Below are 107,403 nucleotides of genomic sequence, written 5' to 3' on the forward strand. Positions count from 1 at the left end.
CTTCTGCGTGGAACTTTTCGTTTAAATCTAGGGGATAGGGTCAATGCAGTAGTTTCCGTCCATGCACTAGTTTTCGACGACTTGACGGATTATCAAATATATATTTCATTTTTAATTTACTACTTTTTGCGAAATCTTCATCTTCCTCGCGTTGTCCCGGCATTTTGCCACGGCTCATGGGAGCCTGGGGTCCGCTTGGAAACTAATCCCAGTAATTGGCGTTGGCACTAGTTTTTGCGATAGCGACTGCCATCTGACCTTCCAACCCAGAGGGTAAACTAGGGCCGTAATTGGAATTAGTCCGGTTTCCTCACGATGTTTTCCTTCACCGAAAAGCGACTGGTATTTCGTACATAGTTCCGAAAAACTCATTGGTTCGAGCCGGGGTTCGAACTCGCGACCTCCGGATTGCAAGTCGCACGCTCTTACCGCTAGGCCACCAGCGCTTCCTTTTTGCGAAATATCATTGTTATATGTAGACAGATATATTGCTTAGACGCCTTAGACATAAGGATTGAAATCAGTCCAAATTTGTGCAGGAATGTAGGTATATATTCAAATTTCGTCAAGTGGACGTAAACTAGAGCTGGACGAAAACTAGCGCAATGACCCTATAAGTTTATATGAAAGGATATTCGTTAACGTTAAAACTAAATGCTAAACAAAAAATAAATAAAGGTATATTTTGTAATTGAAATACATTATTTTAAACACTGTAATTTGTATTTTGTATTTCAAATACCCGTCACCAAAGTAGTTTGTATTTTGTATTTCAAATACTTTTAAAAATGTATTTTGTAATTTGTATTTCAAATACGTGGAAGCCAGTATTTTGCCCAACCCTGGTAAGGTTGTTGTGAGGAGGTAGTGAAAAGTGTGTGAATCAAATCTAAGAATGTGTGAGTGTAAAAGTTTGTTAGATTTAAGTGTGTTCGAGCGTTAATGATTAAAAACTGAAACTGAACTCGAAGAGGAATGAAGAAGTAATCCTATGAGAACGTGGAGTTAGGAGTTACTTGGGAAGGATTCAGAATTTCTTCTGATTCGTCGAAGTTCCAAGACTTTAGCAGGTTTAGTATACGAATTTTTGCCTCATTTACGTTACAGTGCCTAATGTCACAAATTTTAACTACTTTATTGTAGATGTGCGGGAAGAGAAATGCTGAGAAGCGCTGCGCAAAAGAAGTGAGAACACGAGGTTTAGGGATACTGTAAACTCTACTTGAAGTGAGCGATTGATGTTCCGGCAGACGACTGGCCATAATATGAGTATATAAAGTAACACGTAGCAAATACAATTTGCGAACACTCAGGACTTGGGCTTCTTTATAGAGGTCAACTGTTGGATATCGACGGGGTCGCCCCAAACAGACCTTCAGAACCGCTCTTTGTGCGCGCTCCAAAATTATCATAAACGATTTACCAGAGCCTCCCCAGATTTATGACGTATTAAAAAAAACTACTTACTAGATCTCGTTCAAACCAATTTTCGGTGGAAGTTTACACGGTAATGTACACAGGGTTGGGCAAAATACTGGCTTCCACGTATTTGAAATACAAATTACAAAATACATTTTTAAAAGTATTTGAAATACAAAATACAAACTACTTTGGTGACGGGTATTTGAAATACAAAATACAAATTACAGTGTTTAAAATAATGTATTTCAATTACAAAATATACCTTTATTTATTTTTTGTTTAGCATTTAGTTTTAACGTTAACGAATATCCTTTCATATAAACTTATAGGGTCATTGCGCTAGTTTTCGTCCAGCTCTAGTTTACGTCCACTTGACGAAATTTGAATATATACCTACATTCCTGCACAAATTTGGACTGATTTCAATCCTTATGTCTAAGGCGTCTAAGCAATATATCTGTCTACATATAACAATGATATTTCGCAAAAAGGAAGCGCTGGTGGCCTAGCGGTAAGAGCGTGCGACTTGCAATCCGGAGGTCGCGAGTTCGAACCCCGGCTCGAACCAATGAGTTTTTCGGAACTATGTACGAAATACCAGTCGCTTTTCGGTGAAGGAAAACATCGTGAGGAAACCGGACTAATTCCAATTACGGCCCTAGTTTACCCTCTGGGTTGGAAGGTCAGATGGCAGTCGCTATCGCAAAAACTAGTGCCAACGCCAATTACTGGGATTAGTTTCCAAGCGGACCCCAGGCTCCCATGAGCCGTGGCAAAATGCCGGGACAACGCGAGGAAGATGAAGATTTCGCAAAAAGTAGTAAATTAAAAATGAAATATATATTTGATAATCCGTCAAGTCGTCGAAAACTAGTGCATGGACGGAAACTACTGCAATGACCCTATCCCCTAGATTTAAACGAAAAGTTCCACGCAGAAGTTGACCTAATATTGATCCAGTATCCAGCCAATGAAAATTGTATCTCGGCTGGATCGGAGGTTCGCGGTCGGCTCACAGCTTGTGCGAGAGATTAGACATTTTAGGATTATAGAATTTAATAAAAAATAAAATGTATTTATAGAAATGTATTTTGAAGCTTGAAGTATTTGAAATACAAAATACTAAATACATGTGAGTGCAGTATTTGAAATACCAAATACAAAATACTTTTGAGGTAGTATTTGAAATACAAATACAAAATACTAATTTGTATTTCAAATACGTATTTCAAATACATGTAATTGAAATACTGCCCAACCCTGAATGTACATCATATATTTTTTTTAGTTTTATCATTCTGTTATTTTAGAAGTTACAGGGGGGGGGGGGACACACATTTTACCACTTTGGAAGTGTCTCTCGCGCAAACTATTCAGTTTAGAAAAAAATGATGTTAGAAACCTCAATATCATTTTTGAAGACCTATCCATAGATACCCCACACGTATAGGTTTGATGAAAAAAAAAATTTTGAGTTTCAGTTCTAAGTATAGGGAACCCCAAAAATGTATTGTTTTTTTTTCTATTTTTGTGTGAAAATCTTAATGCGGTTCACAGAATACATCTACTTACCAAGTTTCAACAGTATAGTTCTTATAGTTTCGGAGAAAAGTGACTGTGACATACACGGACAGACGGACAGACAGACATGACGAATCTATAAGGGTTCCGTTTTTTGCCATTTGGCTACGGAACCCTAAAAATGAGACTGACAACCTGACAAGGACAAACAATAATAGCGCTTTCTCAGCTACTCCTACTGAAAGATACATAAGACTATCCCGTTCTGTCAGTTACCCCTACCATTCATGGCAGATCCACTTAAAATACTAGATCTATCCATGGTCTCGTTGTTGATTCACAGTCAGTTCCAGTGTTGCCAACTTGGCATAATAGGCTACATGACTAATTTTTTTTTATGTTATCAATCGATCGGGTTTGTTTTTACTTGGAGGATATAATCAAACGGAGACGCCATGTCTGTAATTTTCTGTACAAAACAGTCTGCCGATTTTTGCGGGGGAGGGGAACGTCAAATGTATGCGTAACGTAAAAATAGCCATGTCAGATAAACGTCAGTCCATACATTGTGTATGACCGTTGGCCGCCTATTTTCGACAGAGGGGAAAGCCTGTTAATGGCTACTCCGTGTAGTTGTATCCTCCAAGTGTTTTTAGGATCAAATGTCTATACGGGACCCATTGCATTAAAGTCAAAGAGTAGTATAATATATATATGATTAAAGTAACACAAAAGTCAGAAATTGTAGTCAAAGTCCGACAGTCGCACTTCACTCGCGAAACGCCCTATACAAAACGGACAGAGGCCGTGACGTCATCGCCCATCTGGACCGCATCACCCGTATGGACAAAACAAGAAAATTGCGTTTTTGTCGGTGAAATATTGCGTTTATGTATATAGTTGCTATACAATATTTTTTTGGATGAAATGTAATGAATCGAATGGTACCCTTACTTTTATCGTTTTTGGAAGTTAAAAAAAACTTAAATTTTGAAACTTTCAGGTCCTGTAATTTTGTAATTTTTCAATATTTTATTTTAATATCCACATTATTGTGATAAATTGCTCGTTTGCTATCTATTTTACTAGATTTTGTTATAAAATTCAACATGTGTCATCATCCCTATTGATGCCAGGGTAGGCGTGTCTCACTCCGCGATTTCGTCGCTTTGCTACAGGTAGCTAAAAGTACATCTGTTCGGCCCCAATTTTGGGGAAAGCCATAAGCCGCGCGTGGCGCTGTCGCCACCTAGCGGCCATATCTGTGCTGATCGTAACAGACGCGTTTTGTTAGAGAGTGAGTCTTCTGTACTTAGTACAATTATTTATTCTGTGGCCAGGGCTATAACCGCGAAAATCGAAGTTCGTCAATTGCGGGCATTTTTCTCTGTCACCCTAATTACATCTTTCTCTATCAATCAATTTCTGGATTTTCTGGGGTGCCCCCAACTCGCTGAAAATTCCCAAGTCAAGTTGTGCACATGTTTGGTATATAGATTTGTCACAAATATCTGGGGGCACGGTAGTGCCCCCGCCAAGACGAGCAAAGCGAAGCGCAAGGGCACTACCTACCTTTTCTCGAAGCGCTTCGTCGTTTTTTTGAACCCTCTTAACTTGGATTTGGATTATACCAGATAAACAAAACTCTCGGGATATGATGTCAATAGTGGATTTATTAAGCATAAAAATTTTCAATTGCATAGTTCCTATACTTTGGATTTTATTAATGTCTAAAAAAACCCCGATTTCGTCACTGACTCATTCACTCACTGTTGATCATCAAAACCTCTAGAGTACTTCCTGAAGTCCTAGGAAGCTGAAATTTGGTATGTGAGATAGTATTAGTCCACAAACAACAAAAAATTCAAAAACTTGAAATTATTAGCCCCTAATGGGGTGAAAAGGAGGGTGGAATTTTGTATGGGAAATCGATAACCGCGGAACCGATTTAGTTGAAATTTGGTATGTAGATAGTTATTGTTATGGGGAAGGATATAAAATAGTTTCAACCCCAAAATCACCCCGTAAGGGTGAAAAGGGGTGGAAAAGGCGTTAGGGGAAAAAGGCGGTTGAAGTTTGTTTGGGGAATCAGTAATAAAGCAGATTGTATGTAAAAGATGCCCCAAAGTACGTATTTCAGGATTTTTAATAGTAAATCACCCGCAACCCTTTAAATCAGAAGATTGTCATAAGCAACTTACAAAAAGATGTGAAATCCCACAGCCGTTTCAGCATTATTACAAGAACTATTTTATAATAAAAAATAATGAATAGTGATGACGAAGCGGTCAAGCCACATATTTTGACTAAGGTGTAGAGTCTGTGAAGATAGGGCCTGTAGAGTTAGAAGCTTGGCTCTACAAGATATCTGACAACTTTTTGTCAGTGCGAGCCTTATGGTTTCGTCTTGGCAACATTTTACATGAAAATGTTTTTGGTGGAATCAATTTTTCTCTGTCAATCTTAATGAGAGTAAAAGAGAAAGATCCCCGCAATTTGCGAATTTCGGTTTTCGCGGTAGGCCCACAGATCTGGCATATTTTCACACTCTTTGGCATCAAAATTTTTTCATTTAGCACCTGGCATATTTTTTAGCATAATTGGGGAATTGTGTCCCTAAGCCAAGTTTGAAACCTACTTGGTAGTGTAATCCATGGCACAACCGTCAAAGGAAATTTTATACATACCTACGAGGAATTATAAGCGGTAACAGACTACCGCGGTACTTAATAGACGATAGAGTACTAAAAGGTTGAATTCCCATAAGAAAATGTAATCTCGCGCCTTTTCTACTTACAAAGTGGGTCTGGGTGGCCAGCCAAAGTGTAACTATATTTTTTGTTGTGCCTATTTTATTTTACATTAGCCACATCACATTAAATTTGACAGCACAAAGGCTTGTTTTAAATTGTTTCCAAATGTTCCAATATATGCCATTCTTGTCACAATTAAATCGAGAGAATCGGGCTATGCCTTCTCTGTATCAACAGCTACAAAGTGTGGAGTACCTACCACTATAAACGTCACGTTTTAAAGAAATTTTGCATTAGCTAATACCAAGTCGGTGCAAAGTTAGCTTGGTCTGACTCTATAAAATTTTCAGAAACAGCGTTGTTTGATTTATGTGGAAGACCCTCATTTTTAGTTACCTATATAAAGTTTTAGCATATTTTTAGCACATTTCAGAATTATGTATCATATTTCGGGCATAATGTAGACATGTCTGGCATTTTTTCAAATTCCGAGTTGGCAACACTTCAGTTCAGTTCATTCAGTCAGTTGTGGTTAAGTCAGTTTAGTTGTGTTTTCTAAGTGTTTTCTGTGTGGCCCGAGCCGCCCGAGGAGGTCTCCACTAGTGGAACCTCACTTTATCTGCATTTTTATTTAGCTACTTGTTATCAGTTGGCGTTTGTTCCTTAAATTGTAATTCTCAGTAATCAGCGATTTTTCGACAGTGAATTATTGTATCTACCAGGTAAGCCGCAAGTTTATCATTATTATTTTCTTAACACCGAAACTGCAGTGCATAACATTTATATTTTTATAACATCTTTGTTTTGCAATGTGCAGATACAAATGAACGCAGTTGTTGATTTTAATAGGAATAGATGTTAATCCGATTTTGATATAGGTAACTCTTATGCATTCTCTTATGGTGATTCCGAAGCGGTTATCTGTCTTGATGTGATTGTTTTGCGTATGTATTTTCCTTGTTTGTTTCGCAACCACCTCTAGGTGTGTTGCTAGCTACGGTTCAAGTTCCGATGATTGGGTTTTACCTTTATTACTTACTGCTTATGCTTACCCATCATCATTGTGTTCAAATCAACTTGGCTTGAGTGAGACTCTAGGCGCGCCTTATTTATTTAACTGATTGCCTTAGGGGATTTTGTATTTTACAAAGTTTATATTTGCCATAAAATGTTCTCAGTCCCAATTTGGTACTTAAGATCGGTTTTCCTATGATAGCGGTGCCGTCATATAGCGGCCGTCTCCATACTAAATAATGAGCCTAAATATGGATGTCGTAGTATTTGTATGGAGACGGCCGCTATATGATGGCACCGCTATCGGAGGAAACCAAAGCTTTATATTCCAAGATCTTACAATATGAATACAAAAATGTACTCTAATATCCTTCTTATCTCAGCTAACTGCCTTAATTATTTCAATGTTTGCTAGTATAGAAACTATATCTTCTGTACCTATTGTTTATTTTTTAGTCACAAACTAAAATAATCAATGTGTTTTTTGGACATTAGTTGTTCCTCTATCTGTCTGCAATAAAGAATTTGAGTCTGTTTTAATTTTTCAGTTCAGTTCAAATAGGTAGGTATATTTATTTCTCTAAGATGATAAATCACTTAAACGAGAAACAAATAAAGTTTTTGTAATAACATAAATTATAGGTAATCCATAAACTTTAAAATAAATTAATTGATAGGGCTTACATTACAATGTTTTTCATTTTAGCCAATTTACAGGTCAAATAGTTGTGTTGAGAGTAAGTGTCGGGTGGCGAGATGGCTAAAGCAACAAGCAAGGATCACCCGGAGGAGGACCTGTTCTTCCCGCCGGGGGCGCCGCCGCCCTACATCACCTGCCAGCACCAGCGGGGCTCCAGCGTCAATAACTCTGTGAGTATCTACAGCAGCACCTGCAGTAAGGCTACACTACTCAGCTGTATTTATTCACACAGTGCACAGTGAAATGCCAATCTAATTGCAAAATAATGTGTTATTAGTTATACCGTTAAGGCCAGTTTTATTTATTTATTTATTTAAACCTTTGGGAAACAAACAGGCAAAATCAACACACATAGTAAATCAGATAACACATTTACAAGCCACACAGTTTCCACTAATGAATAATAACAATTGTGTTGCTCAGAAACTAACATTCCAATTATTAATAGCAATTTAACATTGATACAACTTATTAATTTGTTATTAATAAGTATAATATTTATGCATTTTATATTACACAAAAATGAGTGAGTCAGATGTGTTACATACATATCAGGTTTACTAGAAGTATATTCGACCTTGCTATGCTGTTATGAAATATTGATTAAAACATGGTGTTTATTGCATGAGGACAAGATATATATTTGAATAAGTTTCCAAAAGCACATACGGTGGAAGTGCCTGCATGGCGCACATGCTCGATACGCGGACGCGGCGGCGGGGGCGGGGGCCAGGGCGGCTCCGTTCTGGGAACTACATGATAAGACGCAGGCAGGCTAATACAAGTCGAGTGTCGACAGAGTACTTGGGTAGGTAATTCCCCTATATGTAATAGGTATAATATAAAGGTAAGTTGTTCTAGGTCTAATGTAGGTATAATATTGTACTTCCACACACAGTCAACTTTAGTTATTTTATTGCAAACATATCATGTTCCCATATTCTCATGCATTGAAACTATCATCGACACGTTTATAAAGGTATTAGTCATCACGATCATAAGGAGTATATTAACTGATTGTGTTAGATCTTTATTCCACTTATATATATATATATATATATACAATGTCAATACCAATACAAGTCATACACAGATTTAGTTCCAGTCTGTGTTTTCTGTTCCCAAAAGTTTAGTTTATTTAAAAGTACTTAGTCTGAGAACTATCTTTGCTGCAAGGGTCGGTCTATAAGTAGTTTGGGTTGGTTTGGTTGGGGCTAAGTCAATTGCTGTAAAAATGAACAAAGACATTTCGCAGGTATTTACTGAAGTCATCTCATCGCTTCTCATTGGGGTTGAGATTAGACCCATGACCAATAAACCTATGAGTTTATTATTCATCATCATCTTCCTCGCGTTGTCCCGGCATTTTGCCACGGCTCATGGGAGCCTGGGGTCCGCTTGGCAACTAATCCCAGTAATTGGCGTGGGCACTAGTTTTACGAAAGCGACTGCCATCTGACCTTCCAACCCAGAGGGTAAACTAGGCCCGTATTGGGATTAGTCCGGTTTCCTCACGGTGTTTTCCTTCACCGAAAAGCGACTGGTAAATATCAAATGATATTTCGTACATAAGTTCCGAAAAACTCATTGGTACGAGCCGGGGTTCGAACCCGCGACCTCCGGATTGCAAGTCGCACGCTCACCGCTAGGCCACCAGCGCTTCTCATTCTATGAGTTTATTATTATAGTAAATATTTGAGTAAACTTTGCATCTGGATTGCAGATGGCGTTGGGTAACGTAGGCTTGCAAGCAGAAGTAAATGCAACGTGTTGAATGTGCAGGACACGGCGATCTCGTTCCCGGAGGTGGTGGTGAACAACCCCCCGGGCCGCGACGGGCTGGTGCGCAACTTCGACTTCACCGACAAGCAGATCCGCCAGGGCTTCATCCGGAAGGTACGTCGACGTCACAGTCGCCATACGGCCCGCGATCCCGGACTGATGGCAACTCTGTCTGGTGTCAAGTTTTTTTTTTGTATAGATAAATTATTAAACTATACACAAAATTTACAATCCTCTGAATTTATTCCGTGACTATAAACAAATGGAGAGCTATGGAGGAGGCCTACGTCAAAGGTGTAGCCTATGTACTAACTTCATTAATAAAGGCTTATTACAGTTATTACAATTAATATTTAGATGCAACTTGAGATTGATTACCGGCGACGACACTCAACACTACCTTTCTTGCGGGCGGTTAGGGCGGTAATGTACGGCCATGGGTATATACGGCCCGATAATTTCCTATAATACCTACGTGTTTATTTAAGTAGGAGACTGTTAACAAGATTGTGTGTCGCAGGTGTACTGCATCATCATGGCGCAGCTGGCGGTGACCGCCGGGGTGGTGGCGTGGTTCATGTACGACCAACGTCTGATGAGTGCGGTGGGACAGAACCCCGGGGTGTTCTTGTGAGTAGCAACATTTTTACATTTTGTATTCTGGGGGCCTAGCGGTAAGAGCGTGCGACTTTCAATCCGGAGGTTGAGGGTTCAAACCCCGGCTCGTACCAATTAGTTTTTCGGAACTTATGCACGAAATATCATTTGATATTTACCAGTCGCTTTTCAGTGAAGGAAAACATCGTGAGGAAACTGGACTAATCCCAATAAGGCCTAGTTTACCCACTGGGTTGGAAGGTCATCAAACAAAATTTGTGTAAAAAGCATAGAGAAAAAAATACATAGAGTGCTCACTCCATACATCAGTTTTAGTATCAAAAAGACTATTAGCATCAAGCATCGAGTAGCGGAACTATCAGTACTGCTACTTGACAATAGATGTAGCACCGACCGGAAAGTCTTATCTCAACAGCATAAGACTTTCCGGTCGGTGCTACATCTATTGTCAAGTAGCAGTACTGATAGTTCCGCTACTCGATGCTAGATGTAGATGCTGAAATTAATAGTCTGAACTGATGTATGGAGTGAGCACTCTTGTCTTACTATATTTCTCTATGGTAAAAAGGGATATTATAAAATATCAGACTATTTAGAAGAAGTTAACCCTTAGAGTTAATAAATATGTGTATAGTGTACCATAGATAATCTTATTTATTTCAACTTGATTGCGTAATATTGTGTTAGGTTTCCGCGGTAGTTATATAGGAAGTAATCCACATTGATACAGTTGAGCAGAGACGTCGGTAGTAATGTACCTGTTTGTGTAATAGCGGCGTGTCGCTGGGCACGTACCTGACGACGGCGCTGTGCATCATGTGCTGCGAGGGGCCGCGGAGACGCGTGCCCTACAACTACCTGTTCCTGTTGCTGCTGACGCTGTCGCTGTCCGCCATCGTGGGCGTCATGTGCTCGCTGTACGACGTGCGGGAGGTGAGCCGACTGCTGATGTCTGCCGCTCGGGTCCGTGCCCTACAACTACCTGTTCCTGTTGCTGCTGACGCTGTCGCTGTCCGCCATCGTGGGCGTCATGTGCTCGCTGTACGACGTGCGGGAGGTGAGCCGACTCCTGCCTGCTGTCGCTGACGCTGTCCGCCCTCCAGACCAGGATCGACTTCACCCTGATGAGCGGCTCCATGTTGGTGCTGTGTCTAGTGCTTCTGCTTTTCGGTGAGCCTTTCACACTTACCTTTTGACTCGCATTTTTACTCGGATCACCTCAGCCGTTCTCCAGTTTCAATCTGGGGCACATTTCTCGAACGGTATTAGTCTAATATTATTAGTGTGTTGCCATGGTAACCTATACGATTTGACAGTTCAGTCACGTTCGGTTCCCGTTGGCCCTCTAGTGATAGTGCTTACGGCGATATTTGGGTCGAAAGCTGCACTTCGTGCAGAAAGCAAGCCGCTTTGCTCAGTGATACTAGGGACCGATCTGAATGATTTCATCCGAGGAAACACAAATTTCATCCACCAGAATTCAAGATGGCGGACCTTTTCCAAAATGGCGGCTGCAAAATTTAAAAAAATTGTAGACACAAAACGGCTGCACCGATTTTAGTGACTGATACATCAATCAATTCGTATTAACACCTGTAATTGTAAAAGAAATATACCATTTAAGAAATTAAAGATGGCGGCCAAATATTAAGAAAATTGTGATTTTTTATTTTCATTTTTTTCCTTTTAATAAAAATAACAACTAAATATTCTATGATATGGTCACATATTCTTTTATTTAAATGAAACCTGATAATATTATCTACAAAATAAAATAAAATGCTTGACAATCGGTCGAGTAGTTTTTGAACTATACGCATTACAAAAAGCGCGTAACAGCCGCCCGAAACGGCCCGCTCGCGCCAAAACTGACAAATTTGATGATATTTCTTTATTTTCAAAGTTAAAAAAACAACAGAAAATATATTTACTTTATTTAATGGGATATAAATATTTTTTTTTTATATTTTCGCTTGATAAATTAAAGATGGCGGCCGGTTATTAAGAAAATTATGACATTTTCTAGTTATTTTTTCCTTCTATTAAAAATATGGTCACATTCTATAATATGGTCACATTATTCTACTTTAAAAGAAACCTGATTCATATTATCTACAAAATAAAAAATATGCTTGACCATCCGTCGAGTAGTTTTTGAACTATACGCATTACAAAAAACGTCCGAAAAGACCACCCGCTCGCACCAAAACTGACTACTTTAATCATTTTCTTCATTTTCAAACGTAAAAAAGGACAGAAAATATATTTACTTACTTTAATAAACGAGATGACAGAGATAAATAAAAATGTATTTCCGATAATTATTAACTCCACTTTATCATTTTCATCCTATGTTGTTGAACTTACAGAAAAGAAAATTCGTATGAAATCAGAACAAAATAATCCATATATACTTCATTAAATTAAATATATAGAGATGAAATACGCCAAACTGTCCCGCCTTCCATTACTATTTCAATGTGTGTAGTATTAAAATAGTAATGGAGGGGCGAGACAGTTTGGCGTAGTTCATCTACTTGATACTTGATTTATATATTTTTTTACTGAGGTGTGCCAATAAAGAGTATTCTGTCTATCTATCTATCTATTATACCTTTCGTTTTTGCAGCTGCCTTTGCATAATTATGCTGCATTGCACTGTGCAGGGTAGACCCATCCTCCGACACGCGCGGCGCATTGTTTCGCAGCCTTTTTTATTTACAGCCGCAATGGTCCAGGTATGATTATTTACGCCATATATCCCTGGCTTCAGACCATTGCGGTGTCCAATTGTCATTGGCTGACTTCCAACCCCAAGAAACTGGCAATGGCACAGAAGCATAATCAAAATTAAGGGCATTGCCCCATAAGTGGCCCACTTGATGTGACACAAAGCGCGTGTTTGTGTAATGCTGCCGATGTTAGTGGGATGCTGGTTACCAATTTATTTTGAGTAGCAAATAGTTGCGTACCAGGTTGACCTACAAATGTGCTGTTTGTGTGTCAGATAGATAGCAGGTGTCATTTTCCAGTATAGCCATGAATTATTCAGGAAGACTTTCTAATGAGTGACTGTTATATTTCTTTCAAAGCTGCCGTAACTTCAGGGTGTGATAACCATGTTTTGAAGCAAGACTTCTTTCCTTTTGTACAGAAATAAGGAGTAGTTTCACAACGCCAGTGTGAACGCCACGAAGAGCAGGACCCAAAGTATTAGCTATTTTATGAACTTCAACATAACGGCGTTTATTTGCAATCCCGATCAACAGCCATATTTTTTCAAGAGTACCAGCAGATCTCAGGCCTCATATCTACAACTGGTACAAAAAGTAAATGCGAAGAGAATAGACCTTGTATGGGATCTTTATCTGCCAAATAGCCGAGTTAGACAAGAACGAGAAGGAAGAGCATTCGACGAGCCGCTGACCGGGCTGGCCTGCTAGAGTGGCCTGCTCTTGACCGGGACTGCAAATAAACGCCGTTATGCCGAAGTTCCTAAAATAGCTAATACTTTGAGTCCTGCCAGATCGACCTCTTCGTGGCTTTCAAGCCTTTACATGGTGTGACACTACCTACTTCTTATTTCCATACAAAAGGAAAGAAGTCTTGCTTCAAAACGTGGCTGTCAAGGTTGTCACACCCTGAAGTTACACCAGCTTTGAAAGAAATATCGCAGTAAATAAAAATGGCTGCGAAACAATGAGCTGCACTTGTCAGAGGATGTGTTATTAACTAGCTTAAATCTAAAATAGGCTCTTGAGGCATTGTACCAAGGATGCTGGCGGCATTTCCTCGTTGTATCGCAATTCTGATACGTTGTGCGAGGAAGCCGCCAGCTCTTCGGTCACCTATTTTCTGTAAGTTCAACCGAAGTAAAAGAACTAGTAAAAGACGAAAATGATAAAGAGGAGTAAATAATTAGCGGAAATATTTTTTTTATTTATTTCTAGTTCATTAATTAAAGTAAGTAAATATATTTTGTCCTTTTTTACCTCGGAGGAATAATCCAATATGGAGTGGTGACACGCACTAATTTCTATGTGAAAAATTCTGCCAATTTCGGCGCGGGGGGCGAGGAACGCACACAAATAATGTAAACACTAATGCATTTTTTGCATGCGTCGCTACACACGCACACGACAAAATTATCAAACACTAGCATAAACTATATTCACACAAATACAAGAACAAACACAGACAACCCTGTCCGTGAACGAGATGATGTCAGTTCTAAGTAAACGTAGAAGTGCGAGGGACTTGTCGATAATATTGTCGATATTTTATTGACTGAATTTTAACTGTCTGCTTTAGTCAATTATAACCATCAAAAACATTACATGTAAAAAGTTGCAAGTCTCGCAACGCTTCTACTACAAAAAAGTTTTGAGATGTAATGCTAATGTGAAACCAAGTCGGTTATTTTAATCAGTACCAGGGGGTGTTAAAACCGTATCAATAAGATATCTTTAATTTGTAATACGTATAATTACTTGGTTTCACATTACTTCTCAAAACTTTTTTGTAGTAAAAGCGTTGCGAGACTTGCACCTTTTTACATGTAATGTTTTTGATGGGATCTCATCTCTTTTTGTAGACAGTCCTTCTTTTCGGGTACTCATACCCATACTATGTATACACATATCATAACTAAACATATCTTCATTCATACTCACATCGTACATCGTAGTGTACAGTCACCAGCATAAATAAATGACTATGGGCAGCCGTGCAAAAATATCTGATGCTCCATTGGAGGCATAAGTATATGACGACACTATCTCGGTAAAAATATGTGATCCTTTGTGACCAGCAAAAATATCGTTAGTCCGTATCCGCATAAATATCGGATCGGGTCGCTTAAAATATTTGATTACTCATAAAATTCAAAATTATGTGATTACTCTCAACTGGAATAAATATATCTCCACTGTAAAAGCAAATACATCGGATGAACGACAGACCGCCTATTTATCTGACACGTTGGAAAATCACAAATATGTTATCGACCTTTAAAAACGAACCATACATGTTTGGTATAGAGCCGTAAATTGTATAAAGTGATTTGACAATTCACGAAAAGAGTGCCGACTTGTCATTGTATATGTCTGTCTCACATTATATTCTATCATCATCGATTTGACGGAATAAACTGGATATAATTTTGAATTGTAACGTATTGCGATCATGAATCTAGTATATAACTGGATCTGGCATGAAGGGTGGGGGAAATGACAAAACGGGATAGTCTTATGTATCTTTCAGTAGGAGTAGCAGCGAAAGCGCTATTATTGTTTGTCCTTGTCAGTCTCACAGGTTGACCTCTTCATCATTCTTTTTTATGTAAGAAGGAGGTTTATTACACATTGTCTATTAAAAGTCTACCTGAATTATGTCACAATTTAAAATTGCAAATGAAATATGTGAGACAGACATATGCAATGACAAGTCTGCACTCTTTTCGTGAATTGTCAAATCACTTCAAACAATGTAAGGCTCTATCTATGCTATCCAGGTATGGTTCGTTTTTGCCGATTGATGACATATTTCATAATAACGTGTCAGATATATAGGCGGTCCGTCTGCCATCCAATGTATTTACATTCACATTGGAGAGATATTTATGCCAGATGAGAGTAATCACATAATTTTGATTTTTATGAGTAATCAAATATTTTTAAGCGATCCGATCCGATATTTATGCGGATACAGAGTAACGATGTTTTTGCCGGCCACAAAGCATCACATATTTTTACCGAGGTAGTGTCGTCATATACTTATGCCTCCAATGGAGCATCAGATATTTTTGCACGGCTGCCCACAGTCATATATTTTTGCTGGTGACTGTACCTTTACTTTACCTACTATTTGTAGGAACTGCAACAGTAACTTTGTAATAGCATATATTTATATGGAATTACAAACTTACTTATGCAGTTCTTAGATCTTTAAAACGTGACTGATATTGCAATATTTTTAGGTTTTCGATGGCTTGATAAGCTGAAAACTACTTATGTTTAAAATTTGTTGCATCTTTTGGAAATCTAAAAAAATAAATCAAAATAACAATATATTTATAATGTTCATATAGATTTTATCGATATTGGTTTTTATGGTGTCCCATCGCTAACTATGGTAGAGTGATACCAGAGTAATAAATTAAAAGTGCCTATTTATGGAAAATGACGGCAGTAAATACCTTAAAATAAATAAACGACAACACAAATATTGGACATGTCAAATAAAAAATATACGACAGAAACTAAGAGAAAAATGAATCTTCAAACAGTAGTAGGGTAGGTGCGTTACTTTTCGTCCAGCTCAGGTTTTCGTCCACTTGACGAAATTGAATATAAATCTACATTGCTGCACAAATTTGGACTTAATGCAATCCTTAATGTGGAGACAATATACGAGTATCTATCTACATCAAAAATGTATTTGGCAAGTAGCAAATTAAATATCAAATATGTTATTTGCTAATCTGTCATGTGGACGAAAACTAGAGACTAGAGCATGGACGGAAACTAGCACAATGACCCTATATCGGTAATATCACGTTATTTATGATTTATTATGTTGATATAAAAATAAGGTGTTATAGAAAAATAATGTGTTGTATAAATTATATAATAATAAGCAACGCAAATTAGAAGTTAGGTATACCTAATGAATATTTAGAAAGTCTTCTTTAAATATTACCCTAAATTAGATCTAGTACCATGAAGTGGTATCACTTTCAGATTGACAATGTGTATTAGTTTTTTGCTAAATTAGTGCACTATTTGATAATATTTACATGTAATAGTACTTACATATGAAAAGAAACGTGTTCTTTAAGTACGCTAGATGTGTCCGATCGGTTTTTACAGGAGAAAACGCTACAATTCGGCATTTTCTGCTCCTAACATTCCGCTTAGACTGACGTTTGCAGAATGGCGTATGACGTATGGCAACTAGTTTTATATAACCTCCTTGACCGGCGGCCGCCGACTTTTGGCAGAGGGGAACGCCTGTTAATGGCGGTTCCTGTTGGTTTATTATTCCGAGTTTTTTACCTTTGAAAATAAAGAAAATTTTCAAAGTTGTCAGTTTTGGTGCGAGCGGGCCGTTTCGGACGTTTTTTGTAATGCATATAGTTCAAAAACTACTCAACGGATTGCCAAGCATTTTTTTTTTATTTTGTAGATAATATTATTAACTAAAATATACTAATCGAGCTGTTTTCACATCAGTTAACTGACGGATTTTGCTCACTGCAAAAGCTGCAGAACTCAGTCTATTCGAAAGAGTAGCAATATGGGGACCCCACTGGAGTTTAGAATCTAAAGTTATACCAAGAAAAACTGTACTATCAACTAATTCCAATTCCTCATCCTTCACAATGACACTTGTTTGCACATGCCTAACGTTACTACTAGTGACAAACTTAATACATTTAGTCTTTTTCTCATTTAACAATAAATTATTAACATTGAACCAATTTACTACTTTTGAAATAGCATCGTTTACATCATTGTAAGCTTGTTGCTGTCGTTTGACTTTGAAAATAAGTGAGGTGTCGTCTGCAAACAACACTATATCATGGTGGGTCTTTACAAGGAATGGCAAGTCATTTATGTAGATAAGGAACAGGAAAGGCCCCAACATTGACCCCTGCGGTACACCCATAGAGACCAATGACCCCGGTGATCGCTGTCCACTCACATCGACCTTTTGTATTCTACCATTTAAGTAGGACTTAAGTAAATTCAGTGCCGATCCTCTAACTCCATAATACGAATTGATCGATATATCAATCATTAAAATCGGTGCAGCCGTTCCGTGTCTACAATTTTTTTAAATTTTGCAGCCGCCTTTTTGGAAAAGGTCCGCCATCTTGAATTCTGGTGGATGAAATCTGTGTTTCCTCGGATGAAATCATTCAGACGTATCACTGAGCGAAGCGGCTCGCTTTCTGCATAAAATGCAGTTTCATTTTGCTAAGCCCTCTCACTACTCGGCAGGCGTGCTGGCGGCGGTGAGCCCGCAGCCCGCGCTGCAGCGGCTGTACTGCGCGCTGGGCGTGCTGGTGACGGGCGTGTTCCTGGTGTACGACACGCAGCTGATGGTGGGCGGCGGCCACCGCTACGCCTTCTCGCCCGAGGAGTACGCGTTCGCGGCGCTCACGCTGTACCTCGACATCGTGTACATCTTCGTCCGCGTGCTGCGGCTGCTGCGCTAATATGCGTAATACCTATCAGTCAGGGATGTTGCGGATGCCGATTTTTTGACATCCGCGGATGCGGATTTTTAAAGGCTCACATCCGCGGATGCGGATGCGGATGTCAAGATAGTACTATAAAAAACGTCAAATATTACATTTTAGTAATTTTTATTTAACAAAACCGACCAAGTGCGAGTCGGACTCGCGTTCCAAGGGTTCCGTACATTAAGTCCCACTCACGCTTGACTGCTCATTTCTAATAGGTTTTTTGGTTAATGACTAAATTACCTAGCAGTCTAGCACTTACGCCGATGCTAAGACATTCCTGTACCGACCTGTTCCACATCCGCATCCGCATTAAATCCGCATCGATTTTATGCGGATGCGGATGCGGATGTTGAATATAATGCGGAAGTTCCGCGGTTGCGGATGCGGATATTCGCAACATCCCTGCTATCGGTACAGTCGAGTGAGGCCAGTGCGGGGAAGACCCCCGTATAGAATGAGAAGCTAACGACACCGTCGTAGGCAACATTTCGCGGTATTGTCTCGGGTCGTCCCGTTCGTTTTTTGCTGTTCTTAAATTAGTCCCGTTCTGCTTTCGTCGCCCATTCTACATTCGTCACGGTCGTCAGTGGTCTTTCTCATCTTTGGTCATATTTGTTGTCTGCCTTTTTCTTATTCCAGCTCATTCCGGTATTCGTCATCATCTTCTTTGGGCATGTTCGATGTTAGTCTATCTCGTTTTGACTCTCTTTCATTATTCGTCATTTTTTTTTCGACACGTTCGTTGTTGGTCCCATTCGGTTATTGACAAGTTCTTAATTTATCTAATTTAGCGCCACTTGCACCATTCCTCTAACCAGGGGATAACCTGTTAAACCTGGAGTTACCATGGTTACTAGTACAATTTGACACTTGGTTATCGGTGTAACCGCTTAACCCCGTGTTAGTGGGATGGTGCAAGTGGGCCTTAGAGTACTTACAATTATTATTTTAAGTAAAAGGATCATTGTTTATGGAATCAAAACAAAAAACAAGATAAATAGTGAATGGGACGAATATCGAACGGGACAAATAGAGAATGTGTCCAATTTTCAAAAGAGCCTAAATAAGAAAAATACGAAATTAGAATAAGACCAAAGACGATAGGACGAATAACGAATGAGACTAAAAAAAGGAATTGACTAACATCAAACATGCCAAAAGAAAATGATGACGAATATGGGAATGAATCGGAATAAGAAAAAGGCAAACAACAAAATATAACCAAAGATGAAACAGACCACCGATGAACTTGACAAATGTAGAATGTGTGACGAAAGCAGAATGGGACTAATTTAAGAATTTGACAAAAAACTAATGGGACGACCCAAGACGATACCGATTTCGCGTATTTGTAATTGTAGTGTTGCCATATTAAAAAATCCGTTTCCTACTCGTATTTAGACGGTTTTGACGGTCTTCCCCGCATTGACCTTATATACGTCTTACTCCAAATATGTCCCAGAGCTATGTCAGCAAATTAAGAGCTACGGGATGACGGGACATATTTTTGAGTAAGATGAGTGCATCCATATTTTGCTGCCAGTTTTTTTAATAATATGATGCTTATATTTGAGGCTAAAATATATTTTTTTGGCGCCAAAATATTAATGCACAGCCAAATTATATTATTATATGCCCAATGAAAGTTCCTGTTTAATATTTTGGTTGCCCGGTTAATAATAAGCCGATTAATTATACCAATTAGTAATTAATTAGAATAGTCTTAGCGTCACACTCCTCGTCAGTGAATCGATTCACGGACTTAACTGAACACTGATTAATAGTGATTGTAATTATAAACCATGGCATTGGGCCGAACAGTACCTACTGTTGCCGTGCATTAGTTTAGTTAGTAAGGCTTTAAATTAAAATAAAAAACATTAATGGGCGTTTTCTAAAATAAATATTGAAAACCCGATTCTCACAAATCCTGGTGTTTTCGGGTTCTTTCAACTCAGAATCACTAGCATATTCAATCCTGATGATAAAAAAATATGTCCCAAAAATTTGTATGAAAATTGTACATTCCACTACGTCACGTCCATACAAGTGAAAATTTTTCTCATAATAAAACGTGACGTAATGGAATGGACATTTTGGGACATCTTTTTTTAATGGCGGGATGGAGAATGCTGTCGATTCTGAGTAGAATGAGCCCAAGAATATCCAGATTTGAAAGAATCAGGTTTTTAATATTTATTTTAGAAAAAGCCCTAATACCTAATGTAAAAAAAAATTGAACAAATTTAACATGTTTAGATTTAAGAGGAATAAAAAAATCATTTTTTATATTGATTCCAAAAACGACTGTCAGTAATCTCAAAATTTGTGTACCTTATTAGATTTTTTTTTAATGAAAAAATAAGTTTTAAAATTATAATGTGTACCTACCTAGGCTCCAACACTTACAATCTCAGATCTCAGGATAATAACATCAGTAAGTACTATTAACTAATACTTTTTGAGAGTTAGATATAGAACAAACTTTAAGTTGTCATATTATTTTCTAGTGTGACTATTAGTGCCAAAAAGTGGGAGACTTAAGAATGACATAGAGCGCGAAGTAGACGCGGGCCGCGCGCCGTGAGACTGCGCCATCGCTACATTTTAACTTTGGTAAGGTTTGATCAGGCAAAATTATAAAAATAATTGCACAAATACAGGATGGCCAACTTAGAGGTATACAACTTTTTTTTGCCGCCATTTTATTTTGGCGGTAAATATGACAGTTATTGCATGAAAATTAGTTTGTGTAGATACGGCAAGTTTATTATGGAGCGTTTTACGACGGAACAACGTGTTTTAATCATTAAAAACAATAGAAACATTAAAAATAACGTTTCCCGGTCGATTAATTTCGAGAAACGGTGACATTGACTGTACCCCAAGATCGCCTGATTTAACAGCTCCTGACATTTTTTCTGTGGGGCTATCTAAAGGGACGTGTCTATGCTAATATGCCAACGAACCTTCAGCAATTAAAACAAAATATTCGAAACACTGTAGCTGTAGCTGAGATAATACTGTAGCCATCATGGACTGCAACTTGCAAGGGTTGCTGACATTCCTGAGCCAAATAGACTAGTTCTAGATAAACTAACACTCATGCAGGCGAATAATAGTAGGCAGATGTCCGCGGTGCACGCGGTGCACGGCGCGCCGGTGGGTGGTGCTGTGTTTAAATATAATCTATTATATATCGATATAACTACATATTATGTTATGATTTTTTATGAAAACGCATTTAAGATATGTAAATCATTGCTTTTGATTTGCTTAAGTTTCTTTTTTTGTGTAAGTATTTTCTTAGACAAGATAGATAAAAATGAAATATGTTGGTAATATCACTGTTATTTTGTCCGTGCCTTTAAGGTACCTATTTGGAACCTTATTAGGTATAAGTACACGTCTATTTTTTGCAAAAATAAATAATTTGATTGGGACTAGGTAGCTGTGTGAATGAAAATTAATTAGTTACTCATAAATGTATTATCGTCGTCCTTCCAGATTTATTACATCGAAGTGTACATCAGATCCTTTTTTTTTGTTAAGGTATAATTCGCACGAACGCTTTTTTAACGTCCATATGTTAGGTATTAACACATTCAGTGCCAGCGACTCGCTAGACGAGTTCACTGTTCATAGGCGCTTTTCGCTACATACGGTTTTTCCCGTGTTATCGGCTACGCTCGTAGCGCGTAGCTCGCGCTGGCACTGAATGTGTTATCTGTGAGGAAGAAGTTTAGGTGTATTAGGTACCTATTCTAACAGAAGGCGTGCGAATTATTCCTTGAACGGGCGGTGCAGGAGGCCGGGCGGCATCCGTCTGGAGTAGACTTGTGCCGGTCTCGAGAACGTTATGGGAAACAATCTCGCTCGAGAATATTCCCCACACTAAACGGAGAACGTTCTCGAGACGGTACAACTCTAGTCTGGAGATGACGCGGCGTAGCCGTACATTAAATAAGTCATTGTATTGTAATGGACAGTGTGGTATATGTATCTAATGTTGAAAATATACAACCGCCATATTTTGTATACAAATTGTGCCGTTTTATTTTTTGCCATAGCCTTAGCCTAGGAAAAACATAGATACCAGACACGTTTTTCTTAATCTCATAAAATACCTATTGGGTAAATAATACTCAATAAATGTCGTCTAACAATGGAATATATAACATTTAATACTTTCGCATTTTGAACACATTAAATCACATTTACAATCGGGTCTATCGGGAATTGATTTTGTTTCCTTTGTTTACCTACCGACGTTTCAATTCAACAGGTTTGACTGGTTATGAAACCTGTTAATAATTTATCCTATAACTTAATCTCTGCAATCAATTATTTGTACGCGTTTCCTGAATCTGACGATAACAAATTTCGCCGCCCAAATGGATATAAGTAAGATATAACTCATATCTTAATCTGACGCGCTCGAGTAACTGATACCAATAGAATAGGAACAAACATAAAAAGTGCACCTCCTTTTTTATTGACACTCAAACCTCTCTATTTGCTCAGCTCAATTAACCACTCAAAATGTCGCAATAGGGTATAAAGACCCGTAATTATAGTTTCGTATTACAAAATAAAATCCAAAAGACAAAAGTAGCTAGTTATTTATGAACGCCAAACTTGCTAGTATCTCGTATGACCATCTCTGTCCCCTGGCGGCGCTCGCGCACGGGCGGGCGGCAGCAGAAGTCGGTGTCGAGCCCCATGCGCTCGCCGTCGGCCAGCGTCTGCGGCAGGCGCTGCTGCAGCGTCTCCGGCAGCAGCAGGCTGGCCGCGCCGCCCGCCACCAGCAGCGCGCCCATCGTCACCAGCGGCAGCACCAGCATGTCCGAACCCTGCGACCGACCCGCCGCGCCGCGCGAGCAACAAGGTATACCTTAGTGGACGCTCGAGTTGGGCGTGCAGCGGGGCGGGGCGTGCGGCGTGCATGTTAAACAAATGCAAACGTATAGGAGCGGCCTTAGTGCACGCCGCTCAAATCACTTGTGAGCCCGACGCCACGCTGCACGCCCCGCCAAACGCTCGGCTCCGAGTGTCCACTCAGGCCTTAGTGTAAGTGTAAGGCCTGAGTGGACGCGCGGACGAGCGGCCTTACATTAAAGCCTGAGTGAACGCTCGAAGCGGAGCGTTCGGCGGGGCGTGCAGCGTGGCGTCGGGGTCAGGTGTAATTTGAGCAACGCGCACTAAATAAATAAATAAATAAAGCTTTTTTATTTGTCCATGCGAAAAATAAATACATTGCAATATGATATAGATAAATAGTTACGTAACATTCAATAAGTAGTTAATTTAGCATAATTAGATTAATTAATTTACCAAAATAGTTATAATTGATTAAAATTTAATCTAGATTAATTTTTGATTGGACCCCCTTTGGGTAAAAGCCTCCTCCAAGGTATGCCACTTGCTTCTGTCTTTGGCTTTGTGAAGCCAACCTCGGCCTGCTATTGCCGTTATTTCGTCTGAGTCAACGCGCACTAAGGCCGCTCCTATACGTTTGCATTTGTTTAACATGCACGCCGCACGCCCCGCCCCGCTGCACGCCCAACTCGAGCGTCCACTCAGGCCTTGCGGGTCAATGTACGAGAATCTATCAGGGAAGCGTCTCTGTTTTACCTGACATGTAAAACATAATTTTATCAATAAAGCATTGAAATTTAAATTATAGGTCTCCCAATTTTTAGTCCGAGGGCTGTGAAGAGCGAGGCCATCAGGACAGCACTCACCAGGTAGTTGACCAGCGGGATGAAGATGGGCCCCAGCATGCCCAGCACGGAGCTGAGGCTCATGCCGAGCCCGCGCACCACGGTGGGGTACAGCTCCGACGCCATCAGGGGCAGCACCACAAACGCTGATGAGATGCCCATCTTCCCCACGCAGTACAGTGCCAACGTCACGTACTCTTCTGCAAACATACAAACAACTTTGCAATCTTGGTACAATATAACGGCAACACAAAATGTACACCTAAGTATGCTTGAAAAAGATTCATATGGCACCTGAAATTTGGCTGATCACACTTTACATACCTACATACATAAATTGGCAGGTTTAATCACGACTCCGTTGTGTAAGTTTGAAACTGAATGTTAAATGGAGTCGGTGTAACATTGAAAATATACTTTCATTTCTTATTTACAGATTACAGGACTGGTCGCTTTCAGATGAATGTTGCGCCTGGGGTCCATTAGGTCGTTGGGTCACTTCTGAATAAGATTACTTAGCTCGAGACAGGGACAAATGGCGTACTCGATGAGAGGCCTGTTGTTCGGCAGTAGGCGATAAAAGCTGAAATGTGGTTAGGCAGGACTTGCTCTTGCATAGCGTCCCGTGGCGGCCGAGGCACTCTGTGCTGGGCCGCAGGGACATCACCAGCCAGGAGTGACCCACCGTGCTGCACCAGGAACGTGGTGAGGCAGGCCACGCCGCCGACCACCATGCTCATGCAGAGCGTCCAGCGGCGGCCCAGGCGCTCCATGCTGGGCCGCAGGGACATCAGCAGCCAGGAGTGACAGTCAGACAGTGACCCACCGTGCTGCACCAGGAACGTGGTGAGGCAGGCCACGCCGCCGACCACCATGCTCACGCAGAGCGTCCAGCGGCGGCCCAGGCGCTCCATGCTGGGCCGCAGGGACATCAGCAGCCAGGAGTGACAGTCAGACAGTGACCCACCGTGCTGCACCAGGAACGTGGTGAGGCAGGCCACGCCGCCGACCACCATGCTCACGCAGAGCGTCCAGCGGCGGCCCAGGCGCTCCATGCTGGGCCGCAGGGACATCAGCAGCCAGGAGTGACAGTCAGACAGTGACCCACCGTGCTGCACCAGGAACGTGGTGAGGCAGGCCACGCCGCCGACCACCATGCTCACGCAGAGCGTCCAGCGGCGGCCCAGGCGCTCCATGCTGGGCCGCAGGGACATCAGCAGCCAGGAGTGACAGTCAGACAGTGACCCACCGTGCTGCACCAGGAACGTGGTGAGGCAGGCCACGCCGCCGACCACCATGCTCACGCAGAGCGTCCAGCGGCGGCCCAGGCGCTCCATGCTGGGCCGCAGGGACATCAGCAGCCAGGAGTGACAGTCAGACAGTGACCCACCGTGCTGCACCAGGAACGTGGTGAGGCAGGCCACGCCGCCGACCACCATGCTCACGCAGAGCGTCCAGCGGCGGCCCAGGCGCTCCATGCTGGGCCGCAGGGACATCAGCAGCCAGGAGTGACAGTCAGACAGTGACCCACCGTGCTGCACCAGGAACGTGGTGAGGCAGGCCACGCCGCCGACCACCATGCTCACGCAGAGCGTCCAGCGGCGGCCCAGGCGCTCCATGCTGGGCCGCAGGGACATCAGCAGCCAGGAGTGACAGTCAGACAGTGACCCACCGTGCTGCACCAGGAACGTGGTGAGGCAGGCCACGCCGCCGACCACCATGCTCACGCAGAGCGTCCAGCGGCGGCCCAGGCGCTCCATGCTGGGCCGCAGGGACATCAGCAGCCAGGAGTGACAGTCAGACAGTGACCCACCGTGCTGCACCAGGAACGTGGTGAGGCAGGCCACGCCGCCGACCACCATGCTCACGCAGAGCGTCCAGCGGCGGCCCAGGCGCTCCATGCTGGGCCGCAGGGACATCAGCAGCCAGGAGTGACAGTCAGACAGTGACCCACCGTGCTGCACCAGGAACGTGGTGAGGCAGGCCACGCCGCCGACCACCATGCTCACGCAGAGCGTCCAGCGGCGGCCCAGGCGCTCCATGCTGGGCCGCAGGGACATCAGCAGCCAGGAGTGACAGTCAGACAGTGACCCACCGTGCTGCACCAGGAACGTGGTGAGGCAGGCCACGCCGCCGACCACCATGCTCACGCAGAGCGTCCAGCGGCGGCCCAGGCGCTCCATGCTGGGCCACAGGAACAGGTACGTGGGCAGCTCCACCACGCCCGCCAGGAAGAAGTTCAGGAACTCGTCGCCGCCCAGCACCGGCGCGTAGTACGACAGCCCGACATACACGCTGGGAAAAATAAGTTCATTGTATCTTTGGGTACCGCAAAAGAAAAAATAATAGAGTTAGGCAAGAAGCAACAACAATATTATATATGACTTAATTAGTTCTTACTGATATAAAATAACACACTTATTTTTAACGGGAAGAATAAGTAATAAGTCTTAAGTAATAAGTTTTTATGAAGAAGATGGTGGAGTAAGAAGATGCTTCCACACCGATTGACATAAATGAACAGCTCTTTAGGATAAAAAACGGTAGTTGAATTGAAAAGTTCACCAAAGAACCTGGTATTGGTGAACCAGATGAAGGTTATGATGATGGTCTTCTTGCGCAGGTTGGGCGTGCGGAGCAGGTCCCGCACGCCGTACTGCCGCGACTTCTCCCGCTGCAGCTCCTGCTGCAGCTTCTCCGACTCGTACCGCCGCCGCAGGTGCACCATGTAGTTGGCCGGCAATGACTTCCTGTTGATCCTGAAACAATGTTGTCCACCCTCAGATACTACGTACGAACTTACACATCGGTCCCATCACAAGTAGATCACCTAATTCAGTCTGGAGCAAAAGTAGCTAAGCAGGCGTGATCAAAATAACCTGAACATAACTTCGTTTTTAAGAGCATGAGAACGTGTGCAGATAATTTCAAAACCACAACAGGTTAAATAGCCACATGTGCCTACTTTGTTTTTTTTATACATTTTTACTGGCCAAAGGAATTAGCACGGAAGAAAGAATGAGCGCGCCGTGGGAATTAGGTACCATAATGCACATCGTAGATACTATTTATTTAATTGAGGACGCTAGTCAATAGTAGTTTATGCAACAGTGATATAATAAGGGTTCTTAAAATTCAAGGGTCGAAGTTACAAAACGAGACGTAGTCGAGTTTTGTAAAAAAAGACCCTTGAATTTTAAGAACCAATTATGAGCTGTTGCATACATTACTTTTTCTATGACAGCTGCAGCCAAAAAAAAAAAAAAAAAAAAGAAAAAAAAAAAAAAAAAAAGTTATTATTAAAAGAAAAGAGTTATTATTAAAAAAAAAGAGTTATTATTTAAAAAAATTGAGTTATTATTTAAAAAAAAAAAGAGTTATTATTGTAAATTAAAACATACCTCTTTCAATCAAGATGATCGGAACTTGTATCTTTAAAAAAAATAAAGCAGTTGTATCATACTCATAAGATGACTGCTAGCAGTCATCTTATGAGCCTATAGACAAAGCATTCAAATGACATTGCTTTAGATATCACTGTCAGTCATTTAATTGACACATTTAAGTGCTGGAGTAGAAAAAGGTCTCTAATAGTTCCCTCTACTCGGGATGACCCTTCCGCTTAATGCATAATTGTATAATGCATTTGAGACTAATGAATCACATTGTGTTTCTGTCGTCGTTTTATTTTGCCTATCGTGATCGTTTGCTTTTCGCTTCACTCAAGCTTTTTCTCATGAAACACTCGCAAAAGTTAAGATGTATATACCTATCACAATTGACATATTCTACAGCAAAATTGCCGACACACTTATATTACATACTTGTATTGCAATTTTCGCGGCCTGGTGTGGCAGCTAGGCTAATGGACCGATCTGGCCATGGCAAAAATGATAGTGGTGATGGGCGGCGTGGCCTGCCTGATGCCTCACCACGTTCTTGGTGCGGCACGGTGGGTGCGTATTAACTGTCACTCCTGACTGGTGAGCCCCTATGGCCTGGCATGGAGCCCTCGGCCGCCGCTGGCTGGACACTCTACAGCAGCATGGCAATGGGCGGAATGGCCTGCCTCGCCACGTTCCTGGTGCAGCACGGTGGGTGCCTGACTCCTCATATTACTGGTACATGTGGTGAAGTTGTAGCCATCATCATGCGGCACGGTTCCTCTTAGACTATAAATATGTATAGGGAATATGTATTCAATAGCTATATTTGTACTCGTAATTGAGGATACAGATTATCGTAGTTATATAAACCGTCACAACTTCACAAGCGAAGCGTATTCGCATCAGCAACTGCTTCTTTAAATACACGAACTGACCTAGCCATGTTCCGCAGTATGACCTCGGCCTTGTCGAAGTGTCCCCTGGCCAGCAGCCAGCGCGGCGACTCGGGCATCGGCCACAGGTACAGGAAGAAGGCGAAGAAGGGCAGGCTGGTGGCCAGCGCCAGCTGCCGCCAGTCGCGCACCAGCCACACCGCGCCGGCCAGCAGGATGAGCCCCGTCGAGTACGCGATGTTGGACAGGATGGTGCACAGCGTGCGGTGCCGCGGGCCCACCAGCTCGATCGCTACACATGTCACAATACAACAAAACTGTGGGGCCAATAAGTTCTGCATATACCTATCTAATATAATGAAATAATTAAGCTTCTTACTGAGACCTCAGTGTAAGTAGTTCAAGGGACGGACGAGCCACCTACCTCCACGTGAACGTGACTATTAGGTCTACGTGGAGTCTGGGGTGTTGACCCCATTGACGTTAATGTACATAGTGAAGTGAGCTGGCTTAAGGCAGGGATTTGGTGGGGTCTGTGTTACCCTACACGTAGGGCGTGGCCATGATGCCGGGCACGGTGAACCCCACGCCGCGCGCCGACGCGGAAGTTGGGCTGTATACAGTGCTGAGGTCTACTACGTTACCCAGCACGTAAGGCGTGGCCATGATGGCGGGCACGGTGAACCCCACGCCGACGCGGAAGGCTGCCCACAGCGCGAAGTTATGCGCGAAGGCGGTGGCCACGCCGAACACGCACTCGATCAGCAGGTAGATGAAAAACGACGGCTTGCGCCCCAGCGTGTCCTGCAATACAACAAAAGTAAAATCTTTGACCAACTAATAATACATTTTTGATTACCTAACTTCTTCATTTTATTGTGATCATCATGACTGGAGCATTGTGTTGTAGGTGTCACTAACAAAGGCTACTCTTATGAGGATATAAGTATATTCGATGACTTAACACTCTTAACTTTTAAGCTTGTGGAATGGTCTTTCTTGATGATGTTTTACCAAAGTCGCATCCGCTGTTAAGAACATTTTGGAGAATATAGTTCATTTGCTTGCACCTTAAATGCAATAATGGGGGTCCTAGCTTGCTTCTGTTAACTACATTATTACCTGCAGATATCCGAAAATGTAGTTGCCAACGATGCCGCCGACCGCCAGCAGCACGAGCCCCAGCGTCGGGTAAAAGTCCTTACTGCACACCAGATTCCACTGCAAACCAAACATATATTCATTATTTGCATACACAAATAGAAAAACTCTCTTATTGCCAGAAATGAAACTCCCTATCTACACATACCATTTTTATATAAACCTACTTGGTCCTGTTAGCAATCCACCCACCAAGAGTTTCACCAAAATTGAGGATATATAAGTAATCGCTTTACCAATTCATTATATCAGGAACGAAAATGACAAAGTTCAAACCCAAATCTAAGTTACAATTTTACTGGACAAGATGAAATGAAGGGTTCAGTGGTGAAATACCTCGCTGACGACAGTATTTTTGTAGACACTCCGGTCGTAGTGCCAGCCGTGAGTACAGGGCACAACGCGCCGATCAGCCGGTTCTGGAAGCTGGCTGAGTGAAGAGTTCAGCTCGTACATGCTGCACTGCGAGTACTGCAGCACGCCGTTCCGTAGCTCCATGGGGATGCTGTGATGAAAACAATATTTTAAGACATTTCAAGAAAATAATAAATAAAACATGTTAGGACAAGGACCGAGCTAAGATAGTAGAGGTAAACTGGTGGTATCTCAAGATGTTTACAATTCCTCCAGTGCGAATACCCATTTGTGCTGCTACAGAGGGCGAAACGTATGTAAACAATTGTGACGGCGCGTGACGTGCATCATTGAAAGTTAAAGCTCTGCTGCCTGAAGAAACACCAATCTGCTGCATCGAATTCCGATCTTTACCTAAGGTTTCTAGCGTCCTGTGGGTCGAGGTGCGGTGGCGGCGCGCACCAGTGCGGCAGCTCCGCCGCCATGAAGAGCTGAGCATAAGCATGGAACCCGCAGGGCAACACAGCAGGGAGGAGCACTCCGTACACCACCAGCTTCTGGTAGCGGCCCCAGCCGCCCACATCCTCGAGGATCGCGTCGAAGTCCATTCCTGGGATGATGACCTGGTAACGTGATGGGTTGATACTGACAGAACTACACTTTACAAAAAGGAAGTGATTTTCGTCACTAAATTAATAAACATATTTTCTTAATTTTTTGGCGATGATTTAATTTTAAACCAGGCAGCTGCTTTCTATTCTCTTGTCTATGCTTTTAATTTAAGAGATCTAACGTAAAAATGCACCAAATGTGACATTAACACACATCTCTTGCCAGTTGTTATGATCGAGCAATAATTAGAACAAGTTGGTTACCTGCGGCTGGGTGGACCGCTCGGCTCGGAGTGGCGCGCGCCGGCGGCGGTAGGCGGCGCGCGCGCTGGCCGAACACTTCAGCCGCCCTAAACGCCGCTACCGGCCATGCACAGCGGGATGTTAATCCTGTTAAACTGCTATCGATTTGGTTTCAATTTGTATGCGTTAAAACTGGTTAAAACTAAATATGAAGAAATAATGCCACTTTGTGTATAGGGACTCTCAGCGCAATTTTAAGTGCCTACGGATATTCAAAAAGTACCTACACTACCTACCTACCTTATTGGGATACTTAATAATTACCCTACTTGATACTTAATTGGCGCAACGTTTTCTTTGTCGCCATCGACCTAACGAAATTGACTTTGGAAAATTTCCGATCTCAACTAAAAGCGAGCTACATATTAGGTTTTTCCATCCGTCGTCTTATGATAAGAGTTTGAAGAAGGGACATTAATGTGGTAGTGGTAGCAAATGGTACTTACTGCGATCTCGCCCTGGACACCCTCTAGACGAGTCTCGCGCATGCCCGCTTGCCGGCGAGCAGCGCGTGCGCAATTATCCCATCAGTCGCAGACAATTCGATTAGCGCATAATTGCAGAAACAAGGTCGCGAGGGAGGGGTACGGTACACGGAACAACTATTTACATTGCTGCTTTTTACTTTAAACGACTGATAAGTCGTTCACTTCACTTCTAATAATTGAACTTTTTTTTTCTCATAGTCAACATAGTGCTTTTAGTGTCTGAGCCGCGCGTTGCCTTTCACCCTTTAAAATTACGCCCTTCTGTGGTCAGGAAGAATTTGCGCCTGTGTGCTTTATTCTTTTCAGTATCGTGAAATGTTCCATTCCGACTTGCAACATGCTGCACTTACAGCAGAGGCAGGAAGCCGACAGAAAGTGAGGCAGCCGACAGCCGCGGGCTCTGTCAGGGTCAGATTTGGTATTCATTTCCCATTTATCAATTGTTCCCGATTGACGGCCACGGGAAGGGACTTACTCACTCTATATATAAGTTAAATGGCACGCAACACTAATACTTTTTTTTTCGTGACTCGGGTCGTGAATATAATACCAATGGTCAATCAATGAAGTGTCGGACTCGTATTATGTGTCTCATCTCAGCTACACCCAAGCGAGTGATTATTATATAGAGAATTTTATCATGGCTTGTACAAAATAAAACTAAATACCTACTTAGGTATGTTATTAAATAAGAAATTCGTAAAATAGAATAATTATAATTTACATTTATTACAACTTATTAATATTAAACACCTCGCCAAAAACAGAAAAGTTATTTTACATGTATATTATACAGGTGGTCCAAACATAGACGTACAATTTTTTTTTTACATTCCTCACATCGTGGCTTATCAGAATATACCCCATGTATGTTAGCCGACTTTTCGTAGTTTTCGAGTTATGAATTTTTGCACTTTTAACCAATTAATTTATTAAAAAAAACTACATATTGAACTTTTTTGAATGTTTCTTTTTGTAACATAATCCTTTACAAACGGCGCAGTTGCTAAAAAAAACAGCATCCTCACTTTGGCATACAACATCACAGATTGGGTCGAGCTCTGGAAGTGATATGATAATGGTTATCTATGGCGACTGGAAACACTGGCTCAGCTCAGAGACCATAACACCAATTAGAGAGCTGTGTGTCTCTTTAGACATCTGTGTATCTACACAGGATCGTGTCGTGTATCAGGTGTGTGTCACAGGGTCTAGATTGCGTGGCTCATCCTGCGGTACCACTCGGGGTCTGCGGCGGTGGCGGGGCGGCCGCCGGCGCGGTGGTAGTGGAACTCGCACGTGCCGCGCCCCGGCACGCCGTTCACCACGTACCGGCAGAAGCGCTCCTGCATGCGCGCCTCCCACTCCGAGGACACGTAGTGGGTCGCCTCGTGTTCGACCTGCACCTGAAACACGACAAAATCGTCGTTAATGTCAATAAGTACCAAATATCCTTACTGGATTGTTGACAACTGCTTCCACTACATTTTTCACTTTTTTTTAGGGTTCCGTACCCAAAGGGTAAAAACGGGACCCTATTACTAAGACTCCGCTGTGCGTCCGTCCGTCCGTCTGTCACCAGGCTGTATCTCAAGAACCGTGATAGCTAGACAGTTGAAATTTTACACAGATGATGTATTTCTGTTGCCGCTATAACAACAAATAAGTACTAAAAACAGAATAAAATAAAGATTTAAGTGGGGCTCCCATACAACAAACGTGATCTTTGACCGAAGTTAAGCAACGTCGGGCGGGGTCAGTACTTGGATGGGTGACCGTTTTTTTGCTTGTTTTGCTCTATTTTTTGTTGATGGTGCGGAACCCTCCGTGCGTGAGTCCGACTCGCACTTGTTTTTCCCTCATCAGCTTGCCCAAGAAGATTAGAGTGTTCTAATGTTCATATGTATGAGAAGGTTTAGCTGGTAGTAGGTGGAGATGACAATTGAGCATAGAAGACCAGAGCAAAAACTTTTCTTAGGTTTCTTTATTTATCGTATGGCATTAAAGTTACTGGATTTAATTTAAATATTATTCTAGAGATTGATGTTTGCACTCTTCAGATACCTACCTACTCGATGGCCCTTTCACTGAGGTTCGCGAGGTCTTCGATCCGTCCGTTGAATTTGGTGAAAGGGCATTCTAGAACAATGTGTTCGACTGTCTGCTCAGGGTTACCACAGGCGCACTGGGGGGAGTCACACCAGCCCCATTTATGCCAATGGTAGGCACAGTTTCCTACGCCTGTTCTAATGCGGTTCAATTGGCTCCATACCCGGCGCTGTTTGTCGAAGCCAGGTGGACGTGCTTTTGGGTTGAGTGTGAAAAGTTGTTCACCCTTAAGTTGTTGGGCACTCCACTCGGTCATCCATGAGTCGTGTATGTCCCACTCGTTGACAATATGCACCATCCCAAGAGCTGGCGGGTTACGAGACTTGAGTCGTTTCTCTCCAAAGTCAGTGAGGTCTTTATTGGATAGGCAGTGTGGGTTGGCATTTGGTTTTTATAGCCTCTCGGAGCTGGCACTTTTTTCGCCGCAGGTGTGGAGCCTCTATTGCGCTAAGAGCTGGGAGCCAGAATGTTTGAGTGGGTTTGAGGCAACCAGTGATCAGCCGCATGCCGCATGGTTTCGTTCAGCTGTACATCCACGGAACCAGCATGTGCACTGATCATCCATACGGGGGCACAGCACTCGGCCGTAGAATAAACATACCAGGGCTAGCGCCGTAGTACGCAAGCAGGATGCAGAAGCTCCCCAAGAGGTTCCAGTAAGTTTTTGGACAATGTTGTTCCTGGTCCTTATTTTACTCTTCAGCTTCTCGGTGTGCAGTCGGAATGTCAAGCTTCTGTCGAGTGTAACACCGAGGTACTTTGGGGCATTGTTGTGCTGTAAGGTTGTATCACGGAATTTTACTCTCAGGGTCTTATGTGCGAGCCTATTGGACAGGTGAAAACAGCAGACTTCGGTCTTAGAGGGATTTGGGCACAGGCGCCAACGGGTGAAGTAGTCGTCCAACTTCGCCAGATCCTTCTCCAGTATGGGCTCCGTTGATTCCATGCTCCGCTGCTGGGTTACGAGGGCGAGATCATCGGCATTAGGTGACATACTGTTATGGAGCTAACCATGATAATGAGCGCTTGAGAGTTAGCGGCGGCATGTGGCTTCCAAACAAGATGACGTTACCGTTTCGGCCGAGTCCCCGATCTCGTAGCAACGAAACGTGATTTGATATTTATTAAGTGGTTATAATAGGTATATATTCTCCAGTGAAGAAGAATATTATGTGGAAATCGGATTTCTCGTCCGCCCCCCCCCCCCTAGGATAGAAGAAAAGGAGTATCTGCAGTAGGGATTGTGATCCAAAAACAAACCCAGACTAAATATAAGATAGATCCAAGAAAGATGATCGAGTAGCACCAAGCTTTACCTGAACGTGGTAATCTTGATCCCCGGCTCGGAAGCTGAAGCCGTAGTCCTTGGGCGGAGTGCCACCCTCGCCGTGTTGCCAGAGCTGCAGGTCGACCGACTTGGCCGGCAGCACGCGCCCTTCCGGGAGCGCCACCACGCCCACCTCGAAACTGAACCAAACAAACATTGTTTAAAGTCATCTCAAGAATGCTTATAAATATAAAAACGTGCTGCTGAGCTGAATTAGTATTTTTTCTACTCGTCGACTGCAATGCTTGAATTAAGACTTCGTATACCAAAACTAGCTGTTGCCCGCGACTTCGTACGCGTGGATTTGTATATTGGTGGTTATAAATTCTACATTAGCTTAGAACATTATGCAGCAAAAGATAGCAGTAGGGACGGTTAATCATTTGTTAATGATTATACAACGCATGAGATTTGTCTTTCACAACCTGGCTACGAAGTTTCAAGCCCCTAACTGAATAAAATTGTTCTCGATAATCTCGATATAATCTCTCTCAACCCCCAGAAGATTTTCAAGTCCACTATTTAATAAAACCTACTACCTATTTACGAAGTTTGAAGTTCCTTGCTTTAAATAAAATTTGAACCCTCTACCAACTCTCAACCCCTGTTTAAACTTTTAGGGGATGAATTTTTAAAAAAGCTGAAATTACTTTTCTTGCATTGTAATAATATGCCTTTATACAACGATTCAAGTCCCGCACTCCGATAAATATTTGGGTTCCATACAAATTTTCGACCCCCTTCACCACCTTGGGGGATGAATTATCAAAAACTCTGAAATTAGTTTTCTTTTCTCTTAATAAAATATCTTTTTACGAAGCTTCAAGTTCCTAGCTTTAAATAAAATTATAACCTATACAATCTTTCAACCCCTTTTTAACCCTGTTATGGGATGAATTATTAAAAACGCTGAAATAAGTTTTCTTGTGTTCTAATACTATGGCTTTATACAAAGATTTAAGTCTCGCACTCTCAAAAATATTTGATCTCCATACAAACTTTCAAACCCTTTTTCACCTCCTCGGGGGATGAATTTTTAAAAACGCTGAATAAGTTTTTTTGTTTTTTAATAAAATACCTTTTTACGAAGTTTCAAGTTCCTAGCTTTAAATAAAATTTGAACCCTATACAAATTTTCAACCCCTTTTGAACCCTTATAGGGTATGAATTTTTAAAAACGCTGAAATTACTTTTCTCGTATTCTAATAATATGTCATTATACAAAGATTCAAGTCCCGTACTTACAAAAAATATACCTCCATACAAATTTTCAACCCCTTTTTCTCCTTTTTTTAAATATTGAATTTTGAAAAACGCTAACAATAGTTTTCTTCTCTTTTAATGAAATAACTTTTTACGAAGTTACAAATTCGTAGGTTAAAATAAAATGTAAACCCTATACAATCTTTCAACCCCTTTTTAACCCTTTTAAGGGATGAATTATTGAAAACGCTGAAATTACTTTTCTTGAGAATTAATAATATGGCTTTATACAAAGACTCAAGTCCCGCAATCTAAAAAATATTTGATCTCCGTACAAACTTTCAACCCCTTTTTCACCAACTCGGGGGATGAATTTTTAAAAACATTGAAATTTGTTTTGTTGTTTTTTAATTTAATGCCTTTTTGCGAAGTTTCAAGGTCTTAGCTTAAAATAAAATTTGCACCCCAAGACAAAGTTTCATCCCCTTTTTTACCCCCTTAGGGGTTGAATTTCCTAAAACTTCGCAATTACTTTTTTTTGTAATCGGCTATTATGCCTTTCTAAGAAGTTTCAAAGCATTTGTAATGGATTCAAACTTTCAACCCCTCTTTCACCCTGTTAGGGGATGAATTTTCAAAAACGCTGAAATTACTTTTCCTGTCTTATAATAATATACCCATATACAAAGTTTAAAGTCACACACTCACAAAAATATTTGATCTCCATACAAACTTTCAACCCCTTTTTTACCACCTTGGGGGATGAATTTTCGAAAACGCTGAAATTCGTTTTCTTATTTTTTAATACAATACATTTTTACAAAGTTTCAAATTCCTAGCTTAAAATAAATCTTGAACCCCATACAACCTTTCATCCCCTTTTTAACCCTTTTAAGGGGTGAATTTTTAAAAACGCTGAAATTACTTTTCTTGAGTTTTAATAATATGGCTTTATACAAAGACTCAAGTCCCGCACTCTCAATAATATTTGATCTCCGTACAAACTTTCAACCCCTTTTTCACCACCTCGGGGGATGAATTTTTAAAAACGCTGAAATTAGTTTTCTTGTTTTTTAATTTAATACCTTTTTGCAAAGTTTCAAGGTCCTAGCTTAAAATAAAATTTGCACCCCAAGACAAAGTTTCATCCCCTTTTTACCCCCTTAGGGGTTGAATCTTCTAAAACTTCGCAATTACTTTTTTTGTAATCGGCTATTATGCCTTTCTAAGAAGTTTCAAAGCATTTGTAATGGATTCAAACTTTCAACCCCTTTTTAACCCTGTTAGGGGATGAATTTTCAAAAACGCTGAAATTACTTTTCCTGTCTTATAATAATATACCCATGTACAAAGTTTAAAGTCACACACTCACAAAAATATTTGATCTCCATACAAACTTTCAACCCCTTTTTCACCACTTTGGGGGATGAATTTTCGAAAACGCTGAAATTAGTTTTCTTGTTTTTTAATATAATACATTTTCACAAAGTTTCAAATTTCTAGCTTAAACTAAAACTTGAACCCCATACAACCTTTCATCCCTTTTTTAACCCCCTTAGGGGTTGAATTTTTCATAATCGCTTCTTATCTCTTGTACACTTTACAACTGCAACCTAGTGTGCAAATTTCAACTTTCTAGCTTTTGTAGTTTCGGCTCTGCGTTGATGAATCAGTCAGTCAGTCAGTCAGTCAGTCAGTCAGGACACTTGCATTTATATATATAGATAGATAGATGATATAAAGCTTATTTTCAAGAACAAAGCTAATCAGTTTTCAATGATTCCCGGTTAGTTTTATTACACTTTTATCGACCGGGATATTGACCGTGATTACCTTTTGTATTATTTTGAGAGGTCAAAAATTATACAGGGTGGATTTTCTTTTTGGGTCAGTGAGGGCAGCTACCAGATCCCGTGCTGCTGCAAGAAAACGGTCTTAGAAGACCTTCCCTCGATTTCAAATTAATAAAGATTGGCTTTTACATAATTTGGAAAAAATATACAGGGTGCGAGAAAAAGGTCATTTTTGACAAACTTTTTTTTTGATGCCAATCGATCCCATTCCTATTGAGGATCAATAGCAAAAGAGTTTTGTCTTTTGGCTGCAGGTTTACAGAGGAAAATGTCATTTTGTAATAGTTTGGTAAAAAAGATGGTGGGCTTTTTTACCAAACTATTAGAATATATACCAATAACAGCATTTTTCTGTGATGATCGTGGAAGCTACTTAATGGCAAATTTGTGTAAGATTGTCCCACAATATATTTATTTACTTACTTCAAGTAATCTGTACGTACTTGGTGGCCGTAGAGGGCTGGCAAATGACTCCAACCGCCGCTTTAGTCCCGTCAGCCAGGAAGATGTGGTGGAAGGCGTAGCGCCACATTAGCGACCAGTCGCGGCGCGCGCCGAAGCTGTGGTCGCGGAACGACGGCAGCGTGAACTGAAGCTTCTCTTCCCCGATCGTCACGGAGCAGCGGAGGCTGCCAAATTGCTCATAGTGGGACTGGTGTGCCCTGTGAACAGATATTGCGTGTGAAACAGTTTAAGCAACTTTAGAAGAAAAGGGTCAGTTACGGAGGAAATGAATGACATCGGTTTCATTATAAAGAGCGGAAGTTTTATGGTTCGATCCGTAGTACGTACTAAGTAACGAGCGTCTCTGAACTCTGCATGTTCGAGACATTATAATTGTTATTTACCAGATAGTCTTCACCTCGCCCTCGGCGTAGGAAAATATTCGGAAAGAACAGGATAGTCGCCCCAGCCAATGAGCCCAATGTCTGGATTGGACGATCAGATGGCATTGCTTTACTTACTTTTCTTGTGGCATTCAGTTGCCAAAAGCGGACTTCGAGCTTGCAGCACGAGAAAGACCTAGGGGTTTAATGTTGAGCACAAATAATAAAAAGTTCTTACGTCTTTAGGCCGTCGAAGTACTGCCTGTTCCAACGCTCCCGCGCGATGGAGCGTATGACGGCAGGCGCGTGCAGGTCGCAGTCGAAGTCGAAGTGCTTCGTGTTCGCTGTCCATTCGCCGATGAACGTCACCTCCACTTCATGTGTAGGGTCCCTTTGGTACCTTTACATACAAGCGTAAGGTTTATTAGTAACTGATATAACAAACCGGAAGTGCGGCGTTTGCTATCGAATTGCCAAGCCATCTTTGCTACACACATAGGGTTATTGTGTGCAGTTCTTACCTCATTTTCCCCTGATAATTAAGAGTCCACCGTTTCATGGGCTCTGCGGGCGCCATGCGAATGCCCTCTGCGCCGAACTCGCCGCTTCGGGCCCCAAAAAGTACCGTGTCCGGCAGCTTGCTGCTGCACAGCAGACCCTTGCCCGGCAGCTGGAATAACAGAGGGGCCGTAGGTAACATGTCGCTCTAAAGGAGAAGGTGGCTCTAGATCGCAGTAGACCAATCCCACTTAACCCCGACAGTCTGACACCAACCTGCATGAGAATAAATGGGGGACACCATCCAGCAGAAGATTACGTTACGTCAGGGAAATCCTCATAAAATCAGCCTTAAGTCAAAAATACATTGTAAAATATTATTGAGATCACGAAGCAAGGACCAGCAATGTCTTGCCTAGATATAGTCTTAACTTGAATCCATATAATACAATATATATAAATAAATATTTTCATACATACGCCGATGTAGAAGAGTCCGTTGCACATGCCAAGCGCGCGGCGCTCGCTGCCCATCATGACGTAGGTGCCCTCCTCCTCGGGCGCGCCGTCCGCGGCGATGAAGAACACCGCGTCAAAGGCCTGCAAGACAGGTGCTTTAATAAATTACAAAGTGTGCCTTACTCGTGGATATTGATTTAAAAACTGCTCGGGATGTTGCGTGCTGCAAGATCATGGCCAGGGCGACTACCCTCTAAGTCAGTGGTTCCTAACCTTTTCAGTCCGGTCACCCCTATGACTAACTAGGGAACCTGATTTTACCCCTCCTCCCAATGGTAATAAAAAATAAAACGTGTACGTTTGTTGTATTGTTATATTAGGTTAGCTTGTTACCCCCGTAAAATACAAGTTTTACCCCCACGGGGGTAGGTTAGGAACCACTGCTCTAAGTAATAGCATGTTGGGTTAGTCGCTGCGTTACCTTAGGGTGGTCGCTGAGAGGCTGTGCGCGGTCCATGAGCGCAGGGTCGGAGATGGCTCGCACGCCCTGCCCGGCGCGGCCGCTGGCGCCTCTAATTCGGACCGCATACTGCAACAGACACTGCAATTCATCCTTCTGCATTGATTTCTCTCGGAATACTTAATATTAGACCCTCCCCCCACCCTGGAATCGTAATCTAATATCATGACAATATCATGATAATAAAATACACTTGGTTAGTAACAGACCGATACTAATTGAAGAACGTGCTTTATCAATTTCACGCTAAGAGTTAAAAAGATATAGTGCGAGATAACGTCATTGAAGCGCTGTGCTGTACGTCTACCATGGGTTTGGCAGTTTGGCACTGACATAAACACCATCGAGAACGTAATTTACTTTCTATACATCTCGCTCGTACTCGCATATTAGTGCGAACGAGATGTATAGAAAGTAAATTACGTTCTCGATAGCGTATATGTCAGTGTTGACACTGTTAGTGACTCATGGTACGGGCTCTGGTGGCTTAGCGGTAAGAGCGTGCGACTTGCAATCCGGAGGTCGCGGGTTCAAACCCCGGCTCGTACCAATGAGTTTTTCGGAACTTATGTACGGTACGAAATATCATTTGATATTTACCAGTCGCTTTTCGGTGAAGGAAAACCGGACATCGTGAGAAAACCGGACAAAAACCAATAAGGCCCTAGTTTACCCTCACAGGGTTGAAAGGTCAGATGGCAGTCGCTTTCGTAAAAACTATTGCCCACGCCTGGTATTACCAGCCAAGCAGATCCCAGGCGCCCATGAGCCGTGGCAAAATGCCGGGCCAACGCGCAACGCGAGGGAGATGAGTGCGAGATAACGTCATTGCAGATTTACTACAAACTAAATAATGTATAATGACATTTGAAATATATATTATATCTATCTAAGAAAAATGCAGATCCAAGGACATTCGCTTTAATAACATGTTTTAGTTATTGCGGGGGTTTCGCTAGTCTACGCCCCACAGCGATACCGCGGTCCGCGACCACAGCTCAACAGTCAACAACAGACCGAACTAAGGCCTGCCGCAAAATACGAAATCTAAATTTTGTTATCTGCCTCTCTGAGTGATAACGAAATTTCGATTTTCGCATTTCATGGCTCTGTACTTAATATTCTAGTAATTACACTAATTACTAACCTTCCTGAAGTAGTAAATGGCTGCGAACACAATATACTTCAGGTAGTACCACTTGCCGGGCCGTGTATAGACTCCGAATATAGGCGCTGGGTCCTTCTTTCTCGCAACGTACGTCAGCAGCGCTAGGGCTACGCCCCACATCACCAAGCAGCACGCCATGGCTTTGACGGACTACTGAATGGTCGTAGCTATAACGGGCTGCCCGCCGGTGATAAGATAAATCACAGGTGGCTGATAAGCTATTTGTATTTTAATTACTTAATCATTTATTTAGATAAAGTTTGGTTCTTATACTTCGTCCACATGATTAAACAGTACATTTTTTTTCTATATCTCCCTTTACATGTACAACATAAGTATTTTGTCTGAAACATACTAATATGGATGATAAATCATGTTGGATTACAGAGGTCCTTATTCCTTGCTTATTGCATGACGCATCGAAAACGACTCTTAAGCGCGTCGCCTTATTATTTTTGCGAATAACGCAATGATGTGGGATTGAATACCTCGACCTCGTGTGGATATTAATCGTCGAAATTCGGAATATCTCTAGGGTACAGAATAGCATTTACCTACATGTGACATTGCCGCGCGTTTCATTAAAGGCGCTTTGCATTTCATTAAGTGGAGACGCCATTAGTATAATCATTTATTTACAAACAAGATATATACAGTGTATTACTAAAAGAAATTAAAAACTAGCTTAAATCTAAAATAGGCCCTTGAGGCATTGTACCAAGGATGCTGGCGACATTTCCTCGCTGTATCGCAATGCTGATACGTTGTGCGAGGTAGCCGCCAGCTCTTCAGACGCCATTTAGTTTTATACTGACATTTGTGTCGCTTAACTTCAAACTCGGGTAAATCCATCTGACCCTCTCAGCAAATCAAATATCTACTTTTTATCTTTTCTTAATACCAAAATCTCATAATCTGACAGATGAATTTTACCCTTTACCCGAGTTTGAAGTTAAGCGACTCATTTAGTTTTATATACCTACTGTAGCATTAAGGTTTCGTCACACAGGCGCGTTTTCCGGGCGGGGCGTGAGTGGGGTGTGCCGCTTTTACATATGAAACGCTCACGCCGCGCCTGTGTGACGAAGCCTTTATCTTACCTGAGGGCTTACCGCGAAACACGTTCGACGTGTTGCCTCTCTGTCGCACTTGTAAGTTCGTACGTAAGTGTGACAGGGAGGCAGCACGTCGAACGTGGTTCGCGGTAGGCCCTCTGACCTATATTACGTTACGTACGACTCGTACGAGTATGTAATGGGAAAACGTCGTGATTGCTACCTATGAAACTGCTGACAGTTTCTATTATCTACTAGCTCATGTGGACGAAAACTGGCTTATAGGTGGACGGAAATTAAAATAACAACAACACTTTTCCAAATTATATTTTTTATAAAGTAAACCGGTTTATTTTTTCGCATTTCAAAGTTGACATCTCCTATAGTGGACGAAATCTGACACACCTAGCTACCTACCCTATATAATTTATTTTACGATTCAGATTTTGAAATTTTTTCAAAACGACGTAACCATGGGGGTCGCGAGGTCTACAGCTCACAGAGTCACTAGTAATAATAATAATTATTATTATTATCATTCTATAAGCAGGCAGGCAGTTGTGACAACTGATATTGCCTGTATCCAGTAATCATTGACAAGTAGATGTATAGGTGTGCTTGTATAGTTTATTTTTAAATTGGTTCACATTTTGTGCTGAAACCACATCTTCAGGGAGTTTGTTCCAAGCCCTCACTACTCGGTTGCTCAAAAAATGCTTATATGGGTTACTGTGGGACTTATGCCTTTCTAACTTTAAGTGATGACCTCTCAGACGGGTGTTGTTGTTGCGCTTAAACATTTCATGAAAATCCTTGAGGTCATAGTGCCCAGACAGTATTTTATACGTCTCTATTAGGTCTCCACGTTCTCTGCGGTGCTTAAGAGTAGTGAGCTTCAGTTCCTTCAGTCTCTCCTCATATGGCTTGTTCTTAAGTTGCCTTGGTAATTTCGTGAAACTCCGTTGGACCTTCTCCAGCATATCTATGTCCTTGGCAAAGTAAGGGCTCCAGGCTTGAAAAGCATACTCCAGTATGGGTCTGACGTACGTTTTGTAAATTTTTAACATCATTTCTGGTCGACAATTCTTTTAAATCTTGTGACAATTGTCAGAAACTTGGTAAGAGAAATATCTGTTTTTTTTTTCGATATAATAAAGTTTTTTTAAATAATACAATGATGGTGGCAAACAGGAATACGGCCCACCCGATGGTAAGCGGTAACCGTAGCCCATGGATGCCTGTGACGTCAGCAACAGTGATGTTTTACAATTGTCGCGCCTGTCACCGATGTGAAATTGGGGCCGGCTTTCTTTACCATTGTAGAGATGAATTGGGGAAAAAATTGCAAAACTGTCCCAAATACCGCCATGTTCTTAAATATAGGCCCAGGCAAAATGAGTTTGTAGGAAAGATGGTGGTTTCCTTTTATGTTTCTATTGGTGTAAGCTGTAAGTAAGTTAACGGAAGCGTTCGATTACTAACTGTGGAGTGAATTTAGTTTTCAGACCAAGAAATTAAACGTCTACTCAACAATAAACATGTAATAATAGTTACCAAACCGCTCCACTTTACTCGTCTCGTAGAGTACCTATTAGGGGCATTGCGCTAGTTTTCGCCCACTTGACGAAATTTGAATATAAACCTACATTGCTGCACAAATTTCGACTTAATGCAATCCTTAATGTCTAAACAATATATCTATCTACATAAAATGATATTTTGCAAGTAGCAAATCAAAAATGAAATATTATACATTTGGTAATCCGTCAAGTGGGCGAAAACTAGCGTAATGACCCTATATGCGTATTCATTAGGTACTCATGAAGTCTTATCGCTAGTTCTATTTTAAAGGCGAAGGTCAGTGATGTAAACAAATGGAAATTCTAGAAATAGCGAATATTGTAAATATTTGTAGCGCCGTAGTGTCGCGTCATCGTCACAAACATATACTCTAAATACAGAACAGTTTGCGAATTTTCCAGAATCTATTCAAATATACCGCCGTCTGACCTTCTCCGTGCAACTGTTGCAGTCTCTTTTCCACACAGGCATACACGCCAATGGTTCTTTCCTTCTTCACAATATGACGACATATTATGATAAATGGAGTAGGGTTACCAGTAGCTTAATCCTAAAAGACGGAAGATATCAAAATTGGACTAAGTATCTAATTATTATTGATAGCATATTAAAGTAAGTTGTTAGTTTCGTCTTTGTGAGTTTTGTCTTTACGTACCTCACTCAAGTGCCAATACCCTACTATCTTCGTTTGTTTTAATTGTTTTCGTTCTCTTATTTGTGAAGTCAGACCTTACCAATAAAATAATATAGAAAAGAAACGTTCAGGTTCTGTTTCATGACATTATTTTTTTAATTCCGGGGTGAAAAAAACTCTGTGACAACCGCTATATATTATACTACTCTTTGGTCAACCGGCTCAGTTTAACTAGGCTCAGCATACCCGTCGAAAGTCTTTGAAAATTGGGGGCACCTCACTTAAACCACGCATCACTCCACCACACGAATATGAATTACATAGCTACTTACTGTCAATAAGTTCGACACGCAACACCCGCGGAGATAAACATAATAAATTCGGGACAAATCAGCTTTATATTAAATATTTGTTAGACTCGAAAGTTAGATTAAGTTTTCACTTTTTTCACTTTCTCCTCTCATCTACTCAAAGGTTAACTGGAAGAGATCCCTCATAGGGATAAATTCGCCTTTGTACTTCTCACTACTTGTATGTTATTTTTAATATGTCTTTTTGTACAATAAACTACTACTACTACTACTAAGTTTTATGTAGGTACTTATAATATTTTTTTTTTGTGGCACACAATAAAGAATTTAATTATACTTAAATACTAAACTTAAAACTTACCCAATTTAACAGCTTTATTGCTACTTATGCCATCTTCTTAAATTCAATAATAATTAATAAATGAGCAGGTAAAAACTACGTACTTACTCAAACTAGGTTATATTATATAGCTGGTCAACCAGATCTTGACAGTAGAAAAAGGCGCGAAATTCGAATTTTCTATGTGACGATATTCCTTTCGCGCCTACATTTTCCAAATTTGCCGCCTTTTTCTACTGTCAAGATCTGGTTGACCGTGGGTTGACCAAGTATAGTTGATCTAATAAGTTCTTGCTTCTTGCATGACGTTATTTAGTCAAAAACCGCAGAACTTGAGATATTTTTCTGCATATGGTATCACCAAACAATGCCCTATCTCGTTCTATCTAGTGCAAGTAAAGCGCCTCTCTCATTCTAAAACTTCTAATCGATCGCGAATGTTCTCCAACGGAGGCGGCTCCTATTGGCGCGTCGAACAGTTGCCGCGAAGTTTCTGGAAAATGTTGGTACGTGATTGGTCGCTATCGGCAGGGTATAAATACGACGGCGCGATGGCGGGGATTCAGTCTAATTTGAAAACACAAAGCGAACAAGTGACGAGAAGAGAAGTTGAGCGGTTACATACCTCTCGAGAAACTTTACTACGAAACTTTTCTATTATTACAAGGAAGCTAAAGAAGAATTGTAAGAAAATGCCAGCTATCGGAATCGACCTCGGTACGACGTACTCGTGCGTGGGCGTGTGGCAGCACGGGGGCGTGGAGATCATCGCCAACGACCAGGGCAACAGGACCACGCCGTCGTACGTGGCGTTCACGGACACCGAGCGACTCATCGGCGACGCCGCCAAGAACCAGGTGGCGCTCAACCCCGGCAACACGGTGTTCGATGCCAAGCGACTCATCGGCCGCAAGTTCGACGACCCCAAGATCCAGCAGGACATGAAGCACTGGCCGTTCAAGGTCATCAGCGACTGCGGCAAGCCCAAGATACAGGTCGAGTTCAAGGGAGAGACAAAGAAATTCGCACCGGAGGAGATCAGCAGCATGGTGCTGACGAAGATGAAGGAGACGGCGGAGGCGTACCTGGGCGCGGCGGTGCGGGACGCCGTGATCACGGTGCCGGCGTACTTCAACGACTCGCAGCGCCAAGCCACCAAGGACGCGGGCGCCATCGCCGGCCTCAACGTGCTGCGCATCATCAACGAGCCCACCGCCGCCGCGCTCGCGTACGGCCTGGACAAGAACCTGAAGGGCGAGCGCAACGTGCTCATCTTCGACCTCGGCGGCGGCACCTTCGACGTGTCCATCCTCACCATCGACGAGGGCTCGCTGTTCGAGGTGAAGGCCACCGCCGGTGACACCCACCTCGGCGGCGAGGACTTCGACAACCGCCTGGTCACCCACCTCGCCGACGAGTTCCTGCGCAAGTACAAGAAGGATCTGCGCGGGAACGCGCGCGCGCTACGCCGCCTGCGCACGGCGGCCGAGCGCGCCAAGCGCACGCTCTCGTCCAGCACCGAGGCCACCATCGAGGTGGACGCGCTGTACGAGGGCGTCGACTTCTACACGCGCGTGTCGCGCGCACGCTTCGAGGAGCTCTGCTCCGACTTGTTCCGCGGCACGCTCGAGCCCGTAGAGAAGGCGCTGCGAGACGCCAAGCTGGACAAGAGCCAGATCCACGACGTGGTGCTCGTCGGCGGCTCCACGCGCATCCCCAAGATCCAGAGCCTGCTGCAGAACTTCTTCGGCGGCAAACAGCTAAACTTGTCCATCAACCCCGACGAGGCGGTGGCGTACGGCGCGGCCGTGCAGGCGGCCATCCTCAGCGGCGACGGCGACTCCAAGATCCAGGACGTGCTGCTGGTGGACGTGGCGCCGCTGTCGCTCGGCATCGAGACCGCGGGCGGCGTCATGACTAATATCATCGAGCGCAACTGCAAGATTCCCTGCAAGCAGTCGCAGACGTTCACCACGTACGCCGACAACCAGCCGGCGGTCACTATCCAGGTGTTCGAGGGCGAGCGCGCGCTCACCAAGGACAACAACCGCCTCGGCACGTTCGACCTCACCGGCATCCCGCCCGCGCCGCGCGGCGTGCCCAAGATCGACGTCACCTTCGACATCGACGCCAACGGCATCCTGAACGTGACGGCCAAGGAGAACAGCACGGGCCGCTCCAAGAACATCGTGATCAAGAACGAGCGCGGGCGGCTCTCGCAGGCGGACATCGACCGCATGCTGGCCGAGGCCGAGCGCTACAAGGAGGAGGACGAGCGGCAGAGGAGGCGCGTGGCGGCGCGCAACCGGCTCGAGGGCTACGTGTTCGGCGTGAAGCAGGCGCTGGAGGAGGCGGGTGACAAGCTGAGCGAGACTGACAGGGGCGCCGCGCGGCAGGAGTGCGACGCGGCCCTCGGCTGGCTCGACAACAACTCGCTGGCCGAGGAGGACGAGTACGAGCACCGCCTCAAGGAGCTGCAGCGCGTGTGTGCGCCGCTCATGACCAAGATTCACGGTGCCGGCGGCGATGCCCCTGCCGGTGCCGGCGCGGGCAAACCAACCGTCGAGGAAGTCGATTGAATATGGAAGGAAGACAATTTGTAAAATATCCCAGTTATTAATAGCTTTAAAAGCGAACTTTTCTAGGCAAAATAAGTATTTATTGTAATTGTAACCTACGTAAGACTGATCTCAAGATTTAAATAATTCAAACCGCTTAAAATATGCTTAAATATAAGTTAATAAATTTGTTTTTATTGTCTAGGTCATTTCGTTTTATTTACTGGTATGTAGGTACCTACTGTTAAACTTAGCAATTTGGTCAGAAGCATCTTAGTCTAGCCTGTTCACTTTAAGATACTGCAAATCGATGTACAGGTTAGCCGTTTGGCACACGCATACTAGAGGTCAAAACAAAATTTTTGACCCGCAGTTCCTAAAAAAAATTCCCTGAGGAGGCGCGTGCCGAACTGCCGAAACATTTTTGTTTTTGTATGGAAAAAAATGTGTTTTTCAGAAACCCATCGTGTGTGGTATCATATGAAAGGACTTTTTGAGGCGATTCTAAAAATATACCACATCATTACATTTCAGCTATTTTTTTTTTATTAAAACAAAAATAATTTTCAAAACATACCAAGTTTGGGCTCCTCCAGAGACGATATGGCTGATTTTTTTTTGTACAATATACCACAAATAATACGTGACATCCTCATGTAGTATGTGTACTATGCCTCACCCACACACGTACGTAGTGGTAGTATATAATAGCATGTACGCGTTAGTTTAACAGAATATATTCGTATTTAGACACCAACAGTTGTATCATTGACGCCACACCTTACATGGCGATCCTGCCAGGATCGCCATGTGGTGTGGGACGTAAAGACAAACACTATCTCTGGAGTATAGGTTTATTCTGATCTATGATACTTATGCTAGGGTATATATATAGGGTACATGTGAGAGAGTGTGCGTGCACACTACCCCAAAAAAGCAATTTTGAAAATATAGTCCGTCAACCAAATCTTGTCAGTAGCAATGTAAAGCAAACTAAAGTAGGGCAACACTCAAAGAGCACTATTGCGCTAAGAAAAGCAGCAATGTACATCGAACCAAAATATTTTTTTTTCCGCTGAGCGCGCCCTGCGTACGTCAATTCAAATTGTCACTCGCGGTTTATTGAAAAAATTTGAAACATGGACGGACAATTTAAAAGCGATGTTAAAACAATGTTAATCAAAATGATGAACAAATTTGAAGATATCAAAAAACAACTCCCTATCGTAGTGCTTATATTCTCTTTGTTCCCTATATCTATGTCTTCTAAAGTTTACTAAAATAAAATCATATCAAAATGCAGATAATTAGATAGTGCATATATTTGTTATTTACAATATAATATGCCACTTGTTAATGAAAATTAGTGTACTCTTCTGGATGAATATGACATACCTGTGTAATTTTTTTGATTGGTATATATTGTACAATAGGATTACATATTAAAAATAAAACAACTGATATTTGGGTGTTTATTTAATTTAAAGGTAAATAAGATAAGGGTCACTTTAGCTTACACTATAATTCAGGTCATTAATTGAAAAAATATAATGAAGTTACCAATGTTACCGGGTCACTTCAACCAAGCATAATACTCTGTAGTATTCTATTGCATCTTTGTAAATAGTCACAACTGATTGCTGAAAATATTAGACATGTGGGCCTATGGACGGTTTCCAGGACACAATTTATGATCTTGTTTGGATAGATTTAGGCATACGTTTTAATTTTATTTATGCCTTTTAACCCTAAAACAAAAAAACTGAACATAATCTTAAAAGTTCGAAAGAGTTCTTCCAGTATGTACTTGTCATAACCTCAATTTTTAGTAATGTTTACCATCAACGAGCATGATTGTACATTGTAGGCCCCTTAGCTTTGCTTATTCTTATTTAATGTATTGGTATTTAATGGTGACAGCAGAAATATCTCTTGAAACAGAAACGATTCAGAATGAAAACCAAATGAAAACAAATAAGGTGACGGCTATCATTCACGATTCACGATCCACATTCCACAGATAAAACACAGATGACACGCATTTTGGAATTATTCGAACACAGTGTTGCTAACCCGCGATTTTTCAAATTTGCCGCCTTTTACTACTGACAAGATTTGGTTGACGGACTTTAATTTCATTTAGATTTTTTTTTTTCATTTTTTCAATATTACAAAGTGATACAGTTCTACTTCAGTACCTACCTATTTTACGAGACTTATGGAACTGTACTGCACATACGGTGCATATTAATCATAAAATGATACGTAATATCCATATATCCAACGGGGAATACCCTTTAACCCTTTTACTGCGCCTTTTCATCACCTGGTATAGGTTGTTTAGTTTTTCTGGAAGATACTGACTTAAAAAAGTGACTGAAAGTTGAAAGAAAGATGTTTATTCCTTTAGTTTTTATTTAATATTTACTATGGACAAACACCCATAATAATAAACAAAACAGCACAGTTCAATACAGTTCCATTAGAATTGTATCAATTTGTAATATTGAAAAATTATACACATAACAAAGTATATTCGCTAGGTGCACGACTGGTGCTGCCCTCATTTTGGCAGACTTTCTACGTTAAATCTTATGGAGTAAAATTAGTTCAAGCGGCTGCCGCTAGTACTAATGGCGGCCATTCCATAAGATTACCTGTGTTTGTGACGATCAGCGCCATTTCCCCCTCCACCGACTTCGCACCTTGCCAATTACTAAAAGAAATTCAAAACTAGCTTAAATCTAAAATAGGCCCTTGAGGCATTGTACCAAGGATGCTGGCGACATTTCCTCGCTGTATCGCAATCGTTCGGAAAGAGATGAATCGTGGAATGTATGGGGCCCAATACATTCCACGACTCTTTCCGCACAAACACTAATGGTAGAAGAGCCGGCCGCAAAATTTCTAACCGACTTGATACCACGATAAAATGCAAAATGGTTTCCCATAAAAGTGATGCTAAGTCCGAATTCGATAGTCTGCCACAGCGGAACTTGCCGAAAGTACGAAAAAGAAGGCCACTTCCGGTGCGAAAAAGAGCCCCCCTTTTTCGCATTTAACCCCAGTGAACGCATATAACCTGTTTAACCCTTATACCGAAATAATAGTTATGGCAGCAGTTAGAAATTTACATGTAGTTGTAGACACAGAAAAGCGAAGTCTGCCAGTTTTTTTTGCCGGAAGTGCTTGGCAGTGCTCTCAAAGGTGACCATCGGGGCCCCTTAAATCAACCCATCTGATACCACCATGAAACCAATTTTAGTCGGTAGGTATTATGAACCCTCATGTCAGGAATATATTAAGTCTGCCAAGGCTTTTCCTGCCGAAACACCTTGGCAGACGAGATTATGTAAGCAAGGTCACTATCGGTTACCCTACACTAAAGGCTTCGGCACACAGGCGCGTTTTCCGGGCGGGGTGTGAGCGTTTTGTATGTAAAAGCGGCGCGCCCCGCTCACGCCGCGCCCGGAAAACGCACCTGTGTGACGAAGCCTTAACCCATCTGATACCACCATGAAACCAATTCCAGTCGGAAGGTATGAACCCGCATTTTAGGAATATATAAGTCTGCCAAGGTTTTTCCTGCCGAAACACCTTGACAAACGAGATTATAAGCAAGATGATCATCGGTTATCGTACACTGTCGTGTCGGTTAGAAATTTCTAAACAGTAAACAGACAAAAAAAAACATAATTATAATATTAAAACCGGTATTCTACACACGCCATGATCGCAGCACAACACTACTTGACATGTGTCAAATTATTTTTGACATTTGAGTAATGTCAAATATTCGGTGCGGCTCGCTCGATATAATATAAGATTATGAAATATTTTTGAGGTTTCTTATTTAGGTTTCTAATAATATGGCATTATCCTTTCTGCGAACGAAACTAATCGCTCGGCACGCCAAGAAGCAGTTCTACCAGAACAAACGCAATGCGGGTTACGTCGTTCTGTAAGTTTCATTAATTTGTTTTGTAAAAACATTCATTTGTACATTTTATATTGGCTTGCTTGTTTTGAGTTCTCTAAAATCTGGAAACAAATACTAACTACCTTTTGGTTTGAACACATACTTACTAATTTTTGGTTTTAACTTTGAAATAGTGGTGCAATTTTTATAACCAACCTTTCCTGACTCTTAACATGTCTGGATTCTTGTCTACCAAATGTCGTGTTTTCTAAACACGGCAATTCATGAGTTTTGTTACACTTACGCAATATTAATTACGCTTACACATGTCTCTTCTGTATGTTTTCTTATTGATTTTTGATTATATTGTTTGTATGTATTCTTTTTTTATCTGCATGCATTTTTTTGTACTTAAATTAATTTTATATTTGAGATTTCTCATTAAAAAACGGCCATCATATTCAGATTAGTTAAATCTATATTCCCGGTTCCCGAGATACGGGCTGCGCCTAGTTTGGGGCTGATGGATATTAGCTTAGTTGTAAAATATAATTTATGATATAGCCTGACCAGTAATATATGATAATTGTCAAGAGGGCGCTGTTATTCTCATGTATAGGGTGACAATTCAGTGTAGTATGAAAAAATTAGTTCCAGTGAAATTCCGCAACATGGCGCACCCTCAATAGATCCTGGTTCACCTATAAGTTCAATCTGCTATGTCGATTTGTAAAAATGTTTGGTAAATAAACGATTAGTATTTGTGATAATGCTGTGTAAAACTGTTAACACATTGGTAACAGTTATACTGAGGGTTTGTGGATTTAAAGAAAAATATACTTACATCATAAATTGATTGACGGCAACATTGGCAACCTTCCATCCATCAGGTCTGAAATCCTTCCAGGCATCCATGCAGGATTTTCAAAAAGTCTGTAAAAATCTGGTCCTTTTAGAGGCAGGGATTGATATTAAATTGAAATTAAACTTTTGTCATTTAACATTTCAAATGCTAAATGAAATGTGAATCAATTTAAATGTAATATGTAATGAATTTTATTTTTTGGTCAATAAAGGCTATTCTTATCTTCTTATCTTAAAATTTTGTACGGTGGGCCTTATGAGGTACAAGTTTTTACACCCTTTACAAGTGAGTGAAAAATCAAAGACAGGGAAATGACTTTGTAAGGTGCTGGTCTGCAACAAACGCCTTAGGTCGCGTGAGTCGCGTCCGGCCAACGCACACTGGCGATGGTCACTCAGGACACCGCTTCCAGCGAAACTGCCATCAGTTTCTCGCACACGCTTAATGTGAGTGGATGTGAAGTGATTAAAATGTGGATGAACAGACAATTTTAAGAGTTCTTCTTGAAGAGGAGGAGGAGGATGATGATGATGATGATGTTGTTATACAAATGTTATTGAAACAGAAGAGAAGAAAAAGGCGTCACGACATTTTCGTAAACAGAGAGGTAGAGGGTTGTTTTATTATCGCTGGCATTAAATAAAATTCTGTTTAATTGAACTGATTCAATTAGTAATTAGTCTTGCTCCTCTGTAAATTTCACCATCTTCGATGGCAAAAACGCATCCGTAACGGCCGCCACAATGCTCTGACATGACTGCGTAGGCGGCGTACGACCTATGGACGCGGCGCGTCGCCGCGTCTGGCGTGCGAGAGAGACCACTATAGTGCATTTCCATAGTAAGCATTCGTTCGTCGCGTACAGCGTCACGCCGGACGCGACCTACAACGTTTGTTGCAAACCAGTGCCTTACACTTTGGGGCTGTTCATAAATTACGTCATCAATTTTTGACGATTTTTGACCCCCCCATTTGAAATTACGTAATTTATGAATAGCCCCTTTCTAAACTCTCTAAATATATTTATTTGTTTTCGCCACACTTGATAACAAATTGTGCTTTCTAAATTAGTTTGAATATTCAGTATTCCAGAAATAGGCGAGGATGGCGAGAGAACGTCCCTCCTGGGGGACAACGGGCTGCCCGAGTTCAGCGACGTCACCATCGAGAAGTGCATCGCGTCCATCAGCAAGCAGAGCCTCGAGTACGAGAGGGGCGTCGCCCAGATCGAGCACTCCACGCCCACCTGCAAGAACGCCTTCGACGACGTCTTCAAACCCCTAGAGAAGCTCGACGCGCAGCTCGAACTCACCTGGGGCGTGGCCAAGACTCTGTATCTCGGCAACAGCTCTCTCATGCCCACAGCGTCCTATAGAAACATACACGAGCGTGCGCACAAAGCCAGGTCAGCTAAATTTAACAGTGTTCCTATATTCCAAGCTGCAGTCAACGAGAAGAACAAGCTGAAGAAACTCACGGATGAGGAACAGAGGCTGCTAGATAAGTATATTTTAGAAGGAAAACTAAATGGTCTAGATGCAACGGGGCTGAATTTAGAAAAGCTACACAGCGTCGTCGCCGAGTTGCAGAAGCAGAAGTATATGTTCCGCGAGAAGGTTAATACGGCCACAGGTCTATTCTCCAGCACTATCACGGACAGTTTGACAGTCCAGGACTTCCCGGAGACGCTGCTGGCGGCCATGGCCCCCGACCCGAGCAGGGGCCCGTGGAAGGTGACGCTGCAGCCGCACGTGTACGAGCCCTTCATGCAGCACTGCCACGCCCGCGAGCTGCGCTGGAACGCCTGGAACGCGCACGTGCAGCGCTGCTCCGGCTACGGCAACAAGGACTTGGAAACCAGCACACACCTGGAGAAAATCCGGAGCTTACGTACTGAACAGGCGAAGCTGCTCGGCTTCGAGACTTTCGTGGACATGAGCATGGAAACTAAGATGGCCGGCTCGGCGGAGAACGTGTACAACACTCTAGACAGCTTGCTGGAGCACGCGCGCCCCGCACAGGACGCCGAACTCGACGAGCTGCAGAAGTTCGCACAAGAAAGAGGCTTCGACTTCAAGCTGGAGCACTGGGATATACCATACTGGCAGAGGAAACAGAAAAGAACACTATACAAGTTTGAAGAAGATAAAATTAGAGAGTACTTTCCTTTGCCGCGCGTCGTCCGCGGTCTGTTTAACCTGTGCCGTTCGCTGTTCGACATTCAGATCGAGGAGCGGAGCGTGCAGGCGTGGCACCGCGACGTCAAGCACTACGACGTGTTCCACGGGTCCGGGCGGCTCGTCGCCGGGTTCTACTTGGATCCTTACGCCCGTCAGCACGAGAAGATCCGCGTATTCGACGACGCGGGCTGGCACGTCGCTCTCCGCAATCGTTGCGCCTCGACTAAAGCCTCGCCTCTATCCGCCCTCATATTTAACTTCCAACCTCCGGCGGGCGAGCGTCCGTCCCTCCTCACATTCAACGAAGTGGGCGTCCTGTTCCAGAAGTTCGGGCACGCGCTCCGGCACCTCCTCACCGAAGCGAACTACTCCGAAGTGGCCGGGTTATCCAACGTCGAATGGGACGCCGCCGAAGTATGCGGCCACGTGCTGACGCACTGGCTGTACGATCCGCACACGATCCGAGCGCTGAGCGGACATCATCGCACCGAAGAGCCGCTGCCGGACGAGCTAGTCGACAACCTCCACCGCGTCCGACGGCACATGGCGGGGCTGAATTTATGTCGCGAGCTTTACTTCGCGCGGCTGGATTTAGAATTGCACTCGAGTAAAGTATTCTGGCGGGACGCGGTGAAGGAACTGTGGCCGAAGCATTTCGCGTTGCCGTTCGACAAATACGACTCCCACCCGTTGTCCTTCACGAAGGTGGTCTCCGAGGAGTGGGCGGCGGCGTACTACTGCCGCACCTGGTCGCGGATGCTGGCGGCGGACGTGTTCGGCGCGTGGCGGGAGGAGGCCGACGCGCGGGCGGTGGGCGCGCGCTACCGGGCCACGTTCCTGGCGCCGGGCGGCGGCTGCGCGCCGGGGGAGGTGTTCCGGCGCTTCCGCGGCCGCGACCCCGCGCCGCACGCGCTGTTGGCCGACCTGGGGCTCGCCAGGAAGAACACGCAGGAGTAGACCGTATTGTAGTGTAATATAATTGCTATTTATCGTTTTTCGTGCGTATTTATTTCCCCTCAAAAAAACAAACACCCATCAAAAACATTACATGTAAAAAGGTGCAAGTCTCGCAACGCTTTTACTACAAAAAAGTTTTGAGATGTAATGTGAAACCAAGTCGGTTATTTTAATCAGTGCCAGGGGGTGTTAAAACCGTATCAATAAGATATCTTTAATTTGTAATACGTATAATGACTTGGCCATCGCACGGCTGCATAATGACAAAAGGATCATCGTCACCTATTAAAAATAATTCTAATTGAACATAACGCTAGCGCTAATTGCAATTTGAGCATTACACATATTTACGAGTACGGTACGAGTAAAGCATTATGTGCGATTGCCAAGTCATTATATGTATTACAAATTAAAGATATCTTATTGATACGGTTTTAACACCTGGCACTGATTAAAATAACCGACTTGGTTTCACATTACATCTCAAAACTTTTTTGTAGTAAAAGCGTTGCGAGACTTGCACCTTTTTACATGTAATGTTTTTGATGGGATCTCATCTCTTTTTGTAGGCAGTCCTTCTTTTCGGGTACTCATACCCATACTATGTATACACATATCATACCTAAACATATCTTCATTCATACTCACATCGTACATCGTAGTGTACCTTTACCTACTATTTGTAGGAACTGCAACAGTAACTTTGTAGTATCATATATTTATATGGGATTACAAACTTACTTATGCAGTTCTTAGATCTTTAAAACGTGACTGATATTGCAATATTTTTAGGTTTTGCCTTTATGTGGCCATTAAACCCTAACTCTGTACCAAATTTCAGCTCTCTGAGTTTATGGGAAGTACCTAGTTCTATTCTGATGATCATGAGTGAGTGAGTGAGTGTCATAAATGCGAAACTTTGCTTTCGCTTAACTTCGGACTTGAAATTTTGGATTTTAAGTATGTGATTATAGCTTACTGGATGACGAAAATTTCTGCGTTCTGGTCTTATCCAGAGGTTCTCAAATAGGGGCCTGAAAATGCGGCGAAATGGTTCCAGTAAAGGATGGTACGGCAGTGTTTGCTTCGCGCTCGACTTGGCGGCGTGCCCCCAGATACGTACTAGGCTGACAGGTACAGGCAAAGAGTTAGTGTTGATAAATAAAATTCTTAACATACCACGGTCATTTAATCGTAATCTACTGAAAAATTATCAGGATTCTGTTCCCCGGCGCACTCCATAGACTTTTAAAGGCGCCTTCGTTTCGTCGATTGCCTCGTTGAGGTAGCCCAATAGCTTTAATTAAACCTACGTACCCACTTAAGGAACCGGTGAAGAGTTGTTATTAACCGCCTTCAAAAAAAAAGGAGGTTCTCAGTTTGACCCGTATGTATGTATGTATGTATATTTGTTTGCGATTATCTCGCGTTTGGCTGAACCGATTTTGATGCGGTTTTCAGAAAAGTGTTTCTTACATTCTGGAGAAGGTTTTAGTATACATAGATCTGAGCTGATGCTGAACCCTGGCTGTAGCTAGTGGAACTCAGGTTTGGTGCAACATAGGCTCACGCTGTTTTGGTCATCCGATACGCCTTGATGAGCACTTGGGAGAGCAGTACCCAAGATAGAGCTGATGCTGAACCCTGGATGTACCTAGTGGAACTCGGGATGTACCTAGTGGAACTCAGGTTTGGTGCAACATAGGCCCACGCTGTTTTGGTCATCCGTCTCATCTTGATGAGCACTTGGGAGAGCAGTGCCCAAGATAGAGCTGATGCTGAACCCTGGCTGTACCTAGTGGAACTCAGGTTTGGTGCAACATAGGCCAACGCTATTTTGGCCATCCGTCACATCTTGATGAGCACTTGGGAGAGCAGTACCCAAGATAGAGCTGATGCACCAAACCACCCTGGCCGGCAGGGTTCACCCTGGCTGTACCTAGTGGAACACAAGTTTGGTGCAACATAGGCCCACGCTATTTTGGTCATCCGTCACATCTTGATGAGCACTTGGGAGAGCAGTACCCAAGATAGAGCTGATGCTGAACCCTGGCTGTACCTAGTGGAACTCAGGTTTGGTGCAACATAGGCCCACGCTATTTTAGTCATCCATCACATCATGATCAGCACTTGGGAGAGCAGTACCCAAGATAGAGCTGATGCTGAACCCTGGCTGTACCTAGTGGAACTCAGGTTTGGTGCAACATAGGCCCACGCTATTTTTGTCATCCGTCACATCTTGATGAGCACTTGGGAGAGCAGTACCCAAGATAGAGCTGATGCTGAACCCTTGCTGTACCTAGTGGAACTTAGGTTTCGTGCAACATAGGCACACTTTGTTTTGGTTAACCGACTTGTCGTCGTGTGCCTATGTTGCGGAGTTCCACTAGGTGGGTCGATGAACTTTTTTCTAACTGCCTTTAAAAAAAGGACGTTCTCAGTTTGACCCGTATGTATGTACGTATATATGTGTGTATGTTTCTTCGTGATTATCTCGCGTTTGGCTGAACCGATTTTGATGCGGTTTTCAGAAAAGTGTTTGTTACATTCTGGAGAAGGTTTTAGTGTACAGTTCATGGATGGTTTGAAAAACCAATTGGACCCGGTAGGTGGCCATGCTATCGGTATACCTACCAACAAATTTATGTCGCTAAAACCGATTTAGATAAAATAGTGGGAGTGGGAGTCGGACTCGGACTGGGAATGGGAATGGGAGTGGAAGTGGGAGCAATATACATACAAATCGTTTAGCACCAAAACGTCATATTATGTTGTGTCGCGATTATCATCGAGTTAGGCCATCACCAACATTAGTAGACTAAATGGAGAGCCTAACAAACTAGTATTTTAGCCCAAAACCTAAAATAAATAAAGTATCTACCTATCACTAAAAAGTAAAAAAAAAAAAATTAATAAAAAAAAAAATTAAAAAATTAAAAATAAACAAAAATAAAACCAAAATAAGATAACTTAATATAATATCTTTTTAAAAAAAAGGGAACCGCCTTCAAAAAACCAACCCACTGAAAAGTACAAAATAATTTTTATATGGCACCCCTTTACGTGTCCAGTCCCTATCCCACGGCGTAAAGCAATTTTTTGCCAAAAAGTAATTAATACGTAATAATAAGAAAATTAATAATCATCCGGGTAATTACTTAGTTTTTGAAGGCGGTGCCAAACCAACAAAAACAGTCTTTATTACCAATCAGAAAAACAATACGAGTACGTAGTACCTACAAGAACTAAATTAATGAGTAAACTAAGTATGTCTTTATAATGCAAGTACAGCGTTCTTCGATGTCTAAAATATCGGTTCTCAAAAATTTTGGTTTGGCACCGACTTCAAAAACTAAGTAATTACCCGGATGATTATTAATTTTCTTATCTTATTATTACGTATTAATTACTTTTTGGCAAAAAATTGCTTTACGCCGTGGGATAGGGACTGGACACGTAAAGGGGTGCCATATAAAAATTATTTTGTACTTTTCAGTGGGTTGGTTTTTTGAAGGCGGTTCCCTTTTTTTTAAAAAGATATTATATTAAGTTATCTTATTTTGGTTTTATTTTTGTTTATTTTTAATTTTTTAATTTTTTTTTTATTAATAATATAAATTTGTTAAGATAGCACGGTCATTGAATAGCAAAACACTTCAATAGTCATCAGGATTCTGCTCCCACGCGCGCTCCATATCATAAATATCCTTCTTGATGGTCTCGTCGTCGGGCAGGAGCGTGGCGGCCGCCTTCATCTCGGCGATGGCCTTGCCGAGGTAGCCGAGGCGCGCGAGGCCGGCGGCGCGACGAGCCACGCAGGCGGCGCGCGCGCGACGGTTCGACTCGCACGGCGGCACCAGCAGCTCTAGGGCGGTGGAACAGTCGTTCACCTGGAACAAGTTATCGGCTTCACGAGGCACTCTTCTACTAAGTTATGTTGCTCAGAGAACGTCGAGTCTAAAGATCGGTCAATCTAGGGAATTGACCGCTATCGCACATAGGTTTGCACATCTTAGGTAGGTATAGGTAATTAAACTAGTAGGTACCATAAAAATGTACAGCTCTAGGGCTGTTGAGCAGTTGTTCAACTGGATATAGGTACTTACTCTAAATATAGTTCTAAACGTTCGTCCAAATCTGGCATTAATGCTGCGCTGCTAATGCGAACGCTACGTATCGTAGCTAAAGCTCCATTAGAAATGCACGTAAGTATGTATGTAGTCAATAAGTCAGCGGCAGTACCTAATTCCGCGACCGGCGTAATTACCAGTCTGGAGGTCGGGTAGGTCTAGACTCTTAGACACAACTTTTGGGTTTACTTTGGAAAAATAACTTACAAATCTTACAATGCGGAGGTTTTTGTAGGATCCCGTAAAAACCAAAGCCGCATTCACATTTCTATGATCATATTAAATGTATGAAACCGATTGCCGTTTTTTTTATCACAAAGTACACAACAATTTTTAACAATTTATATTCCTCGCCAAACTGCGATTGCAGTTTGTTGGCGAGATCGCGCTCATTTTTATGGTTCCGTAGCCAAATGGCTAAAAACGGAACCCTTATAGATTCGTCATGTCTGTCTGTCTGTCCGTCTGTCTGTCCGTCTGTCTGTCCGTCCGTATGTCACAGCCACTTTTCTCCGAAACTATAAGAACTATACTGTTGAAACTTGGTAAGTAGATGTATTCTGTGAACCGCATTAATATTTTCACACAAAAATAGAAAAAAAACAATAAATTTTTGGGGTTCCCCATACTTCGAACTGAAACTCAAAAATTTTTTTTTCATCAAACCCATACGTGTGGGGTATCTATGGATAGGTCTTCAAAAATGATATTGAGGTTTCTAATATCATTTTTTTCTAAACTGAATAGTTTGCGCGAGAGACACTTCCAAAGTGGTAAAATGTGTGTCCCCCCCCCCCTAACTTCTAAAATAAGAGAATGATAAAACTAAAAAAAATATATGATGTACATTACCATGTAAACTTCCACCGAAAATTGGTTTGAACGAGATCTAGCAAGTAGTTTTTTTTGAATACGTCATAAATCGCCTAAATACGGAACCCTTCATGGGCGAGTCCGACTCGCACTTGGCCGCTTTTTAAGTTTAAAAACATGCATATTATGCTATGCACTAATGCACTAAATACTAAACTTAACTTAAATACATACTATCCAAAAAGCGAACATGCATGGCGATTATGATGACAAATCAAAAAAGACAAGTAGGTCATAACATTTGAAATTATTTTAACAACAAAATTTAAACAAGAGACAATTGATGGCTCACGCATTTGTTGAAGCTTCCGAACGCAGAGTCGCAGCTTAGTTGGAGAACAGCCTGTAGTGTATACTAGATATAGTTATGTACGTAGTTCATAGGATATATATAAGGACCATTTACTCATGTATTTAGTGCAGTAATAAATCATCATTCTAGCTGAACACTTGTTTGTACTCAGCTCCGAATCCTCACCTTACATGGCGATCCTGCCATATACGGTGTCGCGCGTGCGGTCAGTCACCGAGTGATATTGAGAGCTCAATTAATTACAATGTAAACATAGCTCAAGTGGACGATTAATAGAACAATTAAATAATGTAATGCTGTTTCTCACGGTTAAGTGGTTACGCTGTTGCTGATTCAAAGTTTCATAATGGGGGCTACAAAATCAAAAGAAGAGGTTATCATCGCACAAACTGCGGCGGTCGGGCGGTCTGACACTGTGATAGTACCTAGGAAGCCGTGGGTGGAGCTGATGGCGTCCAGGGAGACATACTACCTACTGAAGACTCACGCATTTGTTAAAGTTGCCGAGCGCGAAGTGGGTCGCTGCGCGGTTTGAGAACAAACTAGGCAGCCGGTCCGACAACAAGATGCCGTGCGTGTAGGCGCTAATGGCGCCCAGGTAGTTGCCGGCGCGGAAGAACTCGTCGCCTTTGTTCTTGCACCATTCTGGGTCCTGCTCTTCCGGCCGCAGGTCCTCCGACACGAACCCTGCACAAGTTGGAGTGAGTAAGTAAAACATTTTACATCTAGCACATAACGGTAGGTATAGCGAGATACAAAATTGCTTAGACACATGAACAGATTCGTATATTCGCAGGTAGGCAACTTGTCATCTTGCCCTGGTAGTGGGGATACCTGTGGCGCGGCGTGCCAGGGTCACATTCTTGAGCCAGGCGTCCTCCTCGGCCCTGGCGGACTCGCGGCTCGGCGTGGGGAACACCCTGGGGGTGTGGTGGATCTCCAGACTGCCCTGGCTGCGTAGCGCGGGCAGCACGCGCTTCGCCGCTTCGGCGCGTTTCTTGTCCACGTATTCTGACTTTACTGGGGTCTGTGGATAAATTAAATGGTTAATAAGTAGGTAGTTACCTAAAGTAGAGGGATTATGGAATTGCAACTCGCATTTTACTAAACCTCTTTTCGTCTTTGCTTGTTAAGTCCAAGGGAATTATTATGAATTGGCAAGTTTCCTTTTTGAAGACAAAAGGGACATCAAAATAACGGTTACGCAAAACTAAAAAATCATGTGTTTGTGTAGGTATAGCAAACCGCCCATATGGTGTGCTCCATAAACGATAAGTAATATAAGTATCATGTTACAAAACGGATATGAGAAATTCTTTATGCTTAGAACAGTTAGATTAGAACCTTTGGCATGTTCTCACCTTCACTAGTTTCTTAGGATGCGGTGTCGCGGGTTGCGGTACTTTCTTCGCCTTCACTTCCACTGGCTTTACTTTCTTCTCTGCCTTCGGCGTCGGCTTTTCATCCGTCACCTCTTCTATTACAACCCCGTCCTCCTTATCGTCCGGCAACTCTACTATCTTGACCCCCTTACCCCCTTCCCCGTCAGTGTTTACCCTCCACTCCTCTAGAGCATCCATGGCTATCTTCCTTTGCTCGTCTCTCCTCTTATCCATTATCTCGTGATGCCTAGAATCAATCTCCATAGCCTTCTGCACCGTGAACCGGTCCATCCCACTCTTCTTAATCCTCTTCTGCTCAAATTCCTCTTTAGCTTTCTCCTGACATTTCTCTAAAATCTCCTGCCTTAATTTCATCTTCTCTGCCTTCGTTAATTCCTTCTCTAACTGTTCCCATTCTTGCTCCTCTCTCTTCACCAGGTCGAGAATTATCAAGTCTTCTTTAACGAGACATTTGCTTTTATCTATGTTCACGTCATGGAGAAGAAAAACCTCGAATAGAAAAGGACTGTAGTGCGCCTTGATGTACGAATCAGTCGCAAATAAGTCTACCTTTTCTTTCTTCCCTTGACTGAGAGGTATCGTTATATTCAAAGCTGTCGGAGTCTGCTTCCAAGTAAACTCTTTTACTATAATTGGCATTTTAGCTGTGAACGTGTTTCAAGTTTGTTTATTTTTGCGCGATCAAATGGCAATCAATAATGCAATGACAAGCATGTGATTGGCATGTGAAAACAAGTGCTTTCTCGTTGCTATGGTTATTTGAATTTAAGGTGATACCAGCGCGCGTTTTACCCGCGGTTTCCATAGTTTTACCAAGTTTTACACACATACAATTTGTTTACAATGCAGAATATGCAGATATCGCCACTAGATTTTTACAAATCCATGCTAACAAATGACTAATAAGGCTAAGTATGCTGCTAATACGACTACGTAAAGTAGGTACGTAATGATATGCCCTAGATTCATTCAATGCTATAAGTATTACCTATAATTATACCTATATGTATATCATGACTTAAAAATCTCGTTGCGCTGTTTTTACGAGTAGGGTCGCCCTATGAATGCGCGATGTTATTTAAACAAGAATTCTATTATTAAATTTCCGTCTTATCAGTCTCGCTCTGCACCCGGAGCGAGGCGACGTGTATCGTGAATTCGTGTCACTCGCCGCTGATCGAAGGGAAAAACACGTCGAGCAATAGGTATATTATAAACAGATTCATTCAAGTTACTAGAAACAGTTTGTCAGTTGTACAAATAAATCATTGTTACGTCTAATTTTATTAGTAAACCGTGTTATAATTAATGATAGATTGCAGATAGCAGAAAAATATAGTGCCTAAACATGAGCGGCCGTGTGCAAACCGGTGAGTTGTTACTATTTACTTTAGTATTAAGTACCAGAGATAAATTCCAAACAATAGGTACCTAATAAAATAACATGGAGCTAATGTTTGAACACCACTAATAATATGCTAGTAGATAGGTACTAATATATTATGCTGATGCATAATATGCATATTCAAGTACCTACGAATGAGAATTACGAGTAGGTACCTACCTATATTAATTTAATCCAAGACCATCGATTCTTTCTCAGAACGCTTTTACCTATGTATCAAAACTGTAAAGATGTGTTATTTTCCTTCAAAGATATAATTTATTTACCATTTAATTTCGGAAGGCGTTTATTTTCGTATAAATGTACATACCTACTTATAATTAATAGTTAATAGTATTAGATAATGTCTACTGCTGATATGACTACCGTTTGTTCCCTAGGGAATTAAAAACTGTTCGAATATTTTTATCACTTAGTTATGGATGTTTTCCATGTATTTAAGCAGGGGGGTGTCACTCCGCAGTTTAGGTACATTTAGCCGGCGCGCCCATCGGACAGGTGTATGGCAGTGGGCTGCCGCTCGGCGTGCACGATCGATAGTCGTGTCACGCGGCGCTCGCGCAAAATTGAAAATACACAATGGCTTCGAAACTTACTTCCGTGAGAATCAGACATACTTACTATCTCCGGATAAAAAATGTATGTTTACATAATCAACGTTTGTAATTCCTACATATTTATCTTAAAAATAATAAATCAGTGGGTATAAAGTCAATTTTTTATTCGGTGACTGAAATGACAGTTCATAGTATGAAATGACATTTTATGTTCATACTATGAACTGTCATTTCAGTCTACCGAATAAAAAATAGACTTTAGGTATAAAAACTTGTCAAGTGATAACCCCGTGCCGACACTCACAGCTCGGTCATAAAACTGCGGCGCGCAAAGGAGATTCACGGTTCATGCGCGGTTATAAGTTTCAATTTTGCTTGCAGGCGGCGATATAGGTGTAATTTTATACCTAAATCTGACTTTTGTGAAGGAGTGAATTTTCTGTACGGTAGTACTATTAGTTATTCTGTGATTTAAGTACTTATATGTATCTATATATTATATAGTAAATCGTCGTCTAGTACCCACAACACAAGCCTTATGAGCTTACCGTGGGACTAGGTCGATTTGTGTAAGATTGTCCCATAATATTTATTTAATTATTTATCACTTCACTTTCTCTTCGAATCTGGTTCGAAGGACTATATATATATCATAATGGTCCTTCGAACCAGATTACTATAAACAGCTAGGTAATAGGTAAGTAGGTACTAACGTGAGTACAGTAATAGGTACCTACAATATGTTAATAGTAACCGCAAACTAATATCTGCAACAGAGCGCTGCAGCTGACGAACATCAGCTGTAGAACTTGATTTTGTCTATATGGTTTAAGGCGTGAGCGCGGCGTGAGCGTTTTGTATGTAAAAACGGCGCGCCCCGCTCACGCCGCGCCTGTGTGACGAAGCCTTTATGTTAGTTCTGGGCGGCGTGTCTCCGGCGGTGCTCGGCCGCACGCTCCCCCACGAACACCTGTCCATGGAGTTCACGCACTTCTACCGCCGGCCGCCCGCCGCGCTCGTGTCCAAGTTCCCCGCCAGACACATCTCGCTGCAGTCGGTCGGCTACCTGCGCCAGTACCCCTACTCCTCCAAGTACAACCTCACCCTCAACGACAAGGACACGGCGCAGGCCGTGCTCAATGATGTCAACATGTTCAGGGAGTCGGGGGGAGGTGAGACACTTACTTATGTATATAAGTTGTAAATTATATCTCTTCAGCCTTTAAAGAATGTTATTGCGAATTATGAAAGAAGAACTTAAGGTTATAAACTACCAATAAGAATAACTAACCAGTCACCAGCAAGAGAGTAGTTATTATACCTACTTGGTCAACCAGAACTTGACAGTAGAAAAAGGCGGCAAATTTGAAGACAAGATTTGGTTGACTAGCTATACCTACCTAATACTTATAATGCCTGTCTAGCTTCCATATGTTACTCTGCCCTCGTGATTTCATGAATGATTTCTTTTTATATCGTCTCTCACACAGTCCATCATACTTTCCTTAATTAGGTATGCCCTTCAATTAAAACTGAAGATGCAGTGCTTAAAAAAGTCCACAATCGTTTCTAAGAGCAACTTCCCACTTCAGGCACGATCGTGGAGAACTCCGCCGAAGGCTTGGACCGCGACCTGTCGTTCCTGAAGCGGGTGTCGACGGAGACCGGCGTGCACGTGGTCGCGGGCACCGGCTACTACATCGCCGATACACAGCACGACGATACTCTTCATAGCACTACTGAGGAAATGTACCAGCGTATGTTGGCGGAGCTGATGGAGGGGTGTGTGGGGGACAAGAGTATCAAGGCGGGCTTTATTGGGGAGGTGGCCAGCGTTTGGCCTATCAGAGGTCAGTATCTATATTTCTGCTCCAAGCGTTCATTGCTGAACTGCTCGCTGCGCTTAGACAGATCAGTTTGCACTCTTACTAAAGATAAATTATCATTTGGTATAGAATTATAGCCGGTTATTCAGAAAGTCTCCCCCTTTGCCCAGCAGTATAAGGGTAGGTTCACTATAACTGAAAAAAAAAAGATCTGGAAATTTCCGGCAAATGGAAAAGTCGCCCCAAACATTCACAAGCATGTTATAGACAGCTCAATATAAACGATGATCTGAAAGCAACTTTGGTGATCTTGGGCCTGTGTCTACTACAACTATTTTATTTCTATAACGTATATCAAACGATGTGACATGCTGTTCCAGAGTTCGAACGGCGAGCGATCGTGGCGGCGGGCGAGGTGGTGGAGCAGCTCGGCGTGGGCGTGAGCTTCCACCCGCACCGCAACCCCGACGCTCCTGCCGAGATCATCCGGGTCTACCTCGAGGCCGGGGGCCGGGCTGAGCGCGCCGTCATGAGTCACCTCGACCGTAAGTCCCCCCCGCGGGTGGTAGAGCGTCAGCTTCCACCCGCACCGCAACCCCGACGCTCCCGCCGAGATCATCCGGGTCTACCTCGAGGCCGGGGGCCGGGCTGAGCGCGCCGTCATGAGTCACCTCGACCGTAAGTCCCCCCCGCGGGTGGTAGAGCGTCAGCTTCCACCCGCACCGCAACCCCGACGCTCCCGCCGAGATCATCCGGGTCTACCTCGAGGCCGGGGGCCGGGCTGAGCGCGCCGTCATGAGTCACCACGACCGTAAGTCCCCCCCGCGGGTGGTAGAGCGTCAGCTTCCACCCGCACCGCAACCCCGACGCTCCCGCCGAGATCATCCGGGTCTACCTCGAGGCCGGGGGCCGGGCTGAGCGCGCCGTCATGAGTCACCACGACCGTAAGTCCCCCCCGCGGGTGGTAGAGCGTCAGCTTCCACCCGCACCGCAACCCCGACGCTCCCGCCGAGATCATCCGGGTCTACCTCGAGGCCGGGGGCCGGGCTGAGCGCGCCGTCATGAGTCACCTCGACCGTAAGTCCCCCCCGCGGGTGGTAGAGCGTCAGCTTCCACCCGCACCGCAACCCCGACGCTCCCGCCGAGATCATCCGGGTCTACCTCGAGGCCGGGGGCCGGGCTGAGCGCGCCGTCATGAGTCACCACGACCGTAAGTCCCCCCCGCGGGTGGTAGAGCGTCAGCTTCCACCCGCACCGCAACCCCGACGCTCCCGCCGAGATCATCCGGGTCTACCTCGAGGCCGGGGGCCGGGCTGAGCGCGCCGTCATGAGTCACCACGACCGTAAGTCCCCCCCGCGGGTGGTAGAGCGTCAGCTTCCACCCGCACCGCAACCCCGACGCTCCCGCCGAGATCATCCGGGTCTACCTCGAGGCCGGGGGCCGGGCTGAGCGCGCCGTCATGAGTCACCTCGACCGTAAGTCCCCCCCGCGGGTGGTGGAGCGTGAGCTTCCACCCGCACCGCAACCCCGACGCTCCCGCCGAGATCATCCGGGTCTACCTCGAGGCCGGGGGCCGGGCTGAGCGCGCCGTCATGAGTCACCTCGACCGTAAGTCCCCCCCGCGGGTGGTGGAGCGTGAGCTTCCACCCGCACCGCAACCCCGACGCTCCCGCCGAGATCATCCGGGTCTACCTCGAGGCCGGGGGCCGGGCTGAGCGCGCCGTCATGAGTCACCTCGACCGTAAGTCCCCCCCGCGGGTGGTGGAGCGTGAGCTTCCACCCGCACCGCAACCCCGACGCTCCCGCCGAGATCATCCGGGTCTACCTCGAGGCCGGGGGCCGGGCTGAGCGCGCCGTCATGAGTCACCTCGACCGTAAGTCCCGCACCGCAACTCTAACGCCCCCGCCGAAATTATCCGGATCTACCTCGAGGCCGGAGGCAAAGTTGACCGCGCAATTATGAGCCACCTCGACCTAAAGTGTATTTTTAGAGGATACCTATTAAATTAGTAGGTATCTCTGTTTTTATGCCAGCCACAGCTATATGTGACTCTGTAGGTAGCACAAGCATCCAAATGTGATATGGGCATATGAGTAGGTGTACTACCAGTATAACCATTGTTATACTCGTAAGAGCAAAATAATTTAAAAACAATAGACCAAATCTAGAAATTAATTACCTGGCAGTGCGGAAGGATTTACCAAGCACTTAAACACACCAAGAAATTCGCCGGCTCGGACATGCAAATAGAAGCCCATTTATCGCAGTCTCAGTCATACTCCTACAATTTAAAACCAATGTTCGAAATTGGTCTCTCGACTGGATATATGGGTGTCATCATGGAGTTACTTGCGTGCGTTTATTATCTTATCTCGGAGATCTCGAAGACCCGCAGACCCTAATAGGGGAAGGGGGGGCAAGACGGGGTACTTAAGGTTTGATGCCCTATGAAACGGACCTTATTGTATTTTAAGTATTCGTTTTATTTTAACAATCATCTTTGGTAATCAGTCTTCATTATTACAGTTTTTTTATGAATCTAATTAACATATTAAAATTTCTAAAAATTAAAAACTAGAAAAAGTCCTTTCTCCCCATCTTGCCCCATGCATGGGGTGAGATGGAGCACCCCTTATGGGCAAGATGGGGTACCACTTTGGGGGCAAGATGGAGTACATAGCAGGATGACTTATTGCTTGGTTTTATTTTATTTTATCTATCAATTTATTTTTATCTGAACTTTCACGAACTACCTTCCATTTTCGTTCCAATGTTATCTGCGGGACTAAAAATGTTTTGGCTGTTAACATATAGCCCATATTTTTCCTTCCACCTCAGCTTCCATCGCATTTTTCATGCTCTCATCGGACCAATCACCTCCACTAGTTTTTTTATAGTTTCCCATCATGCTAGAACAAGGTAAAGCATTTTTATTTGTCTGATAAGAGTTACTTTAAAACAGTATTCTCAGCGGATACCTACCCCGTCTATGCGTCATGCCCCCGTGGGTCATATTGAATTTAAAAAAAAACTGGATAAATGCATTGTGCAATACACCGAAAAACAAGTTCTTATCTGTTAGCGAAGATATTGTCACGTGTGGATAACTTTAAGTCTTGTCTGAAATGTTGTTACTTAAGTACACGTAAACGCTCTAAATTTTATGAAGAAATCACTAGATATTTGCAAAAAACTGTTATTTCCGAAAAAAAATTAAAACGTGTGGTGTAGTCGTTTATGCACTTCGCTGACTAATGGGCAACGTAGGGGCGCGACGTCAGGTGGTAACATGCACTTGATTTGTCAATTCCTTCGTGATTTAAGTCGCTTGCACCGTCTTGCCCCCCCTTCCCTAATTGTAATAAAAGTCTTCAACTTGCAGGCACTCTGGTCGAGGAGGAGAAGCTGCTAACGTTCGCCGAGCTCGGCACCTACTGCCAGCTGGACCTGTTCGGCGCCGAGGTGTCCTACTACCAGCTGGCGCCCCACGGCGACATGCCGGGCGACGCGCGCCGCCTGCAGCTGCTGCGCGCGCTGCGGGACGACGGCCGCGGCGAGCGCTGCACCGTGTCGCACGACATACACACCAAGCACCGCCTGGTACGAGTGATACACGGAGGTGTCGCACTACCAGCTGGCGCCCCACGGCGACATGCCGGGCGACGCGCGCCGCCTGCAGCTGCTGCGCGCGCTGCGGGACGACGGCCGCGGCGAGCGCTGCACCGTGTCGCACGACATACACACCAAGCACCGCCTGGTACGAGTGATACACGGAGGTGTCGCACTACCAGCTGGCGCCCCACGGCGACATGCCGGGCGACGCGCGCCGCCTGCAGCTGCTGCGCGCGCTGCGGGACGACGGCCGCGGCGAGCGCTGCACCGTGTCGCACGACATACACACCAAGCACCGCCTGGTACGAGTGATACACGGAGGTGTCGCACTACCAGCTGGCGCCCCACGGCGACATGCCGGGCGACGCGCGCCGCCTGCAGCTGCTGCGCGCGCTGCGGGACGACGGCCGCGGCGAGCGCTGCACCGTGTCGCACGACATACACACCAAGCACCGCCTGGTACGAGTGATACACGGAGGTGTCGCACTACCAGCTGGCGCCCCACGGCGACATGCCGGGCGACGCGCGCCGCCTGCAGCTGCTGCGCGCGCTGCGGGACGACGGCCGCGGCGAGCGCTGCACCGTGTCGCACGACATACACACCAAGCACCGCCTGGTACGAGTGATACACGGAGGTGTCGCACTACCAGCTGGCGCCCCACGGCGACATGCCGGGCGACGCGCGCCGCCTGCAGCTGCTGCGCGCGCTGCGGGACGACGGCCGCGGCGAGCGCTGCACCGTGTCGCACGACATACACACCAAGCACCGCCTGGTACGAGTGATACACGGAGGTGTCGCACTACCAGCTGGCGCCCCACGGCGACATGCCGGGCGACGCGCGCCGCCTGCAGCTGCTGCGCGCGCTGCGGGACGACGGCCGCGGCGAGCGCTGCACCGTGTCGCACGACATACACACCAAGCACCGCCTGGTACGAGTGATACACGGAGGTGTCGCACTACCAGCTGGCGCCCCACGGCGACATGCCGGGCGACGCGCGCCGCCTGCAGCTGCTGCGCGCGCTGCGGGACGACGGCCGCGGCGAGCGCTGCACCGTGTCGCACGACATACACACCAAGCACCGCCTGGTACGAGTGATACACGGAGGTGTCGCACTACCAGCTGGCGCCCCACGGCGACATGCCGGGCGACGCGCGCCGCCTGCAGCTGCTGCGCGCGCTGCGGGACGACGGCCGCGGCGAGCGCTGCACCGTGTCGCACGACATACACACCAAGCACCGCCTGGTACGAGTGATACACGGAGGTGTCGCACTACCAGCTGGCGCCCCACGGCGACATGCCGGGCGACGCGCGCCGCCTGCAGCTGCTGCGCGCGCTGCGGGACGACGGCCGCGGCGAGCGCTGCACCGTGTCGCACGACATACACACCAAGCACCGCCTGGTACGAGTGATACACGGAGGTGTCGCACTACCAGCTGGCGCCCCACGGCGACATGCCGGGCGACGCGCGCCGCCTGCAGCTGCTGCGCGCGCTGCGGGACGACGGCCGCGGCGAGCGCTGCACCGTGTCGCACGACATACACACCAAGCACCGCCTGGTACGAGTGATACACGGAGGTGTCCTACTACCAGCTGGCGCCCCACGGCGACATGCCGGGCGACGCGCGCCGCCTGCAGCTGCTGCGCGCGCTGCGGGACGACGGCCGCGGCGAGCGCTGCACCGTGTCGCACGACATACACACCAAGCACCGCCTGGTACGAGTGATACACGGAGGTGTCGCACTACCAGCTGGCGCCCCACGGCGACATGCCGGGCGACGCGCGCCGCCTGCAGCTGCTGCGCGCGCTGCGGGACGACGGCCGCGGCGAGCGCTGCACCGTGTCGCACGACATACACACCAAGCACCGCCTGGTACGAGTGATACACGGAGGTGTCGCACTACCAGCTGGCGCCCCACGGCGACATGCCGGGCGACGCGCGCCGCCTGCAGCTGCTGCGCGCGCTGCGGGACGACGGCCGCGGCGAGCGCTGCACCGTGTCGCACGACATACACACCAAGCACCGCCTGGTACGAGTGATACACGGAGGTGTCGCACTACCAGCTGGCGCCCCACGGCGACATGCCGGGCGACGCGCGCCGCCTGCAGCTGCTGCGCGCGCTGCGGGACGACGGCCGCGGCGAGCGCTGCACCGTGTCGCACGACATACACACCAAGCACCGCCTGGTACGAGTGATACACGGAGGTGTCGCACTACCAGCTGGCGCCCCACGGCGACATGCCGGGCGACGCGCGCCGCCTGCAGCTGCTGCGCGCGCTGCGGGACGACGGCCGCGGCGAGCGCTGCACCGTGTCGCACGACATACACACCAAGCACCGCCTGGTACGAGTGATACACGGAGGTGTCGCACTACCAGCTGGCGCCCCACGGCGACATGCCGGGCGACGCGCGCCGCCTGCAGCTGCTGCGCGCGCTGCGGGACGACGGCCGCGGCGAGCGCTGCACCGTGTCGCACGACATACACACCAAGCACCGCCTGGTACGAGTGATACACGGAGGTGTCGCACTACCAGCTGGCGCCCCACGGCGACATGCCGGGCGACGCGCGCCGCCTGCAGCTGCTGCGCGCGCTGCGGGACGACGGCCGCGGCGAGCGCTGCACCGTGTCGCACGACATACACACCAAGCACCGCCTGGTACGAGTGATACACGGAGGTGTCGCACTACCAGCTGGCGCCCCACGGCGACATGCCGGGCGACGCGCGCCGCCTGCAGCTGCTGCGCGCGCTGCGGGACGACGGCCGCGGCGAGCGCTGCACCGTGTCGCACGACATACACACCAAGCACCGCCTGGTACGAGTGATACACGGAGGTGTCGCACTACCAGCTGGCGCCCCACGGCGACATGCCGGGCGACGCGCGCCGCCTGCAGCTGCTGCGCGCGCTGCGGGACGACGGCCGCGGCGAGCGCTGCACCGTGTCGCACGACATACACACCAAGCACCGCCTGGTACGAGTGATACACGGAGGTGTCGCACTACCAGCTGGCGCCCCACGGCGACATGCCGGGCGACGCGCGCCGCCTGCAGCTGCTGCGCGCGCTGCGGGACGACGGCCGCGGCGAGCGCTGCACCGTGTCGCACGACATACACACCAAGCACCGCCTGGTACGAGTGATACACGGAGGTGTCGCACTACCAGCTGGCGCCCCACGGCGACATGCCGGGCGACGCGCGCCGCCTGCAGCTGCTGCGCGCGCTGCGGGACGACGGCCGCGGCGAGCGCTGCACCGTGTCGCACGACATACACACCAAGCACCGCCTGGTACGAGTGATACACGGAGGTGTCGCACTACCAGCTGGCGCCCCACGGCGACATGCCGGGCGACGCGCGCCGCCTGCAGCTGCTGCGCGCGCTGCGGGACGACGGCCGCGGCGAGCGCTGCACCGTGTCGCACGACATACACACCAAGCACCGCCTGGTACGAGTGATACACGGAGGTGTCGCACTACCAGCTGGCGCCCCACGGCGACATGCCGGGCGACGCGCGCCGCCTGCAGCTGCTGCGCGCGCTGCGGGACGACGGCCGCGGCGAGCGCTGCACCGTGTCGCACGACATACACACCAAGCACCGCCTGGTACGAGTGATACACGGAGGTGTCGCACTACCAGCTGGCGCCCCACGGCGACATGCCGGGCGACGCGCGCCGCCTGCAGCTGCTGCGCGCGCTGCGGGACGACGGCCGCGGCGAGCGCTGCACCGTGTCGCACGACATACACACCAAGCACCGCCTGGTACGAGTGATACACGGAGGTGTCGCACTACCAGCTGGCGCCCCACGGCGACATGCCGGGCGACGCGCGCCGCCTGCAGCTGCTGCGCGCGCTGCGGGACGACGGCCGCGGCGAGCGCTGCACCGTGTCGCACGACATACACACCAAGCACCGCCTGGTACGAGTGATACACGGAGGTGTCGCACTACCAGCTGGCGCCCCACGGCGACATGCCGGGCGACGCGCGCCGCCTGCAGCTGCTGCGCGCGCTGCGGGACGACGGCCGCGGCGAGCGCTGCACCGTGTCGCACGACATACACACCAAGCACCGCCTGGTACGAGTGATACACGGAGGTGTCGCACTACCAGCTGGCGCCCCACGGCGACATGCCGGGCGACGCGCGCCGCCTGCAGCTGCTGCGCGCGCTGCGGGACGACGGCCGCGGCGAGCGCTGCACCGTGTCGCACGACATACACACCAAGCACCGCCTGGTACGAGTGATACACGGAGGTGTCGCACTACCAGCTGGCGCCCCACGGCGACATGCCGGGCGACGCGCGCCGCCTGCAGCTGCTGCGCGCGCTGCGGGACGACGGCCGCGGCGAGCGCTGCACCGTGTCGCACGACATACACACCAAGCACCGCCTGGTACGAGTGATACACGGAGGTGTCGCACTACCAGCTGGCGCCCCACGGCGACATGCCGGGCGACGCGCGCCGCCTGCAGCTGCTGCGCGCGCTGCGGGACGACGGCCGCGGCGAGCGCTGCACCGTGTCGCACGACATACACACCAAGCACCGCCTGGTACGAGTGATACACGGAGGTGTCGCACTACCAGCTGGCGCCCCACGGCGACATGCCGGGCGACGCGCGCCGCCTGCAGCTGCTGCGCGCGCTGCGGGACGACGGCCGCGGCGAGCGCTGCACCGTGTCGCACGACATACACACCAAGCACCGCCTGGTACGAGTGATACACGGGCCGACTATGTCGGAACAAGTCTCAACATTATTCACGCTTGGGTACCGAGCAAGGTTAGGTTGAGGATGGGGCGACCTGCACTTGGTCGCTCCACCTGGTTGGGACCGTTCCCGGCCTCTATCACTACATAGTATAAAACAAAGTCGCTTCCTGATGTCGGTCCCTATTTTCCGGATTTAGATGCGGTTTTTAGGGTTCCGTAGCGAAATGGCAAAAAACGGAACCCTTATAGATTCGTCATGTCTGTCTGTCTGTCCGTCTGTCTGTCCGTCCGTATGTCACAGCCACTTTTCTCCGAAACTATAAGAACTATACTGTTGAAACTTGGTAAGTAGATGTATTCTGTGAACCGCATTAAGATTTTCACACAAAAATAGAAAAAAAAACAATAAATTTTTGGGGTTCCCCATACTTCGAACTGAATATCAAAAATTTTTTTTTCATCAAACCCATACGTGTGGGGTATCTATGGATAGGTCTTCAAAAATGATATTGAGGTTTCTATCATTTTTTTCTAAACTGAATAGTTTGCGCGAGAGACACTACCAAAGTGGTAAAATGTGTGTCCCTCCCCCTGTAACTTCTAAAATAAGAGAATGATAAAACTAAAAAAAATATATGATGTACATTACCATGTAAACTTCCACCGAAAATTGGTTTGAACGAGATCTAGCAAGTAGTTTTTTTTTATACGTCATAAATCGCCTAAATACGGAACCCTTCATGGGCGAGTCCGACTCGCACTTGGCCGCTTTTTTTTAATAGATAGTGATTCAAGAGGAAGGTTTATATATAATTAGTTAACCCGTGCGAAGCCGGGGCGGGTCGCTAGTTAGTAATATATGTGTGACATTGCAGGCGGACTTCGGCGGGCACGGGTACTCGCACATCCTGCACAACGTGCTGCCGCGCATGAAGTCCCGCGGGTTCACGCCGCGAGACATCCACCTCGTCGCCGTCGAGAACCCCGCCAGGTGGCTCACCATACACAAGGAATTCTAACCTATAGCCAGTAGGTAGCTGATACAATTCTAACCTATAGCCAGTAGGTAACTGATACAATTCTAACCTATAGCCAGTAGGTAACTGATACAATTCTAACCTATAGCCAGTAGGTAGCTGATACAATTCTAACCTATAGCCAGTAGGTAGCTGATACAATTCTAACCTATAGCCAGTAGGTAACTGATACAATTCTAACCTATAGCCAGTAGGTAGCTGATACAATTCTAACCTATAGCCAGTAGGTAGCTGATACAATTCTAACCTATAGCCAGTAGGTAGCTGATACAATTCTAACCTATAGCCAGTAGGTAGCTGATACAATTCTAACCTATAGCCAGTAGGTAGCTGATACAATTCTAACCTATAGCCAGTAGGTAGCTGATACAATGTCGCGTGGCGTCCGCCTCGTGGCGAAGCGACACCTTCGTTATTTGACACTCGGTACAAGTCATATTACATGACTTGACATGACTCATGTATGTAAATTCGAGTTCGAAGGTCCTTATTTTGGGACATAAATATTGCTTTTAGATCCCCCGCCAACCCGCCATCCAAGAAGCACATGTAAAATATAATTAAAATAAGCAAAAGATGTGAAAATCAGAAAGTTAAATAACTATGGTAAGATTGATAAGTTTATACTATTAAGGAAAAAAAGTAAATAATAGATTACTATAAGTATAGTTTTTAAATTACATGTAATGAGACATATTTTTTTATTGCTATCTTATACCATTGTTAATAAATTTATCTAACCTTTGAACAGTGTTTTGTCTCACTAGACTAATAATTAATTATAATGACACAAACAAATTTAAAGATAATTAAATTTTTATTTATATCACGTCTTATATCGTATATGTACAGTCACTGAAAACTCTTTACAAATTGAGAAAAATCACGAGTTACACGTATTATGAGAGAAATTGCTGTTTGTCCGTCTGTCTGTTCTACACACCGAAGGGGACAAATACTGGGAATTACCCTATGTAGAGTTCAACTAAATAAGTTTACTCAACAATGGATTTCTATTGTGGCATTATAAAAATATTTGCAAGATACATTTAAATTATCGAATTTGATTTATTTAGTAAAGAAAGATGCCTAGGAACCGCAACCTAACCTACCATCTCGATTCGACACCTACATGACTGTAACCTCCGATATTGTTAAGCCCCGTCTCCATATCGCGCGGCAAACCATCGAACATTGGCTCGCGCGGCAGCCGCGCGCAGTGGATACCGGGTTGGCTCGCGAGCGAGTGAGTTGGCTCGCGAGCCAACCCGGTCAGGGGGGTGTCACTCCGCAGTTTAGGTACATTTGGCCGGCGCGCCCATCGGACAGGCGTATGGCAGTGGGCTGCCGCTCGGCGCGCACGATACTCGTGTCACGCGGCGCTCGCGCAAAATTGAAAATACACAATGGTTTCGAAACTTACTTCCGTGAGAATCAGACATACTATCTCGGTTATAAGTTTCAATTTTGTTTGCAGGCGGCGAGTATAGGTGTAATTTTATACCTAAATCTGACTTTTGTGAAGGAGTGAATTTTCTGTACGGTAGTACTATTAGTTATTCTGTGACCCGGTATCCATTGCGCGCGGTTGCCGCGCGAGCCAATGTTCGATGGTTTGCCGCGCGATATGGAGACGGGGCTTTATACGTACATTTCTCGCTCAAAACAAATGGAATAACCCTAAGTATATGAGTCCTCAGTCGTCCAGGTCCAGCCCCTGCAGCTCCTCGTCCAGCTCGTCGTCGAGGAACAGGTTCTCGTTGATGGGCACGTCGGCCTCGGCCCCCGCCCCGGCCCCCGCCCCGGCCCCGGCCTCCGCCTCGGCCTCCGCGTCGCCGTTGCTGAGCCCCGCGGACAGTTGTTGGAGTCGGTCGGAGGTCGCTTTGGTGCCTGTGTCGTCCACCTGAACAAAAATAGTCATATTTTATCAGAGTATTATCCAGGCATTCTCGATATTATTATACTCCTTGATATATCGATTTCTTTTTTATTCAAATTACAAAGGGGTAGGTATAATTTCAGAGTGCAATCATTCGGGGGTGAAATTCACGCGGTTTATGTTATTATCGAGGAAGTGAAACCTTCACGTAATGGCACGTACCTAATCATTGGTGTGACAGGCGCTATTTACTTTTTCTTTTTAAGCTCAGGGCGTGTGAAACTAACACTTTTAACAGGTAATATCTGGGAGACCGAGCTTCGCTCGGGAAACATATGAAAACTCAAAAATGCGCGTTTTGCCAGAGATAAGACCTAGCTAGATCGATTTTTCGCCCCCAAAACCCCCATATAGCAAATTTCTTCAAAATCGTTAGAGCCGTTTTCGAGATCCCCGAGACCCCGAAATATATATACATATAAATAAATAAATAAGAATTGCTCGTTTAGGGCCTGTTTCACAATGTCCAAGTAAAGTCCTGAATAAGCTACTTGCCACTTATCTGGCGAATAAAGTCATCGTTGGCGTTTCACAATCTTCAAATAAGCTTAACTGGTAAATAAAGTGCTAAGTAAATTATAGGTTAGATCACCTATCAGATAAGGAAGTTTTTTGGCGGTTTAAGTTATTTGACAGATCGATTTAAAAAGTTTTGTATGTCGTGAAATCGAAAAATACTAAAAATGAATCTATCTAATGAGTTTTCAGACGACGAATTAAATGATTTTTTTGATCGCTTAATGGAACCACCCAGAGATCCCGTGTATCGACAACGTTCTAATCACATGGAGACATTTAATGATGAAGAATTCAGGGTTCGATTTCGCTTTAATAAAGATACCGTGTACTATGTCCATTCATTAATTCAGGACAAAATCTCTTCTACTACAGAAAGGTACTGAAATGTCTATCTACTATACTACCCACAGTATTTCTAATAGGTACTTACAGTCAAGTGTAAAAATATGGTTGCACACAAGTTACACAAAAATATGTCTCATAGGTAGCTGTTAATTCGCCTATACATGACTGCATGACCCATAGTTTTACACTGACTGTACCTCCATCTCGTTTATTAAAAGAATCGCGGCCATATTTTATGTATGGCCGCGAGGGCTATTGTTTTGTAGTACCACCGACCAACTACTAACATTAGTTAGGTAAGTACATGAATAGATCATTGTTTCAGGAATTATGCTATATCATCTATGGATCGACTACTTTTGACATTGCGATATTATGCAACTGGAAGTTTTCTGAACGTAGTTGGCGATTTTTCTGGTGTGAGTAAGGCATCAGCTTGTCGGATTGTGAATGTCGTGTCACAAGCAATCGCACAATTACGACCACAGTTCGTCAAGTTCCCAGACGATATTGCTAAATTACAAGGAGACTTTTACGAGATAGCAAGATTTCCAAGGCTTATTGGCGCCATTGATGGCCCCAGGTTACAGCATCACTCTTCTTATTTTCAAGAATGTGTTTATTGACTTCGACCAGTTTGATTAAAATGTCAACCTCCTCTCGCGTGAAATTAATGCTCCTCTCACGTTTTTGAGACATTGTTGTCTTTGCAAAACTATGAAAAACTAGGCCAGCAAAAGCAAAATAATTAACACAACGACAAAACAAACCCAACCAAGCACGCGTTTTTTTTTTCTTTGACATTTGAATTACGTTTCGTTCGACATAAAAATTAGTGATTTCTAAAATAATATTTCGGATCATTATAATTGTTACAGGATATGCATTTAAAGTATATCAATACGTAACACAAAATAATGCATAAAAGATGCACTTTTAATACTTTTCAGAGTGATGAATTTAATTTTTTTTTATATGCTCTCACATGTTCCGTAAATCGAAACGTCAAAGTGCGATGTTGCCATCTGTAACTTAAAAGTAGCAAACTGGCACATAAACTTAATGGGTAGACGTTTGTGAAACAGGAACTATTTTATCAGGAAGTTTTATCTGGCAGTTAATTTATTTGTTAATTAGCTATCCAACACTTTACTCAGACTTTGTGAAACAGACCCTTGATATCTGGGAGACCGAGCTTCGCTCGGAAAACATGTGAAAACTCAAAAATGCGAGTTATCCCAGAGATAAGACCTAGCTAGATCGATTTTTCGCCCCCAAAAACCCCCATATACGAGTCGTCGTAGGCGACCAACGGTCGGCCGGAGTGTTACAGTGAGATGGCAATATCACCAGGCGTGGCTCACTCCGCGATCTCGTCGCTTTGCTACAGGTAGCTAAAAGTACATCCGTTCGGCCCCAATTTTGGGGACAGCCATAAGCCGCGCGTGGCACTGTCGCCACCTAGCGGCCATATCTGTGCCGATCGTAACGGACGCGTTTTGTTAGAGAGCGAGTCTTCTGTACTCAGTACTACTAGTAGTTCGCCCCGAACTGAGAACTCGCGGTTCGTCAAAATGTTAACTCATTATTTTAAAATTGTAAATTAAAACAATATTATAAATATTTAAGCCGAGTACTTTCATTTGATACCAAACTCGACCATAAGTACTTTCTTGCAAAAAAGATGACCAGAATAGCAAGACCCCTCACAAATAGCTTTTTAGCCTTCTAAGCTCTTCTAGCTCAATAACCTCTTGTTCAAGCCAGCTCAAAATTTAATGACTAAAATATAATGCCCTCGACTATACGTTCACCCAATTTCATTTAAATTAGAACAAATTTACTTAAGTTATTGAGTATCAAACTATCCTCTGAAAGTTCAGCTTAAAAACATTGAAATGCCGGGACGAACCCCTAGCCAGCCGTGTGTTCAAAGTCGAATGTAAGAACTTCGCTTCGCTTCGCTCGCTCGTTCGATTAAATTGATGCGTAATGCAATTGATTAATTGCGGATTTAATGGTTAATGGAAATTATTAATTGTTAATTAGAATTACACATTACGGCCAACACTGATGTCTAGTCGGCTAGCAAAGCGAACGGCCAATAACGTCGATACTTAAATCAGGTGGCTGTTAAATATTAAGCTCGTAGATTCGTATTTCATATCGGTTTATTTTGAAATATACCGAGTTAATAGAAACAGTTGAGTTTTCGTCATAACACCGTAAACCCCCCAATGATAGTGAGATGGCAGTACTACCTCGGAGGCCTCCATGCCGATCCCGTCGAAGGTGATCTCCCTGTATACGGCGTCGTCGTCGTCGTCGGCGTAGGCGGCGAGCACGTCGTCGTCGTCGTCTGCGTCTGCGTCGGCGGCGAGCGCGGGGTCGAACGAGAACATCTCGCGGCCCGACAGCCCGCACGCGCGCCCCGCCTTGAAGTCAGAGCGCTTCTGCTCCTCCGCAAACGCTATGTTCTCCTGAAGTTCACACGTTAACACGTCGGTAAGTAACAATCTGGGGCGATCGCGAAAGATATAGATAGATAGATGATTTATTTCATGAAAGACAATTACATAATAAGTTTGCATTGATGTCAAAAATATAAGAATTTCTATCATGATCGTCAAAATAAAAATAAAAATGGAAATAATAACAATACTAATTAAATAAAATTATAGCTCCAGTAAGGATTGTCAACACAATTAGAATAAGAGTAAGTAGGTAAATATTTACAAATCCAAAATATAAATTTACAATGTCAGAACTTACGAGAATACAAGAACAGAAAAAATAAAAACAATGAATAAAAGGCAATTAATTTCCAATTGGAACAGTCGTTAATAAGAGTAGGTATAAAATAATATCTCCCAATAAGAATCGTCAACACACAACATCACAATAGTCAATAGTTTGAAATACACGGTATGACAAACTACTGACATGACATGTGACGAACGATATAGAAATTTTAGAATAATGGGGCCATACGCCGAAAGGAACAAAAAAAGACAACATAACACGACCCGACTTTTCCGAGGAGACATGAGTTCCACATCGGTCCCTCTGTTTCCCATAAAGTTTTAATTCATAATGTATCGTTTTTCATATTATCATTAATCCTAAAACTGAAACCGTTAACTTTTCAAGATTTTCGTAAGATTATCTTTTAGATAGGTTAGGTTAGGTTTGTTTTATGGCAGTCCTGAAAAGTGACGCGTTTCTGAACCAAATAAATTATGAGATTATGACTAAGGAAAATGCGAGCAGACAATACATCAAACTTTTTGGGAAACAGACCCGTTTCACATTAGCTCGTAGCCACTAGGAACATGCTACAACAGAGCAAGGAAGACGAAAAAAAAAAAAAAATTTAACAAATACGCGTACCTGTTTCTCCTTAATTTTCTTCTTCTTCCAGGCCAGGAAGGTCTCGAGCGTGATCTTGGTCTGGTTGGGGCCCAGCGCGGCGCGCTCCCTCTCGATGAGGTCCACTAGCGACATCTCGCTCTTCCTGTCGTCCGTCTTCCTCTTGTCCCGCTTGAGCACGAAGCCGGGCGGCAGCGCGTGCCGGTACATGCAGCGCGCGCCGGACGGACACTCCCAGAACCACCCGTACTTGGACCTCTCCACCGCCTCCAGGAAGTGCTTGCAGATCTAAACAAAAAAAAATATATTCCAGAAATCAGGTTCCATAAATTGGTAAACAACTCTTAAGTTAAGAAAAATATGGTAGACTATTTTTAAAAGTAAATGAGAGAGAAAGAAATATAAAATTCAATAACTGTTCGATGTACTCCTCAATTAAGCTCTTCTGATGAAGAATGAAGGAACTTTAGGATAGTACTAATCTTCTTTTATTTGTTTTTTTTATTTATTTTAGGTTTTAGGGAAATCTATATAATATGTGCAGCCGCTTCGGCTGTACGGTGCAGTCTGAAATGTAGGTACGCGAAACGGGGAGCCGTGACGTATGTGTGTGACGTCATGTGTCGTCAACTGGTCTTCGGCCGAGTAGGTACTTATGTTGCGCCAACAATGACTTAAAATTAAAATATAAATAGGTAGGTAACAAAAGATGCAACCGCCTCCCTCTGTCGCTTAAATTACAGTTTAAAAAAACTCTCAACCTCCCCTAGGCATAATGTACTAATGTGAGCAATGTTTTATAAAATTGGTTAGTTTAGTAATAGTCAAAGTAATTTTTTTATCGAAAATAGATATTGAATCTTGACATTTCATAGTCAGAAATACTCAAGATTAAACCTAGAGACTCATAGCAGGTTTTCAAAAGCTAACCCTTAAATGCATGATTTTTTCTGTTTGCCCGAAATTAATATATGTGTTACGTAATTGTTTGCTGATTATGGGAAAAATGGTAAAAAAAATATAACATCGATTTTCACTGCGAAATCAGTGTTAGAAGTTGCATAGGCTAAATCATATTTATGTAAATATATAATTTTCAGTAAGAGATATATGATAAATACTACTATCATCAGAAAGGTACACTATTTGTGATACACCTATGATAGAGTTTTTAAATATAAAATAATTACTAAACCCAAAAAAACATACAATATCACATACTAAAAATCATCAAATTATGATTTTTTTCAAATTTTCTGACATATCGTCTTAAAACGAATGTAATTTTTATAGATTAAAATATTGCGTAAATTTATATAAAAAATCGGAAACCGGATTAGTTTTTCTTATGATATCACTCATTGTCATTTATTTTGGATAGCTGCATATTGAGCCACGGACCATCAAATATACGATGCATATATACATCATTATGCATTTAAGGGTTAAATTGTTGCAGTACCAAATTAAGACATTTTCAGACCTTGGTGGCACCCTATTTTCATTTTCTTTATTTAGGATTACCAACAGATAATACATGTTACATACTTTTGATCCCTAACCCTGAAGCCATCCAGCATATTCGATCGATTCTTAGCATTTTGTCATACCCCTAGGCTCAGGTAATTTAATTTTGTTAGTGGGTAGGTAATCACTGTGATCAGGCACTGGCGTGTATACTTACGATGTCAGTAGTGGGTTGCTGCTTGTCCTCCGCGAGCTTCTTCTCGACGACCTCTTTAAGCTTGTCGTCGTCCCAGGTGTCCATGGTGTCGTCGTCGCGCATGTCCACGTACAGGGACCGCTTCTCGGCCTGCGACACCACACAAGTGTATGCAAACCCACAGACAAGACATCCTCTACACTGAGCATAGTAACGCTACCCCCTCTGCCACTTATACGGTAGTTTTACTCCATCTTCGAGTCAATCCCGTGCCGTGATTGGTCCGTGTCTTTGAACGGACCAATCACGGCACGGGATTCGCTCACCTCGCCCCCCCGCACCCCTGTATTTTTGGCAGCATCGGTTTTATGAAATAATTGCTCTAAACTCTGTCTAGAGGATTGCTAGTCTATGATGCAAACCATTCCCACTACCTACATATAGGTAGTTAAATGACACTGTTATTTGTTTATTCTCCAAAGTGATTCAAGTAGGTTTAAAATGACATAAAATTTTTAATTTTTTATACAATTCAAGGTAGAAAGCAGAAGATCAAATGTATAAATCATGAATCACAAATAAGATTTAAGATAAAATCAAGATGTAAGTATAGTTAGTTAGTAACTCACCTTCCTCTCGATGGTGAGGTCATGGGAGAACTTGCAGCGGTCGCCCTTGGTGCACTGGCCCTGCTTGAAGAACGCGCACACCACCGACTTGGGGTCCGTACCTGGAGAACAAAATAACTCATCTGAACGACTGACATCAAATGTTAACTTATTTTTCTTTACTTTAAAACAAAAATAAACAGCTTATACACATAGACTTATACTGAGAGATGTTCTTAGTATATTAAGCTTATAAAAATACCTACCCTAGCAGAGGCTTAAAACTTAACACCATTCCTTTGTGTCTCATATCTTTTTTTAGATAAATCAAACTTGTGTCTTGTTATGTATTAATTAATGTAATAACATAAGTATAAAATAATAAATATTAGCTTTTAATCTTATGCCTTGAACATAAGTACCAAAATGCATTTATTTTAAATTATGTACCTACACATGTGCCCGCACTGCACCTCCTAGTTATAGTTTAGTTTTAAGAAACATTTGCTGTGCCCTAACAGGGTTCATGTGTGAACTTACCCTGATGTAATATCTGTCCTGTACTCGTACCACATGATTATTATGCAATAAATTATGAATTATGAATTATTATGAATTATGTATGGCTAACTAGTAATGGACTAACAATAGACTACTACTATTAATAAACTAAACTAATTTAAATTTGCAGGATTGTTCTAGTTTTCCAAAACTTCAAACTCAATAGGCCACCTGAAGATGTCAGTTTAAAATTTCGTAGTAAAACCTCTGAAAATATAGATCCTTGATTGGCCACACATTTTTGCGCTCCACCCTAGTGCACACTACCCACCTTTCTCCACCTTCTGGGTCTGCACGGGTTTGAAGAGTGCGGCCAACTCTTTCGCTTCCTTCAGTTTCTGTTCCTTGTCCTTTTTCTTATCCTGCATGGGCCCCGCAGGGTGGATGCCGCCACTCTTCACTTGTTTCTCTACCTAAGTACATCATACAAATATATTATACATCATTACATAACCCCCACAAATTTATTGCTATTGTGTAGCATATTAGAAAGATTGCCCATGCCCAGCAGTGGGACAAAAACATGCTTATAAATAACAACTTAATATACATATTAGCAACTATGTATAAACATAGTTTTCTCGTAATTCAAGTTACGCTAACTGACTAACAGTGTCTGTTGTCCACTTATAATACCTATCACAATAGATCAGCGATGGTCGCAGTGATACATAGGCTTTGGAGCCTTATATAGCCCCCCCACTTATAATAAAGTTGGTCTATAATAAACTAACTACTATTACCAAACTACTACTAATACAGACCAGGTTTAATATCTCTACTAAATATTACTAACATCAAAAGGAGTCTCAATAACTTACCTGTTGGATGAACTTTTGCTGTTTTGCTCCTTTCTTGTTCTTGATACCAAATGTTTTGTCCTGAAACAGTCGGATGATGTTTGAGTGTCCAAGTCTAATTGATCATAAATGATATCGGCTTCGGTTGCCACGGCATTGTACATATTACTTAAATGTTCCAGAATGTTTCATAACAGAGAGGCATGGTAGGTCTTTGTTTACTTTCTGCTCATGTTAACATTACTTATTATATTTAGAATAGCTATCAACAGAACTGAAATTAGCTGCATTTACCTCAATCACTTTCTCCTTCTTCTTCTGCTCCGTCTTCTTGCTCGCAGCAGCGGGCGCTTTCTTCGGAGGCATGGTTAGGTTATTTTACGTCCACTACCTAATTAATAAATCACAAGTACCAGACACGAGCTAAGTGTTATAAATGCGGCGTAAGCCGCATCTACAACCTTAATAAATAGGAAAAGAACAGTGTTAGTTGGAAAAAACTATTTTTGTGTAGAGTGATCCAGCCACGAACGAAATTTATCGTGGTAAAATTTGACAGCTGACGGTTATCATTGGTGTTACTAGGGCAAAGAAAGCTTTAGGGCTCATTTAGACGGTGCGAGAACTCGCATGCGATTTTCATTACATTGCGACATTTGATCGGTCGGCTGAATTGATGTCACCTCACCTCAATGGTCCGCAAATTCCGCAATGTAACTAAAATCGTATACGGCTTCACGCGCCGTCTACATGGGCCCTTAACCCTATTTTAATCCAACCAATGCGGTATTTGGCTCACGAGTTAAAAAATGCATGATTTCAATACAATTCACCTGAAAATAATAGAATTCGGCACGTCCTGATTTGATCGGACAATTTAATCAGATTGGCAAAAAATTATCCTCGTCTGGACAGGCCTCAAATGAAGTATTTTTAAAATAGCAAAACAAACTTGGCTTAAGGACTCGCATCCAGGCCATAATTGTAAAAAAAAAATGTCAAATGTCAAAGTCAGTCAGTAGGGCCGGGAGACCTTGTCAAAGCACAAAGAGATTAATATTTATCCAGAATTTATTTTTTCTTGTCGCGTCCGCTCACTGTGCGCCGCGTAAACAGTGGCTCGCTGGAACTGGCCAGGCAATGGAAGTGTATCCGAGTGCGTATCGCCAACCATTAACGTCCCAGTGTTAAATTATAATTCAAAACAGCCATGGAAATCGTAGGCGTCGAAGAATGCCAACCGGACCCGTCGGTCACGACGAGAAAGAGAAGTTTGTGGGCTAAAATTAACAATAGGACAACATACAGCTACTTGTTCAACATAGTGATTTCGATATTGTTGTTAACGTGTTTAGTGTTAATACTGTATTTCTTTAAGGAATATTTGTACGCGATATTAGTCTGGGTGGACGAGCAGGACCCTTGGATAATTTTTCTGTTGTTTATGGGGTTGTTCTTGATAGTGAGTTTCCCAGTGACTATCGGGTACTTGGTGTTGATAATAACGAGCGGGTACCTGTTCGGGATCCTGAAGGGTCTGGGCACGGTGCTGGTGAGTGCGAACTTCGGGGTCGCGGTGGCGCACTTCACGCTGAAGGCGCTGCGCGGGTTCCTGCCGCTGGACCGGCTGCTGAAGAACGAGACGGCGCGCGCGCTGCTCAAGGTCATCTCGGGCCCGCAGGCCTTCAAGATCGTGTTCTTCGCGCGCCTCACGCCCATACCCTTTGGGCTGCAGAACACTATATTTGCTGTGAGTATTCTCATGACCTAACTACTGTAAGGTCCTGTATGACCTTACTGCTGTACTCAGCAGAAACTAGAGATAACCAGTTGTAAGAGATTTATTATCTCATTTATCAAACATCCTCTGTTGCTATCTTCAATGTAGTACAGTTGGAAGATTTATAATATTCAAAGCAAAGGACCATTTACAATGTCGAGCCGACTATTATTTCGATATAAAAATGGACTCTCATTATAACAAATCAATGTTGTAAACCTGCATGTCACTGGCTGCTCTTCAGTTCTAATCTTATATTTAAATTAATTAATTGGCTCAGTTTAATTAGTTAAGGACTTTAATTAATGACAAAATTTTCATGAGTCATGATTTTCATGAATATACATTTAGTTAAGCAATTATCCTTCCTGTGTATGATAACTGCGTGACAAAATAATATTAGGTATGGACTACCCATTTATAATTTAATTACCAATTTAATCTGACCAAATGTGATAGTGTACTATTTTTTGTATGGGCTTATATGATAAAACAATTAGTTTGTAGCAACATAGAAAATAAAAACTTATTGTTATTCAAACAGATATACCTATACCTAATTATGAGCCAACTTTCAAATTTGAACTTTACAGCATATATCTTCAGCTATCTAATAAAAAGTTCTGTACTTTTTATTTTTCTCTAAAACTGGTATATGTACTTTGAATTGTATTTTTTGTGGTTAGGTCACATATTTAACTATGACCAGGCATCGGAGTTTTTGTCGCATGGTAAGACTAATAGCAAGCTATGGAGTCGACATTTGCCATAAATGTAAACTCTTATTCATACTCATACTCATGATTAATTTTATTTAATATGAGAACAGATTACGTTATTATTTCGTTTGATGAAGAATACTGTTGATATATTTTAAAATACATGTATGTTTCAATTGGGTGAGTTGTACTTCACAACTCAAGCACACTATAGCAGATTTTTCATAGTCATATTGTAAATCGTTGTATGGCTCTATCCATGCCAAATTTGCAGCTATTTCTGGGTTAGGCATAATAATGAATTATGGAATATTCCACAACGTATTTACCACTTACAGATATAAATAACTACTACGTTTTAATCACCAGTGATTGACACATGACAAATACTAATCAATTTTATCAGCGGTCAATACCTACATGACATTGGGTCTTTCGCAGCGATGTAGTTTGTATAGTTGTATGTTAAAATAGTTGAAGTTATGAATTCATAATGTAATAGAAAAATATTTTTTTATATAATTCGACTAAGATAATATACACGACCGACCGCTCGAAAGGCATTTTAAGATAAATTAAATAAATGAGTATGAGTATGAATAAGAGTTTACATTTGTGGCAAATGTCGACTCCATAGCTTGCTATTAGTCTTACCATGCGACAAAAACTCCGATGCCTGACTATGACAGTTAACAGTCAAGCTTTTAGCTAATACCAGTGAGCTGAAGAATTATCTAAGCAAGCAAGCAAGCATGGTGTTCAAAATGACCTGCACTCACAGATTCTCTTAACTATTAAAGTTATGTTCAGATCATACTAAACACCTAGCCCGCTTAGCTTATTCTGTTGCTGACTATGTTATCCAAGTAGCATACAGGAAAAAGAAAACATTTTCTTTTCCGCGGACCAGCACACTGCATCCCCATATGGAAAGGCCAAGGCCACCAAATACGTACGGACAAACCATCCTCAACACACACCTGATCACTCATGACCCTTATTCCTACGAAATAAGGTGTGAATACTCTGAATAGACTATAAATATAGTCAGTAAAGTGTGCCTCTATCTCCAAGGCATTACATAAATAAAACTACAAGCCACAGCAAATGTTAAAGGTTGTATGTAAATATTTAAATTGCACTGTTCACCATCCCATTCTATTTTAGGCACTTTAAAAAATCGCACTCCAAAAGCGATGCTTTTGTCTGATAAAACACAATTAGTGTAAGGCCGATTGTGCACTACAATGAATTTTACTGTCCGGCAGTCTGAGTTTTCATGGTCCGATATGGCATGAAAAAAACGGATGATTGGCTTGTGCACTTGTCCGTCTTTTTACTCGCAGGTGCGGCGCAGTGTCATGAAAAAAACGGATGATTGGCTTGTGCACTTGTCTGTCTTTTTACTAAAAGAGAGGCCCGCCCCCGCTCGGCCAAGTCATGAATTATACTAATTCCAGACGCAGTGCACAAGCATAAACACGTTTTTCATGGCTGTCATCTCGGACCGGAAAAAAACTGTCCGGAATGGGGAAAAGTAAAATGTCGGACGGTAAAATTACGTCTAGTGCACAAGCTACTATATACATTTAATGGCGTGCCATATCGGACCGTAAAAACTCGGACTGCCGGACAGTAAAATTCATTGTAGTGCACAATCGCCCTAAAGTGGGGTGGGTTCAAACCCAAATACAGGCAGGTATTCAAGTATGTACTTGCTATCTTCTGAAATTCTGATCACAAATATAGACCCATAGTTATAGAGCCTACAGTTTCGTGCTAGTTATAGAGCCTACAGTTTCGTGCTGTTAGGTTTTCCCCAGTTTGTAATCTCAGTGCCTATGGTGAGTTATCTAGGTTATATTGTATAGGTTGGAACTCTTACGTAATTAAATACCTAGCAGGAAAATTGTCCTATAGCTACTAACATTTTTTCCTGATCATTCATAGACGATGTGGAGTTTATTGCTATATTTTACTATCCAGTCTGACACTCTTTGAAACTGTATGGTTTCTGGACTCAACCAGTAAATACCTAGCAAGGTTAGACGAAAAAAGGATTAACCATTTGACCGCCAAAGACAAGACATCAACTGACGCGCGCGGCTGCAGGCCAATATCAACCTTCGTGCATTCCGACAAGGTTCACGTTGAGGCGCCGCGCACAATAGGTGTGTTCAATGGGTTAACAAAACGCTATAAAGGCCGCGAAGCTTTATGCTCTATTTGCTCCGTAAATACTACGAGTACCTCTATTTACCCATGTATTACTAATAGTGTAGCATACACTAGTTGTAAATACATTCCGTCCAGACGGTGGCATTGCCGGCTACACGGTGTATAATAGTTATAATAGATTTATGTACTAGCTTCTGCCTGCTGCACTGCGTGGGGAGACGATCAGGATTGATAAAGACTATAAGGTAAATAAAAAAAAACATTTAATTCAGACCACGTAATCCATATTTTGTTAGTACTATAGTATTATGTCTTTTCTCGAGCCATAAACTATATCCATCCCAAACTAAATCGGTTCGTCAAGAGGTAACAGACAGACAGAATTACTTACGTATTTATAATATTACTAGGGATATAAGATATAATATTCCGTCTTTCAGCACATTTTAAAACATTGTTGTCACGCTTGCGGAAAAGTTAATAATAATAATATAAATCAATAAGTTATAAATCAATTATAGTCATTGGACGGAACCTGAATAGGGAGGGGGTGTGTCATTATGATTTCAATCGCTTGCCAAAACGGGGTAGTCGAAGGTTATACTCTATTTACCCTGTAAATACTGTGTATATTATGTATGTATCTGTACTACTTTCAGGAGTCAATAAGGGGATAAAAGTTACGAGTAGGTAGTTAGAGCGCTGCCGCTGGTGGCCTAGCGGTAAGAGCGTGCGACTTTCAATCCGGAGGTCGCCGGTTCAAACCCCGGCTACCAATGAGTTTTTCGAAACTTATGTACGAAATATCATTTGATATTTACCAGTGGCTTTTCGGTGAAGGAAAAAATCGTGAGCAAACCGGACAAATCCCAATAAGGCCTGGTTTCCCCTCTGGGTTGGAAGGTCAGACGGTAGTCGTTTTTGTTAAAAGTAGTGTCCCCGCCAGGGATCGGATACCGGTATTATTTGTATGGGAACGAAAACGGTATTTTTTCGTTCTTTGCTAATTATTTCATTTCTAATTGGGCAATCTAATACCTAATACGAAAGCGTTACTTAAACACACAACTGAATCCTACATTTCGAGTATAAAATAATTCTAAAAATATAGTTATTTCGATGTTTTTGCAAAAAACCGGTTTCGATCCCTGGTCCCCGTCAATTCTTGGGATTAGTTGCCAAGTGGACCCCAGGCTCCCATGAGCCGTGGCAAAATGCCGGGACAACGCGAGGAAGATGCCGCCGAATAAAACGACCACACCATTGTAAACGTGTTCATGTTTCACAATTAAGTAATAACCCATTTATCAAATTAGTAAACTTCTCGGTCAATTACTCGTCGCGTACAACGTTACGTTACGGCCGGCTGTACCATTATATCGGTCGTCCAGTCGTGTGCTCAGCTTCACAGCAGGTTGGGTGGTGTAATGACTATCATTTTATTACATTTCATACAAACTTGTCAAATTAATACCTAAATTTCTCTACCCAATTATGCCACTAATATGTGTCAATTTGTTAAATGTCAAAAACCATCTACTCGACAGTAGGCCAAAGGATGGTGCTGTTACATCATGTTGTGACGGCCTATATTTGTTTTAGTGATAGGTACCTATCAAATCGCGCAAAACCGTATAAACCGCTCTTATGGCTCTACGGGCTTAAAATGCCGAGTGAACTTGAAAACCACTAACCACCACCTCATTCGACATTCATTTATTAGTTATGGTTGGAGCTAACTGAGACCTGATGAATTGATGATTGATAACGCATTCGTTAAAAAAGGTATACTTAATCATAAATTCGGTTATAATGACCGGCACGGATCGTTTACTGCTAAACATAGTTCAGTAACTGAGTATATAATATAATATATGTATTAACTATGATTTGTGTAGCCATAAGACCCGTAATTTACTGCTATACTATTCATAATGCGATGACTCCACGTTTAGACAATAGACATTGACGTGTAGAAGGTTGCCTAGCTGCCTGCACGCTCCTTCAATATTCATGACAGCACACTGACGAAAGAACCTCTTGCAGAGGCAGGACATATCTACAGACCACCAGCTTGCCTAATTTTCGGACTGATGACTCTATTTTCTTTTGACATTGACAGAACCACCAATATGCAAGAACTTTAATCTAATTCGGAGAATCGGTTCAAATGCACTAAAAATACCAGAAAAATGAATTGCTTTCCCATCAGTACATACCTACAGCCAGCATAAAATGCTAATATGTACCAATACTATTTCTCTTTGTCCGTCCCTGCTCCCGTTATCTGGGGTCGGGTCTCCTCACAATTTTGCGCCAGGCTCATCGGTCCTGGATTGTCGGTTTTGGCAGTTGGGCTTTCTTAAAGTCTCTCTCGATGTTAGACCACCAGGTCAATGGCGGGCGGCCGCTACCTCCCTTGCGTTCTGGTAAGTTAAGAGCGATTTTTACCACATGGTCTTCACTGCGTCTCATTACGTGACCATACCATCTAAAGTGTCATTCAATAGAACTTGCTAACTATGTAAACAAAAGTTACTAGTAAATTGACATTCAGAGACAATTTCAATATGGCGGTTTGTTTACATAGTTAGCAAGTTCTATTGAATGACACTTTAAGGCGAAACTCTGTCATTTTGTCTGTGATAGGCTCGGCCTTAAAGCTGCCCCGTATGTGCTGTGCTCGTTGCGCACCCTGTCCAATACTGTACCAATACTATACTTTATAATACACGATTGCATGATTACATATTTTCGCCACATCGTCCGCTTGTATATTTTCACGCGTGACTAAACTTTATTACATCGACGCCTTTTTACGTCTGCAATGAAATTTTATGATATCAATAAAGAGCGCCTTTGACGTCCGTCGCCTGCTATGCCTTATTACTTTACATACACACATATATGTCAGTGCCTATATACAGTACAAGATGTTATATCGTCCATTCAATTATTATTGGATGTGCATTAGTCGCAGTCGGAACCTACTAATATTAGTAAGTGCTTTAAAATTTCTGGTTGATTGGAATCTGTATTGACCTATACCTAACCTATTGCGGCGATGCGGTTCATCTGGCTCATAATTACAAAATTTGTAAGATAAGGAAAATACTTACAGATTCTGAGAAGGGATTTAAATGTCACCGTAAAGTAAGACTATCCTCATTCTAGCTATCAGCTATACATGGCGGAGGCCAATTCGAACGTAAATTTTGAAATCTGATGTAATTTTCTTGTGGATGTTATAATTTAATTAAATGACCTTCCTTTTGCAAGGTTTAATCAATAAGGAAACACGAAAGGAAAAAAGTCCTACAGTACAGATTGTATCAGAACTGGATCACTGGGATATGTATCGTAATATAATATTTAAAACTTTCGCGTTTTGAACACATATTAACCCACATTTATAGACGGGTCTAACGCGAGATTTAGTCACATACCTTTATTTACCTGTGTCGAAACGTCGGTAAATAAAGGTATGTGAATAAATTTCGCGTTTAGACCCGTCTATAAATGTGAGTTAATATGTATCGTAATGTCGTTAAACCAGCATGGTCCTGCGCATATCGGTGAAGGAAATAGGAACGTGGGTAACTTAAAACGATGAACTTTGTTACCCCATGGTTACCCCTATATGTAACTACGTAGGGCGACTGCTATGCTATACATAGTATAGTTATTGGCCACTACATAGTAATTGACCACTCTTAACAATTCAGAAAGAAACAAGCTAAATTGAAGCCTTTTACTATTAAGAGTGACCACTAACTATATAGCAGTCAGCCAGTCACCCCACCCTAGTCAAGTTTGTTAGCGGGTTGCGCTATTTGTATTTCTTTCCTAATTATGTCAAACGAAAGTGTCGCAGCATTACATCCTTCATTAGATTTTCTTCTGACACGATCTAGCTCTACTATTTCATTTTCATTATATCTTTTTGCGTGCCTCGTTGTGCTACATTTTTCTGCTGGAGACTTATTTATGAGTCCTATTTAATCATTCAACCTCAATAAAGAAAATTTTGACAGTAGAGTCCTTAATAAAAAGTCTTACAGTGCCATGATATCTTTAAGTACCCGCCGCACCCGCGCTATTATAGCAATCATTGCGTTTAGCCGCCTATACAATACGACGGAAGCCCATTAGCTCACCGATTACTCGCCCTCATTAGGTACATTTATTAATAACTCGGCCGAGCTGATCATTTTATGCGATTATCGCCGTGGGACTAACCTAGCGATTTTCCTGGCTATTCATTATACACAATGTGCATTACACATACCTAAAATTGATACCTATACTATTACTGTCTCGGATTTTTAGATAAAAAACAACCTTCGCATATTCCACAAAGATAACATAATGTTAGTGCGAGCGAGATGTATAGAAAGTAAGTTACGCAGACGTTAGCGAATATGTCAGTTTGACACTGTAAGGCAGTCGTGGTAATTAAGGCTACTAATGTTGTCCTTGAATACAGTCGAGCAAATATCAAGTGAACTTCTTTCACTCCATCAGCCCAAACCGAAAGGTCACCTGATATTATTTAGCTCTACTACTTATACAGTCTAGTTGGCAATCTCTTGTCTGGCGGGTATCCCCGTACCGTACTACGTCATACGCGAGTGTCTGCTACACTCGTGTTCACTCCGACGTGAACCGCCCAAACCGGTAAGTACTAACGAGCCGGTATTATGCCAATGGAATAAAGCGCAGTCAGACCGTTTTGAACAGTGTCCATGTCGCGCTCGCACATGTAAACTCGTTATTTTAAAATAGATTCGAATATTTTTGAGCGTCGTCACGTCACGTTTCCAACGAAAAAGTACCTATGCGTATGTATGTACTTACACAGTACAGAGTACAGCCATATGATTGCAATATTACTTCAAAGATATATGATACGCTCTTAATAACTCTACGAATAAGTTTGTTTCAGATATTTTTGCACGCTTAAGTAATAGGTAGTGCAAGATATTATTGCATGTGGTGGTTCAAGTAGTACCTATACCTATTTTTACATCTCTGATACCTATTTATATAAAGCTGAACGAGTTCCACTACTCTAGAGTTTGTAATCCGGCTCCAAATTGCACAGAATGCCCGATTGCCCGTCGCAGAACGGGAAACGGGAAGTCAGTTCTGCCGTAAACTGTTTCCCACTGCTTATCGACTTCTGGTTTAACTCTGATGATGTGTAAACAGTAGATAAGAACTCAATAACGCCTCTTAATTATAAGGTGTATTGTGTACATAGACACAAGTAAACAAACAAACGTATGTTGGCATTTTATCATTATCACGCACCGCCTGGTATCTATCAAGTGTTCGCACGCCATACCTAATGACAGCCTTCCGCCTGGTGCGAATAATGTGCGAGCACAACCGTTGACACCGCGGTGCAAGGCGTACAATGCACATTACATTGCGTTCTTCAATCTTTTGTTTTGAAATTACTTGAGCTCTTGATTGTACAGTCCGACTAGAAAGAGTAGATAATGTAGAAAGACGATGAAGGGGAACTAAAATTTGCTAACACTTGGCGACACCAGATTTGTTGTCAGATACATACGTGTCAAACTGTTAGATTGGTTAGAACAATCAATTATGGTTCATGTTCCATTGACACTGACATGATGATAATCAGGCAAGGTGCAGGGGGCGCTTATGCGTCGGTGGAGGGTAGTGGGGTCCCGTCGCTGGTGGTCCTGACGTCACGTCAGCATCTAAACTTTGTATTACTTTACAGCTAACAGACCTAACAGTAGAAATTGTTCCACAACTCTACTTTTTAACAAACAATGCAGTTTAGTTGCGTTGCGAATAGTTTCGAACTGAACACTATAAATAGGCGAGATGTAACGCCACTCCTGGGATGCATTGCATTTGACGCATGTAGTTGGGTATTAATTAAGTCCTTTTGTAACTTTTTGATGTGCAATAAAGTTTAAAATAAATAAATGAATTTCAGTATTGCGTAGTGTGGGGATCGCCTCAGCCGCATTGACGCAACTCACGGGGGATATTAGAGAGGCAAGATGATGACCGTTGCAAATATATGTAGTCCCAATTTTCCTTTTGGGAGATAACGTCTGCGTAACTTACTTTCTATACATCTCGCTCGCACTAACATTATGTTATCTTATTGGAATATGCGAAGGTTATTTTTTATCTAAAAATCCGAGACAGTAATAGTATAGGTATCAATTTTTGGTATGTGTAATGCACATTGTGTTAATTGTGTATAATTAATAGCCAGGAAAAACGCTAGGTTAGTCCCACGGCGATAATCACATAAAATGATCAGCTCGGCCGAGTTATTAATAAATGTACCTAATGATGGCGAGTAATCGGTGGGCTAATAGGCTTCCGTCGTATCGTATAGGCGGCTAAACGCAATGATTGCTATAATAGCGCGGGTGCGGCGGGTACCTAAAGATATCATGTCACTGTAAGACGTTTTATTAAGGACTCTACTATCAAAATTTTCTTTATAGAGGTTGAATGATTAAATAGGACTCATAAATAAGTCTCCAGCAGAAAAATGTACATTAACATTATGGAAAATATTTTTACATGATTTGATGTAGACATAATGGTCCTGCATTTCAAAGTCGACGCGTGTATTTCCGTCACGCGTGGGAGCAATTGATGAGGTAGCCGTATCTATATTCGGGCGCCTTCGATATAAACGGGATGCAGAGATATCTGCAGATACCTACGGAGTTGTATCAAAAAAAAATTCAAGGATGGGTTAAAACATAAATTCATCGTGATGTGCGATTTTTGCCGTTGATAATATAACTTTTACTAAGAATTCCGGGACAGTTTCCTATTTTATGAGTCCAGTAGTTCCAGTACGTGTGTCTGTGTATAAAGAATATCTGCAGTGATATATCTTGTAGACGTAAACGAGTAATAATAACTAACACAATATTTTATGTAAACAGAGCATAGAACATGAATCTAGTATTTTAACTGCACCTGGCATGAGGGGTGGGGGAAATGACCGAACAGGATAAGTCTTATGTATCTTTCAGTAGGAGTAGCATCAGCGAAAGCGCTATTATTGTTTCTCCTTGTCACAGTCTCACATTTTTTTTAATTCTCCACCATAAATTACTATGGATTATGGTGGGCAACAAATAAATTCGACCAATCATAGTGTCGCAACTGTCGCATTGCCTATGTTTTGTCCCTCACTTCTATGCCATAGATAGAAGGTAGAATTCTATAGAATCTATGGCATAGAACCATAAATACCATCATCATGCCATATATTTTTCCTCGCAACATTTGTAAGATATTATTGTTGACTCTATAATATACATTTTATATATAATACTTTCACGTTGATATTTTAAACTCACACGATATGACACGCAATTTTTAGGGTTCCGTAGCCAAATGGCAAAAAACGGAACCCTTATAGATTGGTCATGTCTGTCTGTCTGTCCGTCCGTCCGTATCTCACAGCCACTTTTTTCCGAAACTATAAGACCTATACGGTTGAAACTTGGTAAGGAGATGTATTCTGTGAACCGCATTAAGATTTTCACACAAAAATAGAAAAATAAAATTTTTTTGGTGGTTCCGCATACTTAGAACTGAAACTCAAAAAAATTTTTTTTTTCATTAAACCCATACGTGTGGGGTATCTATAGATAGGTCTTCAAAAATGATATTGAGGTTTCTAATATCATTTTTTCTAAACTGAATAGTTTGCGCGAGAGACACTTCCAAAATAGTAAAATGTGTGTCTCCCCCCCTGTAACTTCTAAAATAAGAGAATGATAAAACTAAAAAAATATATGATGTACATTACCATGCAAACTTTCACTGAAAATTGGTTTGAACGAGATCTAGTAAGTAGTTTTTTTAATACGTCATAAATCCCCTAAATACGGAACCCTTCATGGGCGAGTCCGACTCGCACTTGGCCGCTTTTTTTTAAATCATATCTTTAGTTGTTTGCGAACGCTGATTGATGACCTCGTACGTCAATAACATCTGTTTTCAATATCTACCATGTTTCTCTATAATATAAAAACCTCTACAGCTTTATACAAGCATTTCATATATTTCAGCGCACGAAAACCTTTCAGTAGCCGTCACGGGTATTCAGTCGAGTCGAGACGTATTATAAACAAACAGATATGTTTACACGAGATTTGCTAATCCGTGAGAGGAAATTCGACTCTATTCCGTGGTGTTAGAGGTGACAAGGGAAGCGATATGTTGTTTTCAATTATGTTTAGTGTTGACTGTTGAAGTGCCAGTCACGCTTGTCTTATAAAATGTTCGTTTGGTCATAGATGAAAATATTAGCGGATAAAAAAAATACTTAAAATCCCTACTATCATAAAAACTCTCTCTGCATGTTACCTCTTCAATATGACATTTGGTATGGATATAGTTTGAGATCCGGGATATGGGATAGTTCTTTTCCGAAATCGAAGATTGCGAGACGTAGTCGCGGGCAGAATAGAAGTGGTAAAACAAAATTGTCAATTATGTGAAATTCGGTAGACAGTGTCCGTCCGTCCGTAGACATTTTAATTAGGAAGCTCTTTTCAAGGTTTCCTTTTTTAGATTTTTAATTGCGCTCAGATCAGCCATTAATTACTTTACTTTTGCTAATTAAGTAGAAAGATAAAACCCGCTGAGTACTCTAATATAAAGTAACTGCGAACACGTTTATCCTCTTGGCAAGTTGACAGTCCGCGTGGTTAATCCGAGATTAACATTACGCCCGAAATACACGCCATTGTTATTGAAGATGAAAACAATGCTATTTTAAATTGTTCACTTTTGTTTTTCCGAAGACTTTGGAACTGACACTGCGTTTATAATTGCGAAGAGGATTTTGTAAGAGAGGGATAAACATCGCGGAGGTACAGGCAGCAGCAGAAGTTGCTAAGCAGGCGAGGTGTTCAAAATGATCTTGCCGCAACTTTATTGAGAGAATAAGAGCGTGTCAGGGTAATTTTGAACACAACGGCCGCTTAGCAACTTCTGCTGCTGACTGTACTCTGTACATATAGTATGTATATGTACTCTGTACATACATATAGACTATAGAGGAACACTGACCAGCTTGTTTTTGAATATGCAACAGGTAATTTTGAGCAACTCGTCCGCACGGTGATCTTCTACTGCATACTATATGATTTGTGCCATTTTGAGCCTATCTAGCACGCAATCTAACGCCTTGACACTAGACTCTAGAGGCGTGGTCAGATATTTGTGAGCACCTTAGCCGCTCCGATATATCAAATGGCTACTAGTCGGAAGCGTCGGAGGCATTAATTTCCCCCTACAGCAGGTAGGTAGGTAGGTACTAGCGTGGCGTCGCGTGACCGCGGCCCGTTGACCGCTGTAATACACTTATAATCTGTTTGTCTCGGGAACGAATTTGACAGTCTGTCTGACAGCCGAGCCGCACCGAATTCGTGGAGGGCATGTTGTGAGCTTCTTCGAGGTTTCATCGATTTTACGAATTTACGCAAGACTTTAGTTTAGCTCGGCTTCTTATTGTTTTAGGAGTTTATGCAATGGAGATCATGTAATCAAATATCTATATCAGTTAACAGACTGCAGATAAATTGAACTGTACGGTTGCGGGGTAATAAGCATGAATGTAATAACAATCCACCATTTGTAGACCTCATAAAGTATGTCTCGTTGCAGTACAGTTTAACTACAAATGGTCAGTGTGTGAACGATAACAGTCGACCAGCATTTTACATACTTCTGATTTTATTGCAGATCAATGTATAAGTAGTCGTATATTTTGCCCATTTTATTACTCATATAAAACAAAAAAACACCAATTTGTGGATTGCGTAACCAGTTTTTATAAAATAAATGGTTATCTAGAAACGAAGCAGTCAAAATCGCATGGCATATATTCCTTATTAGTCTGCGTTTTCTGCTATGTATACCAGTATACCTACCTACTCGTACTAAAATTCTTGGAAATAATAAGTGAAAGTGCTGCAACGGTGTTTGCAGACTATATACGATACCGATTACAACGGTAGACGATGGACGTTAACAATATTAGTCCGACAATGAATTCACTTCGCACCGCCGCCTCACCCTTCACGAGTCGGAAAAAAAATCAGGTCCAGAGACCACGAATATCAAAATTCGAGGGTCACCTTCCATTGGTGGGAGTCAGAACTCGATTACTCCTGTCTACCTAAGTTGCGATTGCGTCATTTTACCAGCTCTGCAGGTCTTCATTTCAAAAGAAAATGAAAACTAATGCCGAATCCAGGCTAAAGTACCGAGCTATATCACGCATAGCTATGCAAAGCCTTAGGCCATTTATAATCACTCAGCCACGAAAGCCAATCTGTAAGGTAAATCTGGACCAGCCGACACGCAGTCACTAAACCTGCTAATTAGATTAATAGACTTTTGTGAACTAGGTTTGATTAAGCGAATGCGGTTATACCAAAAGTTATAATCTTTTATTCTGCAAATATTTAAATAGTGGCTATGCTATATTGGCATTGGTATTATTTGTTGGCCTCCAAATATTATTAATTCCTAACACAAATTGCTTACACACTCCTTACGAACAACAAATCATAGGTAATACTCTAACTTGTTCCATTCCCAATCAATTTGATACAAGCAAGCGCATCTTGCCACTTTTACCTGCTTACATACCTGTCGGTCGATTCCTTATATTTTATTTTACCGAAATTTCTTTCTTTTTAATTATTCAGTCTCTGTTTTGCATTTTAAACATCGCATAACACCATCCACAAACAGTTGGATCTCGGTAGCGCGACATTTCGCTGCGTGCGCTAAGTATGTACCTACCTAGCTAGCGTGCAAGCTAACAGTAACAGCAAGCTTGTACGAGTACCTACAGTAAGTAATGATCGCAACCCGATTGCCACTTGTTGACCTTTCCTTCAGTAAGCAGACGGAAACCAGATTAAATTATTTTCCTATACACCGAGCTTGAATCGTTCAATTATTAGTCGTTATGAGAGTACCACACTACCACACGGGTACCACATTACTATACGTTTTATACAGATGTCTATATCACAATGGAAAAATGAACCCTGGTCAACGTGGGATTCTAACTGGGATTTAACCGCGCTACCAATTCCTCCAGCTGACCTCGCGTCTTTCACGTCGAATGTTGTCATCGTAATCGTGACATAGCGGCGCGCTCATTCTTTCTTCCGTGGTGACATAACACGTCAATAGCGACATCTGTGTATTCTGATTGAAAGGTTTACAATCTTAACCAACCCTAAGCACATGCGTTAGCCCTTGAATTTCCTCCCAACCACACATCTCTTTCTTTGAACTTGTTGATGACTAAAACAATGTTCCGTTGGCAGGTGAGTGACATCCGCGGCTGCGGCTACCACCTGGCGACCATGCTGGGGCTGTTCCCCGCGCAGCTGATCAACGTGTACCTCGGCTCCACGCTGCGGTCCATGCACGACGTGCTGCACGAGTCGCACGCCACGGGTTACGTGGTGTTCGCGTGCCAGGTGTGTATGTAGCGGGGCTGCTCCCCGCCCAGCTGGTCAACGTGTACCTCGGCTCCACGCTGCGGTCCATGCGCGACGTGCTGCACGAGTCGCACGCCACGGGCTACGTGGTGTTCGCGTGCCAGGTGTGTATGTAGCGAGGCTGCTCCCCGCGCAGCTGGTCAACGTGTACCTCGGCTCCACGCTGCGGTCCATGCACGACGTGCTGCACGAGTCGCACGCCACGGGTTACGTGGTGTTCGCGTGCCAGGTGTGTATGTAGCGGGGCTGCTCCCCGCCCAGCTGGTCAACGTGTACCTCGGCTCCACGCTGCGGTCCATGCGCGACGTGCTGCACGAGTCGCACGCCACGGGCTACGTGGTGTTCGCGTGCCAGGTGTGTATGTAGCGAGGCTGCTCCCCGCGCAGCTGGTCAACGTGTACCTCGGCTCCACGCTGCGGTCCATGCACGACGTGCTGCACGAGCCGCACGCCACGGGCTACGTGTGGTGTTCGCGTGCCAAGTGTGTATGTAGCGGGGCTGCTCCCCGCCCAGCTGGTCAACGTGTACCTCGGCTCCACGCTGCGGTCCATGCACGACGTGCTGCACGAGTCGCACGCCACGGGCTACGTGGTGTTCGCGTGCCAGGTGTGTTTTAATTATATTCTTCTGTAAAACGACCTCCGAAAAGAACATCAGGCAGAGAAAGCAGCATGAGTAGAAAGGCGTTTCCTTGACATCCGGCGCTCCGGTCCGGGCTTACTGCCCTTCCTGCAGCAGCGAAGCTAAACAGCACCCAATGCTGGGCGAGCTGCCTAACACAAACCGCCTGAGTTGACTAACGACGAATACAGAGTTTTTTTAAAAGGTACAAAACGTGTTAAACCCGTGGATTGTTTGGTAGCGGCTATACGCTAGACTAGAGGTACTGCGAGTGTTTGCATTGTGTATAGGGACATCCAACAAATTGACGGAGAAATTTCTGAAAATAAGTAGCTGAAAGCCAATGCTAAGCATCTTGGTTTATCTCGAATGATGCAAAGCAAATGTTAACAGTGGAGCCAAAATATCAGATTCAGTATACCAGTAGCGGCGAGTCGCTACTCGTATAGGTACTTACTGAGTCTTCCGCCTGACCCACCTTAATTGGATGATGGCGAGAATGAGGCCGCCATTGTCAGAGTGGCAGGAAAGCGAAACGCCGCGGGGATCCATCGGCATCAGCTTAGACGAAAACGAATGGAACGAATGGTGAATGAATCAAATTATGCACACAGATAAGTTAAGATTTCCTTTGAAATGTCGTTGAGGCTGCGTTATCATTTCACAAAAAAATAAATTTCAAGCGCTCTAATATGAAACCGAAATAGAGTCTTCAATTACGGTATACCTAGATTTCGAAACCAGACTATTTCAAAAGATATATCACCGGTTATACATATTAAACCTGCATACAACCTCGCGCTGTTTCGTCAAGTTACATGACTCAAGTAGGCCACCTAACCTACACCCTGAATGCAAGCTACTTCATAAACTGTACAGAAAGGGTCAAGGTCCCCAGCAGCCGTCTCTCTCGCTCTCGAGACTAGTCTGACGTTAAAGAATGGGTCGACGCATCGGAAATGAGTTGATTGCGTGTGTAAGTGTATGAGGAAAATGGAAACACGCGTAACGGGTTATTAAGGCAATTTCCTGGAGAAAAACGGGTTCTGCAGTGTGTGACAGAAATGGGGTGAAAATATCAAAAACTCCTTCTTATAGGTACTATACTAACGTAATGGACCCTATAATGGACGTGGAACCGGTAATGGGACATAAAACCACAAATCCTCTAAAATAAGTATGTAAAAGTAGTTTATAAACACTGGCAATATTTTACCATAAATAAGAGTCATAGAGCTGTTTAAGTTTGACTTTTTATTAATTTCGGTTAATTTTTAAGAAATAGGCGCCAACCCAAAAGTTGTCGTGTCACTGGAAAAAATAACCAGTAAGAATTCTTAACAACTTCGCTAAGAGAGGTGAGTTCATATATTAAATTGTAATTAATTATTACTTGGTGTAAACTAGAATGTGTTTTGTTAATTGCATTTACCATGAGATAAGGTATACAACACATTATGTTGTGACTCTAGAGATGTATAAAAAATAGTAGTATTTTGCCCAATCCCATTATAGGAGCTGTAAAACTGCATACCTCCTATGATGGGATAATTTACATAATGATGCTTGCCATGGCGTAATTTCATGTTTAAACAATACAGAAGTATAATGTAGTTACTCGTACGAACTATGTCAGGAGGTCTTCTCGGACTTCGGATAAATTAATATCGTTTTTACAAAATTTTATTTAACTTGCCCTGTTAGTTTGTATACAGGGTGGATTTTCTTTTTGGGTCAGTGAGGGTAGCTACCAGATCCCGTGCTGCGACGAGAAAACGGTCTTAGAAAACCTTCCCTCGATTTCAAATTAATGAAGATTGGCTTTTACAGATTTTGGAAAAAACATACAGGGTGCGAGAAAAAGGTAATTTTTGACAATCTTTTTTTTGATGCCAATCGATCCCATTCCTATTGAGGATCAAAAGCTTGTATGGAGCTAAAAAAAATTCCGGCTAGAAAAGCCACAAATCGAGGAAAACTTTTCCCATACAATTTGTATGAAAATCAAAACTTTTATTTTTCACATGCTATTTTTCTATGACAATTGATTCCATTCTTATCTAGTATCAATAGTTTGTTTGGGGTCAACTTACGATAATGTACTAAAAAGCCACAAATTAATAAAAACTTTTTCCATTGACCCCAAAAAAACTATTGATACTGGATAGGAATGGAATCGATTGGCATACAAAAATAGCATGTGAAAAATATAAGTTTTCATTTTCATACAAATTGTATGGGAAATGATTTCCTCGATTTGTGGCTTTTCTAGCCGGAATTTTTTTTTGTTCCATACAAGCTTTTGATCCTCAATAGGAATGGGATCGATTGGCATCAAAAAAAAAAGTTTGTCAAAAATTACCTTTTCCTCGCACCCTGTATGTTTTTTCCAAAATCTGTAAAAGCCAATCTTCATTAATTTGAAATCGAGGGAAGGTCTTCTAAGACCGTTTTCTCGTAGCAGCACGGGATCTGGTAGCTGCCCTCACTGACCCAAAAAGAAAATCCATCCTGTATTAGTTAGTGTGGTTCAAATCTTGGAAATGGCATTTGAGCCACTTTCGGATTTCCGATTGAGTTGAAATTTTGGATACGTATGCAAATCGGATGACAATGCAATCGGGTGACAAAAATGACTAATAACTAGTTTTTTGCCAAAAACTTATTCCCTATTCCAATATCTTATACTGATAGGTTATGCCCATTATAGGGGGCCCATTACTGGATCCACGTCCATTACCGGGGTTCCATTACTGGAGCTTTGGTGTCCATGACTGGAGAAAAAAACCATACTTTTAATTTATTAATTATGTGGAAACTAACTGCAGTATCTTTGATACAACACGCCTGAAACATGAAAGAAGGATAGGATATTCATCTTTTAACAAGCTAAGCGGTAGAACTTTTACATGTATCAGGGAAATATCACAAATACTCAAAATTTCCTCTTAAATGTCCCATGACTGGTGCCGTTACTATATTAGCCTCCGCCTGCGACCACGTCTTTGTAGAAGTAGACTCATTCTAGCTAGGGGTTCAATTCAAAACAAATGTTTCTTAGTGAAGCGCTGCTCTGCGGCATCGCCATATTCGCCATCAGAGATTTGAAGAATTTATGTAACAAATGTTGAATTTTTTTACACAAATATAGAGTAACGCAAAACAAGTACAAGTTAATTACAGCACCTACATAAAGTGTCATTCAATAGAACTTGCTAACTATGTAAACAAAAGTTACTAGTAAATTGACATTCAGTGTCAATTTTAGTATGGCGGTTTGTTTACATAGTTAGCAAGATCTATTGAATGACACTTTATACGAATATTGAAGTAATTTCGAAATTAGTAATGAAACAAGTTTTGCGTTCCTCTAAGTTTGTCCATGAGTGTATAACGGAATTGAGGGCGGTAGACTCTCTGTTTACCTCGGCTCCTGTCTTATTATGTCCGTGATCAATCATAAGATCATAACAGATACTTTATCACACGTAAACAAAACACATGTGATGAATGTTTTACACGTGCATTCGCTCAAATTGGATCCTAATATAATAAGTAATAACCCTATGGGCCCGATTCGGATTTTGTAATAGATATCTATTAGATATTTTTTAGACATCGCCAACATACGATAACGATATGTTTAAGAGCCAACAGGAGTGGTCATTTCTCCATACAAACGTACTCGACTGTTTCCTACGTGGGTTTTGAAGCAATGATTTTTTCAACACAGATTAATATTGTCAATATCTGTGTCGGACCGTTTTGCTTTTTTGATATTTTTGTTTTTTAAGCCCTTCAAAAATGGCCAAAACGGCCTAGTTGATTATGCCGCAATGAGAGGCGTGCTATTCAAAACTGACATCAATTAGTCAAAAAAGCAAAACGGTCCGACACAGATAATGTCATAATCATTTAGATTTCCAAATTTGGTTACGATTGGTTAAGTTTTGGAGGAGGAAACAGTCGAGTACGAAACCTCGATTTTTGATATTTTTACGCAGGATTTTTCGCCTTGTCCTTATCGCACTAGTTTTAGGAGCCGCTTCCGTTAGCGAGACGGGTATATTTACCTAAAATATTTTAATCTTAGCTCCTGTTGGCTCTTAAGATCTAACCTGTCAAATTTGACATTTCCGCGATTCTGGAGATACTCTTGCACGATTTCGACAAGATAGTACTTAGAGATCTAATTCACATCTAATAGATATCTAACACGATCTATCGTTAAAGTGACATTGGTTGCCCGAATTGCGCTGCAAAAGAGAACTAGTTGAAATCTAAACTATAACGTATCTAGAATGGATCTAGTACGTGTCGTCTCTTGTGAATATCTTAAAGTTCGAATACGGCAGTATATCATGTCAAGCGCGCGAAAATATCTGACTCTACACAACCTTATTTGTAGACCCAGAACAGCGCGCATCATATATTTATGGACGCTTTGTTGTGAAGATATTTTTGTGGTTATCTTCTTAGCGTTTTCCCAGTAGCGTTCGACATGAGCCCGGGATCCGCTTGGCAACATAATTTCGGATTTTTGGCCGATATTGTAAGCCTAGAATACTCTCTAGCAACAATTTCAAAACATAATAATAGACTTACTTAACTATCCTATGTGTTTTGAAATTCTTACTGAATGAGTATCAACTCATGAATCATTTAATCTACACTGAAAGAAAAGAATACTGTTTTAGAACAGTAAGAAATTTTACAGTTGAAATAACGTATATTACATTTAAATTTACCTATTTCAGTCAGTACGTATCACTGTTTCAAAACAGTAACATGTAAAACAGTAGTTTTAATTCATTAAACAGTAGTTCTTACGTATTGAAACAGTAACTCTAACGGTTCACCGTAATCAGTAGCAAGACAGTAACATTTACCATTTAGAATAGTTATTTTCACTCATCGAAACAGTAGTTCTTACGTATTGAAACAGTAACTCTAACGGTTTACCGTAATCAATAGGAAGACAGTAACATTTACTGTTTAGAATAGTTATTTTCACTCATCGAAGCAGTAGTTCTTACGTAGTGAAACAGTAACTCTAACGGTTCACCGTAATCAATAGCAAGACAGTAACATTTACCGTTTAGAATAGTTATTTTCACTCATCGAAGCAGTAGTTCTTACGTAGTGAAACAGTAACTCTAACGGTTCACCGTAATCAATAGCAAGACAGTAACATTTGCCGTTTAGAATAGTTATTTTCACTCATCGAAACAGTAGTTCTTACGTAGTGAAACAGTAACTCTAACGGTTCACCGTAATCAATGGGAAGACAGTAAAATTTACTGTTTAGAATAGTTATTTTCACTCATCGAAGCAGTCGTTCTTACGTAGTGAAACAGTAACTCTAACCGTTCACCGTAATCAATAGCAAGATAGTAACATTTACCGTTTAGAATAGTTATTTTCACTCATCGAAACAGTAGTTCTTACGTAGTGAAACAGTAACTCTAACGGTTCACCGTAATCAATAGGAAGACAGTAACATTTACTGTTTAGAATATTTATTTTCACTTATCGAAACAGTAGT

At 43.1% G+C, this 107,403-nt stretch overlaps 10 protein-coding genes across 10 annotated transcripts; 6 read left to right on the forward strand and 4 right to left on the reverse strand.

Moving 5' to 3' along the window:
* Positions 1–7,447: 7,447 nt before the first annotated feature.
* Positions 7,448–10,896, forward strand: LOC134652285 (protein lifeguard 2-like). The gene is made up of 4 exons (XM_063507457.1): positions 7,448–7,580; positions 9,193–9,306; positions 9,713–9,822; positions 10,584–10,896. The coding sequence occupies exons 1-4, from the start codon at positions 7,467–7,469 to the stop codon at positions 10,894–10,896; spliced, it is 651 nt and encodes a 216-aa protein (XP_063363527.1). The 5' UTR covers positions 7,448–7,466.
* A 20-nt stretch (positions 10,897–10,916) lies between these two features.
* LOC134652286 (protein lifeguard 2-like) lies at positions 10,917–18,031 on the forward strand. The gene is made up of 2 exons (XM_063507458.1): positions 10,917–10,980; positions 17,814–18,031. Exons 1-2 carry the CDS (start codon positions 10,935–10,937, stop codon positions 18,029–18,031), a joined length of 264 nt encoding a protein of 87 aa, XP_063363528.1. The 5' UTR covers positions 10,917–10,934.
* A 4,649-nt stretch (positions 18,032–22,680) lies between these two features.
* On the reverse strand, positions 22,681–30,512 carry LOC134652287 (beta-alanine transporter). The gene is made up of 10 exons (XM_063507459.1): positions 30,454–30,512; positions 29,993–30,188; positions 29,561–29,729; positions 29,186–29,284; positions 28,708–28,867; positions 28,106–28,355; positions 26,358–26,543; positions 25,880–26,079; positions 23,806–23,984; positions 22,681–22,914 (listed from the first exon to the last, which is right to left on the reverse strand). The coding sequence occupies exons 2-10, from the start codon at positions 30,184–30,186 to the stop codon at positions 22,681–22,683; spliced, it is 1,671 nt and encodes a 556-aa protein (XP_063363529.1). The 5' UTR covers positions 30,187–30,188; positions 30,454–30,512.
* A 1,673-nt stretch (positions 30,513–32,185) lies between these two features.
* Positions 32,186–41,098, reverse strand: LOC134652141 (uncharacterized). The gene is made up of 8 exons (XM_063507303.1): positions 40,924–41,098; positions 39,738–39,845; positions 39,278–39,397; positions 38,821–38,969; positions 38,538–38,699; positions 37,916–38,134; positions 34,406–34,556; positions 32,186–32,386 (listed from the first exon to the last, which is right to left on the reverse strand). Exons 1-8 carry the CDS (start codon positions 41,080–41,082, stop codon positions 32,192–32,194), a joined length of 1,263 nt encoding a protein of 420 aa, XP_063363373.1. The 5' UTR covers positions 41,083–41,098; the 3' UTR covers positions 32,186–32,191.
* A 4,208-nt stretch (positions 41,099–45,306) lies between these two features.
* Positions 45,307–47,452, forward strand: LOC134652359 (heat shock protein 68-like). The gene has a single exon (XM_063507532.1). The coding sequence runs from the start codon at positions 45,366–45,368 to the stop codon at positions 47,442–47,444; it is 2,079 nt and encodes a 692-aa protein (XP_063363602.1). The 5' UTR covers positions 45,307–45,365; the 3' UTR covers positions 47,445–47,452.
* Positions 47,453–51,217: 3,765 nt separating this feature from the next.
* Positions 51,218–55,381, forward strand: LOC134652360 (uncharacterized). The gene is made up of 2 exons (XM_063507533.1): positions 51,218–51,384; positions 53,292–55,381. The coding sequence occupies exons 1-2, from the start codon at positions 51,293–51,295 to the stop codon at positions 55,342–55,344; spliced, it is 2,145 nt and encodes a 714-aa protein (XP_063363603.1). The 5' UTR covers positions 51,218–51,292; the 3' UTR covers positions 55,345–55,381.
* A 3,607-nt stretch (positions 55,382–58,988) lies between these two features.
* Positions 58,989–62,742, reverse strand: LOC134652142 (dynein axonemal assembly factor 4-like). The gene is made up of 4 exons (XM_063507304.1): positions 62,022–62,742; positions 61,495–61,687; positions 61,148–61,347; positions 58,989–59,234 (listed from the first exon to the last, which is right to left on the reverse strand). The coding sequence occupies exons 1-4, from the start codon at positions 62,700–62,702 to the stop codon at positions 59,001–59,003; spliced, it is 1,308 nt and encodes a 435-aa protein (XP_063363374.1). The 5' UTR covers positions 62,703–62,742; the 3' UTR covers positions 58,989–59,000.
* A 630-nt stretch (positions 62,743–63,372) lies between these two features.
* On the forward strand, positions 63,373–75,183 carry LOC134652143 (phosphotriesterase-related protein). Its single transcript, XM_063507305.1, has 6 exons — positions 63,373–63,433; positions 64,943–65,197; positions 65,618–65,875; positions 66,232–66,396; positions 69,236–69,453; positions 75,040–75,183. Exons 1-6 carry the CDS (start codon positions 63,412–63,414, stop codon positions 75,181–75,183), a joined length of 1,062 nt encoding a protein of 353 aa, XP_063363375.1. The 5' UTR covers positions 63,373–63,411.
* A 1,714-nt stretch (positions 75,184–76,897) lies between these two features.
* On the reverse strand, positions 76,898–85,577 carry LOC134651958 (zinc finger CCCH domain-containing protein 15 homolog). The gene is made up of 8 exons (XM_063507100.1): positions 85,300–85,577; positions 85,027–85,086; positions 84,477–84,618; positions 83,666–83,766; positions 83,058–83,186; positions 81,395–81,661; positions 80,266–80,484; positions 76,898–77,104 (listed from the first exon to the last, which is right to left on the reverse strand). The coding sequence occupies exons 1-8, from the start codon at positions 85,369–85,371 to the stop codon at positions 76,898–76,900; spliced, it is 1,197 nt and encodes a 398-aa protein (XP_063363170.1). The 5' UTR covers positions 85,372–85,577.
* Positions 85,578–86,025: 448 nt separating this feature from the next.
* On the forward strand, positions 86,026–101,590 carry LOC134651987 (transmembrane protein 64). Its single transcript, XM_063507137.1, has 2 exons — positions 86,026–86,755; positions 101,061–101,590. The coding sequence occupies exons 1-2, from the start codon at positions 86,216–86,218 to the stop codon at positions 101,226–101,228; spliced, it is 708 nt and encodes a 235-aa protein (XP_063363207.1). The 5' UTR covers positions 86,026–86,215; the 3' UTR covers positions 101,229–101,590.
* Positions 101,591–107,403: the final 5,813 nt, after the last annotated feature.

This window comes from Cydia amplana, chromosome 11 (genome assembly GCF_948474715.1).
Source record: "Cydia amplana chromosome 11, ilCydAmpl1.1, whole genome shotgun sequence".
Classification (NCBI taxonomy): domain Eukaryota; kingdom Metazoa; phylum Arthropoda; class Insecta; order Lepidoptera; family Tortricidae; genus Cydia; species Cydia amplana.

Coding starts and splice junctions, on each gene's coding strand:
- LOC134652286 (XM_063507458.1), top strand. CDS start 10,935: ATGAGCGGCTCCATGTTGGTGCTGTGTCTAGTGCTTCTGCTTTTCG. Junction 10,981..17,813: donor TCTAGTGCTTCTGCTTTTCG/GTGAGCCTTTCA, acceptor ACTACTCGGCAG/GCGTGCTGGCGGCGGTGAGC.
- LOC134652287 (XM_063507459.1), bottom strand. CDS start 30,186: ATGGACTTCGACGCGATCCTCGAGGATGTGGGCGGCTGGGGCCGCTAC. Junction 26,544..28,105: donor ATACTGCGGAACATGGCTAG/GTCAGTTCGTGT, acceptor ACATTGTTTCAG/GATCAACAGGAAGTCATTGC. Junction 26,080..26,357: donor ATCTGGTTCACCAATACCAG/GTTCTTTGGTGA, acceptor TATTTTTCCCAG/CGTGTATGTCGGGCTGTCGT.
- LOC134652142 (XM_063507304.1), bottom strand. CDS start 62,702: ATGCCAATTATAGTAAAAGAGTTTACTTGGAAGCAGACTCCGACAGCT. Junction 61,348..61,494: donor CCTGGCACGCCGCGCCACAG/GTATCCCCACTA, acceptor CAACTTGTGCAG/GGTTCGTGTCGGAGGACCTG. Junction 59,235..61,147: donor TCGGCAACTTTAACAAATGC/GTGAGTCTTCAG, acceptor AACTTGTTCCAG/GTGAACGACTGTTCCACCGC.
- LOC134652141 (XM_063507303.1), bottom strand. CDS start 41,082: ATGGCGTGCTGCTTGGTGATGTGGGGCGTAGCCCTAGCGCTGCTGACG. Junction 38,970..39,277: donor ACGGACTCTTCTACATCGGC/GTATGTATGAAA, acceptor CTGTTATTCCAG/CTGCCGGGCAAGGGTCTGCT. Junction 32,387..34,405: donor ATCAAGATTACCACGTTCAG/GTAAAGCTTGGT, acceptor GTCGTGTTTCAG/GTGCAGGTCGAACACGAGGC.
- LOC134652285 (XM_063507457.1), top strand. CDS start 7,467: ATGGCTAAAGCAACAAGCAAGGATCACCCGGAGGAGGACCTGTTCTTC. Junction 7,581..9,192: donor GCTCCAGCGTCAATAACTCT/GTGAGTATCTAC, acceptor TTGAATGTGCAG/GACACGGCGATCTCGTTCCC. Junction 9,307..9,712: donor GCCAGGGCTTCATCCGGAAG/GTACGTCGACGT, acceptor TGTGTGTCGCAG/GTGTACTGCATCATCATGGC.
- LOC134652360 (XM_063507533.1), top strand. CDS start 51,293: ATGGCATTATCCTTTCTGCGAACGAAACTAATCGCTCGGCACGCCAAG. Junction 51,385..53,291: donor AATGCGGGTTACGTCGTTCT/GTAAGTTTCATT, acceptor TTGAATATTCAG/TATTCCAGAAATAGGCGAGG.
- LOC134652143 (XM_063507305.1), top strand. CDS start 63,412: ATGAGCGGCCGTGTGCAAACCG. Junction 65,198..65,617: donor GTTCAGGGAGTCGGGGGGAG/GTGAGACACTTA, acceptor TTCCCACTTCAG/GCACGATCGTGGAGAACTCC. Junction 66,397..69,235: donor CGTCATGAGTCACCTCGACC/GTAAGTCCCCCC, acceptor TTCAACTTGCAG/GCACTCTGGTCGAGGAGGAG.
- LOC134652359 (XM_063507532.1), top strand. CDS start 45,366: ATGTTGGTACGTGATTGGTCGCTATCGGCAGGGTATAAATACGACGGC.
- LOC134651958 (XM_063507100.1), bottom strand. CDS start 85,371: ATGCCTCCGAAGAAAGCGCCCGCTGCTGCGAGCAAGAAGACGGAGCAG. Junction 85,087..85,299: donor AGAAGGAGAAAGTGATTGAG/GTAAATGCAGCT, acceptor CGACTGTTTCAG/GACAAAACATTTGGTATCAA. Junction 83,187..83,665: donor ACCTCACCATCGAGAGGAAG/GTGAGTTACTAA, acceptor GTGGTGTCGCAG/GCCGAGAAGCGGTCCCTGTA.
- LOC134651987 (XM_063507137.1), top strand. CDS start 86,216: ATGGAAATCGTAGGCGTCGAAGAATGCCAACCGGACCCGTCGGTCACG. Junction 86,756..101,060: donor TGCAGAACACTATATTTGCT/GTGAGTATTCTC, acceptor TTCCGTTGGCAG/GTGAGTGACATCCGCGGCTG.